Source organism: Pecten maximus, chromosome 7 (assembly GCF_902652985.1).
Source record: "Pecten maximus chromosome 7, xPecMax1.1, whole genome shotgun sequence".
NCBI lineage: Eukaryota > Metazoa > Mollusca > Bivalvia > Pectinida > Pectinidae > Pecten > Pecten maximus.
In genome coordinates, this window is record NC_047021.1 from 13,399,244 (window position 1) to 13,529,287 (window position 130,044).

Sequence of the window (130,044 nt, forward strand, 5' to 3'; positions counted from 1 at the left end):
CGCCACAGTACTGGTACGATTGTCAACACTGCGGATGTTTACTTGTGCACTCTGCTGCTCCGTTGATTGGCTTATTCTCCCACGCATCGTGCGTGCTCGTTAATACCCGGCAGGTTATAATCCGCACTTTAGTGTGGGATCTCCGGTCGACAGGAAGGAAATGACACCAGGTACAATTTATCTGTAATTTCAGAAAATGATAAGGAAACCATAATGAGTGTGAAATGACGCATGTAACTCCGTCAATGTAACAACTAGACTCATTGATCGGCGTATCTCGGCTCCTAACGGCGATTACCCAAACACGCTCGTGTTGGTATAGGAAAACACGGCTAGATGGAGCAATCGACCTCGCTAAGCCGCTAATCAAATTAGTGTCTCTGAGGTCGACGATATGTTTTATCAAACCGATTAGCGACACTATGTTACCGTTACACATTAATTACTAGGTCAACGACGCGAGACAAATGTTCTCGGTAAGTCTTAAGGTCTGTATTGTCGCGGGTCTACCAACTGTAATATAGGTAGCAGGCCGGGTAGATAGAACCATAGGTGCTTAGCACGTTTATAAGTCCAAGACCGATTGTAGTGTAAAAGTTCAAGGAGTAGTAGTGTGCAGCTTTCCGGGATCGAACCCGCGACCCTCGGCTTACTGGTCCGCCGCTCTACCGACTGAGCTAAAGGGAAATTCCCCCTAGCCCGAAGCTAGAAGGCGACCATACAACTATGTACAGTATTTACAATTAAAACCCGGCCTGCTACAATAGACTAATATATAGAGAAAGGTCTGGAACTCCTCCGTCCTGCAAAAATTGGTCAATTTCATTCAAAGTGTCGTCAAAATTTTACCAGAAAAGATTCAATGGCGATAGTCTTAATCAAAAGTTAAGATAGTAACCTTTAACATGACACCAAGAAATCATACTTAAATAGTCTATTTCTTTCACACGCAGCTTCGAAACTCTGAAAAGTGATGAATTTTCTTTAGTCGGACACGATCGAAAACATTTTTTTCAAACGAAAATGTCTATTCACTACACAGTAAACGTGACGGTCTACAATTACAGGGTTTTGTGTTAACAAATATAAGGTCAAAACAATCTTATTTACTTGTCTAACGCTTCATTCCATTTCTCCTCTCGTGCTCCCCATGGTTGTTTTCTGCATCGACAGGTATCAGTGTCAAGTCGACGGCCATCTTGCTACTTGCCATTCAAGTTTTGTAAACTGTGATATCATTGGTCAGCTATTGGCAGTGGCAAGATGGCCGTCGACTTGACACTAATACCTGTAAATTGACCTTTTTTTTTTCGCAGGACGAAGGAGTTCCAGACTTTTCTCTATATATTAGTCTATGATCGGTCTTGGACTTATAAACGTGCTAAGCACCTATAGTAGAACGTCAGTGATCACGTGGTGTCGGTGTCGGTGTAGGTTGGGAGGATGTAACGTGATCATTCTAAAACACACGCTTGGTATGACGTGTGTTACAGATATAATAAGCAATCTAAGAACGCTGTTTCTATTACACCTACAATGTCATTGTACACATCACAGGCGTCTGCTTCTGGTTGTATTAGCCTAACAGAAATAAAATAGACCCTACTCATACGTCCTGTGACTCATACCATTTCTTAACCAGAAGCAGACGCCTGTGTACACATATCCTTACAATTGTCATCCAGAACTTTTAAAAGCTTATCTTAAATTCACTGATGGCTGAGAATTTTAGTCAAATAGCAGCCAATCTACATTTAGTTATAAACATGCCAGAAAGACTCAACAGGCTACAACGGTATATTAAACATGAGTTTATAGCGATGAAGTAGACAACACGTATACTGATAACCGCATCATTAAGTTGGTTCGTCCTTTTAACATTATCCCGTAATGGTAGTAAACCTCGATTGTCCATATTATATTGAAAGAGAAAGTTGTAAGCGACAAAACAACAAAGTTATGGATTCGAAGAGGTAAAATGCGAAATATCTGACACCACTCGATTCTCAGGAGATGTTTACAAACGTACACGATTGAAGAGTGTATTTAGATATATACTTGTAGACGAAACATCATAAAGAGTAGATCGAGTCTATTACCATCTCGGACAATATATATGTCTGTGCTAGAACGCTTCATATTATTTATAAGTCTGATGAAGGTGACCTTGTAGGTATCGAAACGTCACACTGTTAATTATCATATATATAGTTGTTGTGTTATATAACGTCTATCATATTTACATTACCAAGCCGAAGAAAATGTTCCAGAATATCCTCTTTCGTAGTTGTTGAATTTCGTCCCAAGATTTGTTGCATTTTGTTCCTAGATTTGTTGTATTTTGTCCCTAGCTTTGTTGTATTTTGTCCATAGATTTGTTCCCCCTCAATTACTGTTGTTGTATTTTGTCTTTAGATTTGTTTATTTTGTCCCAATATTTGTTTCCCCTATTTTACCTTGTTGTATTTTGTCCCTAGATTTGTTGTATTTTGTCCCTAGATTTGTTGTATTTTATCCCTAGATGTGTTCATCTTCTATTGCTGTTGTTGTATTTTGTCCTTAGATTGGTATATTTTGTCCCAAGATTTGTTTCCCCTATATTGCCTTGTTGAATTTTGTCCCTAGATTTGTTGTGTTTTGTCCCTAGATTTGTTGTGTTTTGTCCCTAGATTTGTTGTATTTTGTCCCTAGATTTGTTACATTTTGTCCCTAGATTTGTTCCCCCTCTATTGCTGTTGTTATATTTTGTCCCTACATTTGTTGTGTTTTGTCCCTAGATTTGTTGTGTTTTGTCCCTAGATTTGTTTTATTTTGTCCCTAGATTTGTTACATTTTGTCCCTAGATTTGTTCCCCCTCTATTGCTGTTGTTACATTTTGTCCCTACATTTGTTCCCCTATTTTGCCATGCTGTATTTTGCCACGTTATTTGGTTTCCTAAATCATTCCTGTTGTATTTAGTCCCTTGCCTTTTCTCCTGTGTTATTGCTGCCATTTGTATTTTCTCCCACCTTTCACTGATTTGTCTCCCGTTTTGAGTGTACAAGATTTCTCTGTCTTATTTTAGCGCGTGCAATCTGTCATACCCTAGGGTGTGACAGATTGCACGCGCTCACTTTCTTCACCGGAAGTACTACCGGAACTACTTTTTTTGTTTACATTACGTCGTCTGCTACGTCAACAAACAAATTGTGTACACAATAATACAGGTCTACAAAGCGATCTCGGAGATGTTTCAAATGTCTGCCATTCTTTCAAATACAAATGAATCCCCCAACTGTAGGCCTACAACTGAAACTGAGAGCACAAGTGCACCTACCTGCACCGATCGCGACAAAATTGTTCAACTGTCACAAGTAAAAAGATCGCACAACAGCATTTCCTTGTGCCCAACTCCGTCCGATGTCACAAGATCGGTGTTTTATGGATCCACAATCAGTGGGGGAACATTTAACATCCATTTCAACAGCCATAATGACAACACAAAGTCGATTTCAAAGCGACCTCGTGTGATTTACTCCGAGTCGGACAGTGATGAGTGAGTGACGACACCCCACGTGAAATGGATGAATGGAAATGTGTGCATATTTCCCGCGGTTTTTTTGACATGTTTAACATTGTGTTTCTTGCTACAGAGACATATACTGCTGTTATAATGACAAAACAATTAATGTTGTTTGCATAATGCAATTTTAATGTATAACTGAAAGTACCTGATAAAATAAATAGCTGTGAATTATTTGAGACCTACTTTTTCTTGCGTAACGATGTTGGTATGCAAATATTTTGAGGCGTGAAGTACACTGCCTGACAGATGATATTCATACGCCCATGTGTACTTGTTTACAAACAGACGGAGATCGCCGATGGGAAAACACATAAAGAAAAGAGGTGGGAGAAAAATAATCATTCCCTACCTTGAGGGTGTAACAAAGAAATCTCAACCTTCGGGGGAGATTCTAGAATGTCCAAACCCTCGGCAAGCCTCGGGTTGGACATTCAAGAATCTCCCCCTCAGGTTGAGATTTCTCTGTCACACCCTCAAGGTAGGGAAAGATTCTATTAGTCGACACCACACACATGCCTAATGCCATAGTTTTCTTAATGGAAGATGTGTTCTCAAACTACAATCAACATGATATCACCATCGTATCAAAACCAGAGTAAAATGCATACAACCTTCAGTCTGGACAAGGCTGCCATGTTTGTCCGTCCGTCAGGACATTTTCTGTCTCATACAACCTTCAGCCAGGAGATATGATCTTCAGTGTCATGGCATATTGATTACACTGCTTAGAGTTTATCTTTAGGTTTTTGACAGTAATGGGGTCCAAATTAAATGGGCGACTTCTTGTAGTATAATTCAGAATCACGATCATGTAGGATTTCGGAGCGGCACGTTATGGGGAGCTACACGAGGAGGGCAGAGCGGCACGTGATGGGGAGTTACACGAGGACAGCAGAGCGGCACGTGATGGGGAGCTACACGAGGAGAGCAGAGCGGCACGTGATGGGGAGTTACACGAGGACAGCAGAGCGGCACGTGATGGGGAGTTAAACGAGGAGGGCAGAGCGGCACGTGATGGGGAGTTACACGAGGAGGGCAGAGCAGCACGTGATGGGGAGTTACACGAGGAGGGCAGAGCGGCACGTGATGGGAAGTTACACGAGGAGGGCAGAGCAGCACGTGATGGGGAGTTACACGATGAGGGCAGAGCGGCACGTGATGGGGAGTTACACGAGGGGGCAGAGCGGCACGTGATGGGGAGTTACACGAGGAGGGCAGAGCGGCACGTGATGGGGAGCTACAAGAGGAGGGCAGAGCGGCACGTGATGGGGAGTTACACGAGGACAGCAGAGCGCCACGTGATGGGGAGTTACACGAGGACAGCAGAGCGCCACGTGATTGGGAGTAACACGAGGACAGCAGACCGGCACGTGATGAGGAGTTACACGAGGACAGCAGAGCGGCACGTGATGGGGAGTAACACGAGGACAGCAGACCGGCACGTGATGGGGAGTTACACGAGGAGGGCAGAGCGGCACGTGATGGGGAGTAACACGAGGACAGCAGAGCGGCACGTGATGGGGAGTTACACGAGGACAGCAGACCGGCACGTGATGGGGAGTTACACGAGGAGGGCAGAGCGGCACGTGATGGGGAGCTACACGAGGACCACAGAGCGGCACGTGATGGGAAGCTACACGAGGACAGTAGAGCAGCATGTGATGGGGAAGTTACACGAGGAGGGCAGAGCAGCAATGATATTTCTTTTTATTGACATTTTGACGTTCGGATTCAAAGAACGAATCCGCTGCAGCAGTGGATTGGGGTTTCAGTTACATATTAGTATTATTCTTATAATATATGATTAGGGATTCGAATAACGAATCCACTGCCAGCACCGGATTGGGGATTCAGTTTCTTTTGTCCAATTGCTAGATTTATACCCCCGCAATGAAATGGCGGTGGTGGTGGTGGTGGTGGTGGGTGAGGGGTATAGAGAAGAATATCTAACAGTGTCTTCAGTAATACAAAATATATTTCACGAGTGTGGTTTACATTTTGATATTTTTGAAAAATATTAGCAACACGAGTGAAATATATTTGGTATTACTGAAGATACTGTTGGATATTCTGTTTATTGCATTTGATAGCAAAATATACCGAGGCAGCTCAATCTCTCCCAGAATTCATTGCGGTCCCTTGTCAACGGCTCACAAATGTACGCCAAATCGTGACGTTATGTACTCTATCTTCCATTATAACGTCATATAACATCAAATCTTTATTTTCCGCATTGTCGTTTGTAAGCAGAGTCCTGATTGGTCAAATCAGAAAAAGTGATATTTTTCACTTTAATAGAATGAATAATTCTCGATATTTCACTGGTAAAAATATAATAAATAGTGTTACCCGTGTCCGTCCCGTCCCGTCTCGTCCCGTCCCACTTCAATATTAAACTAGTATATCTATATAACTACAAATGTGATTGTCATCAAACTTTGTTTACATAACGAACATGATGTCTACTTGCGCAACTTACCCTTTTTTACCGGATCAAACATCCAAGATGGTCGCCACAGCCCCTGATTGACTGAAAACATAACCTGTAATAACGTTTGTTCTATCTTATTGATGCTAATGGAACTTGATGGGAGAGATGATACCATGACAGCACTCATAATCAACAATTAAAAAAAAAACAGAATTACGATTCAAGATGGCCGCCAAAAAGAGGATTCTGATTGGTCAATATTTAAATGTCGTTCGATTTTCATTAAATTTGGTATTATATGCAGTCTGGCTATACAAAGACAATGGCAGTATTTATCTTTTGGGGGGGGGGGGGGGGGGGGGGGGGAAAAAAAACCCCCAAAACGGAAGTCATTTTCTACACATGGATAGGCAGTAGGAAAGGAGTGAGCGTCGTGTCGCAGTACACGCGCCCCTTCCCCAACCTAACACGACTACCCTACCAAGAGGAGAAGAAGCGTCACATTATTAACAATCCCCAGTGAACTGCTGGAAGCTGATTCGGTATTCGAATCCTTTATCTCCAATTCATTGATGATTCGGTATTCGAATCCTCAAACACATACGCACTTATCACAGTCATCCATGCTCATGTAGGGGAGGCCGTCCTTAAATGACACTAGCTTAGCCGTTATACAAGAAAACACCATCACAAATTCAAATCCTGTAATCGCTGATTGAAGTAATTCTATCAATTAAATAATCAAAGTAACCAGCTTGGTCATATAAGATAAAACCTAAGAAAAACCAAGCAGATTGATTATGAAAAATGAATCTCAAATTCGTTACTGACGGTCGATTAGGTAGATCCAAAACCTGACAGTAGATTAGTATAACAACAGTATTCAATTGGTAGCATATATATAATAACCAAGAGTATTTTACTGACAGAATTTTAAATTCCGTATGCATGTTTGCATTCCAATCAAACCTTCAGCTATATAGAAATGATACTCGATCTCGTTAGAGGTTACAACGGTAGGAACCCTTCTGGTCTTTATATATTTGTTCCATAGAATGCTGGCGAAGAAACATAGAACTTCGTCTACTTGTAAAGAAACGATAAACCTCCCACAAGAATGAAACTCTTGGCAACAGATTCGAACTAGAATCCCAGTATTGTTGATTGAATTAGTACTAAGTAATCATATCATTGAAACAGCCTCAAATTTCCATTTTCGTAATTTATGATAAAATACGTCAATTAAACATCAAGCACTGAATCCACAATACGCAAATTCGTTATTCGAATCACAAAATCAAAATGTAAAATCGAATCTCCAATCATAGTTTATCAGAAAAATTCCAATGAAATATAAGTCATTGAATCCCCAATCCGTCCCTGGCAGTTATCCGAATCCCAAAATCAAAATGTCAATAAAAAAAGAAAAAAGAAAAATCCATTAAACATATGTAACTGAATCCCCAATCCGCTGCTGCAGCGGATTCGTTATTTGAATCCCAGCGTCAAAATGTCAATAAAAAGAAATATCAATTAAACGTAAAGAACTGAATCCCAATCCGCTGCTGGAAGCAGATTCGTTATTAGCAGCGGATTCGTTATTAAAATCAAAACGTCAAAATGTCAATAAAAAGAAATATCATTTAAACATAAAACTAAATCCCCAATCTGGCAGCGGATTCGTTATTCGAATCCCAAATAACGAATAACGAATCCGCTGCTAACTTCAGCCCGCAGCGGAAGCGTGTATGTGGTAGCTATAGACGGTGGTATATATAGGGTGGCGGTTATCTATGTATGTGGTAGCTATAGACGGGTGACGGATATGTAGATATGTGGTAGCTATAGACATGTGACGGTTATCTAGATATGTGGTAGCTATAGACGGGTGACGGTTATCTAGATATGTGGTAGCTATAGACAGGTGACGGTTATCTAGATATGTGGTAGATATAGACATGTGACGGTTATCTAGATATGTGGTAGCTATAGACGGGTGATAGTTATCTAGGTATGTGGTAGCTATAGACAGGTGATGGTTATCTAGGTATGTGGTAGCTATAGACGGGTGGCGGATATCTAGGTATGTGGTAGATATAGACATGTGACGGTTATCTAGATATGTGGTAGCTATAGACAGGTGACGGTTATCTAGATATGTGGTAGATATAGACATGTGACGGTTATCTAGATATGTGGTAGCTATAGACGGGTGATAGTTATCTAGGTATGTGGTAGCTATAGACAGGTGATGGTTATCTAGGTATGTGGTAGCTATAGACGGGTGGCGGATATCTAGGTATGTGGTAGATATAGACATGTGACGGTTATCTAGATATGTGGTAGCTATAGACGGGTGACAGTTATCTAGGTATGTGGTAGCTATAGACAGGTGATGGTTATCTAGGTATGTGGTAGCTATAGACGGGTGGCGGTTATCTAGGTATGTGATAGCTATAGACGGGTGACGGTTATCTAGGCATGTGGTAGCTATAGACGGGTGACGGTTATTTAGGTATGTGGTAGCTATAGACGGGTGACGGTTATCTAGGTATGTGGTAGCTATAGACGGATGGCGGTTATTTAGGCATGTGGTAGCTATAGACGGGTGACGGTTATCTAGGCATTTGGTAGCTATAGACGGGTGACGGTTATCTAGGTATGTGGTAGCTATAGACGGGTGACGGTTATTTAGGTATGTGGTAGCTATAGACAGGTGACGGTTATCTAGATATGTGGTAGCTATAGACGGGTGAAGGTTATCTAGGTATGTGGTAGATATAGACGGATGACGGTTATCTAGGTATGTGGTAGCTATAGACGGGTGGCTTGGTTATCTAGATATGTGGTAGCTTTAGATGGATTGCGGCTATCTAGATATGTGGTAGCTATAGACGGGTGGCGTGGTTATCTAGATATGTGGTAGCTATAGACGGGTGACGGTTATCTAGGTATGTGGTAGCTATAGACGGTGGGGTTATATAGATATGTGGTAGCTATAGACGGGTGGCGTCGTTATCTAGACGTGGTAGCTATAGACGGGTGGCGGTTATATAGATATGTGGTAGCTATAGACGGGTGACGGTTATCTAGGTATGTGGTAGCTATAGACGGTGGGGTTATATAGATATGTGGTAGCTATAGACGGGTGGCGTTGTTATCTAGACGTGGTAGCTATAGACGGTGGGGTTATATAGATATGTGGTAGCTATAGACGGGTGGCGTTGTTATCTAGACGTGGTAGCTATAGACGGGTGGCGGTTATATAGATATGTGGTAGCTATATACGGGTGGCGTGGTTATCTAGACGTGGTAGCTATAGACGGGTGACGGTTGTAGCTATAGACGGGTGACGGTTGTAGCTATAGACGGATGACGGTTATATAGGTACATGTGGTAGCTATAGACGGGTGGCTTGGTTATCTAGATATGTGGTAGCTTTAGATGGATTGCGGCTATCTAGATATGTGGTAGCTATAGACGGGTGGCGTGGTTATCTAGATATGTGGTAGCTTTAGATGGATTGCGGCTATCTAGATATGTAGTAGCTATAGACGGGTGGCGTGGTTATCTAGATATGTGGTATCTTTAGATGGATGGCGGCTATCTAGATATGTAGTTCAGTTTAGCTATAGACGGATATGCCGTAAGTCAAGTCAGTATAACGATAGATTGAAGCAGCGCATGCCGGAATGATTAATTTAACGACAGAACCACTGGTCGACGTGATCAGGCGCACGCACCCAACAGCGTTCCAATTTACTTTCGTACGAGTTAATCATGGGATGTCTCATTGAGGATTTTATGGATATTCAATTACGTTTGTGCTGTCTATAACTTATTTTATGAATGAATTCCATTCGACCTGTACCTAGTTTGCCAGAAGTCGTTAGCAGCTGTTATGACAGGTGGCTTTGTGGAACGTACATTCTCTGCGGGGGTGGTAGAACTTAGAGTAACGAAGCTGTCACAGAAATCACGAAGAATCAATGGATTATGTCCGAGCCACGCTTTAGATACAATTAATGACATGGACCTATCCTATATATTAATTTTGAATTATGATATGGCAAGCAAAATATTTCAATAAGTTGACATGAGATGGGGAAAATTGAAGACAAAGCATGTCGACTCCATGCATCATCTTGATCGCAATATACAGGAAGATTCTTATTTAAATTCGGTTATATAAACACAGACAGTATTAGCATCCAGAGCACCAATAGATACATAGTGCATAGTGATGAGCATGGGTTGAAAGGTTAAGCGCGAAAACATGTTACTACATATCTAGGTTGATATATATGAATCTTTTTTATCAGAATTTTCATTTTTCTGATGGTGCGCTCTACAGAGAATATGTCGGTAAAATGAAGCCAGTTCAGCGACCCTGTCGGGGCTTGATTGTGAAAGGGTTGTACAAAAGACATGCAATGTATCGCCAGCTTTCAAAATAAATTGAATGTTAGGTACAGTAGGGCCATAATGAATTACACTGCATCATACAGCTGTTCCAACCTTCTGTCACTTTATACACAACACAATAAACAGTAGTGAATTTCAAAAATTTACTGAATGAACTTTTAACTTGTTCAAGCTTAATTACTTAAACTTTGGCATTCTTAGGGGCTGCTCATCCTTACACTGAATTACATCAAAACTACTTAAAATATTACATAAGTTTAACTCACAACAAGAAAAGATACACCTAAACAGTTAAAATACTAGTGATACTAGTGGGGCAAGCAACCCCCGAGCTTGAGCGGTCACAACCTTAGCTGTGACTATATAAAGAAAGGAGAGATTTCCTTAACTTGAGCGATCTCAAGCCACAGAGTAAGCAGCTGTTAGCTAAATAGCAGACGGCCCTGCTAAGACTGTTCAGATGGGGCGACCCCCAAGCTTGAGCGATCCAAAGCCAAGATCGACATAAGAAATGTATACACTAAACATAATATAATGAATTGGGGGCAAGAAAGTCCAAATCGAAAGAGGTTATATGAGAAAAATTAACCGAATGAGAGCCCCCAAGAAAAATTCCACCCTTCTTTCACTCGTCAGTGATACAAAGGTTCTGAGCTGATCATAGGAGGTGACCAAAAACTGGAAATAGGTCAAAAGTGAGCATAGGAGGCGACCAAAAACTAGAAATAGGTCAAAAGTGATCATAGGAGGCGACCAAAAACTGGAAATAGGTCTGATAATAGGAGGCGACCAAAAACTGGAAACGGGTCAAAAGTGATCATAGGAGGCGACCAAAAACTGGAAATAGGTCAAAAGTGATCATAGGAGGCGACCAAAAACTGGAAATAGGTCTGATAATAGGAGGCGACCAAAAACTGGAAATGGGTCAAAAGTGATCATAGGAGACGACCAAAAACTGGAAATAGGTCAAAAGTGATCATTGGAGGCGATCAAAAACTGGAAATAGGTCAAAAGTGACCATAGGAGGCGACCAAAAACTGGAAATAGGTCAAAAGTGATCATAGGAGGCGACCAAAAACTGGAAATAGGTCAAAAGTGATGTGAAAATCTGGTGGGGAGGTGAGGCAGACACATTATAGCGACACTCTAAATGGCCGCCATCGTTCGGAAATAACATCTAGTATGAAGTACATGAACGTATGCGATAGTTTACTTGCTAAAATTATTTAACAAATTAAAGTAGGACTAATTGGGCGAGTCTCTGCTAATCATGGGTATCGGGCTGCTGTTTCACGACGCGTACAATCATTTTGTGCGCATAACTAAGTGCGTGTGCGTGATTCGCGAACACTGGCCTATGGAAATTTAAATTAAACGCTAAATATCATCCGTAAGACAAGTTCAATAGAGTTTTTTTTTTAATTAAAATAAAATGCAATTAATTTGGGATTATACGATATTTCCAAATGATTTTATATATTTAGAATGACGAAAATATTGTGTACTGTGACCAGATTTTACAAAGTCAGCGTAATATTCTAATTCCGATAACTTAGGTCATTGGCACATTTAATCATAGGTCACGAAAAACCCCGAGCCTAGTAGTTAGCTTTTTGATTGGTTTTCAGGCACAAAACACTGACCAATCGCTTAACTGATTGCTGTCCTTTAATCTTTGTGCAACCGTGCACTCATTTTTCACATAGATTACAGACCAATACGTATCCAAATGTGGTGCAAGTAGGGATTTAAATTGCCTCACGAAACATTCAAAGAGTAAAGAAGATACACGTCTAGGACAAAACCCTTCATTTTGTCTTGATTTGTGTAACATTGCTGAGAAGTCTAAAACATCTGTTATTATCTCAGTAAAAATAATACAAGACACAAACTGAACGGAAACCTAACAATCTCCCAAGGAACATATTAACGACAACCGTTTAAACAAGTTTCTACCACAATAGGTGGGTATTATTCAGCTCCCAAGGCATGAAATAATCATTACAACTGTTGGATAACTCTAAATCTAAATGCAGTTTGATTGGTTGACACGGTGACCATTGACCGGGACTACTTTCTAATAACGCTTGAAGGCAGCTTCAAAGAACCAACTCACATTTTTTTTTTTTTTTTTTTTGCCATCTTTTAGATATATATATATATATATCTATAAATTTGTTGCATTGTAAATAATAAACATGCTTATTATTTGTTGTGATTTGTAATAAATTTCTATATATTTCCACACATTTCTGAAATTGTCAGTTTTGTATATTAATCAGCGGCATTTCACTTTAGGTCTTAACCTTACATACAAACTGATAGTGTACAGAGAAAACACGTTTGACACAAAACAGATAATGTTTTCTTCAAAATAGCTTTTCTATTATGGTAGAAACAGGTCACACAAACATGTGGTTTTTGTATATGGTATTTCTTTCACCCTCCTTAATTATTTTTCCAAAGTAACAAGAAAGCACTTGCTAAGACCGTTTTTTTTTTTGTAACTTTTGAAAAATAACTAACTCAAGTGAAAGAAATACTATATACAACGACCAGTCGTTAGTCGTTGAGTATACTCTTTATATTGTTTATTATGACATAAATGACACAAGTCGCTTTAAGAACAATACAGCAGATTGCCATTTATCAATATCAATATCTGATCACAAGCTAAACGATTGGTCAATATCTGATCACAAGCTAAACGATTGGTCAATATCTGATCACAAGCTAAACGATTGGTCAATATCTGATCACAAGCTAAACGATTGGTCAATATCTGATCACAAGCTAAACGATTGGTCATCACCTTCTAACAGCTACGACTGGGTACTAAACCCATGATCCAATTCCGATGACCGGTGCTACTTTAGTAACATTCCACTTACCATTGTTTGGGAGAATTTGGTTAACTCATTCTTGTGCCATAGAGTATATAATCAAACGTGGCATTCATGTTCCTCATCATTAGAGTCCAAAAGATTTTTGGAGTCAAAGAGCGAAGCTCAAGGTCACTTAAAATCAGTATCGTTTCCTATAGGAAATTAGAATATTAAGTAAACAAGAGGCCCAGAGGGCCTGTATCGCTCACCTGGTTTCATGAGATATGAAACAAGAATGATGCTTAAGTATATTTGTCACTGGTATTGCTATGTCAATATATCATAAGCATTTTATATGGGTACATCAACATTGCTTTTATTGAAATTCTAAAAATGTCAATTTAGCCAAATTGATCCCTTTTGGCCCCGCCCTTCAGCCCCCCGGGGGTCAGCCCCACCATTTTTACAATTTTGAATTCCTACCCCAAGGGGATGCTACCAGGCAAATATGAGCGATATCCATTGCTTAGTTTCAGAGAAGAAGCCGTTTATATTGATTTAGCCAAATTGACCCCGTTTGGCCCCACCCCTCAGCCCCAACATTTTTACAATTTTGAATTCCTACCCCAAGGGGATGCTACCAGGCGAATATGAGCGATATCCATTGCTGAGTTTCAGAGAAGAAGTTGTTTATATCAATTTAGCCAAATTAACCCATTTGGCCCCACCCCTCAGCCCCCCGGAGGGTCAGCCCAACCATTTGTACAATTTTGAATCCCTACCCCAAGGGGATGCTACCAGGCGAATATGAGTGATATCCATTGCTTAGTTTCAGAGGAGAAGTCGTTTATATCAATTTAGCCAAAGTGACCCCATTTGGCCCCACCCCTCAGTCCCCCGGAGGGTCAGCCCAACCATTTGTACAATTTTGAATCCATACCCCAAGGGGATGCTACCAGGCGAATATGAGTGATATCCATTGCTTAATTTCAGAGGAGAAATCATTTATATCAATTTAGCCAAATTGACCCCTTTTGGCCCCGCCCCTTAGACCCCTGGGGGTTCAGCCTCAACATTTGTACAATTTTGAGTCCCCAACCCAAAGTGATGCTTTTGACCAAATTTGGTCAAATTCCGATCCGTGGTTATGAAGAAGAAGTCAATTGTTGACGGACGGACGATGGACGCCACGGTATGGCATAAGCTCACCTTGGTCCTTCGGACCAGGTGAGCTAAAAATGAATAAACAAGGGGCCCATTGTGCCTGTATCGCTCACCTGGTTGGATCTGACCAAACGTCAAACAATACTATATATGTTTATGGGGCTGGGATCCCAACGATTCAAAATAAAACAAAGAAACTGAGTCCCTGGGGAGGGGAAAGCCTCAATGGCCTATTTCTAGATCAGCCAGTATATCTTATGTCGAACAATGCTATACCTGTACATGGTTATATAGAGTGGGGATCCCAATGGTTTCAAAGATATATCAAAGCAACTAAGTCCATAGTGGTGGGGAAAGACCCCAGGGCCCATCTTTAGATCATGATTGTGTATATCTCTTTATGCCACATTATCAGGTTAGGATGGGGATCCCAATGTGTCCCTAAAATAATTAACTGAAATGATCTATACCTCCGCTTTGTTCATTCTACAAATTCAAGATTGAGAATGCTGAAATCAAATTTGAACATTTTGTTTTATTTCATGAATGTATACCATCATTCTAAACTAGTTTATATATTAAGGAAGGATTTTTCCTGCATAGATCCTAGGTATTTTATTTCGTCTCCTCTTAAACACAGTTCTTCTGATGGGGTTTTTGTTTTCTTTTCCTGAAAGAAGAAAAACTTGGTTTAACTTTTTCTCTATAAACTCTATACATCTATATGAAGACAACATCAACAATAAGAGGCCCAATAGGCCTGAATTGCTCAACTGCTTCTAATGCAAATTTGAAGCTTATCTTTTGATATTTATGCAGATGCTCAGCTAATTACCAGTTTATTCAAATATAATAGTAGGCTAGGTTTATTCATTCAAATCCATTATAGCCCTTAATTTCAGCATACTACTGGCCTAATATTAGGTCTCTTGGTTATTGGGAAATCATTTAAATTGTTTAGCATATTTGACCCTTGTGGCCTTGAATGTAAGTCAAGGTCATTCATTTGAACAAACTTGGTAATCCTTCACCCAAGCATGCTACAGATCCAATATCAGGTCTCTGGGTCTCTAAGTTATTGAGAAGTTGTTTAGAAGGGAAAAGTTGATGTCAGACGAAAGACGGATACAGCAGCGAAGCATAAGCTCACTTGCCCTTTGGCCAGTTATGAATCATGGCAAAATTACTACATGTATTTCCAATATTCATGTTGATTCTATTATGTCAGTGAAGTTCCAGGAAATCTCTTACAGAGGTGATAAGATTCATTGATGATGAATATCAGAATGTAGGTTTTGTATAGAAATTAGATGCAATGTCCAAGTCAGTTTATGGTACCGAAATACCCAAAATATGTCATTGGTGTGAACCTACTGGCAAAAGATGAGTGGTCTGGAGTTGTTGTTGTTGTTGTTTTTTTGTTTTTTTTTGAAATTGAGAAGATTTGCAATTTAATTTTTACTATTTTACCCCTGTGACATTGAAAATAGATCAAGAAGGCAATTGATATGTAAGGTTTCTAATGAGTAGTTGGGTTATTTTGAAAATCACTTGGAGATGTGATATTAGGGAAGGGACCCAAGAAAGGAAATTACAATAAAAGGTTGAATCTTCAGATGATGTGTGTTGTCCCATCTTTGATCACAGATATCAGCGAATTATATGCCTACATTTTCCCATCTTTATATGATCAGATATTAAACAGCCAATTATATGACTATTTTATGATCTTTATATAATCACAATAACACAATAGATTTGTACATACCTGATACATTGATGTCCTTTCGAAGCTTTGCATTCCACAATTTCTGAAAATGAGCAGATAACATAAACTTTGGTTGTTATAATTATATTGGTTGTTATAATTATATTTTTTTTTACATTTTTGTATTTTAAAAACAAACAAGAGATCCCAGAGGGATCTTGGCGCCCACCATTGAATGATCTTTATAGGTTCCATGTCAGATTGATCTTTTCCCTACTTTTCCCTTCCTCTAAGTCTTACTTATCTGTGTAAATTCAGAAACAGCCCTCTAGTACTTTTCAAACAAGGGGAACCTATATACAGAATTTAAGATTTAGCTATAATGGCTGTCTGTCGGCCATGTTGTTTTTCGTATTGGTCCCAATATGCAAAACTAGGCACTGAGGGGAACCTACATATGAAATTTGAAAAAGATCCCTTCAGTACTTTCACAGAAATAGCGATAACAAACTTCAATTGTCAAAATCCGAAATGGCTGCCTGTCGGCCATGTTGTTTTCTGATTAGTCTCAAATTGCAATATGCATAACTAGGCACTGAGGGGGAACATGCATATGAAATTTTAGAAAGATCCCTCCATTACTTTCTGAGAAATAGCGATAACAAACTTCAATTGTCAAAATCCAAGATGGCTGCCTGTCAGCCATGTTGTTTTCTGATTGGTCTCAAAATGCAATATGCATAACTAGGCACTGAGGGGGAACCTGCATATGAAATTTCAGAAAGATCCCTTCATTACTTTCTGAGAAATAGCGATAACAAATTTTAATTGTCAAAATCCAAGATGGCTGCCTGTCAGCAATGTTGTTTTCCTATTGGTCTCAAAATGCAATATGCATAAGTAGGCATCAAGGGGAACCTACATATGAAATTTGAGAAAGATCCCTTCAGTTCTTTCACAGAAAAAGCGATAACAAATTTCAATTGTCAAAATCCAAGATGGCTGCCTGTTGGCCATGTTGTTTTCTGATTGGTCTCAAAATGCAATATGCATAACTAGGCACTGAGGGGAACCTGCATATGAAATTTCAGAAAGATCCCTCCATTACTTTCTGAGAAATAGCGATAACAAACTTCAATTGTCAAAATCCAAGATGGCTGCCTGTCAGCCATGTTGTTTTCTGATTGGTCTCAAAATGCAATATGCATAACTAGGCACTGAGGGGGAACCTGCATATGAAATTTCAGAAAGATCCCTTCATTACTTTCTGAGAAATAGCGATAACAAATTTTAATTATCAAAATCCAAGATGGCTGCCTGTCAGCAATGTTGTTTTCCTATTGGTCTCAAAATGCAATATGCATAAGTAGGCATCAAGGGGAACCTACATATGAAATTTGAGAAAGATCCCTTCAGTTCTTTCACAGAAAAAGCGATAACAAATTTCAATTGTCAAAATCCAAGATGGCTGCCTGTTGGCCATGTTGTTTTCTGATTGGTCTCAAAATGCAATATGCATAACTAGGCACTGAGGGGAACCTGCATATGAAATTTCAGAAAGATCCCTTCATTACTTTCACAGAAATAGCGATAACAAACTTTAATTGTCAGAATCCAAGATGGCTGCCTGTCAGCCATGTTGTTTTTTCTGATTAGTCTCAAAATACAATATGCATAACTAGGCACAAAGAGGAACCTGCATATGAAATTTGAGAAAGATCCCTTCAGTACTTTCACAGAAATAGGGATAACAAACTTCAATTGTCAAAATCCAAGATGGCTGCCTGTCGGCCATTTTGTTTTCCGATTGGTCCCAAAATGCAATATGCATAACTAGGCACCAAAGGGAACCTACATATGAAATTTGAGAAAGATCCCTTCAGTGCTTCCTCAGAAATAGCGTTAACAAACTCCAATTGTCAAAATCCAAGATGGCTGCCTGTCGGCCATGTTGTTTTCCTATTGGTCCCAAAATGAAATATGCATAACTAGGCACCAAAGGGAACCTACATATGAAATTTGAGAAAGATCCCTTCAGTACTTCCTCAGAAATAGCGATAACAAACTCCAATTGTCAAAATCCAAGATGGCTGCCTGTCGGCCATGTTGTTTTCTGATCGTTCCCAAAATGCAATATGCATATCTAGGCACCAAGAGGAACCTACATATGAAATTTGAGAAAGATCCCTTCAATACTTTCTCAGAAATAGAGATAACAAACTTCAATTGTCAAAATCCAAGATGGCTGCCTTTCAGCCATGTTGTTTTCTGATCGGTCCCAAAATGCAATATGCATAACTAGGCACCAAGGGGAACCTACATATGAAATTTGAGAAAGATCCCTTCAATACTTTCTCAGAAATAGAGATAACAAACTTCAATTGACAAAATCCAAGATGGCTGCCTGTCGGCCATGTTGTTTTCCGATTGGTCCCAAAATGCAATATGCACAACTAGGCACCAAGGGGAACCTACATATGAAATTTGAGAAAGATCCCTTCAATACTTTCTCAGAAATAGAGATAACAAACTTCAATTGTCAAAATCCAAGATGGCTGCCTGTCGGCCATATTGTTTTCCGATCGGTCCCAAAATGCAATATGCACAACTAGGCACCAAGGGGAACCTACATATGAAATTTGAGAAAGATCCCATCAGCACTTTCTCAGAAATAGCGATAACAAGAATTGTTTACGGACGGACGGACGGACGGAGGGACGGACGGACCACGGACCACGGACGCAGGGCGATTTGAATAGCCCACCATCTGATGATGGTGGGCTAAAAATGAATTCATCATGGTTTCATGCAGATAAATGAAATACTATTATTATCTAAAAAAAAATCTATTGTTTAAAAAGATCAATCTGAATAAAAATGTCAAAAGATCAACCTTTACAAATCACCACCATTTCATGCATGTTTTCCATATTTTAATTTTTGTCCAAAGGAACTAAAATATGCATTTTTCACCATTTTACCATGCTAATTTAATATTGATAATTATAAAGAATTGCTGACAGAGTCACAGGAATATGTTCCATAGTAAGAAAAGGGTCTCTAATACTATCTGAGAAAATCCAAACAAGATGGACTGTACAGTATTTTATTAAAATTATCTTGGTTACAAATATTTAACCTAAAGTGTAACATACAACAAAAAAAGAAAGATGTTTATTTTGATGTTTGCTATAAAATTGTACTTGATCACAATTCACTTAAGCATTGATGTCATTTTTTTTAAGTTTCATCGCGGTATGAAACAAATTTTGTTTGCAAACTGTATGAATCCGCGTAGCAGATTCTTACAGAAGTTTGTAATCAAATTTGTTTCATACCCCGATGAAACTAAAAAATAATTGACATCAACGCTTATAATCAATTTTTGAAAATGATTTTCTAATTTAAAACATGTTTTATGTACAATTTTACTGGTTTTAAATGGGATTCTTTTTCTCAAATCAATACGCAATGTCAATTGTCATATTGTGACGTCACATTTTTCGCACCATTCTCGGAATTTCTTTCATAGAAGAATGAAAAGAATTTTTCGACCAATCACATTTGAGTATTTACCATGAAAACAAAGACAAATTAATTATAGTATTATATCAAAAAGATAATGGTATGCCTTCTGGAATGGAGAAAGAGTTGCCATATATTCTAGTTACTTACCTACAAGGCTCAGTTGGATATTTGTGAATGGAAATGGCTCGATGGTTACATTTTTTACACTTAAAGAATCGCTTTGTTGCTTCAACTGTCTTGACTGTGTGCCCATTTTCTTTGCATGAGTCACCTGGTTTAAACGCAGTATAATTACACTGAAAGGAAAATAAATAGCCAATAAGTGGATTGTTTAGGCATTAATCATGGTGTGCTTGTGTAATTGGTACAGACATATCAAATATCTCTTTTTGATCTGCTTATTAGTGGCAACAAAATCTAATTTTACAAGCAATGTCAGCTTTGTTGTCGGGACAAAAAACTTTGCACACTACCCAGATTCTGGGTACGTAGGACAATTTATAGTATCATAACAATATTTACCAGAAAATAACAAGGTTTCAAACTCCAATTTAGGGATGTGGGATCTGATGTCCTATCCTTAGGGGTCAAGATTCTAGAAATTACTTCTAGAATAAAGAACCATAATTTTTTGTACTTTAGCAGAGATATATATTGAATAAATGTTCTGATAAAGCCACTGGACAAAACTAATCAGCCAATAAAAACACTTCAGAACAAGGGGGCCATAGTTCAGTGTTGTAATTCCTTCCTCTGTATTATATTAATAGAGAGTTCTTAACACTGTGGGGCAGTGTAGATCACCTAACAAGAGTTCTCAGAAACTTGCCAAGTGGGTTGAAATTAGGAATTAATTTTTAAAAGTAGGTCAAAGGTAAAAGGTCAAAGTTAGCAGGTCTGCAAATGTTGTAGCAATCAAAAGGTCTTGGCACAAGGAACACATTTCAAATATGAAAGCCTTATCTTATACAGTTAACATACAGTGGCCAAGGTCAAAGATTTTTAAACTAGGTCAAAGGTCATGGTCAAGGTCAGCAGTTTCACAAATGTAGTACCAATGGAAAGGTCTTGTCACAAGGAATACACATGTCAAACACCTAAGCTGTATCATCACTTTCAAATGATACAACACCGTTTTATAAAAACTTTAACCTTGCTGTCTATAGTGTGTATAGCTCCCTAGACTTTGTCCTCATGAACTAAAAAGTGGCACAATGCAAAAACTGACTCACCTGAACACAGGTAAATACTTTGCATTTCATTTCCGTAATGGAGGCCATCTTGTCCTCATACTTCTCCTTTTTCTCCATTGCCATGAAGTACCTCTCTTCATGTTCAGCTTCCACCTGTTAATAATAATGTAGTGATTCAAAGAAATAGCAGACATTTTCAAACCTATTAATACTTTGAAAATAAATTGTTTGTTATTTTACTCCACATTTTGCTAAATATTGTGTTTAGCTTTACATCTTTCAAAATGGGAGCAGGAGTATGTATGTTTCATGTACTTATTTCAGTTACATATAAAGCTAAAATTCATTAACATGCTAGTTAACTCAATTACAGCGTCAGAAATATTGTCTACACTTGAACAAGTGTCAGCTGTTACACATACCTCAGCCAAGGCCCCCTTGTGTTTTGAGCGTACTTTCATCAGCTGCTTGAATTCCTCAGAATTGACATCTATATTCCCCAGAAGCTTGGAGCGTTTTCTAGGTGGCTCCAGGGAAGAACTATCACCTTTAGACTGGATGTTGCAATCTACAACCAAAATTAAATGCTATCACACGATCTCAGTACTATATATTATAGACAGGTCAGTAAAGGTGATTTAAATACCCCCCCCCCCCCCAATCATCATCAAAGAAGCTATCTGTCCATATTGCTGAGGTTAATGTTTGACATTATTCTTGTACTATGATGAAACTCTTGTTTCCTTCCAATTCCACATTTGCTTGGCTAACGGAAATGTTACAGTAATACTTGTTAGCTTTGATTTGTTTTTTCTCCCACCTTTCACTGATTTGTCTCCCGTTTTGAGTGTACAAGATTTCTGTCTTTTTTAGCGCGTGCAATCTGTCATACCCTAGGGTGTGACAGATTGCACGCGCTCACTTTCTTCACCGGAAGTACTACCGGAACTACTTTTTTTGTTTACATTATGTCGTCTGCTACGTCAACAAACAAATTGTGTACACAATAATACAAAAATCCCCAGTCTCTAAACAACTACAGACAACTGAACAGTTTCCAAAAACAAAAAATGTCTGCCATTCTTTCAAATACAAATGAATCCCCCAACTGTAGGCCTACAACTGAAACTGAGAGCACAAGTGCACCTACCTGCACCGATCGCGACAAAATTGTTCAACTGTCACAAGTAAAAAGATCGCACAACAGCATTTCCTTGTGCCCAACTCCGTCCGATGTCACACGATCGGTGTTTTATGTATCCACAATCAGTGGGGGAACATTTAACATCCATTTCCACAGCCATAATGACACACAAAGTCGATTTCAAAGCGACCTGGTGTGATTTACTCCGAGTCGGACAGTGATGAGTGAGTGACGTCACCCCACGTGAAATGGATTGATGGAAATGTGTGCATATTTCCCGCGGTTTTTTTGACATGTGTACTTGTTTACAAACAGACGGAGATCGCCGATGGGAAAACATAAAGAAAAGAGATGGGGGAAAAATAATCATTCCCTACCTTGAGGGTGTAACAAAGAAATCTCAACCTTCGGGGGAGATTCTTGAATGTCCAAACCCTCGGCAAGCCTCGGGTTGGACATTCAATAATCTCCCCCTCAGGTTGAGATTTCTCTGTCACACCCTCAAGGTAGGGAAAGATTCTATTAATCTAAACCTTAATTACCTTCCACACTCCCCACTAATAGCCAGGGTCATTGTTAGAACTTTTGTCCTTTGCCATTGCACCCAAAACATTACCATGATATTTGACCTAGTGACTTTGATCTTTGGTTAGTTGATTTCTAGCTTAATTTTAAACAACTTTGCTTCATAATGTCATAAAAAAGTTCCTCAGTGAAAACTAGAAAATGTCTGGAAGACATGAATGCCCGCCCCTGCTGCCATTTGACACCCCGAAACACTTCTGTCAATATATTGACTTCTTGTTGAATTCTGACCGATTTTGTATTTTAATGTCATAACAAAATGTTTATTAGTGAAAAGCTACTGAATTTGATTTTGACATTTGGACCAAATGACAACCTTTAACTTGATTTTGTCTCAGTATGTAATTTTGTGAACTGAACATCTTGACCAAATTTCCTGTAAATATTTTTTTAAAATGCTAACATTTTCAGCCAGGAACTTAATTTGTGGAGAGACAGACAGACAAAGTGATTTGTATATAGAGCACCTGTATCTCTGATATTGGACCCTAACAAGGAGCTGCAAAATGTGGCACTATCCCCGTGGCCCAGTTGTTGGTATGAAAACCCAAACATGATACATATATCGACCTTAGAGTTCATATCTAGGACACTAACCTAATGTATACAGGAAGTTTTCTGAGGTTGAGTTGAAAGGTTTTGAAGCTACAGCCAAGAAAAGCCCTCGGACAGACGGACAAATGCACAGAGCCCAATTGAATGATAACTGGACAAACTAAGACAATATCCCAGATGGTTTTGCACTTTCTACTCAAATACAAGAAATACTGCTAGCTGACCTAGTCACGGAGTGTAAGAATATACTGCTAGGAGACCTAGTCACGGAGTGTAAGAATATACTGCTAGGAGACCTAGTCACAGAGTGTAAGAATATATATACTGCTAGGAGACCTAGTCACGGAGTGTAAGAATATACTGCTAGGAGACCTAGTCACAGAGTGTAAGAATATATATACTGCTAGGAGACCTAGTCACGGACTGTAAGAATATACTGCTAGGAGACCTAGTCCCAGAGTGTAAGAATATACTGCTAGGAGACCTAGTCACAGAGTGTAAGAATATACTGCTAGGAGACTTAGTCACAGAGTGTAAGAATATACTGCTAGGAGACCTAGTCACAGAGTGTAAGAATATACTGCTAGGAGACCTAGTCACAGAGTGTAAGAATATACTGATAGGGGACCTAGTCACAGAGTGTAAGAATATACTGCTAGGAGACCTAGTCACGGAGTGTAAGAATATACTGCTAGGAGACCTAGTCACTGAGTGTAAGAATATACTGCTAGGAGACCTAGTCACGGAGTGTAAGAATATACTGCTAGGAGACCTAGTCACAGAGTGTAAGAATATACTGCTAGGAGACCTAGTCACGGAGTGTAAGAATATACTGCTAGGAGACCTAGTCACAGAGTGTAAGAATATACTGCTAGGAGACTTAGTCACAGAGTGTAAGAATATATATATATACTGCTAGGAGACCTAGTCACAGAGTGTAAGAATATACTGCTAGGAGACCTAGTCACGGAGTGTAAGAATACACTGCTAGGAGACCTAGTCACGGAGTGTAAGAATATACTGCTAGGAGACCTAGTCACGGAGTGTAAGAATATACTGCTAGGAGTTGTTAAATTTCCTTTTGTTTTATTTAGATAATAACCGACTCAAAAAAAGGCCCTGTCCAATTCAAACATTCATATATACACCTTGAAATAGTTATCAATTTATTGTAACTGACAATATACATCACTATGCATATGTACAATTTGAAACATGTTGTCATACCCAAACTTTCATGGACTCTCTTCTTGATGTTGACATTGGATTCAGGAGAACGATTTTTTTTTCTGACTGCATTTGGGTCATCTTTACCTATTCCTCCACTCATCTGAATCTTTGCAATGGCTTTTTTCTAAAAGTAAAAACAGTATTTAGTCATCTGTGATGGGTCATCCAAGCTTGGTTTGTCATTAATGTGGATCTTAAAAATCAGAGACAAGTAATTTTAATGGAAGTGGTCAAAATTTCATAATACTTCTTATTACAATTTTGTTGTATTAATAGATTCTTCCCCTAACTTGGTGACATGACAGACACCACTGGTGGAACTTGAGAAGAAGTTTGAAATGTGAAAAGTTTACACACAGCGGACAAAGCACTACTGCAAAGCAACACATTGTTGGGGTCAGATTGGGAATTGAAAACAGATTTTAAAGAATTGGATTGTGATGAAGATTATTGAAAATGAAAGTAATCAAATGGGTTTACGATTATAGCATGAATTTACATAGAATGCCATGTATATTTAACATAAGATTTACAACACATAAGCAAAAATAAATATACCAATCAGTCATGGTTCGCCTTATTCAGGTTAGGGCTTATCTATTAAATTAATCATATATCAATTAAAAAGATATAGTGTTATCAATAGACAACCATCTTACTATTGTTAGTTTTTACATTGGTTTAGATTTTATCACTGTTAGTTAACTTAGTTGCATGTCAGCCATGTTTAACATGTTAACTAGTGTCAGAGGATAAGTTAATTTGTGTGTTAGAGAACATAGACAAATTGTATTGGTAACTTGTATATATGACAAGATCAAGTTTGTTGAGACCTTCAAAAAGTATTGAACCTGTTCGAATTCTTTTCTCAAAAACAATATATCAAATGAGTTTAAACACTGCAGTTTAACTCAAAGTCCACAAAGATTGTAAGTATAAGTTTATAGTTCCTGGTAAAAGGCTGTAGTTTGCCATGTTGCGAAAAATGATGGTCTAGTACGTACAGAATATTCATACATGTGTAAAACTTATCAAACGTTTATTGATTATAAAACATGCTTCATTTTGTATCATATGATTGATATCATGATAGCGTAGCTCTGGACGACAGACAGACATTTTCTGATGGGAGGTACAATGATGGAAGGTACAATCAATAAATTAGAATGCTTAAATGCTTTAACAAGAGGCCCATGGGCCTTAACGGTCACCTGATTTTTGAAATATTTCAGTAAATTTGAATGAAAGAATGAATTTCAAAACAAAAACAAATGATAGTCAAAAATGTGATTTCCCTATACTACTATACGCCCATGGGGCAAACGTGAGACCCCAGGGCTAGGAAATTCACAATTATGGTAAGCATCTTAAGACCTTTCCATCTGTGAAGAGTATTTAATTCTACCTTATTTGGGTTGTAAGAAGAAGATTTTTGAAATTTCAGTCAATTTGACCCTTTTTGGCCCCGCCCACCAGCCCCTGGGGGTCAACCAGGGCCAACATGTACATACCATCAAACTGTCATCCCATGCTGATAATTTGAACCAAGTTAGAATGAATTCCAATACAAATCCAACAAATAATAGTCAAAATTGTGATTCCCCTATATAAACTATAGTAAAGTTTACCCCCTCCCCAGGGGCAAACGTGAGACCCCAGGGACATGAAATTCACAATTTTGGTAGAGCACCTTAAGACCCTTCATCTATGAAGAGTGTTTGATTCTACCTTATCTGAGAGAAGGAGACTTTTGAAGTTTTAATCAATTTGACCCTTTTTGGCCCCTCCCCTCAGGCCCCCGGGGGATGGGGATCATATAATTCACAATTTTAGTTGACCTTCAGCCATAGAAACTCCCTGCCAAATTTCATTGAATTTGGTTTAGTGGTTTTGGAGAAGAAGTTGAAAATGTAAATTGTTTACGGACGGACGACGACGGACAAAAGGCGATAAGAATAGGTCACTTGAGACTTTGTCAAAAATGACAAAGCTACCTTGAAGGGGGGAGGGGGATAGAAAAGTTAGGTGAAAAGATCTTGGACATGAACAGGGAAGGTCTATGGAAAATGGAAAATTTCTAAGAAATTTAATGCCTTTTGGAGTAATGTAATTCAGATATGGGTCTCATGTACACATTTACTTTCCACACCCCCAGATGATATATTAACTCAATCATTACAATTAGATAACAAGATATTGGTAAATGGTGAACATGTTATATATTTCAAAAGTGGAAAAAATGTGTTTTTCCTAAATTATAACCAATTAAACATAGATATTAATTGTAGTTTTAAATAAAAGACTGTGTGTTGGAAAAGAATACCAGTCCAGTACAGAAAATATTGCACATGGATACTTTAAGTAACTTACCAGGTAATATGTGGATATTTGGAACTTCAAATGTATTTTTCTGATATAGAAGTATTAATAGTATTTATAGAATTTATGTGGTTGTGACGAGGGCGAGTTAGTAAATAAATGGTTTATTGTTAAAGAGTGATATATCTGACATGCTGTATGGCTGTTAACTATGTCATAAGACATTCGGAAATACACAAACCACAACATAAATGTCACTTCCTTCTCCCTTTGTCGCCACTGTTGACTACAGTTTGGGAGTTGGCTAACAACTGTATGCCCCTACTAAGCCATACAGGGCATGAACATAAATCTAAATAAAGTTAAACGGTAAAATGTTAGGATGGCCAGAAAATCGGCTATTCTGGGCACCACTCCTTTCTTATTACACAATATAAAACAATCTTTCTCTTCTGAACACTTTTTGCACAATGAAAACTTCCTGGTTAGACTTTGGTTTGACAAACAGGACTGGTTACATGGCCATAAACGTCACATGCTATCAGACACTGCCTATCTGACAAGCTATCAACCTCCATAGAAAACAAGACATTTATTGATTGATAAAGTGGCTGGGGAACCTAGGGCCACAATAATGAAATGTGAGAGCCACTTTCCCATTCACAAAATCACCTTCTTGACTTTATGAATGAGATGTTCTAATTATCTAAATAGTTACTATCTGATGTCTGACTGCTACACCCAATCAAAAGACAGTTGTAACTCTACGCATATAAAGCAATGCTACCATTTACCATTCCACAAAGTATCCAGAAATTAAACGGTAACATAAACTGGAAGTTTATTTTTGATATGTGTAACAAGGTATGGTAGGTCAGAGAGGAAAAGATAGCTTGTACAGGAGTGGCAGTAACCTCATGTCTAACGCCACGCTACTAATTAAATCATTGCTAGAATATCAGCTCAAATGCTGCAAGCAAACGGACAGGCAAATATAATAGAACCTCGTCAAAGGCCAGTCACTGGAAGTTCCGGACCAAACACTACTTATTAGTAGATGGACATATCAGCAGTTAATATGTTTTATATACAATAATCAATGGACAGCTATGTTTGTACCTTATAGATACACAATCTGTGTAATGGGATGCCTGCTGGCTACTGAGGCCCAACAACAGGCTCGCGTACACCTTAATGTGACTACACCGGATACATCAAACAATTAACATGTCAAGTCCTCTTAGAATTCACACTTCTCAACAAGTTCAATACATCTGTGACTGACATAAAGGATGAACAGAGAAAGATGGCTGCTTATAAACTACAATAATAAATTGTGTTAGCCTGATGTGTCTGTACAATAAATCAATAGAGAGAAGTCATATCTTATCCTTTTATATACCTCATTCAACATGAAACATAACATCATTGGAACACAAATTTGTGAAAAATTAAGTTATATAGATATTAAACAAACAGGAATCTATCTCATTTTTATCATCAATGATCCCCAGTCTCTGTATGTATTGTTAATGATATTTATTTATAATCTTGTAATTTTGTACCTTATAACACTACAGAGTGTAATTAATTGTGTGTTCATCTTAAATTAGCTATATATGTTGAGTAATAAACAAATTTTAATTTCTGGTCAATAGTACCTTTTAAAGAATACAGGTCAACGTCATCATCATCTTTTAATCTTTCAATGCATCTCCTATGATCAGAGACTTTTGTTTTAGATCAGTTTGATTTATTGAAATGGAGGTATCAAAGGTGTGAAAAAATTTCAAAACACCTAGTATATTATGACAAAACACCTAGTATATTATGACAAAACACCTAGTATATTATGACAAAACACCTAGTATATTATGACAAAATCACCTAGTATATTATGACAAAACACCTAGTATATTATGACAAAACACCTAGTATATTATGACAAAACACCTAGTATATTATGACAACATATGTCATACTATTTTCCTACAATTAAACTTGGACTTATCCCTGGAATAACTAAAACATATTGCAATTTTATTTTATACTAACTTCATATCACTGTAAAACAATGCATTATTGTTGGAAAATATGATTGACATATATACTGTACTGTATAACATGAAACTTTTGTAGTGTATACTTTTTGGTGGTGTATAAACTTTTATTGTGTATAGAATTTGTTGTGTAAAGACTTTTGTTGTGTATAAACTTTTGTTGTTTTCTAGGTTGCTATATATGTAAACATGAACATAAATACAACAAATATTTTTATATGTATTATTGTTATTGCATGGGCTAACCACCAAAGTTTGTACCCACAAAATAATGATAATTTGAAAGTTCCAAACCAAGAAAGAAAGTACATATAAACATTTCATATTAAACCGTACCAAATCAATCATGAATCTCCACAACAAGATTTCAAGTTGAATATGAAGTGTTGAGTCACACATTAAGTTCTGTAAGCCAGGTAAAAAATGGTACAATTTTTCTAGATTGTTATTAGGTAAACAGGTGAATTTGCAACTGAGGTAAAACAATTGTTATCGAAGGCCCCATCACACTCAGATGAAGACCATGAAGCCCAGTGTCCAGAAAATTTCAAGAAATATTGGGGATGTGGTCAAAATGGACAATAATGCAATTTTCGCGTTCATATTATGACTCAAATGAGCATGATTATGCATGCACCACATCCAATGTGTTCTCACTACAACGAAAAAGATCAGCTATTACATTAGTGATTTTTTAAAGAAATTCGGATTTTCTAAAAATAGCAATGGTGACCTTGACCTTGTCCTAACAACCCTGTAACTCGAACTTGTCCAAGATATTATGGCCCTTTTTAATTATGTGAAATATGATCAAAATCCCACAGGGAATTAAGCCCCTAGAGCACTGACCATCTATGTTGTTACGTACAATGTACTGGACAGATAGCTAGGAACCTGTAGTCCCCCCAACCCCCATTTTCAATGGTAGTGGACTAATAAATACATACTGCTTGATATGCTGATTTTACATATCAGTGATCTTTATGGTCAAATTGCAGTATGGTCATTACTTTACCTGTATTACACAGGGGTGGTAATACAGGTTATTTAATCAGTACTTTAATTTAATTACCTGGATTACACAAGGGTCGCAATACAGGTAATTTCATCAGTACTTTACCAGGATTACACAGGGGTCGTTATACAGGTAATTTAACCAGTACTCTACCTGGATAACATTAGGATCGTAGTACATGAAATTTAATCAGTATTTTATCTGAATTACACAGGGGTCATAGTACATGTAACTAAATCAGTATTTTACCTGGATTACATATAAAGGGTCATTGTATACATGTAATTTCATCATTATTTTACCTGCATTACATATGGGTCATAGTACAGGTAATTTAACCAGTACTTGACCTGTATCAGATAGAGGTAACAGTAGTGTTGGTAATCGGCAAATGTATCAAGGATGAATTGATTAATCTGAAAATAATTCATTCTAAATTTAGATGATGGGATAGAGGACTGATAAAGTACAACTGTTACTTCTCTCATCTGCAAGTCTTTTTTTTATATGTACATGTATATATATATAATTCTTCGATTAATCAAGTTTTGAAAATCACAATCACACACTTGTTTTTATTTTTAATCAAACAATTTTCGATTATTTTCGATAATTGGAGCATCACGATACCTTGGCTATGTCCATAGTGATTCCAACTGATTTTCCTCGAGGAAACTGTACTTCCAGTGAGATTTCACTGCCTGGTGAGAACCCCTTGCCAAGAGTGGGGACAGATTCCAGAGGGTTAATGGGTCGGTCCTGGGCCAGCTTTCGTTTCCTCTCTCGTGCTGCTAGTTTGTGCTGCTGTAAAAGTTCCTTTGGAGTGATGGACTGAACCAACACTTTGTTCCCACCAGTTTCTGAAAGTAGGAAATTTTAGGATTATGTTTGCTGAATTGTCAGAGGACCAACCTCTTGCCCTGAGAATTGCCAGTTTGTTGAATGAATCAAATCAGTGGATCATGTGTCTCAAAGGAATTAGATACTTCTGTATAACTTCACAGACTTGTGATTGGAATATAGACATGCTATCTCATTTTCCGTTTTCTCTCTCTTTATATAAAACTGTCCATAATGATAATGAAGGAGATATATATCACTTACAACTATAAAGTCCAAATAATTATCTATAGATAAACACCAAATACAAAGTGTAAGTTTTCTTTAACACATTTTTTGTAACTTTATGAAAACAAGGGATTGTAGACAGATCTTGGCATCCACCATCGAGACTGACTTTTTCTCTACTTTCTAATCTTTCCTCTTAATCATTTGAAAGCAAGTGGAACCTACGTAAGTAATCTGAGAAAAATCCATCTCATTTCTGAAAAATAATAACGTAACAATATCTAACTTTGAAACAATAGGCCTAATGGACGTGCATCACATACCTAGTATACACTTCTTTGATGACAGATTTCATTTAATCAAAAGAACCAGTTTTTTTGTGCTATAACAATTTTTACCCCTATGACCTTGGAGGCTAAAAAAAAAAATTTGCTTCTGCAGCCTTTGTAGCCGCCGCCCCCCCCCCCCCCCCCCCCCCCCCCCCCCCCCCCCCCCACCACCACCACCACCACCACCACCAGTTATGTCACCTTTACGGCCCATTACTGACCCGAGCGTGACAGGGGAATATGTCTACACCTGATCGGTAGTCTATACGGTACGGTATGTATATACACTCTGTCGTTAGATGAAATGTCCCATCAAACAATAATATATAGTTACCATTTCGTCACAGACATACAGTTAGACATGATTTTCGCTCACAGTCAGCCAGAGCTTGACAGAGACCAGTCGATCTTGAAATGTTGCAATGACACCTGTACACATTGTTACTTGGCCCTTTGGACAGGAGAGCTAATAGTAACGAGCAACTTGTTTTATTCAAATATGGCTGCTTGTCGGCTATTTTGTTTGTCTGAGAAGTCTAAAAATCAAATGGAAATAACAAGGGACTGATAGCAACCTACATTTATAAAGTTTGCAAAAAAGTTGATAACAAAAATTCAACAGCCAATTTCCATGTTGGCCACCTGATGCACACTTTTATTTCTTTTTTTATCTCTCTTCATATCAGATATAAAATTGAATGGACACAGCACTAAGAAACGAGGGAAACCTACACATCAATTATCAGAAATATCCTTCCAGTACGCCTCCAGAAACAGCAACAATATTAAAATTTCAACTGTCAAAATCCAAGATGGCTGCCTGTTCCCTTTTTGTTTTCATGATCAGTCTCCAACTGAACGGGCACAACTACAAACTGAGGGAAACATACCAATCTAATTTCAGAAATTTCCTTCCTGGACAGGACCAGTACTTCCCAATAAATAGCTTTAAATAATAAGAATTGTTCACCGGCAGACTACAGACAATTTCAATAGGCTAATTAAGTGTCCAGTTGAAAAGAAGTACAGAAGTACAGTCAAACCTGCTCTAACGACCCCCTGTATATAACGACTGCCTGTCTATAACGAACGGTTTAAAGATTCCCCGTGAGATTTTACTATATAATGACCCTCTGTATAGCGACTACCTGTCTAATGTGACTAACGACCGGTGATTTCGGAACAGCGGTCGCTTATTTGTTTTCTATAGCGACCGATTTCTGTCAGCCATCTTCTGCTCTCGGCAGTCATCCCTCATAAAATCCCCGGAAAATTCAGACACATCGACCCTGGCTTCATTATACAAACTAAGGACCACCACAACCCTGGCCTGAGTATATAAACAAAAGACCCCTACCACCTGTTAGACTATGATTACTGTAGCTGCCCTGGCCTGGGGCTCGGTAAGAGAGGGGTCGGGCCACCATGCGTGTCAGTATTACATTCCAACAGCTGTGAACAGGTGGCTTCATTTGACACGGTCAGTTAATTTTGTGATTACAACTAGGATACATCACTTCAATAACAAACACTGGTCATATCTGTCAACAATATTTACTCACATGAAAGCCAATAATGCCTTTCTTAATCGTAGCTGTCGGTACTAGCGTTTGTACTGCCGCCATCTTTAATTAGTCAATACTAATAAAAAGTCGTAAACTGACACAAATATCCGGATTTCAATTCGGGTAAGAAAAAAAAAAATTTTGGTTTTAAGAAGTAAGACTATAACACAAAATAATTAGCAGTAACACAAATATAATTAATTCATTATTGTGTATTCTTTTTCTTTATTTATGAAAGAAAGGGAGATAATTTGACAGATACATAGGCCCCTATAGCATTATTTCAGAACAAAATATTTAAAACAAATTATCCATAAGACCATTTTGAGTTATATTTTGTGTTTGGATCCACAAAATCATTAAATATTAAACCCTTCAGATTTATAAAGTTTATGCATTTATTTAACTTCTGACTGGTCTTCTGAATGCCCTGTTCAATGACAATTTATTTATGGCAGTTTTAAGTAAATTGGTTGGTGCAATAATTTTGACCTATCTATAAAGGCAACCTGTCTATAGTGACCGTTTTTCTTCCGCCCCTTGGGCGGTCGCTATAGACAGGTTTGACTGTAGTATGAAAACTTGCTCTGTTAACATTTTACCTTTTTCATATTTCTCCTCTTTTACTAGATGTTTAACAAAGTTCATGGAACCAACTGTGGGTGTTGTCAGTAAATCCACACTGAAAAGATAACACAATGAAATAGTCTCATTCTGAAATAATTCATGTTTGTATCTAAAACATCAATACCAATCTCCTTTTGGTAATATCCACTCTAGTACAGGTATACATAGAGCCAACTTTATCTAAATCAAATTTCTGGGCACGCTTAAAACACTTAAATTCCAGAGTTTGTTATTTCTAATTTATGATATAGAATATGTGAAGCCAATCAGGCTCTGAAGAATGCTTCATTAATAGCCATTTTTTTTTTTACATTATTTTCAAAGAATTTGGTGTTGTAAATAAATACTATATTTCTGAACTTTATTTTCAAATTCACATTAACATTATAACATATTTACAACCAATGGAGCAGTCCGAGTGTGACTGTGTGTCCCTTACAATTCATTTTTTTTGTCCTTGAGGTCGTTGAGCAGTTTCTGGTCCTCTGGTTCCAGTTTGTGTAGCGACATTGTTGTCACTTTGCCTTTACTCTGGACAGCTTGTTTCTCAGACAGCTTACCCAATGTCACTTTGTCCTTCTTATCTGTTGGAGGCCTACAGTGTAGTAATAGAAATTCTACATAACCAAAAAAATATGTGCTTCAAGTGGTTCAGTATTATGACATTCTACTTCACATCTCAACAAGATTGGCGAAGTCTACTAAAAAAAGTGTTGTTTTCAGAAAAACATGTTTAAAAGTGATATTAACAAACACTTTCTAAGAACTTAACTCAAACTATATGTTGGTGTACATGCCAATGTAGACAGAAAAGTGACGCCTTGATTCCACTTGTTCATCATCAATTGTCATTTACTTACCTTACTTCTAAGTTATTTAATTATGAATCATGTGGTATTAACTCTACACATGACCTAGAGTTTTTGTGTACATAAGGTGGTTTTCTGGAGAAGCAGCAATGAAAAAAGTGTTTAGCATTTGAACTATAAGTCCCAAAACTTAAACACCAGTAATAAAGACAATGAAAATCCTACCTTAGATCTGTAAATGTTTCTCCTTGGTAAAAGAAAAAGGAACTTGATTTCTTCTTGTTTTGAGCCCAAGCATGTGCTTTTGGTGTCATACCTGTGAAACTGATTTAAAGCATACAATTCAATTATGACTTTATTGACAAACATGACAGTACAAGCACTTAAAATTGGTTCTTATCAGTCTCAAAATTGAACATGGACAAAAAAAAAAAACATAAAAAAGAAACTGAAAAAGAGCCATATTGCAGAGTGATGACAAACTAACCAGCCTCAAAATTGAGTGAAGGGAACCTACATTATTATGAAATTTAAGAAAAAAAAACATACAAGAACTTCTGAAAAGAACAGCAATGCTTTAAGATGGATAATGAGTCACAGTGAAATATTATTTAAACAAATGCTATTAGATGATATGCTAATTAACTATTTAGAAATTTACAACAAAGATCTTTGCAATATTCCAGGACTGGAACACAGAAGTAAATTGATCTTTACCTGCCCTGAAGCTCAGTGCGATGTGATGATGTCTTCTTATAGGCCGACTGTACATGGTATGTGCACCTGTCACCTTGTTGTCTGTAATAAACAAGAGGTTCCAGTGGCTTTACAACTCACCTGGTCTTTGTTTCAAACTTATATATACCCAGTCATATGTGACCAAACCACTGACTGTGTGACCAAACCACTGACTTTGTGACCAAACACACTGACTGTGTGACCAAACCACTGACTATGTGACCAAACACACTGACTGTGTGACCAAACCACTGACTGTGTGACCAAACACACTGACTGTGTGACCAAACACACTGACTGTATGACCAAACACATTGACTGTGTGACCAAACCACTGACTGTGTGACCAAACACACTGACTGTGTGACCAAACACACTGACTATGTGACCAAACACACTGACTGTGTGACCAAACCACTGACTGTGTGACCAAACCACTGACTGTGTGACCAAACCACTGACTGTGTGACCAAACACACTGACTGTGTGACCAAACACACTGACTATGTGACCAAACACACTGACTGTGTGACCAAACACACTGACTGTGTGACCAAACCACTGACTGTGTGACCAAACACACTGACTGTGTGACCAAACACACTGACTGTGTGACCAAACACATTGACTGTGTGACCAAACACACTGACTGTGTGACCAAACACATTGACTTTGTGACCAAACACACTGACTGTGTGACCAAACCACTGACTATGTGACCAAACACAACGACTGTGTGACCAAACCATTGACTGTGTGACCAAACCACTGACTGTGTGACCAAACACACTGACTGTGTGACCAAACACACTGACTATGTGACCAAACACACTGACTGTGTGACCAAACCACTGACTGTGTGACCAAACCACTGACTGTGTGACCAAACCACTGACTGTGTGACCAAACACACTGACTGTGTGACCAAACACATTGACTTTGTGACCAAACACACTGACTGTGTGACCAAACCATTGACTGTGTGACCAAACCACTGACTGTGTGACCAAACACACTGACTGTGTGACCAAACACACTGACTGTGTGACCAAACCATTGAATGTGTGACCAAACCATTGACTGTGTGACCAAACACATTGACTGTGTGACCAAACACATTGACTGTGTGACCAAACACATTGACTGTGTGACCAAACACACTGACTGTGTGACCAAACCACTGACTGTGTGACCAAACCACTGACTGTGTGACCAAACCACTGACTGTGTGACCAAACACACTGACTGTGTGACCAAACACAACGACTGTGTGACCAAACCACTGACTGTGTGACCAAACACAACGACTGTGTGACCAAACACACTGTCTATGTGACCAAACCACTGACTGTGTGACCAAACCATTGACTGTGTGACCAAACCACTGACTGTGTGACCAAACACACTGACTGTGTGACCAAACCACTGACTGTGTGACCAAACCACTGACTGTGTGACCAAACACTTTGACTGTGTGACCAAACACACTGACTGTGTGACCAAACACATTGACTGTGTGACCAAACACACTGACTGTGACCAAACACACTGACTATGTGACCAAACCACTGACTGTGTTACCAAACACATTGACTGTGTGACCAAACCACTGACTGTGTGACCAAACACACTGACTATGTGACCAAACCACTGACTGTGTGACCAAACACTTTGACTGTGTGACCAAACACATTGACTGTGTGACCAAACACATTGACTGTGTGACCAAACCACTGACTGTGACCAAACACACTGACTATGTGACCAAACCACTGACTGTGTGACCAAACACTTTGACTGTGTGACCAAACACATTGACTGTGTGACAAAACACACTGACTGTGTGACCAAACACACTGACTGTGTGACCAAACCACTGACTGTGACCAAACACACTGACTATGTGACCAAACCACTGACTGTGTGACCAAACACTTTGACTGTGTGACCAAACACATTGACTGTGTGACCAAACCACTGACTGTGACCAAACACACTGACTATGTGACCAAACCACTGACTGTGTGACCAAACACTTTGACTGTGTGACCAAACACATTGACTGTGTGACAAAACACACTGACTGTGTGACCAAACACACTGACTGTGTGACCAAGCCACTGACTGTGTGACCAAACACATTGACTGTGTGACCAAACACTTTGACTGTGTGACCAAACACATTGACTGTGTGACAAAACACACTGACTGTGTGACCAAACACATTGACTGTGTGACAAAACACACTGACTATGTGACCAAACCACTGACTGTGTGACCAAGCCATTGACTGTGTGACCAAACACACTGACTGTGTGACCAAACCACTGACTGTGTGACCAAACACATTGACTGTGTGACCAAACCACTGACTGTGACCAAACACACTGACTGTGTGACCAAACACATTGACTGTGTGACCAAACACACTGACTGTGTGACCAAACACATTGACTTTATGACCAAACACACTGACTATGTGACCAAACACAACGACTGTGTGACCAAACCATTGACTGTGTGACCAAACCACTGACTGTGTGACCAAACCACTGACTGTGTGACCAAACACACTGACTGTGTGACCAAAAACGTTGACTGTGTGACCAAACACATTGACTGTGTGACCAAACACATTGATTGTGTGACAAAACACACTGACTATGTGACCAAACCACTGACTGTGTGACCAAGCCACTGACTGTGTGACCAAACACATTGACTGTGTGACCAAACACTTTGACTGTGTGACCAAACACATTGACTGTGTGACCAAACACATTGACTGTGTGACAAAACACACTGACTGTGTGACCAAACACATTGACTGTGTGACAAAACACACTGACTATGTGACCAAACCACTGACTGTGTGACCAAGCCATTGACTGTGTGACCAAACACACTGACTGTGTGACCAAACCACTGACTGAATGACCAAACACATTGACTGTGTGACCAAACCACTGACTGTGACCAAACACATTGACTGTGTGACCAAACACATTGACTGTGTGACCAAACACATTGACTGTGTGACCAAACACACTGACTGTGTGACCAAACACATTGACTTTATGACCAAACACACTGACTATGTGACCAAACACAACGACTGTGTGACCAAACCATTGACTGTGTGACCAAACCACTGACTGTGTGACCAAACCACTGACTGTGTGACCAAACACACTGACTATGTGACCAAACACAACGACTGTGTGACCAAACCATTGACTGTGTGACCAAACCACTGACTGTGTGACCAAACACACTGACTGTGTGACCAAACCATTGACTGTGTGACCAAACCATTGACTGTGTGACCAAACACACTGACTATGTGACCAAACTACTGACTGTGTGACCAAACCACTGACTGTGTGACCAAACTACTGACTGTGTGACCAAACTACTGACTGTGTGACCAAACCACTGACTGTGTGACCAAACACATTGACTGTGTGACCAAACACACTGACTGTGTGACCAAACACACTGACTGTGTGATCAAACACACTGACTGTGTGACCAAACCATTGACTGTGTGACCAAACACATTGACTGTGTGACCAAACCATTGACTGTGTGACCAAACCACTGACTGTGTGACCAAACCATTGACTGTGTGATCAAACACACTGACTATGTGACCAAACACAACGACTGTGTGACCAAACCATTGACTGTGTGACCAAACACAACGACTGTGTGACCAAACCATTGACTGTGTGATCAAACACACTGACTATGTGACCAAACACAACGACTGTGTGACCAAACCACTGACTGTGTGATCAAACACACTGACTGTGTGATCAAACACAACGACTGTGTGACCAAACCACTGACTGTGTGATCAAACACACTGACTGTGTGACCAAGCCACTGACTGTGTGATCAAACACACTGACTATGTGACCAAACACAACGACTGTGTGACCAAACCACTGACTGTGTGATCAAACACACTGACTGTGTGATCAAACACAACGACTGTGTGACCAAACCACTGACTGTGTGATCAAACACAACGACTGTGACCAAACCACTGACTGTGTGATCAAACACACAGACTGTGTGACCAAACCATTGACTGTGTGATCAAACACACTGACTATGTGACCAAACACAACGACTGTGTGACCAAACCATTGACTGTGTGACCAAACCACTGACTGTGTGACCAAACCACTGACTGTGTGACCAAACACACTGACTATGTGACCAAACACAACGACTGTGTGACCAAACCATTGACTGTGTGACCAAACCACTGACTGTGTGACCAAACCACTGACTGTGTGACCAAACACACTGACTGTGTGACCAAACACACTGACTGTGACCAAACCACTGACTATGTGACCAAACCACTGACTGTGTGACCAAACACACTGACTGTGTGATCAAACACACTGACTGTGTGACCAAACCATTGACTGTGTGACCAAACACATTGACTGTGTGACCAAACCACTGACTGTGTGACCAAACCACTGACTGTGTGATCAAACACACTGACTGTGTGATCAAACACACAGACTGTGTGACCAAACCATTGACTGTGTGACCAAACACACTGACTGTGTGACCAAACCATTGACTGTGTGACCAAACCACTGACTGTGTGACCAAACCACTGACTGTGTGACCAAACCACTGACTGTGTGACCAAACACACTGACTGTGTGACCAAACACACTGACTGTGTGACCAAACCATTGACTGTGTGACCAAACCACTGACTGTGTGACCAAACCATTGACTGTGTGACCAAACACACTGACTATGTGACCAAACACACTGACTGTGTGGCCAAACCACTGACTGTGTGACCAAACACACTGACTGTGTGACCAAACACACTGACTGTGTGACCAAACCACTGACTGTGTGACCAAACCACTGACTGTGTGACCAAACACACTGACTGTGTGACCAAACCACTGACTGTGTGACCAAACCACTGACTGTGTGACCAAATCACTGACTGTGACCAAACACACTGACTGTGTGACCAAACACACTGACTGTGACCAAACACACTGACTGTGTGACCAAACACACTGACTGTGTGACCAAACACATTGACTGTGTGACAAAACACACTGACTATGTGACCAAACCACTGACTGTGTGACCAAGCCATTGACTGTGTGACCAAACCATTGACTGTGTGATCAAACACACTGACTATGTGACCAAACACAACGACTGTGTGACCAAACCACTGACTGTGTGATCAAACACACTGACTGTGTGATCAAACACAACGACTGTGTGACCAAACCACTGACTGTGTGATCAAACACACTGACTGTGTGACCAAGCCACTGACTGTGTGATCAAACACACTGACTATGTGACCAAACACAACGACTGTGTGACCAAACCACTGACTGTGTGATCAAACACACTGACTGTGTGATCAAACACAACGACTGTGTGACCAAACCACTGACTGTGTGATCAAACACAACGACTGTGTGACCAAACCACTGACTGTGTGATCAAACACACAGACTGTGTGACCAAACCATTGACTGTGTGATCAAACACACTGACTATGTGACCAAACACAACGACTGTGTGACCAAACCATTGACTGTGTGACCAAACCACTGACTGTGTGACCAAACCACTGACTGTGTGACCAAACACACTGACTATGTGACCAAACACAACGACTGTGTGACCAAACCATTGACTGTGTGACCAAACCACTGACTGTGTGACCAAACCACTGACTGTGTGACCAAACACACTGACTGTGTGACCAAACACACTGACTGTGACCAAACCACTGACTATGTGACCAAACCACTGACTGTGTGACCAAACACACTGACTGTGTGATCAAACACACTGACTGTGTGACCAAACCATTGACTGTGTGACCAAACACATTGACTGTGTGACCAAACCACTGACTGTGTGACCAAACCACTGACTGTGTGATCAAACACACTGACTGTGTGATCAAACACACAGACTGTGTGACCAAACCATTGACTGTGTGACCAAACACACTGACTGTGTGACCAAACCATTGACTGTGTGACCAAACCACTGACTGTGTGACCAAACCACTGACTGTGTGACCAAACACACTGACTGTGTGACCAAACACACTGACTGTGTGACCAAACCATTGACTGTGTGACCAAACCACTGACTGTGTGACCAAACCATTGACTGTGTGACCAAACACACTGACTATGTGACCAAACACACTGACTGTGTGGCCAAACCACTGACTGTGTGACCAAACACACTGACTGTGTGACCAAACACACTGACTGTGTGACCAAACCACTGACTGAACCACTGACTGTGTGACCAAACCACTGACTGTGTGACCAAACACACTGACTGTGTGACCAAACCACTGACTGTGTGACCAAACCACTGACTGTGTGACCAAATCACTGACTGTGACCAAACACACTGACTGTGTGACCAAACACACTGACTGTGACCAAACACACTGACTGTGTGACCAAACACACTGACTGTGTGACCAAACACATTGACTGTGTGACAAAACACACTGACTATGTGACCAAACCACTGACTGTGTGACCAAGCCATTGACTGTGTGACCAAACACACTGACTGTGTGACCAAACCACTGACTGTGTGACCAAACACATTGACTGTGTGACCAAACCACTGACTGTGACCAAACACATTGACTGTGTGACCAAACACATTGACTGTGTGACCAAACACATTGACTGTGTGACCAAACACACTGACTGTGTGACCAAACACATTGACTTTATGACCAAACACACTGACTATGTGACCAAACACAACGACTGTGTGACCAAACCATTGACTGTGTGACCAAACCACTGACTGTGTGACCAAACCACTGACTGTGTGACCAAACACACTGACTGTGTGACCAAACTACTGACTGTGTGACCAAACACAACGACTGTGTGACCAAACCATTGACTGTGTGACCAAACCACTGACTGTGTGACCAAACCACTGACTGTGTGACCAAACACACTGACTGTGTGACCAAACCACTGACTGTGTGACCAAACACACTGACTGTGTGACCAAACCACTGACTGTGTGACCAAACCACTGACTGTGTGACCAAACCACTGACTGTGTGACCAAACACACTGACTGTGTGATCAAACACACTGACTGTGTGACCAAACCATTGACTGTGTGACCAAACACATTGACTGTGTGACCAAACCACTGACTGTGTGACCAAACCACTGACTGTGTGATCAAACACACTGACTGTGTGACCAAACCACTGACTGTGTGATCAAACACACAGACTGTGTGACCAAACCATTGACTGTGTGATCAAACCACTGACTATGTGACCAAACACAACGACTGTGTGACCAAACCACTGACTGTGTGATCAAACACACTGACTGTGTGACCAAACCATTGACTGTGACCAAACACATTGACTGTGTGACCAAACACATTGACTGTGTGATCAAACACACTGACTGTGTGACCAAACCACTGACTGTGTGACCAAACACATTGACTGTGTGACCAAACCACTGACTGTGTGACCAAACCACTGACTGTGTGATCAAACACACTGACTGTGTGATCAAACACACTGACTATGTGACCAAACCACTGACTGTGACCAAACACACTGACTGTGTGACCAAACCACTGACTGTGTGATCAAACACACAGACTGTGTGACCAAACCATTGACTGTGTGACCAAACACACTGACTGTGTGACCAAACCACTGACTGTGTGACCAAACCACTGACTGTGTGACCAAACACACTGACTGTGTGACCAAACCATTGACTGTGTGACCAAACCACTGACTGTGTGACCAAACCATTGACTGTGTGACCAAACACACTGACTATGTGACCAAACACACTGACTGTGTGGCCAAACCACTGACTGTGTGACCAAACACACTGACTGTGTGACAAAACACACTGACTGTGTGACCAAACCACTGACTGTGTGACCAAACCACTGACTGTGTGACCAAACACACTGACTGTGTGACCAAACCACTGACTGTGTGACCAAATCACTGACTGTGACCAAACACACTGACTGTGTGACCAAACACACTGACTGTGACCAAACACACTGACTGTGTGACCAAACACACTGACTGTGTGACCAAACACATTGACTGTGTTACCAAACACACTGACTGTGTGACCAAACCACTGACTGTGACCAAACACACTGACTGTGTGACCAAACACACTGACTGTGACCAAACACACTGACTGTGTGACCAAACCACTGACTGTGACCAAACACATTGACTTTGTGACCAAACACACCAACTGTGTGACCAAACCTCATTACCCACTGTTTCCTTGACCAATGTTTCTTTCAAAATAAAAACAATAATCGTTGTACCTGGCTAAACCCATCACTCTAATGTCAAATTAGGTCAAATTAAGCTAAAAGAGTTTAACAGTACAGAACAAAGTAGCAGTATTTTGCAGATTTTCAATTATTTCATAATTTTATGCAGGTGAATCCATACCTTCCTTTTAAACAATTTTAAAATGTGAGCTAATATTGTGGGGAGCACATAAAGGAACACTGTCTTACTTGTTAATAAACTTGGTGCAGGGTTTGCCAGCCTTGCTGACCCCAGTACAGCGCCCAAGGTCCTTAGACAGGCCCATTACTAGTAGCTGTTGTTGATGGTTGACTGTAAACGCAACATCCTGTTGTACCTGTCAAAACAAACCATTCTCTAACATCTCCAGTCACTCATATAATATTTAATGTGAAAAAGATGTACTCATAACAACAGGTTAATAGCCCTACACAATGAAGCCTTCCTAACTCTGCAGATCAGCCTGAAGCTTTGTACCGATCCCAATTGAGGACAAAAAGAAGCCATCTTAAATCACCAAAAGCTATTTGTATTTTTATTGAGAGACATTGCTTTCACACTATGAGTCCTTTTAGGTCAAAGAAAGCTTTTTGTGTTTATTGAAAGACACTAATTTTATCCTGCAAGTCCTTTTAGGTCACAGAAAGCTTGTTCGTGCATTTGATTTTTGCATTGTGCACCAACCAAATTTCTAAACACCTACTGCCAGGTGACCAATAAATAACATTGAAGATATAGCATGAACCCCTTTATCAACACTTAAAAGACGGTAGTATTAATATTGTCACAATTTTTAATTTTGTAAGAATGCATTGAAGCTTACCTTCTCCGCCTTGTCCATAATGCTTGGGTTCAGGATACCCACCACCGTACCCATACAGTTCTTCCAGTGCTGCTTGTACACCTCACCAAACAGGAAGAAACTGACTGTCTTATCACAGTCCTCAAGATCACTCAGCTTCCAGATACAGTAAGTCTTACCCTGGACAATAACATGGCAATTATATAGTCTCTGTTAACTTAAGGTTTAATTATACAGCATTTGTACAGTCTCGGTTAACTTAAGGTTAAATTATACAGCATTTGTAAAGTCTTAGTTAAGGTTAAATTATACAGCATTTGTAAAGTCTCAGTTAAGGTTAAATTATACAGCATTTGTAAAGTCTCAGTTTAGGTTTAATTATACAGCATTGATAGTCTCAGTTAAGGTTTAATTATACAGCATTTGTACAGTCTCAGTTAAGGTTAAATTATACAGCATTTGTACAGTCTCAGTCAGTTAAGGTTTAATAATACAGCATTTGTACAGTCTTAGTTAAGGTTGAATTATACAGCATTGATACAGTCTCAGTTAAGGTTAAATTATACAGCATTTGTACAGCCTCAGTCAGTTAAGGTTTAATTATACAGCATTTGTACAGAGATTTTCCTACAATTTTTCAACTGGGTCCATGGTCCATTGAATTGTGAATTTCTACGTGACAAAATGCGACATTGGGAAAAACAAAATATTGCGAAATTCATACAAATGTCAGTTTTTCTTTGATAAATATTGCCTTTATATCATTTTTGAATTATTTTGCTATCTATAGCTGTTTTCTGCTTGTATAAATTGCCTTAATATAGGTCTTTTTATATAAAACATACTTAATCATTCAAAAGTGACTTCAAAATTGGGAATTTTTCAGTGGCAAATTGGGAATTTTCACAAGATTGTTTTAGGGGAATGGGTCCTTTTAACGGACCCTGTTTCATATTAATAAATTTTCTAGTCCTTTATTCCAGCATTCTATTGGCCTAATATCAGGTCTCAAAGGCTCTTGGCTATCGCAAAATTATTATTTACAGATTTAAGCCGATTTCACCCCTGTGACCTTGAATGTAGGTCAAGGTCATTCATTTGAACAAACTTGGTAGTCCTTCACCCCAGCATGCTACAGGCCCAATATCAAGTCCCTGGGCCTCTTGGTTATTGCAAAGAAGTTGTTTGAAGATTATAGCCTATTTCACCCATGTGACCTTGAATGAAGGTCAAGGTCATTTCTTTGAACAAACTTGGTAGCCCTTCACCCCAGCATGCTACAGGCCCAATATCAAGTCCCTGGGCCTCTTGGTTATTGAGAAGAAGTCGTTTGAAGATTATAGCCTATTTCACCTCTGTGACCTTGAATGAAGGTCAAGGTCATTTATTTGAACAAACTTGGTAGCCCTTCACCCCAGCATGCTACAGGCCCAATATCAAGTCCCTGGGCCTCTTGGTTATTGCGAAGAAGTTGTTTGAAGATTATAGCCTATTTCACCCATGTGACCTTGAATGAAGGTCAAGGTCATTTCTTTGAACAAACTTGGTAGCCCTTCACCCCAGCATGCTACAGGCCCAATATCAAGTCCCTGGGCCTCTTGGTTATTGCGAAGAAGTTGTTTGAAGATTATAGCCTATTTCACCTCTGTGACCTTGAATGAAGGCCAATGTCATTTATTTGAACAAACTTGTTAGCCCTTCACCCCAGCATGCTACAGGCCTAATATCAAGTCCCTGGGCCTCTTGGTTATTGAGAAGAAGTTGTTTGAAGATTACAACCTATTTGCCCCATGTGACCTTGAATGAAGGTCAAGGTCATTTATTTGAACAAACTTGGTAGCCCTTCACCCAAACATGCTACAGGCCCAATATCAAGTCCCTTCGGGCAGGTGAGCTAATAATACAGCATTGATACAGTCTCAGTTAAATTTCACCGGTAGGGGACTAATAAATTAGTTTGAGTGTATATACAGTGACCCAGGTGGTTTTACCAGTGAAATGCCAATTTCTTAAAAATTAAGAGGTTTTCAATATAACAAATCAACAGCGATGAATACAATGGGCTCATACTTGATTTCATACACATGACTATAATACCTTCTAGTTACACAGATATATAAGCACCTTGGCCTAGCAAGAAAAACACCAGGCCCGATGGCACAGGGCCGGTAAAATTTAAATTTCTTATATTGGACCACTATGTTTTCATTTTGGGCAAATACTTTTTAACCCAAATTTGCCTAAAAGACCAGTGAAGCTGAATTTGTTTTCCTGACCTGCCTGGATTCGGTTTTATTGACCTCCACAGCTTCTAGTTACTTACAATATGGAAGCTGCGGACTCGTTCTTATTTACCTTAAAGGCTATACAGTCGAATCTGTATTAAGCGACCACTCAAGGGAAGTTGAAAACGGTCTCTTAATGGGGAGTGGTCTCTTAATAGAGATGGTATCTTAAATTTAATAAATGTTCATAAGCTTTTTATTTGCTTTATAAATTGGCAATAATGATTTATAATATATATGAAAAATGAACCACCACTTTGAATAAAACAAAACAATTTTTTTTTTTTTTTTTGTGTATTTTTTTTTAATAATTATTACTGTGCTAATTTTTCATCACTATATGTATTTTTTGAAATTCTTTCAGCATAGCAAAATACATAGATTTAACATGAGAAATATATTTCATTGGTTAATTAGATTACTTTCAAATTATTTATATATATTTTTTTAATTCCTGAAATCTTGGTCCGGATTTCCGCTCCGATTATTATTTACGTTCCTGCATTTCCTACTTTAAAAACGGTGACTTTTTCACTGGCAAATATCTGTTTTAATGTCTCAAAAAGATAACAAATCACGATTTAACAGTAAGTTAACTGTTTATGCATTCCTTTATTGTTATCTTTCGCATGCAAATTGATATATCGTATATAAAACGTCTGAAAATCGTTAGAATTCCAGACGGTCACTTCGCCTCATCTCCCGTCCTTTTGCACGAAAAGTAAAAATACTTGGGTGTTATTAAGGCGAAAATGGTAATGTAAGGCATTTTGGAGACTTCTGGTCGCTTATTGGAGAGTTATTTTTATCACGGGAACGAAAAATTGTGGTCGCTGGTCGCGTAAAGAGAGGGTCGCTTAATAGACTTAAAATATATAGCGAAAAGGCTCGGGAGGAATTGAAATGGTCGCTTAGAACAGAGGGTCGCTAAATAGAGATGGTCGCTTGGACAGATTCGACTGTATTAACTATTTCATAGTTACTTACGGCAGCTGATGTCCTTGGCTCAGTCTTGCTGACCACCACAGCTATGGTAACCCAATTTCCCTGCACTTTTGAAGTACCAATTTGACTTGCTATACGCGACACCTTAACCAGGTTACGGTCAGCCATTTTGTACTTCATATCTATGGATGACACTTTTGGATTTCTGTAAAAAAATTAACGTGGTTGTAATATTCTCTAAAAAGTCTGAATATCAGGTACTCTCACATATTTCACAGAGTCATTGCTAGGGAAGATAACGAATCTATATCACACGCTTGTCTTCTTTATTTAACATTCAAGAGAAGATGTTGTGTAAGTCATATTTTAACATATTTCAGCGGAGTGACCTTAAAATTGGACAGGTGAGTTAATACATTAATATTATACACTTACATGATACGTATACCAGAGAACGGGTCTGTAACAGAGGGGATGTCATTCTCTTTACTAGTTCCTTTATTCGATATGTCAATTTTACTGGAGACTGGTGGCTGTTGATGACTGTGGTCCTTCCCTGTAGTAACAGTTAAACAAATACATCCATCTAGCCACCATTAATGAGACCTGCCTTATTTGGACATGTATGGCAACATGGTTTAAAGTAAGCAACATTACTCTGGACAAACTTGCTTCCACAGATGACAGATGACAAATGTACACCAATATGAATCCAATTTGTCGAGGTATAATATGCAGGTTATTGCATACATTCATTTAAATACTTGAGGAGAAGTGCATCTTTGCTAGTCAAGGCTTCTGATTACGTTACACTCCACGAACCCTTGGTGGATATAGTCGTGTTCAAACCGTCGCGCCCTGGAATCCCAGGGCACCCAATCAAATCGCGTTTTACGTTCAGGCTTGGTTTCGCAGTAAATAAAAATTGTGGCACCCAGTACAGAGCTACAATGTCGACTATGTCATGGCATTTTACCTATATACAGAGACAAACTATCTTTAGGGACACATTCGCAGTGTTTGATCAATCCATTTAAGTCATTGATCACATATCTCATCAAAATGACACAAGCCTCCATGTGTGTTTGTAAACATCTCAGATGAAGTAAATCGGTAACGCTCGTTTTGTTTGGTCAAAAATTTCATACGTAAAGAGTGGTAATTTTGAATCTCCGCTAGAGGGCCAGAACTGACGCCTATATCCGCCAAGGGTTCGTGGAGTGTAACGTAATCAGAAGCCTTGGCTAGCGAAGATGGGAGAAGTGAGGAATAAAACTTGTATGACATTTTCTGATTTTCCTTTATGATACTGCAACAATATTTCTTACCTTGAACTCCAATCTTAACAATTGAATATCATATATTGTTATTTAATATCTTGTATTAACTTATAATATATATATATGTATTACTTAAATATTCCTATTTTAAGTAAACAATCAAAATATGTAGGAAGAGATCGCCAGACAAACACAATTTTATGCTGGATAGACAGACAACGCCATACCACAATACTCCCTTCAAATTTGAGGGGCTTATAAAAAGTAGTTGAAATGAAAAGATTAACTCTTCTCAAGGAAAGAGGTAATGTAGCGCCCACAATAAAGGCTGTACATAACACAACGACCACAGGGAAAGGGAGTGTTCCCATAGTCTTTGTAAACTGTTATACACAGTTAAAGGGAAGCAACTCTTTTACTAACATGTTGTCTTAGCAGCTCTCTTCCTCAGTTCCTCAACATCCTGTTTGGTAGCATTTGATACCCGACCTTTCTCCCCATGATGCAGCAGTTTTCTCAGTTCATTCCCTTCAGCACTTAATCTACTCTTTTCCTCTACAACAAAAACCCATATATTTCACAAATTAAAACAAAGCATTGATTATTTTCACCACCATCATAATATTTGTTCAATTTAATTGTTTCATGATTAACTTTGTTTTATCTGTAATTTTTCTGTATTATCTAATGATAAATTAGTGTAGACTCTGTCAACTATCAAGGCAAGGCAAACAGTAATACACAGAGAATACATGGTTAGTGTCTTAATATATAAGTTGTATTCTAGTGAGGGTAAAGAGACAAAAGTGGCGAACCTTGGCAAGCCACATTTTTGTCTTTTTTTTCCCAGAGCAAAAAACACAGCTTATATTTTGAGACACTGACTACATATTCTATTTATCCTGCAACAGCCATCTAAAGCATATTTAAGTAAAACGGTATCAACAATGTTCAAAATATGTTTGGCCTTTTAAATATTGTTTCACTTTGAAGTAGGTCAGTCAAATTGACGCACATGCTAAGATTCTGAAATAAAGCTGTTTTCAATCACTGCCAAATACAGCAAAAATATATGTGGTGGGTGTATTCCAACAATGTGGATGCCAGTTGCAGTTATATTCTTGGGTAAAATCAACTGTTGTTTTTATGTAAGAATGAAATCACCTCCATCTAATCCTTCCCAGTCACTGTCACTGTCGTCCCCAAACAATGATTTCTCCTGCTCCTTCCGGCTGGGTGTCTTGTTCAATTTACTCATACCTGATGGAGATCCTTCCTTGATATTGATAGAGGATTCCCCAGACTTGTCAAAAAAAGGGTTGTGTTCTTTCTCTGATAATTCTACAAAAGATTTCATATGCTTCCTGTTATAATCAACAGAACAATGAAAAAGAGGCCCAATGGGCCTGTATCACTTACCTGGCTTTACAGCAACTTTGAAGTTGATAAAAGTCATTTCTGCAGATACTATGCTGATAACCACTTTATTCAAATATCAGAGTAGGCTAGGTTTATTCATATCAATAAATTTTCTAGCCGTTCATTCCAGTATACAATTGGCCTAATATCAGGTCTATCGAGAAATCATTGTTTCATGATTTAAACCTATTTGACCCTTGTGACCTTTAACATAGGTCAAGGTTATTTATTTGAACAAACTTGGTAGTCCTTCATCTCAGTATGCTACAGGCCCACGATCAAGTCCCTGTGCCTTATGGTTTTAAAGAAGAATGTGTTTAAAGATATTGGCATATTTGACCCCTGTGACCTTGAATGAAAGTCAAGGTCATTCGTTTTGACATAATTTGTAGCCCTTCACCCCAGTATGCTACACGCCAAATATCAAGTCCCTGAGACTCTTGGTTATTGAGAAGAAATTGTTTGAATATTTCAGCCTTTTTGACCCATGTGACCTTGAATGTAAGTCAAGGTCACCCATTTGAACAAACTTAATAGCCCTTCACCTTAACATGCTACAGGCCCAACATCAAGTCCCCAGGCCTCTTGGTTATTGAGAAGAAGTTGATAGAAGAGTTGTTTGAATATTTTAGCATATTTGACCTTTGTGACCTTGAATCAAGATCAAGGTCATTCATTTGAACTAACTTAATAGCCCTTCACCCCAGCATGCTACAGGTCCAATATCAAGTCCCTGGGCCTCTTGGTTGTTGTGAAGAAGTTGTTTAAATATTTCAGCATATTTGGCCCCTTTGACCTTGAATGAGAATCAAGGTCATTCATTTGAACAAATTTGGTAGCCCTTCTTCCCAGCATGACACATGACCAATATCAAGTCTCTAGGCCTCTTGGATTTTGAGAAAAATTGTTTAAAGGAAAAAGTTGATGCCGAACAGATGGACAATGCCCAATGGCATAAGCTCACTTGCCCTTCGGCAGGTGAGCTAAAAAGCTTTAACTAGGCATTAGGAATAAAATAATATCCCAAGTACAAATACACGGTAATATTGCACTTTTACAATTTGTGTCCCTGCATTTCATTAAAATCTACAATGACATTCAGAACTCTTCTCTGATTTTCTTAAAATAATTCAAATTTAAAAATAAAGTTAATCTCCAAAATTGCAATGTACCTTAGAGTATTTTGAAGCCTTAAATCAGAAACACTGTTTTCTAGACAGGGTGCCTGTTCATTTGGAACATATCAAATGTATAGACCATTACTTTTCCAGACATGTTAATTGCTGTAAATTTCCATACAGTTGCTACGATCTCTTTCATGTAGTTGAATGATACTGTAAAATGGTAAAGTTTTAAGATGGAACATAAAGTTACCTTGTTTGGAATTTTGCTTGTCTTTATTGATACTTTCTGATGTTGAAGATATTTTGGTAGCCTTATGGTGAGGTGATCGGGTGGATTTTAGATCTTTTGAAACCAGTCCATCTTTTCTGTGAGATATAGATGACTTCCTTGGCACATTGTTTAAAGAACTTGACTTAGATTCTTTAGAACCAGGTTTTCCTTCTGGACGCAATGTAGGAGATAACGTTTTAGGTACATGGCTTGTCGAGCTTGGCTTTGACTTTGGCCGCTTGTGTACAGCTTTAGGAGTTGTTTCCCCTGGACTACTCTGAGACTGTTGCAGCAACAGGTTTTGCATCTGTTCCATCTGTTTCTGCATCATTAATATTTGATCTGCAGAAAAAAAGTGTTTATAAAGTCATACACCAAATCGTAAGCAGTCTCTGTGTAGAACAGTTGTATTTCAATATGCTCTCTTCAAAATTAAAATATTCAGTTCTATGAGTATGATAAATACACTTAATCTTTTTAATTTGCCTACCAGCATCACAGAAGTCAACAATTAGAGTGATAATGTGGTATATTAATACATTTAAGCGTGTGATTAAGTTAAACTTGCATCTGCATGTGAAAACCATTTTAGAATACATTTTCAGTTTCATCAAATTTGATTTAAATTAAACAAGATGATGACAATGTAGGTAGTGATTTGAATATAATTTTCCTAGTTGGCAAGAGTAAAGTATATCTTACTCTGTAAATTATCAATAGTTTCAGCAGACTGCACAGGAGATGTTTGATTTGTGTTCACATCTTCTGTAACTGTTACGCTCCCTTCTGTATCTTCAGTTGATTCAACCTCACCTGTGCCAGAAAAGACACATTGCTGTTGCTGAATCAAGTGCTGCTTCAGTACATAACCACATACAGAATATTCCATGGAAATTTAGATTTTCATTTGGCAGTAACTTAAATTTGAAAATGAAATGTTTCTCATTGGACTGGGATAGTTTGAAATGAAGCTTTTACGTGACAAGAAAAAAGATAATAAAATAGTCCAATAAAGAGTTGTAAATTATTTCAGTGTACATGGATCCATTTGATGCCTTTTACCTGTAGTATATAACTATGTACTTCATACTTTAAGCATATTAACATAACACAGATCTAGATATAGAGTTAAGCTTGGAAAACAGGCTATTTTGTATTCTGTAAAATACCACATGACGTATATTATCATCCCACCTTTCGTGTTGGAGACTTCTTCGCTCTCTGGGTTGTCTTCATCGCTGTCTGAATCTTCTAGAAATGCTGCTAATGTTGTTATATCATAGTCATCCTCGGAATCTGTCAGGATATGAAAAAACAGACCATAAAATAATTTTACCTGATTATTCACTTAGAGGCAAAAATATTTGTCAAAAGTAATTTTTTGAAATCATGCAGAAATCACAACAACTTTGATTATAATGAATAGTGTACTTCTAACCTTGATTTTTGTCAGGTTTATTTATTTCATTTTTCTCCTGATGGATCTCATCTTCATCAGAATCATCTTCCAGCAAAGCTGTTAACGTCTCAACATCGAAATCCTCCTCTGAAAAGTAAACCGTTTAATATTACACATTCTTTATTACTGCATCATTAGTGTAAAGAAGCTGAGATTAAGCAAATCAACGACATGGCAGTTTGAGGGGACAAGTAGACTCTAATCTTATAAACATTGCAATGCCAAATAAAATGATAATCATACAAGTTAATCCACCCATCCAGATTTTTAAGATCTTCAGAAAATGATGATTTCTTGAAGTCTCAGATTTGTTTTGACAATTTTAAACCCCAATATCATGTTTGTAAATCTGTTAAATTAGTTTTAAATTTGTATACAAACCTGCCATTCCTTTAGAAGTTCTTGTCCAATGTATAATACTCCTGCTTCCTGTCCGTTTTTTCTAGTTCTATTGTATGGTCTAGAGCACAAATTCCCACGTCAACTAAAAAAAATGTACACATTATGGGAGTGATTAGGGGAAGAATCAAGTCAAACTAATATATCCTTATCATCCTTTAATAAATGTTAATATGATTGTACATCACTACTTCCTGTTATATATAGCTGAAAGTTATTTTTGACATTTCATAGCACAAGTACAATTTGGCTGAATAGCCATTGGTAAAGGGTAAACAAATATACTGCAATGTTGTAGGTTTAATTGGGTTAATTTATGAAATGGATATGGTACAATGGACTAATTAATTCTTCAGCAATTAATTTTGGAACATGGAGCTTTGCTGGAGCAAGTCTTGAGCTTACTTCCAGAACTTTTTATCTTAGATCAGAATGGTTGAATCACCCCCTCTATCAGTTTCTTTTATAGACTAGCTAGGAGCGCCAGTTTTTCAGCACAATTGAATAAATTAAAAGTACCTTTTAATAGCTGAATAATAAATTCACGACAACCACTTTCATCAAAATAACATGAACAGCACATTTACAAATCGATTCTGCTCCTCATCGGTGTTGTAATAGTCATTGCCTCCTCTCGTCGGTGTTGTTGACATTCGTTATTGGCGCCAAAGTTTGGTGGTAGAGAATTTGTGTATCCCGAGCCGAGCCCGAGCCGAAGACCCGAGCCCGAGCTTTGGATATTTCCGTTTTTCTCCTTCATTACTGAATGGATTAAAGTGATTTTTTCTACAAAGATTTGATTTCAGGTTTTAAATCAATCCGTGTAAGTGGATTTTCTTAAAATGTATTTTAACGTCCTAAATCGACGATTTTCATTTTTTAGGGGGAGAATTTGTGTAGCCCGCAATCAAGCGTGACTTTTCATGTTTTTTGCTAATTATTTCCGATACATGCTATTATTGAGAAATATTACTAGATACAAACAACAAGTAAATATAGCTGATTCTAAAAATATAAATTTCAACATATATCTAATGTGACTTGATGTCAAATTTTGACATTTTTGTAACCGCGCCGACGATCAATGAACTCGCCGTGTTTACCGAGCTTTCACCGAGCCCGTGCTAAGGGCAGATAACTCTACCGATCCCGAGCTTTGTAGAACTTTTAGCCATTCTGGTATAAGAATGTTTCCGGGCTCTGCGACGAGGACGCAGTTCTACAAAGAGCCCATATCATTTTATTTTAATGATTTTATATATATTTACACATCTTTTCATTATTGTTTATCACATTAAAATATTTTTATCACCATATGTACTTTTGTATTTTTTTACGTAGAGAATAAAGTTTTCATTTGTGTTATAAACCAATTCACTCGTTTACTTTTTATCTGTTACTAAAGCTATTTCTTTTAGTAAAAAAATATTTTCATCACTGCATGATTTTAATACAACTACAGTACTATTTTCCTATTGTATTCTAGTTTGAATTTTCGAACATTTAGTACAATGCCAAACGAAACTGTCTCTTGAAAAATGATAATCTGACTGATCACAAACACATCTATTGTGAAACCACCTATCGCAACCAGCGTCACAACTTACCATATCATCAAAAACATTAGAAATATGACATCCATCTGACTCACAATCGATACAAATATCATAAGTTAAGGCTTGAGAAACTTTCTTTTTTCTGTATTTACTAAGTTTTTTCTTTGGAAATTTAGAAAACCTACCATTTGAAATACAATTTACTAGATGCTGTCTCATATAATCTATGTCGAATTCTATTTCTTCACTACCTTTAAACCCATTAAAACAAAACTCTACTAAATTAGCGATGGCAAAAACCCCACAGTCAACCCAATTTGTTTGCTATTGTATGCTAGGTAAAATTGTTTTTAAGATTTTCCTATTTTCCCCGTATGATGAACTTACCTGCATTTCTAAGGACGCTGACAAATGATCTTTCTGCTTAGTTATACCTATCAAACTATCAAGAATATAAACTTCGTTACCACTTACCTCCTGTACTGATACTACCCGATGGTCCTCACCTGTATGATGGATTTGTGTATTGTATTTTCTTCTGACTGTTTAATACCCACGTCTTTGGATATATCTTCCTTCTCTTCCATTATATTTGATAATCTCCTATTTGTTAAAGATAATCTAGACCTAGGTTTGGGCTTTTTAGGAGTACCGATGTCTGAAATATCATGGAGGGGAGAGATTTGATCAGATTTCACTGGAGAAACTATTGTTGTGCTTGGCGTTGAACATTGTACAGAATCACCTAACTTAGTTAACTTACTGTCTGGCGCGGGAACTATATCAGTTTCATCTCTATCACAAGGTCGTGGTCGTTTCCTACCTGCTTTCTTGTCTAATGTACAGTCACAAAACTCGGGATCGGTAGAGTTATCTGCCCTTAGCACGGGCTCGGTGAAAGCTCGGTAAACACGGCGAGTTCATTGATCGTCGGCGCGGTTACAAAAATGTCAAAATTTGACATCAAGTCACATTAGATATATGTTGAAATTTATATTTTTAGAATCAGCTATATTTACTTGTTGTTTGTATCTAGTAATATTTCTCAATAATAGCATGTATCGGAAATAATTAGCAAAAAACATGAATAGTCACGCTTGATTGCGGGCTACACAAATTCTCCCCCTAAAAAATGAAAATCGTCGATTTAGGACGTTAAAATACATTTCATGAAAATCCACTTACACGGATTGATTTAAAACCTGAAATCAAATCTTTGTAGAAAAAATCACTTTAATCCATTCAGTAATGAAGGAGAAAAACGAAAATATCCAAAGCTCGGGCTCGGGTCTTCAGCTCGGGCTCGGCTCGGGATACACAAATTCTCTACCACCCCAAAGTTTTGATAATATTCCGCTATTTTCGGATTTTCCTCAAAATATGAAATAATTGTTTTATGATCAAACATATTAGGACTTGGTTCCACTTTTTCACTATTTCGTATCGAATTTTAATATTAAATTTTATTTAAGAAATAACATGACCAAAGATGATGTACGAAACTGTGGATACCCAATGTGGATTTGTGCAGACGCCATATTTGCTGAAATTTGTAAACAAACGAGAACATTTTCATCCTCGTGTTTTATTTGATGCCATAATATAACATCCATAATGTGAGGTAAAATGTCAAACTTCCAGTATTTATTTAAATGGGGGAATACCTATGCATGTTTTATTACAATCTATGTACAAACGACAGGTTTATCTGAAACTTGAAACCGACCAAAACTTTCGTACATGTACTGCATGATCACTTTCCAGTTACAAAATTAACGGTCTCGCAGAACCTCACAGACAATCGTTTATCTCGTTGTCATGTTGTTATTTTATAAAATCAGAACATTTTCAATGTTTTTACTGATTATCACCGGTGATGTGTCAAAAGTGAAACACCTGCGATGCATAAAATCGTTTCTGAAGTATCCGTATGTTCCACATATTCATGGCCAGTAGGTTTTCTACTTGAATGGTATGCGTGGCCAGCAGATCTTTATCATAGTTATGCTATTGATGTTTACCCTATAGTCCTACATCTCACCCTATTACTACACACTCTAGTTCACTATATATATGATGACATGATATAGTTGTGTCGACATTTCAAGGGAATATGTTCAGAAATCTTATTCTTAAATATCTTGTCATTTGAATAGGTTTATACATTACAATGAGTGAAAAGGAGGGCACTGAGAAGAAGGAAGAGAATGGATTTAAACACTCCTCAGGTGCTAGAGCTAAGCAGAGCAATGAAGGCAGAGCTAGCAACAAAGCACATGATGAGCGTGTGACAGCCAAAGGCACAAAGTCTAGTACACCAGGAACCCCAAATAAGGGCGGCAAGAATGACAGCAGGAAGACAGGGTCAGGTGGCCATGACAATGTGAGGGAGACAAATCGTAATCGAAACAATTCTCAGTATGACCGCAGTGGCTATCGAACCAGTGAACGAGGATCAGATAGAGGGAATGATCGTGACGGTGGTGCCCGAGGAGGGAAGAGTGGGAATAGGGGAGGAGGAGATGGAGGCAGCAGAGAAAAGAGTGGCAACAGCTCCAGAGGGAGTGGTAGGGGTGCAACTGGAGGTACCAACAGAGAAAGAGAACACACACCAAGGTAAAAATTATGTAGAAAATCATCACATCCGTTACTACAATGCATTTGTGCATTTTACAAACTACATGTAAATTACTGTTAACTGTTATCACCAAAAGTCAATACAACATTTAGTTTTATCAGTATAATGTAATTGATAGTGGTTGCCTTGTAATTATATTGAAATTTTGTTACAGGAAATCTGATGTGAGGGACAGAAGAGAAGACAGAGGAGAGAAAGGAGATGGCAGGGAAAGGTGATTTAACGATAGTGCATATCGTGTGATATCCTTAGATTTCTATTGACTCATTCAGACTCTCAATCAGCTGTTCAATTCACCACTTATGAAGCCCAATGAGAGATTCCCTATGAAGATATATAGAGAGTCTTGGGCGAGAGATTAAACTTAAAAGAGGCCAAGATTGATAAGTGTTAAGGTTCAATAATAATGTTGTCCAGCTCTTGATAGCCATATATATATATATATATCCAGACAAGAGATTTTACTAAATTAACAAGATTGTCCATTAACTATAATATTCTGGTATTAGCAATGTGTTCATTGCTTTGTTGGCGAACCCCTATATAAGGTTTCAGTATATCAAGGTTTTAGTGTGTATATTCCCTAGATGTTCTGAAAAGTCTTATGTAATAGTTAACCACTGTATTAAGATAATGTATGACTTTGTTATTATCAAAAACACATTTTAGATGTTACTCATATTCAAGGTAAGAGCTAACAAAATTTCAAAAATATCCTTATATTCAATCAGCCAAAAGAAATCTTCATCATCAAAAGCTCAGATGAGCTCAGCAGCAGATCTAGAAGCTCAGTGGCTGAAGGAGGAAGAAGATAAAAGAAAGAAAGAGGAGGAAGAAGAAAGAATCAGACTTGAGGAAATCAGAAAAAAGGAAGAGGAGGAAAAAGTATTTTTATTTATAATTCAGTTGAAATCCACATTATTCATAAAAATTTAATTTTATCAGCATTTAACCATTATCCGTTTAAAGATGAAATTGAAATAATGGTAAAATTAAATGTATTAAGGTCATTTCAAACAAATAATGTCTGGAATCCATTTGCTTTTAATTATTTACTTTAGAGGAAAGAAGAAGAAGCCCAGCGACTGAAGGAAGAAGAAATTGTAAGTTTATCAGCTGAATTTAGTAACGATAAAATCGGATTAAAACATAACATAAACAAAAATTTGGTCTAGGACATGACATAATATTTTTATATCAATGCTTCCTAATCATGGTCTTTCCCAGGAACTCCCTCACTCTACCCATATCTTTACCATGATTTCTCTCATCTTTACCAGGATCTCCCAAGATCTTAACTGCGATCTCCCCACCCTACCAAGATCTTTACCATCGTTTCCTCACCATACCAGTATCTTTACTGTAATCCCACTTATCCTACCAAGATCTTTACTGCGATTTCCCCACCATACCAAGATCTTTACCTGCGTTTCCTCACCATACCAGTATCTTTACTGTAATCTCACTTATCCTACCGAGATCTTTACTGTGATCTGCGATTCTCCCCACCCTACCAAGATCTTTACCAGCGTTTCCTCACCATACCAAGATCTTTACTGTAATCCCACTAATCCTACCGAGATCTTGACTGCGATTTCCCCACCCTACCAAAATCTTTACTGTAATCTCACTAATCCTACCGAGATCTTTACTGCGATTTCCCCACCCTACCAAGATCTTTACTGTAATCTCACTAATCCTACCAAGATCTTTACTGCGATTTCCCCACCCTACCAAGATCTTTACCAGGGTTTCCTCACCCTACCAGTATCTTTACTGCAATCTCACTTACAAGATCTTTACTGCGATCTCCCCACCCTACCAAGATCTTTACCAGGGTGTCCTCACCCTACCAGTATCTTTACTGCAATCTCACTTACAAGATCTTTACTGCGATTTCCCCACCCTACCAAGATCTTTACCAGGGTGTCCTCACCCTACCAAGATCTTTACCAGGGTTTCCTCACCATACCAAAATCTTTACTGTAATCTCACTAATCCTACCAAGATCTTTACTGTGATCTCCCCACCCTACCAAGATCTTTACCAGGGTTTCCTCACCCTACCAGTATCTTAACTGTAATCTCACTAATCCTACCAAGATCTTTACTGCGATCTCCCCACCCTACCAAGATCTTTACCAGGGTTTCCTCACCCTACCAGTATCTTTACTGCAATCTCACTTACAAGATCTTTACTGCGATCTCCCCACCCTACCAAGATCTTTACCAGGGTGTCCTCACACTACCAGTATCTTTACTGCAATCTCACTTACAAGATCTTTACTGCGATTTCCCCACCCTACCAAGATCTTTACCAGGGTTTCCCCACCCTACCAAGATCTTTACCAGGGTTTCCTCACCATACCAAAATCTTTACTGTAATCTCACTAATCCTACCAAGATCTTTACTGTGATCTCCCCACCCTACCAAGATCTTTACCAGGGTTTCCTCACCCTACCAGTATCTTAACTGTAATCTCACTAATCCTACCAAGATCTTTACTGCGATCTCCCCACCCTACCAAGATCTTTACCAGGGTTTCCTCACCATACCAAAATCTTTACTGTAATCTCACTAATCCTACCAAGATCTTTACTGTGATCTCCCCACCCTACCAAGATCTTTACCAGGGTTTCCTCACCCTACCAGTATCTTAACTGTAATCTCACTAATCCTACCAAGATCTTTACTGCGATCTCCCCACCCTACCAAGATTTTTACCAGGGTTTCCTCACCATACCAAAATCTTAACTTTTGTCTTTATCATCCTATCAGGATCTTTAATTTACCAGGGTCTTCAGATACAATTATTTTACACAATGTTGTGTACAGGTAGTTACTTGTATGTGCAATTTTCATAGTTGTTATACACAAGATACTTAATATTAATTTCCACTTGAAGTGCTTAATAAGTTCAAAAATATCTTTTTTTGTAGAAATGCATTCAAGACTATATAACTGAATGTAAGGAAAGGACAGAGAGTAAAAAACTACTGAAAGAACAGAATCTGGCTGCAGCAGGTTTGTTATGATCTGAAACTTGATGTTTTTTTTCTTAATTCACTGAAATAAATAGCGTTTATTATACAATTTCAAAGGGAATGGAATCTAAAGTAGTTTTACAAAATATCATAATTGCATTGAACGACCTATTATCTAGATTTTTCATTCTTTTATAAATGTGATAGCATTTGAATAAACTTGTTTTTTTTAACAGATCAAAGACCAGATGAAAGGTTTTTTACGAAGCTTGATTCAAACTTGAAGAAAAACACTGCTTTTGTAAAGAAATTGGTAAGTTAGTAAACTCACAATTGTACAGTGTTGTAATCCCAGACACCAAGCCAGTATAACTGATGCTGACAGAAAAGACTATAGTCACAGAGATGAAACTCGGCAATAAGCACATAAGCCAAGTGTCTATTAAAATGAGCATTACTCTATTACCAATCTTGACAAGGGTAAATATATGTTGCATAACACCACTTGTACAAACCTTAGTAAATGTTTGGTTGGGTTGGTATACCAACAGTGACCTAATAATTCAAACTTTTTAGACTAAGTGTTTAATGTTCTTATGAATTTAATTTCAGAAAAATCTGACAGAATCCCAAAAAGAAATGTTGACAAGAGAGTTCCACGGCCTTAATCTAACAAAATATGTTGGTGAAGTGGTAAGTAATATCACTCTCCTGTCAGGTAGTAAGTTGAAAATTAAAAAGGCAACACATGAAATTTGTCTTCTCCATGTCATGCATTATCACCAGTACTGGTGATGTTACAACTATTACCAATAGAAAGATGGACATAGATCCTGGAGAACAATTGTTCTTGTATTATGAAAAGTCTGTCAATTCTACATCAAGAGACTCCAAAATTATGCTTTTCCTTCCAAGATTCAGTATTTAAAGTCTTACTTCTGGAAAGTCACAAACATGTTCACATGTCTTATTTCATAATGAAATGGTGGATTTCATGGTAAAAAGTGTTTTTTTTTATGACAATGTTTAATTTTACCCAGGGCTTCCAAGAGACCTTTAAGAGTTTGTTTTTGACTTGCAAAAATTAATTATGATTCTTAGATTTGAATGGAAATGTCTATTTCATGTTTTGACCATTCATACTTCTTACAAATGGTTGTGTCTGTAAGATGTAAGGGGCCGCGGTGGCAGAGTGGTTAAGGTGTCCCGACACTTTATCGCTAGCCCTCCACCTCTGGGTTGCGAGTTCGTAACCTACGTGGGGCAGTTGCCAGGTACTGACTGTAGGCTGGTGGTTTTTCTCTGGGTACTCCGGCTTTCCTTCACCTCCAAACCTGGCACGTCCTTAAATGACCCTGGCTGTTAATAGGACGTTAAACAAAAACAAACCAAAACAAACCAAACTGTAAGATGTTAAAATGTAAGGCTCACTTGAAAGTTCTGTCACATTTTCATTTGTATATTGTTTAACGATGACACAGAATTTATAGCAACTCACTCTAATGCTGTTTTCTGTTCAGGCTGCGGCCATCACTGAAGCTAAACTGAAGATGTCAGATATTCATTGTGCAGTTCACATCAGTAGCATCATGTTCCAACGTTACCATGAATTTCCTGCTGCTCTGCTGGAAAACATACAGAAGTTTCTTCTGGGAAAGAAGGATGATAAGGTAACAACAGTTTCAAAACAACAATAGAAGTTGGTAGGATTTCTTATCTTGATTTGTAAATGTGTTTTAACATATTTATCTGACTATTATTTGTGTTAACTGTACATTTCTATATTTTAATGCACTCTGATACAAGAATGTATGTCACGTTGGAATGGGATAAGCATTGCTCATGTTGTCTATATGTATGGTAAATACTTGTTCCTTACAATTAAGCTCCTTCCAGGGTTTATATGGAGACCATACAGTCCTAATTTAATATTATGTCATAATGAAACATGTCATGTTGCTTCCTGTAATCATGTTCCTCAGTTTCCTTACTTCCAACATTTTGTACATGACACATGGTTTAACTGTCGGTGATAACTTACTCAGCTAAAATTTGCCAGTTTAATGTTTGCCATGCAATATTAATTTAAATATGAAAAAAGCAAATATTAGACAACAGGCAAAACAAATCCTGCTACAAAGTTTATGATAGTGTTGTTATCTAGAAACCATTCTAATTTTCTCCTATACATTGCCTTCATTTTGTGTGCACATTAATGTGTAGTATATGTTGACAGATCAGCAACCCCAGTAAATATCGTGTAGACCTGCGATTTTTTGCGGAGTTGGTGTCTGTCGGACTATTCTCCAAGAAGGAGGGTTTGGCTGTGGTGGGAAAACAGTTAGAGCAGCTTGTAAACAATGACCATGAAGAACACAATAATCTGGCCATCCTGTCCAGTTTCTGTAAACACTGTGGTGATGACTACATGGGGTTAGTCTCCAGGAAGTACAGGCAAGTTTACACAGGATTTTATATTGTAACAGAGAGCTGGGTTGTGGTGACAGTACTGCTATCCTAAAGTTTAGGTGACTGATTATGGTCACAAACACAAGGTCACCAAACAGTTATTCTGTATCCACTTCATAACTGATAGTAAACATGGACCATCATTTATAAAATTATGTGACTGAATATATTAAAGCATACTGCCACTGATTATAGAATAGCATGTTTTTGAAAAGCCAAGCTATGTTGATCCTCATATATAACATTTTTGCCAAGAACGTCTTTTAAAATAATGAAAGAATAAATATTATTTTATGAAATTGTAGTTTCTTTCATGTGGTAGATAATTGATACACTCTCCGATACCTGATAAGAGGTTTTTAAATATATATATATACTGTATATGTTTAATACTCTCTAAGAGAAAGTTATTTTTTCAAATACTTTTAATTAGATTATGTTACAGTAGCAATTAGATAAAAATTAAATTAGACTGTATTTTGAAATATTGAAATTTTATTGAAGAAAACAGTTTAGTAATGTCATGGATTTGAATTGAGTGAAAGTCTTTTTTCAAGTTTTGAATGTGTCATGTTCTTAATATATGGATTCTATTTATATCAATAGATTACTTGCTGAAAAGTATTCACTTGAAATACCAGTAAGTCAGGTAAGAAGAAATTCACACGACAGACTATATCTATATCCATCATCAAATAACATAATTTAGCAAAAGCAAAATTCAACTGTTACAATAATAATTGTAAGTCTTTTTATAGATATTTAAAAACTGAAACAATATTTGTGAAGTTGACATCATTATAGAGATATTTGAAACAATGGTAAAAAAAAAATTGAAAGATCCATGCCCCAGATATTTTCACTGTTTTAATTTCATCTAAAGTTTTGAATCCATGGATACAAAATGCTTCAAATGGTTTATTAAAAAGAAATTAATGTATTAAAATTCAGTTTTCCTGAATTAAGATGAGTTAAAGAAAAGATTGTTATTGTCTACAGTGATGCCATGTATTACTCTTTCTGTAGATGCTGCAGCGCGAGAAGCAAAAGGCCTGTCGAAATCTCATGAAGGACTACTTCCTGTCTCTGTGTAAACATCTGATACGAGTGTATAAAGACCTGAAAAACATAGAGCGACACAATCGCAGGACTCTTCAGGTAAGTATATTGTGAGGTGCTGTTCAGTGTTATACAAATATATTGTCAAATGTTCTTAGGTGATTAGGTGATATAAGTATATTGTTAGATGGAGATACAATATCCTAATAAGTGATTAGGTGATACAAGTATATTATTAGATGGAGACACAATAACCTAATAGGTGTACATTTCTCACATAAGATTAAAAATAATTTTGTGAGTCTACTAGTTTTAAGGATAATCTCAAATTACATTATTTTGTTAATACATGTTATGCATTGTCTTCTTCAGACAAAGGGAGAGCTGAGCAATGAGAGACGAGAGAGCTATGAAAATGCATTAGCTGCTTATCAAAAGCTTCATGGCAACACGTCTGTGTATTCAGTAAGTATATCGTTGGAACTGTTGTTTTAAAATGTATGAATTTTCTGATACAGTGTTCAAAGATTTATACCACAAATGTAATGATGGCATGTAGTAAAAACGTCAGTAATACATTATCTAACTCTTCATGTATTGTAATGGTTGTCAGTAATACATTATCTAACTCTTCATGCCTTGTTATGGTTGTCAGTAATACATTATCTAACTCTTCATGCCTTGTTATGGTTGTCAGTAATACATTATCTAACTCTTCATGCTTTGTAATGGTTGTCAGTAATACATTATCTAACTCTTCATGCTTTGTAATGGTTGTTAGTAATACATTATCTAACTCTTCATGTATTGTTATGGTTGTCAGTAATACATTATCTAACTCTTCATGCCTTGTTATGGTTGTCAGTAATACATGATCTAACTCTTAATGTATTGTTATGGTTGTCAGTAATACATTATCTTAACTCTTAATGCCTTGTTATGGTTGTCAGTAATACATTATCCAACTCTTCATGTATTGTTATGGTTGTCAGTAATACATTATCTAACTCTTCATGCTTTGTAATGGTTGTCAGTAATACATTATCTAACTCTTCATGTATTGTTATGGTTGTCAGTAATACATTATCCAACTCTTCATGTATTGTTATGGTTGTCAGTAATACATTATCTAACTCTTCATGTATTGTTATGGTTGTCAGTAATACATTATCTAACTCTTCATGCTTTGTAATGGTTGTTAGTAATACATTATCTAACTCTTCATGCCTTGTTATGGTTGTCAGTAATACATTATCTAACTCTTCATGCTTTGTAATGGTTGTCAGTAATACATTATCTAACTCTTAATGCCTTGTTATGGTTGTCAGTAATACATTATCTTAACTCTTAATGCCTTGTTATGGTTGTCAGTAATACATTATCTAACTCTTCATGCTTTGTAATGGTTGTTAGTAATACATTATCTAACTCTTCATGTATTGTTATGGTTGTCAGTAATACATTATCTAACTCTTCATGCTTTGTAATGGTTGTCAGTAATACATTATCTAACTCTTCATGCCTTGTTATGGTTGTCAGTAATACATTATCCTTTGTAATGGTTGTTAGTAATACATTATCTAACTCTTCATGCCTTGTTATGGTTGTCAGTAATACATTATCTAACTCTTCGTGCCTTGTTATGGTTGTCAGTAATACATTATCTAACTCTTCATGCCTTGTTATGGTTGTCAGTAATACATTATCTAACTCTTCATGCCTTGTTATGGTTACAGGATTTGTTGGATGAAGACATGCCAGACTTACCAGAGGAAGGTAAAGTTTTAGTTGGATTCTGACTTGATGTGTTATTACTGGATAAATGTGAAACCTGTCAGTGTTTCTGGTAAAATTTATATATGTATTAATGTTAAGTTATATCAAGTAAAGAGATATATATTATTATAACGGAACCAACTTATCCATGTGTCCTTCCTTCTGACAAAATCTTGGTACCTCAATTTCCATAGTTTCATGAATTGCCACTGATGTTGTCACTACACTCTGAAGTTAATCAATGACCTGACTTGGCCATGGAAAGGTATTTGATTATCTAACACTGATACTTAATGGTATGTTTCAGATCTGTTAAAAGATGAGGAATCTGGGTTTGATGTGTTTGACCCTTCAAAGAATGCAGAGGTTAGTGTCAAAGTTTTATCAAGTCTTGTGATTATTGCACTCTTATCAAATCAAAAATATTTCATTTTGCTTTTGTTATGTTTCATAATAAAGGCTACTAACATAAGAAAATATAAATTATGATCACTGTTACCTTTCATGGTGTGTGGTGTAGTTTCAGTATGTCGGCGACAGTACACTGTTTGAGGATGAGGATGCAAGAGCATTCTACGAATCCCTGCCCGATCTCAGAGCTTTTATACCAGGGGTGTGTATAGTCAATCAACATACTTTTTACAAATCATTTAATATATTAATTATTATATCATTGGTTTATTAAAACATGTATTCTAATATGCTATTTCATTTGAAATTACCAGTTTGTGAAATAAAATATACACATGTCAAGTATTTTTTTTTTATTAATTGATATAAAAATAAAATTGGCAAAATGAAATGTATATTTTATGTTACAAAAAAAGTGTAATATAATTATTTTACTGTAAAATTTTGTAGATTTGTTATAAAGAGAGTGAACAGAGCACTGTCAAGGATGAAACCAAAGATGTGGAAACTGGTTTGGAGGAAGGTAAGGCTTATTGTCTTCTCTGTAAGCACTTTTTATCAGAATTAAAGAATGATTGAGATTTAATAGTATTTTGCTTGAATAATTGTGTAGTTGGCTTATTTCAAGAATTCCCAAATGAATGACCTTGACCTACATTCAAGGTCACATGGGTCAAATAGGCTAAAAGCTTCCAACAACTTCTTCTCAATAACCAAGAGGCCCAGGGACTTGATATTGGGCTTGAAGCATGCTGGTGTGAAGGACTACCAAGTTTGTTCAAATGAATAACCTTGACCTACATTCAAGGTCACATGGGTCAAATAGGCTAAAATCTTCAAACACCTTCTTCTCAATAACCAAAAGGCCCAGGAAGTTGATATTGAGCCTGTAGCATGCTGGGGTGAAGGGCTACCATGTTTCAATGAATAACCTTGACCTACATTAAAGGTCATGGGGTCAAAAATGATTAAATCTTGAAACAATGATTTCTCAATAGCGAAGCGACCTGATATTAGGCCAAGAGTATGCTGGAATGAAGGGCTAGAAAGTTTATTGACATGAATAAACCTAGCCTAATCTGATAGTTGAATGAAGTGGTAATCAGAAATGACCTAGATCAACTTCAAAGTTTCTGCAGAGCCAGATGAGTGATACAGGCCCATTGGGCCTCTTGTTTATTTTTCTATACTTACCTGGTACTGACTTGTTGGCATAGTGAGTTGATCTCCCATATAGATATACTATCTAGTCTCCTTCTACATCCTTGTTAACATCAACATGTATATTATATGTTCCTTAGTAGTTTAGGCTCTAGGAATGTCATCTTGATTTTGATGTTTCTTGGAAAGATGACGAAGTTTGCAAGAAATTAATTAGAAAACTCTTGTTCTCTTTTACAAACTGGGATTTATTCTAGTTAGTATATATCAGAAGACAGCTTCAGTTTGAAAGGGAACTCATCAAACAAAACAGGATAAAACTTTCATTAAATTGATCACACAGTCTATTAACTGGTGGTAAAACTTGAATAGTCTAAGAATCGATAGTGATCTTAGGATGGTGTGCATAAAGTTTCCAGTGAGATTTCCTGTTTTATAAGACAGTACTGTAAACCACAAATATTAGTGAGCAAGGTATTTTATTTTATTATAATTATGTATTAAGATAAAAGGTAAGAACACCCCGTCATTTCACAAAAAAATAGTTAACTAAGAGAAGTTTCTGAGAGTGAAATTGTAGACTAAATCACTACGGAAATTAATTTGAATATTTCTGTATAACTCCATGTGTTGTTATACAGACATGGAGAATCTTAAAGTGGAAGACGTGGAGCGAGAAATGGAGACAGAACAGCAGATCGCAGAGGTGGAGAATAAAGAAGCAGAGGAGGAGGCTGCAAAGGTCAAAGATCAGGAGGAAGAGGTGGTACCTGCTGCAGAAGAGGATTACAGTGCTCTTCATGATCTGGACAGTGAGTTTACACTAGATAGATACTATATGTTGATGATATTTGTGATTTTATGTGACTAACAATATCATTTATATCCATATTTCTTCATTAAACATATTGTTGATTCCTCTGTAATCATAAGATATTATTAATGACAGAATTTCATGTTGAAATGGTGAATATGTCCATTGATACAAAACAATAATCTTCCCCAGAAAAAATGGTTTAGAGCAGCAAAATATTAACATATTTTCTTATTATTGTATCTTAATTTGAATTTTTAGTAGCTTGTGTATCAATCTATTAGCTACTATTATATTATTATAAAACAATTTCTTTGTACAGTTGAAGATGATGCAGATACTGGCAATCTGATGAAGGTGCAGTTTGATGCTTACCTCCTCTCCCTCCCAAACTGTGTTAACAGGGACCTACTGGACAAAGTGAGTAACTAAACAATATATACCTGGACAAAATGAGTAATGACACAATATATACCTGGACAAAGTGAGTATTGACATAATATATACTTCCTAACCTCCTCTCCCTCCCAAACTGTGTTAACAGGGACCTACTGGACAAAGTGAGTAACAAAACAATATATACCTGGACAAAGTGAGTAGCTAAACAATATATACCTGGACAAAGTGAGTAACAAAACAATATATACCTGGACAAAGTGAGTATTGACATAATATATACCTGGACAAAGTGAGTATTTACACAGTATATACCTGGACAAAATGAGTAATGACATAATATATACCTGGACAAAGTGAGTATTGACACAGTATATACCTGGACAAAGTGAGTAACTAAACAATATATACCTGGACAAAGTGAGTATTGATACAATATATACCTGGACAAAGTGAGTAATGACACAGTATATACCTGGACAAAGTGAGTAATAACATAATATATACCTGGACAAAGTGAGTATTGATACAATATATACCTGGACAAAGTGAGTAATGACACAGTATATACCTGGACAAAGTGAGTAATGACACAGTATATACCTGGACAAAGTGAGTATTGACAGTATAAACCTGGACAAAGTGAGTAATGACATAATATATACCTGGACAAAGTGAGTATTGACATAATATATACCTGGACAAAGTGAGTAATGACACAGTATATACCTGGACAAAGTGAGTAATGACACAGTATATACCTGGACAAAGTGAGTATTGACACAGTATATACCTGGACAAAGTGAGTAATGACATAATATATACCTGGACAAAGTGAGTATTGACATAATATATACCTGGACAAAGTGAGTAACAAAACAATATATACCTGGACAAAGTGAGTAATGACATAATATATACTTGCACAAAGTGAGTAATGGCATAATATATACCTGGACAAAGTGAGTAATGACACAATATTTTCCTGGACAAAGTTAGTAACGAAACGATATATACTTGCACAAAATGAGTAATGATATAATACAGTATATAACCGGACAAAGTGAGTAACTAAACAATATATACCTGGACAAAGTGAGTATTGACATAATATTTACCTGGACAAAGTGAGTAATGGCACAGTATATACCCGGACAAAGTGAGTAATGACATAATATATACCCGGACAAGTGAGTATTGATACAATATATAAGCAGACAAAGTGAGTATTGACATAATATATACCCGGACAAAGTGAGTAATGACAAAATATATACCTGGACAAAGTGAGTATTGACATAATATATACCTGGACAAAGTGAGTAACTAAACAATATATACCTGGACAAAGTGAGTATTGATACAATATATACCCGGACAAAGTGAGTAACTAAACAATATATACTCAGACAAAGTAAGTATTGACATAATATATACCCAGACAAAGTGAGTATTGACATAATACCCAGACAAAGTGAGTATTGACATAATATATACCCAGACAAAGTGAGTATTGACAGTATATACCGGACAAAGTGAGTATTGACAGTATATACTGGACAAAGTGAGTAATGACAGTATATACCGGACAAAGTGAGTATTGACAGTATATACCGGACAAAGTGAGTATTGACAGTATATACCTGGACAAAGTGAGTATTGACACAGTATATACCGGACAAAGTGAGTATTGACAGTATATACCAGACAAAGTGAGTAATGACAATATATACCTGGACAAAGTGAGTATTGACAGTATATACCGGACAAAGTGAGTATTGACAGTATATACCCGGACACAGTGAGTATTGACAGTATATACCCGGACAAAGTGAGTATTGACACAATATATACCTGGACAAAGTGAGTAATGACATAATATATACCCAGACAAAGTGAGTATTGACACAGTATATACCGGACAAAGTGAGTATTGACAGTATATACCCGGACAAAGTGATTAATGACATAATATATACCTGGACAAAGTGAGTAATGACACAATACATTCCTGGACAAAGTTAGTAACGAAACGATATATACTTGCACAAAATGAGTAATGATATAATACAGTATATAACCGGACAAAGTGAGTAACTAAACAATATATACCTGGACAAAGTGAGTATTGACATAATATTTACCTGGACAAAGTGAGTAATGACACAGTATATACCCGGACAAAGTGAGTAATGACATAATATATACCCGGACAAAGTGAGTAATGACATAATATATACCTGGACAAAGTGAGTAATGACACAGTATATACCCGGACAAAGTGAGTATTGACACAGTATATACCTGGACAAAGTGAGTAATGACATAATATATACCCAGACAAAGTGAGTATTGACACAGTATATACCCAGACAAAGTGAGTATTGACATAATATATACCTGGACAAAGTGAGTAATGGCATAATATATACCTGGACAAAGTGAGTAATGACACAGTATATACCCAGACAAAGTGAGTATTGACATAATATATACCTGGACAAAGTGAGTAATGACATAATATATACCTGGACAAAGTGAGTAATGACACAGTATATACCCAGACAAAGTGAGTATTGACATAATATATACCTGGACAAAGTGAGTAATGACATAATATATACCTGGACAAAGTGAGTAATGACACAGTATATACCCAGACAAAGTGAGTATTGACATAATATATACCCGGACAAAGTGAGTAATGACATAATATATACCCGGACAAAGTGAGTAATGACAGTATATACCGGACAAAGTGAGTATTGACACAATATATACCCGGACAAAGTGAGTATTGACAGTATATACCCGGACAAAGTGAGTATTGACAGCATATACACAGACAAAGTGAGTAATGACACAGTATATACCTGGACAAAGTGAGTAATGACAATATATACCTGGACAAAGTGAGTAACTAAACAATATATACCCAGACAAAGTAAGTATTGACATAATATATACCCAGACAAAGTGAGTATTGACAGTATATACCCGGACAAAGTGAGTATTGACAGCATATACACAGACAAAGTGAGTAATGACACAGTATATACCCGGACAAAGTGAGTAATGACATAATATATACCTGGACAAAGTGAGTAATGACACAGTATATACCCAGACAAAGTGAGTATTGACATAATATATACCCAGACAAAGTGAGTAATGACATAATATATACGTGGACAAAGTGAGTATTGACATAATATATACCTGGACAAAGTGAGTAACTAAACAATATATACCCAGACAAAGTAAGTATTGACATAATATATACCCAGACAAAGTGAGTATTGACATAATATATACCCAGACAAAGTGAGTATTGACATAATATATACCCAGACAAAGTGAGTATTGACATAATATATACCCAGACAAAGTGAGTATTGACAGTATATACTGGACAAAGTGAGTAATGACAGTATATACCTGGACAAAGTGAGTATTGACAGTATATACCGGACAAAGTGAGTATTGACACAGTATATACCCGGACAAAGTGAGTATTGACACAGTATATACCGGACAAAGTGAGTATTGACAGTATATACCCGGACAAAGTGAGTATTGACAGTATATACCGGACAAAGTGAGTATTGACAGTATATACCGGACAAAGTGAGTATTGACAGTATATACCGGACAAAGTGAGTATTGACAGTATATACCAGACAAAGTGAGTAATGACAATATATACCTGGACAAAGTGAGTATTGACAGTATATACCGGACAAAGTGAGTATTGACAGTATATACCCGGACAAAGTGAGTATTGACACAGTATATACCGGACAAAGTGAGTATTGACAGTATATACCCGGACAAAGTGAGTATTGACACAATATATACCTGGACAAAGTGAGTAATGACATAATATATACCCAGACAAAGTGAGTATTGACAGTATATACCGGACAAAGTGAGTATTGACAGTATATACCCGGACAAAGTGAGTATTGACACAGTATATACCGGACAAAGTGAGTATTGACAGTATATACCCGGACAAAGTGAGTATTGACACAATATATACCTGGACAAAGTGAGTAATGACATAATATATACCCAGACAAAGTGAGTATTGACATAATATATACCTGGACAAAGTGAGTAATGACACAATATATACCTGGACAAAGTGAGTAATGACACAATACATTCCTGGACAAAGTGTTCAGTATAACTAAACTCACCTCCCTACTCTGGACATAAAACTGGTATTTAATATTTGTTTACAATGCCTTGTTGCATCACCTGTGTCATCCTGTCCATACAGCCATCTATCAACGTCAGACTTGGTCCTGCGTCCTGGCTGATGTTTCTTATAATTATTAACTTCATTAAACTTCATACATTGGGAAATTATCTTGACATAATTCCCTGGAGACCAGTAACATTTAATAGTCTGTCCTGTATGATTGTATTTGCAGATGTAAAATCATCTTCATCACTATAACTGTTACATAAGATGAAATTAACTTTTATTCGCCACATAAATACATATATTAATATATTAAAGCATTTGTAGCAGATTATATTTAAATTCAAAGTCAAGGAAACTATAATGTATAAAAGAATTGACCATGTATACAATTTTTTTCTTAAGACACGCTCTGAAAATGCTTTTCTTGTTTGTATGTGTTAAATACTATATCATTTTAGGAATTTGAGGAGTACATTCAGTAAGTTTCAGAATGACTCTATGTTTTAGGCCAGCATAGAGTTCTGTATGAATTTCAACAATAAAGCCAACAGGAAGAAGCTGGTGAAAGCGTTGTTCACTGTTCACAGAACCAGGTAGGACTTGTTATCTTTGGATACCAGTGTCACAAGGATGTTACATATAGAAGCTGCAGCTCTGTCAAAGATCATGGAAATGTTTCTTAACTTGTCAATTAATTCTACTGATACTCTGATGCTCTGAATTTAGTTTATTTTGTTTTTTAAGCTTTATATTCGTGAACATCTGAATAAGATATAATAATACATTATTTTGCAAACATGTAAACCATACTTGATGTTATGCTGCAGGTATGACTTGCTGCCATTTTACTCTCGGATGGTGGCCACACTGTATCCTTGCATGCCTGATGTGGCGAACGACCTTGTTCAGCTTCTCAAAGGAGACTTCAAATGGCATGTAGGTAGAATGGTGGACTGTTTAGCTTTGTAAGGTCCACTGAAATGTTTACTGTAATCATAGGTCTATTTATTTTCTACAATACATGATGCCATTATATATATAATATTTGTATTGAAGGTAGTCAAAGAAAAATGATTGACTATTCTGTTTGCTAGTATTTCTCAAAACAGGTATTTTTGGGGACCAGTTAATTCATGGTATATATCTGAATTGTTGTCTTTGTATGTTGATATTCCATACAGCAAGCTTTATATCTGTTACACTACCCAACAGTGACTACTTATTGATAATTCTCCACATTTCATCATTGAAAATGTAATCAGTTTCTTTCTGTAACAATTCTCTAATTTATTCACATTTAATCATTTATAAAGGTTAGGAAAAAGGACCAGATCAACATTGAATCCAAGTTAAAAACTGTGAGGTTTATTGGTGAGTAATGTTATCACATGATAGTTAGTGTGAGGTTTATTGGTGAGTAATGTTATCACATGATAGTGTGAGGTTTATTGATGAGTAATATTATCACATGATAGTTAGTGTGAGGTTTATTGGTGAGTAATGTTATCACATGATAGTTAGTGTGAGGTTTATTGGTGAGTAATGTTATCACATGATACTTAGTGTGAGGTTTATTGGTGAGTAATGTTATCACATGATAGTTAGGGTGAGGTTTATTGGTGAGTAATGTTATCACATGATAGTTAGTGTGAGGTTTATTGGTGAGTGATGTTATCACATGATACTTAGTGTGAGGTTTATTGGTGAGTAATGTTATCACATGATACTTAGTGTGAGGTTTATTGGTGAGTAATGTTATCACATGATACTTAGTGTGAGGTTTATTGGTGAGTAATGTTATCACATGATAGTTAGGGTGAGGTTTATAGGTGAGTAATGTTATCACATGATACTTAGTGTGAGGTTTATTGGTGAGTAATGTTATCACATGATACTTAGTGTGAGGTTTATTGGTGAGTAATGTAATCACATGATAGTTAGTGTGAGGTTTATTGGTGAGTAATGTTATCACATGATACTTAGTGTGAGGTTTATTTGTGAGTAATGTTATCACATGATAGTTAGTGTGAGGTTTATTGGTGAGTAATGTTATCACATGATAGTTAGTGTGAGGTTTATTGGTGAGTAATGTTATCACATGATAGTTAGTGTGAGGTTTATTGGTGAGTAATGTTATCACATGATAGTTAGTGTGAGGTTTATTGGTGAGTAATGTTATCACATGATAGATACATTGGTGTGTAAAAAATATGATTCATTTTGAAGATTAGAATTTGAGCTGTAGCTTTAATTGAATATCCAGTTATTATATGAATATTTTCAGATATCAGAAAATAGAGATAAAGTTGTAATGATATTTCTTTCACATTGTTAACTGGTGTGTAAACTGCAATTTCGTCGGCAAAGGTATATAAAGAATACACTGGAAATGTAAATATTATCAAATGTTTATTTTAGTCTTTAGATGTCAAACGTTCTTATATAGATGATTCTCTCTCCTTTTAATCATGTTTATAAAGCAAGTTTAATATGTTGTGAGCATTAACATCCTGTTGTTTTTTCAGGAGAGCTGGTGAAGTTCAAGTTATATCCTAAGTCAGAGGCACTGCATTGTGTAAAGGTTAGCTGCTTTAATTATCGGTGTGGATTAGTTATACATAGTAATATATCCCTTCTTCAGGTGTATGTAAACTTTCATAGGACACAACCAGAACTCCTGGTCCAGGTCCAACTGAGTTGTCATGAGAACTGAAAACGTTCATGGTAGCTAGGAGACTGCAGTAAATCTTATCATGATCATTCCAGATTTTGTATATTGCCTCTGTCATGGACGGTACAGTCATTGTTAACATCATGGTTGACCACTACGACCAATAGATGTGCTTATTTTGATAGTTTTATCAAAGAAAATATCGGATTTTATCATGCTATCACGATACACATTTTATACGAAAAACGTGTGTGATTTTGTGTCTGACTAGGCTCTGTATGAATTACCATCAACAAAGTATGGTCCTAAAAGAAAACAAAGAATAATTCAAGTCTGTAATTAGCAAAGAGGGTTAAAGTTGTTTATAAGCAACTTGCCTTTATTTCATGGTCATAGGTATTGTAGTGCAAACATTAAACTAGCGAGAGCTTCATGTGAAGGCCGTGTCAAATAGGCACCATTTTGACTGAGTGATCATGTGTTAGCCAAATCTCATGAAATCTTGTAATCTCATGAAATCTTGTGAGAAAATCTACCGAATTGAAAACAAAAATGGCGTCGGCCAAAATACTGGAGCGAATTACAAAATACAGGAATTTGGGCTCTCCTACCGGGAGGAAATAAATGACTTGAAAATAAGGGAGATTTTGTGTCACACCGAGAGGTATGGCATGTATGCAACTCCCTGCATGTTAAACTTGTACAATATTCTGTATTATTAAAAGTTCTGATGAATTTGTTGATAAATACATGACTTAGAGAAATGAATACAAACTTTGGGAAATTGTCTTGTAATCAGCGACTTGAATTGCAAGTTACATTGTAATATCGGTACAAGTCAGAGTTGTTTATTTTACAGTCACTAATGTTTGATTTCACTCATCACAACATTGAGATGGCCTGCTCTCTACTGGAAACATGTGGAAGGTTTCTCTACAGATCTCAAGATTCTCATCACCGGACAAAGATATATCTGGTATGTATAGTATCAGGTTATCATGGTATAATTACACGGCCTTATATAGTGATGTTTAGTGATGTCTGAGGTACAGTACAAAGATATACCTGGTATGTATAGTATCAGGTTATCATGGTATAATTACACGGCCTTATATAGTGATGTTTATAAGGTGATGTGTGAGGTACAGTACAAAGATATACCTGGTATGTACTATATATAGTATATAGTATCAGGTTATGGTATAATTACACGGCCTTATATAGTGATGTTTAGGTGATGTCTGAGGTACAGTACAAAGATATACCTGGTATGTATATAGTATCAGGTTATCATGGTATAATTACACGGCCTTATATAGTGATGTTTAGTGATGTCTGAGGTACAGTACAAAGATATACCTGGTATGTATAGTATCAGGTTATGGTATAATTACACGGCCTTATATAGTGATGTTTGGGTGATGTCTGAGGTACAGTACAAAGATATACCTGGTATGTATATAGTATCAGGTTATGGTATAATTACACGGCCTTATATAGTGATGTTTAGTGATGTCTGAGGTACAGTACAAAGATATACCTGGTATGTATATAGTATCAGGTTATGGTATAATTACACGGCCTTATATAGTGATGTTTAGTGATGTCTGAGGTACAGTACAAAGATATACCTGGTATGTATATAGTATCAGGTTATGGTATAATTACACGGCCTTATATAGTGATGTTTAGGTGATGTCTGAGGTACAGTACAAAGATATACCTGGTATGTATATAGTATCAGGTTATCATGGTATAATTACACGGCCTTATATAGTGATGTTTAGTGATGTCTGAGGTACAGTACAAAGATATACCTGGTATGTATAGTATCAGGTTATGGTATAATTACATGGCCTTATATAGTGATGTTTAGTGATGTCTGAGGTACAGTACAAAGATATACCTGGTATGTATATAGTATCAGGTTATCATGGTATAATTACACGGCCTTATATAGTGATGTTTTGGAGATTTCAATAAGTGTAAGGTCTGAAATAAACACTCATCTTTAGTGTTAACAAAACACTTTATGTACACAAAACCAAATTCCACGTCATAAAAATAAACCAAATTCCACGTCATAAAAATAGCGCTATGGTTTAATTATTGCTTGATTTAGTGATTTTTCAGTATGATCATCACACCGTCACTTTCACTTGAAACAGCTTGTTGATTGATGTATTTAAGATGTGGTACATGTATTTTACATGATTATGAACAGCCTCACTGGATCTAAATCAGATAATCGTTTACAGTATTACCGATCAATATCACTCATGTTATTTAAGTCAACATTGCCATACATGAGTTTAACCTGTTGTTTAAGTTGATTTCCATGTTTGAAGTATACATTATTTTTAACCTCATGCTTTGTTTGACCTATATATTTGACCTTGTCAGGACGTGATGATGAGGAAAAAGGCAGCCCTTCACTTAGACAGTCGGTACACAACGATGATAGAGAATGCCTTCTACTACAGTAACCCTCCAGACGTTCCCCAGACCACCAGGAAGGTCAGGCCTCCTCTCCATGAGTACATCAGGAAACTTCTCTACAAAGACCTCTCAAAGGTCACCACAGAAAAGGTCAGTCTCATTGAACAGGATTTACTTTGAAATGTTTATATTTGATATTTTTGATAAACTAAGGAGCCGTTAAAAAAGATAATTTGTTAATTTATAAAATTAATGAAAAATTAATGTATATTTGATTAAGGAATCGCATCAGTTTCTTTGCTAACAAATAATTGTTTCAATACAAAAATATTTTGTGGTGATGTATCTTGTTTGTTTCTATATTGCGACCAGTTGGGCACATTGTGTCATTAAACATTGTCTTTCATATTAAAGCGTCTTTACATTGATAGATTTGTTTGTTGACAGGTTCTGAGGCAAATGAGGAAGTTAAATTGGGATGATCATGAGGTAGGAATACTGTTTTCTTAATTTTATTTTAATATAAATAAAATTTGCTGTTATTATCCCCTCGCAAGAAAGTCAGGGAGAGGATATAGCATTCCGTTCGAACATACATACATGCATACATTTGTGAATTCACTTTTTGTCAGCTCTCCAGCGAATTGTTTTTAAACAGATTGTGATAAAACTTCATACGTATGGTCAAATAGAGATTATTTGAGCAAGTTCATGTTTCAGGGTGCCAAGGACAAGGTCACTGTTACTATTTATACATGGGTTACAGGATATTTCATTGGATATACTTGGCAAATGAGGGGATTTGTATCACTTGTGATGCCTCGTTTCTATAGTTATAGTTCGTCATTCCATAAAAACAATGCACCACTAATTATGTAAATTTCGTTGTTTTACAGATAGCATTCTATGCCACGAAGTCATTGATAGCGGTATGGAATGTACGTTACAACTCTATACACTGTGCAGCCAACCTTCTAGCTGGTCTAGCTCCCTATCATGTAAGTCTAACACAACAGGCAAAAAGTTCCCTCTGTAGTTTACAAAATAAAATCATTTTACCTAAATAAAGAGAGTGACATTATTGTGCTTGTTGTGTATTTAGAGCAAGTTATTTGTTCTTATCCATAAAAGTCGCAATCGGTTGGGCTCATTTTCATAGGAGAAAAGTTTGTTCAAATCATAATGCAAAACAAATGCAAAACCTACTTGTTATAATGCAGAACTCTCAAGTAGCACTGTGAAACTGTTTGGTGTTATGTTGTAGTTTTAAGACTGAGGAGAAAAATGAGCCCAACCTGCATTCATATAGTTACTGTTAACTATATATCTGTCACCTCGTAGTGTTTATTTTATGGGACAGATTTAAGTGAATATATCACCAGCTTTAAAACATTTTTATGTTTTGTTCATTAACAGGAACATGTGGCCATACAAGTGGTGGACGGAGTACTGGAGGACATCAGGATAGGCATGGAGGTAACGTATACCAAGTCACAGAGCAGCATTTTTATCACCATAGAACTATTTTTATCCTGGATGGTTTGGTTCCTAAATTTAACCTGAATGCTTAGGCTGTTAAACTAACAAAATTTGCTTAGGATTGAGATTTTGCCATCTTGTTCCCCCACAAAATCATTCTTTTCCTGAACCACTATTTCATGTCAAAGGTACAAACATGTGGCATTATTAATTGTCTGGGTCAGATACTTCATGTAGTACACTGTATTTCTTTAGGAAAATAAATAAATTATGCTTCTCTAATAATATCATTATTAAGAATCCTCCACCTTTCATTGAAATCCCCCCCATCTCGCCCCAATAACAGATGAACGATTCTATTAAACTCACTATGAAGAAAGGGTAGATACTCCAGTCCATGGTCAGAGAAATATGCATTTAGAATGCATAAACTTAATAGATGTCTTTTTGAGCACAGTATTAATTTGAAGTAGTGTGTGTCATGACAGATCAAGATCAACTAAAATGTACCCTCATTGAATCTTAAAGCACTTTCTTAAATGTGTCATACAAAAAAAACTTAATATTGTTTTGTTTGTGTTTTTACATAGTGTATTGTTTGTTGTTTGTTTACTAGGTAAACCACCCCAAGTACAACCAGCGACGCGTGAGCTGTGCTAAATTTCTTGGAGAGCTGTATAACTACAGAATGGTGGAATCTACCGTCATCTTCAAAACTCTGTACTCCTTCATCACTTTTGGAGTGTCCTTTGGTGATAATACTTATTGTGATAAAAACAAGTTTTTAAGTGAACTAAACATCTTACTGAGCCCAAAAGTAAAATAAAGTGAATATGTTCGATCACTTTTCCATCGCATTAAGTTTTGAAAATATATTGAAAATTACCATCATAAATGTGTAAAATAATATATGGACATGTTTTCTCCTACTGACTGTCAAGGGGGCCAGGGACTAGATTACTTTAGTGATGTTGGTCACCTTTTTATTCTCCATGCTGCCTCTGTTAATTCGTCTCATGCTGTGGCCATAACTTAAGATATTGTGAAGCTAAAGTCAGAAAGTATTGATGAATGAAAATTGACTAGTGGATCCATAATGAAAGGAGTTCAGCAATTTTAACACTTTTGTTCTGTATGTCCTTAAACAGATCTTAGTGTAGGAAATCTATTCAGTAAGCTTTACCCTCACTGTGAAAAGTAGTTCAACTGTTAATATCAAGAAATCTTCATAATTATGTGTATCTTTGCTAGACGTCGCCTTCTATTTATTAAATGTTTTCTAATCGATTGTAAAGAGGATAAGTATCTTTATTATACATGGACTTGAAGTGTCATGTTTGTAATGAGTATATAACCTTGTAGAAAATGATCAGTCACTTCTGGATCCCCCGGAGCATCTGTTCCGTATCCGCCTCACCTGTGTGGTACTTGAGACATGTGGACAGTATTTTGACAAGGGTTCAAGCAAAAAGAAGCTTGATTGCTTCCTTATCTACTTCCAGGTCAGTATAAACATATAAGGAAACAAGAGGTACACACTTTTGATATTCAAGTCGAGACTAGAGATAATATATTGAAAAAAAGTGTTTTTAATTAGTGCTTATGAACATAAAGGAAACAGTGTTTGAGTCCTGAAGTAATTTCAGTAAATGTTGGGTTGTTGTACTTAGATATTAAACTTTTATTTTGTCAAATTATTTCAGCGGTATTACTGGTTCAAAAGGCAATGCTGTATTTGGACTGAGGACAGGCCATTCCCCATTGATGTGGAAAACTTGATGCAGGACACGATTGAAGCCATACGCCCTAAGACCCAGGTACCACAGAACTATGAAGAGGCTAGCAAAGCTGCTGAAGACTTGGAGAATGAATACAAACAGAAGCTGGGTATGTATTTTGTACATGGAAAATAACTCTGATTCATGGTTACCTGGATCTGTTACTGTAGTCTGTAAGGTTTGCTAACTCTGGAGGAATAAAGAACTCTCATTTTTAGCTCACTGATCTTGCTCCAAGTTCATACAGATTGGTGACATTTAGCATGTAGAGGTGAAAAGATATCACTTAAAAGTAAATAACATGTATCCACACAAAAGGTTAGAGGGGATAGATGTTTTAAATTTTAAAAATCTATGTAAAACAATTCCTATTTGTGGTTTGGATTTTTTGTGTTTTTGTAATGTAACTATTACACTGTCTTCTGAATAGTAGGATTTATAAAAAAAAACCACTAGAAATGGCATTTTATATATTGTATGTGTGCATTTATCTGTATTTTGTACACTGTGTTGCCAGCATCTGTTCTGCCCATCATTGACACGGACGAGGGAAACAGTAGTGAAGCAGATGAGGGGGGTCTGACCACCATACAGGAGACAGAGGAAATGGGTAGGTATCTGATGTTTACTAGACAGAGGAAATGGGTAGGTATCTGATGTTTACTAGACAGAGGAAATGGGTAGGTATCTGATGTTTACTAGACAGGGGAATGGGTAGGTATCTGATGTTTACTAGACAGAGGAAATGGGTAGGTATCTGATGTTTACTAGACAGAGGAAATGGGTATGTACTGTAAACGTACTTATTTTAGCGGTAATCATATTTTACCGCTTTTCGCGCTAGCATTAGTGCGCGAATTTAAGTGCAGCGCTAATATATGTGCAGCGCTAAATTTTGTATCTAGTAAGTGTGCATACATTACGTGAAATAACTAGCTATGTTTTGCTAGTAATCCAATACGATCTATCTCCCGTGGTGTGAACCAGTTATTTGACATCAAACACAACGTACAATGCTTATCAATCGATGTTTATTTTATTCACAAAAACACAAAATAATAAATACAACACTACGCAAACACTGTCTCTGTTAACAGTTCATATGGCAGTAATTAGGGTATAAGCCGCAAGGCTATAGGGCCTACAGTTCAGTCACAGATTTTATGAATAGCTCCCAGTATGCCGCTTTTGTCCCAACCACGCATGACTGCATCTTTCTTCACCGACTGAAAGGACGAAACCATCCAACCAGCATGGAGGGGTTTCAGGGCATACTTGCCAACTTTTTAAAATTCTCATGGGGGAGAAAGTGCGTGCGCGACATTTTTGACCAGAAAACACATTTCACGCGCGACACATTTAGCAAACAAAAACTAAGGGGAGATAATTTGCTATTGGAAAATAAATTCCTTGCATGATCACTTAAGCTTCCTTAATTCCCTCACTGAAAAAAAGGGAAAAAAAACTTATTTCAAGCTTGGCCAATGATTTTTTTTATTCAAGTTTGGAAAGATAATTATATAAGCAACAAGTTACAAAAAAATAGCTGCAAAATTACATCATTTTTAATTATTTCTGGAAATTATTTAACTCACTGTTCACTCTAAATAAAAGTATTTACTTAGATATGTTATGAAAATTATGTTGTAAGATAGATGTCAGTCAATTAAATTCAAATTATCACAATGATATCACTTTCTATCAAGCTTTCTCTCCGGCAGTAAACTTCAAAAGAAAATACCTAAAATGTCACGATAAATATCTAGAGTACAATATAATATCTGAATGAAATTTCAAAAGTTTCCTTTGGATTACAATAAAGACAATAATACAAAAAAAAAATAAAATAAAAAGGGCTGTACTAGCAGTTGTACTCACTATAGGCTTACAACTGATACTTAAATTCTAAGTTTTTAACATGACAGTATTTAGTTTAAGAAAGTGAGTATTTGTGGACATGTTTTTGTCTTTCAAAATGTGAATTGGGAAAGTTTCTGCCAAAATAAGTCTCTGCTAATTGACACTAAGTATGCTGATGATACGGTGATTGAAACGACGTTACCTACCGGCAATCAGGCCTTCGGTCTATATGGTCGTTATTGTGAATTTATTTCCTTGTGCTAATTATCTAAAGATCAACCAATGTTTAAATGTAGTTAACATTTCAATAAGTAATCTGTCAAATTTGATACTCCGTTGATAACATTGCCAGTGTTGTTTTCACTTTTTCTGTCCGAGATATACTTTCAAGTAGAGGTTGTTTATGCGCTTGACATCAAAGGCAGTATACGAAGCCATTTACAAGCGTTTAATCAACCATGACTGACCTGCTACAAAACCATCACCACGCGTCCTCAGCTTAATTGGTTTAATTAATTGTTTATTTATCGGGGTATTGTCACCCTTGCAGTCAGTGAAGTGTCAGAATTTCGTTACGGTCTGTGAGCAGGTCAGTTAACTGACCAATGCCCTACACATATGTCTTTCACTAGCTAGCAAGCGTTACCTGTCATAGGCCTAAGTGAATCTAACAAGATGAATAGGGGCTCCATACGGGGTTATCAAGACATATTCTCCAAAATCGGGAGAATACACTATGTTTTATCTATACGATCGGGAGACGGGGCAGGGAGTCTGGAATCGGGAAATTCCCGACTAAATCGGGAAAGTTGGCAAGTATGTCAGGGTGGTAAGCTTGAGATCCACATTTACTGAATCGATCGGTCCACCAGTCTTGAGCAAACCATCCACACTGTCCGCGTACCAGTTTTGAAAACACGTTTTTACAGATCTTTTAAAGTCATCGTTTCCGGAAACGTCTAACGGTTGTAATTCCCCCGTACAAGATGCAGGGACATACCGAATACAAATGTTTGAATTGGCGAGCTTGTTCTGAAATTCATCGGAGCAGTGTGCTCGGAAAACATCAAAAATACACAAGGCTTAAGCTTGCTGGTTAGCTTTATTTAGAGGTAGCTGCTCCCATACACCTTCTACATAAGGCGTCAGCACTTTGTCGACATATTCGAGCATTGTTGTGGTGTTACTTCAGTGGTTCTCGCTGTGGGTAATATTCCACGCGTCTGGGAAAGTGAATTTTGGATGGCAAACTTTCCTTGCTGCCTTCGTGCCTTTCCTTTTCACATAACCCATACGTCGTAGTAAGGACTGGGCCCATGACTTGGACAGATCAACAGAACCCCCATACTCGGATAACAGCTGTCTGTCTTTCTTTTTTATTATTCCTCTCGCCGCTCCAATAATGATCGGAACATTGACAACGCCTCCCATCTTCCGAATATATTTAAATGTAATCCTGTACATCTTGGTCTTATTTCCCGACCATCAAAGGCTTTCCTCTATCACCCTTTTTCAATTCTTCGGGTTCCTGCCCGTCAACTTTTTTTACGCGTACAAATTGTTTCTTTAGATTTCTAATTGTACTTTCATTCACTGTAAATCGGCGGGCAGCATTCATCACTCCGTTCTCAACAGCATATCTGGCCATTTTAGCCCGCTGCTCACTATCAAATGTGTTATATGATCCACGTTTTCTTTTTTGAGAACTTGGTGGGGTTTTAGTAATCTCATCGTTGGCTAATACGATATTTTCTGCATCGGCCTGACAGTTTGCTAACCGTGGATCGGGTAACATCGACGACAGAGGTGGCGAATCCACAGCTGATATTAACCAACGTTTCAGCATGATGGATAGTTATAAACTGACCAAACACACCAATACAACTAGTATACAATGTATCTATAGATTTATTCAGTAAAAACAACTCACAATTAAACTGTAGTCAGTGCGACCTGCCAGGCCCTATCGCTGACAATGTACAAATCTATTTTTAGTAACAGGGTGATTTCCCAAAGTATAGTCGATTCCAGAAAAGCGTCGATGCGCTATTTCATGATTGCGCGAATATGTCGCTGGTGGTGATTTGCGCGGAAATATGAGTGCGCTAATATAAGTACGTTTACAGTATCTGATGTTTACTAGACAGAGGAAATGGGTAGGTATCTGATGTTTAATAGACAGAGGAAATGGGTAGGTATCTGATGTTTACAAGACGGAGGGAATGGGTAGGTATCTGATGTTTACTAGACAAAGGAAATGGGTAGGTATCTGATGTTTACTAGACAGAGGAAATGGGTAGGTATCTGATGTTTACTAGACAGTAAATGGGTAGGTATATGATGTTTACTAGACAGAGTAAATGGGTAGGTATATGATGTTTACTAGACAGAGGAAATGAGTAGGTATCTGATGTTTACTAGACAGAAGAAATGGGTAGGTATCTGATGTTTACTAGACAGAGGAAATGGGTAGGTATCTGATGTTTACTAGACAGAGGAAATGGGTAGGTATCTGATGTTTATTAGATAGAAGAAATGGGTAGGTATCTGATGTTTACTAGACAGAGGAAATGGGTAGGTATCTGATGTTTATTAGACAGAGGAAATGGGTAGGTATCTGATGTTTATTAGATAGAAGAAATGGGTAGGTATCTGATGTTTACTAGACAGAGGAAATGGGTAGGTATCTGTAGTATAGCATTCACCCCTGTGAGGAAGGATATTTGGTTTCTATCTTTAGACCAAGACATACCAGAGTCTATAAAAAGATAGTTGTTAATCCTGCTCTTTAAAGCATTTTAGGAATGGGATGACTGGTTCACCTCTTATCAGACTGTATAATGTGACAAGGTGGGATGTCCTGCTGGATGTATTTGGCAGTATGCTACAGTGAGGTAGCACTATAACGTCGTCATCATTTTCACGTTATCACAAGGAGAAAAAATATAAATATACCACACACTCCCTAAACACACAAATTCACCAAATGCACATATAGGAGACCTTCCTGAAATGACTTCGGCTGTTGATAGGGCAGAAAACAATATGAAAAAAAATGAAAACATCTGAGTAAACAATCTCATTTTTAACCCACTATTTGGCGATGGCTGGCTTATATTCGCTTCATAGTAAATATTTGTCAGAAAAACATGAAGGGATTTACTCCAGGTGTTGCAAGGTTAAGGTCATTAAAGTTCACAAAGGTTCTTTACATGTATAATTGTTAATTAATGGTAAACAATAAATAATATCCTTATTCGAAAAGTAATATTATTGAAATTGATGCCAAGTCACCCATGGATATATAGTCATAGAGTAAAGGTCAAAGTTTGAAAAATTATTTAATGTTAAACATTGTAAACATTATAATTCAGATTTAATATGATTTAAGGTATTAACACTAAGTATTCATTGATACAAGATGAAGGTTAAAGTCTTGTGGGGAAATTTCTGTGATCCTTTCTAATAAATTATTCAATTATAACAATACAATGTCATAAAGACAAGTCCAAGAATATCATTGGAAAGATCCTGGAGTTTATTCATTCTCATTGTAAGGCTAATCAAAATATGAATGTAGATAGGGAAACAACCATCACTCAACAAATAACTGTTTCTCTTTAAAATGTTAAAATGTTAACTTATCAACTACAACCTCCATCTGGTATAGCCCAAATTGAAAGTTGAGAGAGCAAAACAATATTTCTATATAATATATAGTGTTTTTCCTGGGGCACTTACACCTGCATTTGTTAAATGACAACATTACTCCTTACAGATGATTTTAGTAACAGTCTGTCCAACACTGAGGATGATAGTGAGACGAGCGGGGATGACCGAAGTCAGAGTCAGCGAAGTCATACCGGCAGTATGGGCAATCGGGATCAAGGGGAGGTAAGGGAGAAAAAACTTGTTTGGAATTCAGGAACAACAGGAGAAAGGAGGTTGGAGTGGCAAATCAAACAAAACCTAGTATTAGTTAAAACTTGTTCACCATAATATCAAACCAACTCATTTATTCACCATTGTTTTCATTGTAATCTGTTCTCCATTCCAATGATTTACAGTTTTTTTACATTTCATTGTTTTTATATCTGAGATTGCTAGATTTTTATTCACCCAAATTTGGTGTCCAGGACATTAGAATAAAACAGCAAATGTTTCCTCATTTTATCAATTTCTGTGCATCAATTCCATGTTGGAGATAAGCATGGGTTCCAGATGTGTAATTACAGAGTCTTAAAGCATGAACTAATATATAAAATCCCCCTGAACCCCAAATGTTTCCCTGCTCAGAATTTTTCTTAATTTGAAATCATCATGTACGGTGTATTGCAAAAGCCGTAAGTATTATTTTTATCCAACAAATGCAATGACAGAGAAGGATGATCAAAATGCAAAAAAATGTATACAGGAAATGAAATATATCATAATGTCAGCATGTAACTACAGTGAACAGAGTTAAATGATCATTACGTGGATTCAACTAATACTGATCATGTGTTTTCTAGGAGGGCGAGGGTGTTGAAATGAGTGAAAATGATGAAGATGTCATGCTGGACTCTGACGGGGAAGATGATGAGGTAATTGTATATACATTACATCATTCTGTAAGTGGTAAAAACATATAACATCACTTTATTAATAAGCACTATTATATATTTCTGCTATTATATATACTTCACTGTCATCAATCATTGTATAGATACATTATATGTAAATTATTGTTTCCTACATTTTCCACTTAAGTGACGATAGTAAATGAATTCTAGCTTGATCTGTTGCGCAAATACATGTCATAAGGATGCTTGGCAATGAACTGTTATTGTTTTGGCTAGATTACCCTGTTAACTGGAGGTCCAAGATTTGTCAAGTGTTCAGAGGACGATGACTTTATGACAGCTTTTGACAAGATGATGACAGACAACATTCAGGTTGGTTCATCTCTGTAATTACAAAAATTCGAGAAGTCAATAATACCATTGATTCAGGTTGGGTAGGTATTGAGTTCCTTTACTCCTCACCTGGATACATAAAGGTATGAAGGGTGATCAAGCAATCAAGTAAATCAGGTAAGTGTACTCTCTACTCTGATGCTGGTGTGATAACCTGATTCTATGTAATTAGTATATGTCAGTGACCATTTCCAATTTACATGAGAATTTTATCAACAATAAGTTCCATTGATTTAACCATCGTTGGTCCTGAACTTTTATTATGATATCGTAAAAATCCATGTAGTTTACGCACCCTAAAAATCACCTTAAGATGCATGAAAAAAAAGTTCTGTACCAGTTAAATGTACGCAATGAAAAATGAGCAAAATCTATGCAAATTTTGTGTCTCGCCAGCTTAGATCGATTAAAACCAGCATTGAGCAGGGTTGAAATTATCAATGACGAGTATTTAGAAAAATAGAAAAAATGTTTTTTTGATATAATGTTTATACGGTATCATCTGTTGAAAATTTAATCAGTCTGACAACATAAAAAATGAATTCAGGGGAACCTTTTATTTTCATTGATTAAAAACAAAATACAGTAATGTTTTCCACTTCCCGGCAGCCAGTTATAACCTATGTTGTGACCAACACAGGTAAGGTGATTCGACCTTTATTGTTTTTTGATTGAGAGGTGTTGTGCAGGTGTGTTGGTGATTTCAGAAGGGGCCCTTGCCTCTGGTGTTAATTTTAAGCCAAATGTGCGTAAATTACACGGGTTTATACGGTAATCAGCTGAATAGTGTTACCAGAATGTAGTGTAATACACATTCAGACCTGTATTCACTGACCTATAGGAAGTGCTTCATATTGAAGGTTATTTCTTATTAAAGCTTATATATTTAGTAGATCTGTCTATATATAATACAGTGGGCAGGTCAAAATGTTATAATATTTTTTACATGGAATATTGTAAAATATCTCTTTATCATTATATTTCTGTAATGTAAAGTTATTAATATTTTACAGGCAAGAAATCAAGAGTCACTCAAAGTGCCACAGCTGGATATAGCAGTCCCAATGCATCTGAGGGATAAAAACAAAAAGGCAGCATGCTCTAACTTCTTAGGTATAGTATTATATCACCTAGGCAGTTATCCTGATAGCTTATGTTTGTTTACTATACGCCCCCTCTCTTGAATGTATACAACTTTCGAAGTGGGGAGAGAATGATGATGATTTCATCTCTTTATTTTCATGGTTCCATAGGTTTTGCGACAATTTGAACCACAAATGTTTATACACTGCTAAGATTTTGTGGTTTTAATAAGATTTATTTATGTACAGCTGCAGCTGTTCTTTCTTGAATATATTGAGTAGCGGTTATTACAATAAAAGGCAGGTATTTTTGTGTAGTGTAAGAGAAATCACTGCACTTCACCTGTGAGGATGTGTTGATGATGAAGTAATTTTACCATTGAGATACATTAGAATGGTTAATTTTTGATGCTACAGATCAGAGTCAGGAGGAGCCAAAGGAGAATAAGTCCATAGACTTTGTACTGATGACCAGGAAAGGCAACAAACAGCAGGTACAACATTCATTTCTGTCTCAGATTTCACTTGTGGTTCATTGACTCTGGTTTGGTCTATTTCTCAGCCTGTCTTTCTCTCATGTTTTAGTCCCTATAACTTTCCTCTCTTTCTGTCTTGTATATATTTATAATAACACCACAATTTGTCACCCTCTAGTGGCTTCATTCATTGAGGGATTTTGATCTAATTTCACACAATGATAAAGAATTAATATCTGGAACAAGTTCAAGTTTTAAGGGGTTTTTTGGTCAAGGTCACTGTTACTATTTTTAGCATGGGCCTGTAGGGGATATCTGTTGCTTTAGCAATACTCAGTATGCCTGTTTGTAATGACTTCTACACATGGGAGAATGTAATCTTTTATTTTGATGTTAGATGAAAAATCTTCATCACAAGGAACTAGAACGGTATATCATATATTATGTTTTCTGTTCATGTAGTGTATTGATCAGAATAGTTTGCTAGCTCTGCTATCTCCAACTACATATTGATGTCCTTTGATGATTGATGTACCATATAAACCAGGACAAAAATGTAAATGCAACTTCTGGTGAGGCAATTAATTTAGTATTCTCAATAAATAACAAGTATAATTTGTAGTCAGTTGCGATAGCTTTAAATGCATCATAGTTATATCATTCTGTTCAATTTGATTTCAGTTCACCAACCTGAATGTACCAATATCTGCAGAATTTGCAGCCAAGTATAAGGAAAGGGAACATGTAAGTTGTAATATTGGAGATAACAGAAGTCGTTTTGCCAACAGTTAAAACATATACCGGTATATCATATTTAACTCCCAAGTATCATTTTGTGAAGAAATATACATTTGTATATCAACTTGCTTAATACTTGGGATTTTTCCACATCACGTTATAGCATCGTGCTATCATTAAGGTCCATTGCCCTCATTTGAGGAATGATTAGGCATTTGATACATTAGTTTGTGGAGCAAGTGTAAGTAAACATGATAGTAGTTTTCCTGTCCCCACTAAGGATATTAATCTGTAACGTTATGAAATTGTCTCTACTACAGGCAGAGAAGATGGAGAAAGAGAGGATGAAACAGGTGGTACTGGGAATCCATGAGCGTCAGGAGGAGGAGGATTACCAGGGTAAGTCTACCGTAACAGTGATGGGGAGGATTACCAGGGTAAGTCTACCGTAACAGTGATCAGGAGGATTACCAGAGTAAGTGTACCGTAACAGTGATCGGGAGGACTACCAGGGTAGGTGTACCGTAACAGTGATGGGGAGGATTACCGGGGTAAGTGTACCGTAACAGTGATCGGGAGGATTACAGGGGTAAGTGTACCGTAACAGTGATGGGGAGGATTACCGGGGTAAGTGTACCGTAACAGTGATCGGGAGGATTACTGGGGTAAGTGTACCGTAACAGTGATGGGAAGGATTACAGTGGTAAGTGTACCGTAACAGTGATGGGGAGGATTACCGGGGTAAGTGTACCGTAACAGTGATGGGGAGGATTACCAGGGTAGGTGTACCGTAACAGTGATGGGGAGGATTACAGGGGTAAGTGTACCGTAACAGTGATCGGGAGGATTACTGGGGTAAGTGTACCGTAACAGTGATGGGGAGGATTACAGGGGTAAGTGTACCGTAACAATGATCGGGAGGATTACAGGGGTAAGTGTACCGTAACGGTGATCGGGAGGATTACTAGGGTAAGTGTACCGTAACGGTGATCGGGAGGATTACTGGAGTAAGTGTACCGTAGCGGTGATTGTGAGGATTACCGGGGTAAGTGTACCGTAACGGTAAGTGTACCATAACGGTGATCAGGAGGACTACCGGGGTAGGTGTACCGTAACAGTGATGGGGAGGATTACCGGGGTAAGTGTACCGTAACAGTGATCGGGAGGATTACTGGGGTAAGTGTACCGTAACAGTGATGGGGAGGATTACAGGGGTAAGTGTACCGTAACAATGATCGGGAGGATTACAGGGGTAAGTGTACCGTAACAGTGATGGGGAGGATTACTGGGGTAAGTGTACCGTAACAGTGATGGGGAGGATTACCAGGGTAAGTGTACCGTAACGGTGATCGGGAGGATTACCGGGGTAGGTGTACCGTAACAGTGATCGGGAGGATTACTGGGGTAAGTGTACCGTAACAGTGATGGGGAGGATTACAGGGGTAAGTGTACCGTAACAGTGATGGGGAGGATTACCGGGGTAAGTGTACCGTAACAGTGATGGGGAGGATTACCAGGGTAGGTGTACCGTAACAGTGATGGGGAGGATTACAGGGGTAAGTGTACCGTAACAGTGATCGGGAGGATTACTGGGGTAAGTGTACCGTAACAGTGATGGGGAGGATTACAGGGGTAAGTGTACCGTAACAATGATCGGGAGGATTACAGGGGTAAGTATACCGTAACGGTGATCGGGAGGATTACTGGGGTAAGTGTACCGTAACAGTGATGGGGAGGATTACCGGGGTAAGGGTACCGTAACAGTGATGGGGAGGATTACCGAGGTAAGTGTACCGTAACGGTGATCGGGAGGATTACTAGGGTAAGTGTACCGTAACGGTGATCGGGAGGATTACTGGAGTAAGTGTACCGTAGCGGTGATTGTGAGGATTACCGGGGTAAGTGTACCGTAACGGTAAGTGTACCATAACGGTGATCAGGAGGACTACCGGGGTAGGTGTACCGTAACAGTGATGGGGAGGATTACCGGGGTAAGTGTACCGTAACAGTGATCGGGAGGATTACTGGGGTAAGTGTACCGTAACAGTGATGGGGAGGATTACAGGGGTAAGTGTACCGTAACAATGTTCGGGAGGATTACTGGGGTAAGTGTACTGTAACGGTGATCGGGAGGATTACTAGGGTAAGTGTACCGTAACGGTGATCGGGAGGATTACTGGAGTAAGTGTACCGTAGCGGTGATTGTGAGGATTACCGGGGTAAGTGTACCGTAACGGTAAGTGTACCGTAACGGTGATCGGGAGGATTACCGGGGTAAGTGTACTGAGCAGTGATCGGGAGGATTACCGGGATATGTGTACCGTAACAGTGATCGGGAGGATTACCGGGATATGTGTACCGTAACAGTGATCGGGAGGATTACCGGGATATGTGTACCGTAACAGTGATCGGGAGGATTACCGGGATATGTGTACCGTAACAGTGATCAGGAGGATTAATAATACTAATAAATCATTGATTTCTTGCCTTTTAATTCAACCAATTTTGTTGGATCAGTTACACTGATATGTATTCAACTTGTTTTTAGTAGAAAATATCAAATTGTCATTTTTTCCTTTTGTTCCCTTTTGACTTGAGAACTACTTCAAATCTTTCTGAAATCATTGTTTGTTGCTTTTAAGGTTTTATATTGTTTTTTTTCTCAATATCAAGTTGGCTGTGTGGAATTACTAATGAAAGTGGGTTTTATTTTACATTATCTGTTACAGAAATGATTGCAGCTTTAAACAGACCAATGCCTTTGGTGAATGCTAATCGTGATAGGAGGCTGAGGAACTATCAGCACCCAAAGGGGGCTCCAGATGCTGATCTCATATTTGGCTCAAAGTGAGTGTCATATAATGATAGCCATAGAACTTGGTAACTTCAGATACATGTACATGTAGTTATTTTACTTTTAACATCAATCAATGACGAGTTACAAGACTATGATAAACTATAAGTATACATTTGTTTATTCAGCTGCTACCCTTTGCCTTGCTGATAACTATGTTAAGGTCCCTGTTTCCAATAGGATTCTAAAAAAAACTTTGCCATACAATATATATATGTGATAATTATTATGATATATTGCTGTACAGTAGAGTGACATAATTGAGTTTGCAAAATTTAGTTATTCATAAAATACTATGTAATCTTACAGTATAAACTTTTTGTCAATGAATGTTCATGAATTTGTTAATTGGCCTTTTTAAACAAAACTTAGCATGCTGAAAGTTATTGGTTTGAAGTATTCTATTGCCATTAACTAGTGAAATCAAATTATTTACAATATGAATTTATACAATGCCATTTTGACATTGGTTTGGCAGTAAAATGAAGGAACATAGTATTGCTGGAAGTTGGTGTGTTGATCATTTTTAGCTCACCTGGCCCGAAGGGCCGGTGAGCTTATGCCATGGTGCAGCGTCCGTCGTCCGTCATCCGTCAACTTTTTCTTTAAATCGCTACTAGTCATAAAGTATTGAATGGATTTTCACCAAATTTGGTCAGGAACATCCTTGGGGGAAGGGGAACAGAGTTTGTATACAGTTTTACTCTGAACCCCCAGGGGCCTGAGGGGCGGGGCCAAATAGGGGAAATAGGGTTAATCCTTTAAATCGCTACTTGTCATAAAGTTATGAATGAATTTGAACCAAATTTGGTCAGGAACATCCTTGGCAGAAGGTGAACAGAGTTTGTATAAATTTTTACTCTGAACCCCCAGGGGCCTGAGGGGCGGGGCCAAATAGGGGAAATAGGGTTACTCCTTTAAATCGCTACTAGTCATAAAGTTATGAATGAATTTGAACCAAATTTGGCCAGGAACATCCTTGGCAGAAGGGGAACAGAGTTTGTATAAATTTTTACTCTGAACCCCTAGGGACCTGAGGGGCGGGGCCAAATAGGGGAAATAGGGTTACTCCTTTAAATCGCTACTAGTCATAAAGTTATGAATGAATTTGAACCAAATTTGGTCAGTGACATCCTTGGCAGAAAGGGAACAGAGTTTGTATAAATTTTTACTCTGAACCCCCAGGGGCCTGAGGGGCGGGGCCAAATAGGGAAATAGGGTTACTCCTTTAAATCGCTACTAGTCATAAAGTTATGAATGAATTTGAACCAAATTTGGTCAGGAACATCCTTGGCAGAAGGGGAACAGAGTTTGTATAAATTTTTACTCTGAACCCCTAGGGACCTGAGAGGCGGGGCCAAATAGGGGAAATACGGTTACTCCTTTAAATCGCTACTAGTCATAAAGTTATTAATGAATTTGAACCAAATTTGGTCAGGAACATTCTTGGCAGAAGGTGAACAGAGTTTGTTTAAATTTTTACTCTGAACCCCAAGGGGCCTGAGGGGCGGGGCCAAATAGGGGAAATAAGGTTACTCCTTTAAATCGCTACTAGTCATAAAGTTATGAATGAATTTTAACCAAATTCGGTCAGTAACATCCTTGGCAGAAGGGGAACAGAGTTTGTATAAATTTTTACACTGAACCCCCAGGGGCCTGAGGGGCGGGGCCAAATAGGGGAAATAGGGTTACTCCTTTAAATCGCTACTAGTCATAAAGTTATGAATGAATTTGAACCAAATTTGGTCAGGAACATCCTTGGTAGAAGGGGAACATACTTTGTTTAAATTTTTACTCTGAACCCCAAGGGACCTGAGGGGCGGGGCCAAATAGGGAAATAGGGGTTTATCCTTTAAATCGCTATTATTCATAAAGTTATTAATGGATTTGAACCAAATTTGGTCTGGAATATTCTTAGGGGAAGGGGGAAAGAGAGTTTATATAAATATTGACTCTGACCACCAAGGGGCCTGAAGGGAGGGGCCAAATAGGGGAAATAGAGATTTGAGTTTTAAATGGATTTGAACCCAATTTGGTCAGAAACATCCGTGGTGATGGGGGAACAGATTTTGCATAAATGGTTACTGTGACCCTCAATCCCATAACTATGTATAGTAACACTGGGCATTAAGGGATAAACACAATTCTTATGTAAACATAGGCCAAAGGGTTTTCCCCACCCTAAGGGACTTAGTTTCTTTAAACACCATTATGTTGTAAAAAATAATCCATATGGTCTTTCAGAGAGTACATTTTTGTATAATGTATTAACAAATTGAACATGAACATTATTTTGACATTTGGTCAAATCCAACCAGGTGAGCGATACAGGCCCCATGGGCCTCTTGTTATTTCTTCCAGCATATATAAAACGGTAAATTACTTGGCTGTATATTATGGGAAGAAACACTAGATATATATTTTTTTCAACATACAAATTTTCATTTAATCTATCAACCTATAAAGTCAGGGTAATGACAGGAAATTCAACATCATGATTAGAAATCAATAACGTCACTCTGCTGTACCTGTAATGGAATGTTGTATTACTTTACCTGTAATGGAATGTTGTATTACTGTACCTGTAATGGCATGTTGTAGCACTGTACCTGTAATGGAATGTTGTATTACTGTACCTGTAATGGAATGTTGTATTACTGTCCCTGTAATGGAATGTTGTATTACTGTACCTGTAATGGAATGTTGTATTACTGTACCTGTAATGGAATGTTGTAGCACTGTACCTGTAATGGAATGTTGTAGCACTGTACCTGTAATGGTATTACTGTACCTGTAATGGAATGTTGTATTAGTGTACCTGTAATGGAATGTTGTAGCACTGTACCTGTAATGGAATGTTGTAGCACTGTACCTGTAATGGAATGTTGTAGCACTGTACCTGTAATGGAATGTTGTAGCACTGTACCTGTAATGGTATTACTGTACCTGTAATGGAATGTTGTATTAGTGTACCTGTAATGGAATGTTGTATTACTGTTCCTGTAATGGAATGTTGTATTACTGTACCTGTAATGGTATTACTGTACCTGTAATTGAATGTTGTATTAACTGTACCTGTAATGGAATGTTGTATTACTGTTCCTGTAATGGAATGTTGTATTACTGTACCTGTAATGGAATGTTGTAGCACTGTACCTGTAATGGAATGTTGTATTACTGTACCTGTAATGGAATGTTGTAGCACTGTACCTGTAATGGAATGTTGTATTAACTGTACCTGTAATGGAATGTTGTATTAGTGTACCTGTAATGGAATGTTGTATTACTGTCCCTGTAATGGCATGTTGTATTACTGTCCCTGTAATGGCATGTTGTAGCACTGTACCTGTAATGGAATGTTGTATTACTGTACCTGTAATGGAATGATGTATTACTGTACCTGTAATGGAATGTTGTATTACTGTACCTGTAATGGAATGTTGTATTAACTGTACCTGTAATGGAATGTTGTATTACTGTCCCTGTAATGGAATGTTGTATTACTGTCCCTGTAATGGCATGTTGTAGCACTGTACCTGTAATGGAATGTTGTATTACTGTACCTGTAATGGAATGATGTATTACTGTACCTGTAATGGAATGTTGTATTGCTGTACATGAAATGGAATGTTGTATTACTGTACCTGTAATGGAATGTTGTATTACTGTACCTGTAATGTAATGTTGTATTACTGTACCTGTAATGGAATGTTGTATTACTGTACCTGTAATGTAATGTTGTATTACTGTACCTGTAATGGAATGTTGTATTAGTGTACCTGTAATGGAATGTTGTATTAGTGTACCTGTAATGGAATGTTGTATTACTGTACCTGTAATGGAATGTTGTATTACTGTACCTGTAATGGAATATTGTATTACTGTACCTGTAATGGATTGTCTTTGTATGTTTACTTTCAGGAAACGTTGAAGTGTTGGAAATGAAGTGTAAGTGACTGAAATCAAAGCAGTACACACTGCTCCAAAGCCACAGTTCAGAGGCTGATAAAACTAAAGAATGCCCGGCTGATATTCAATCGGCAGGAACTCCCCGAAGTAATGAGGATCAACCCCAGTCCTAGTTGGGAGGCATGGTCACATAGACCTTCTCCCCCAGGAGTAGTGCTACGCGCCGACACATGTGTTTACACTGCTTCAAGGAAAATGACATAATTACTTAAAAAAAAGTTTTAACAACTTCAATGATAATATAAATGTATGTCAAATTAATTTGTGATTCAAGAATTTTAACTTTGACAAATCCATTGAATTTGTGATAATGCTATCCCTCTGGCACTTGTAATGTTATGATAAAAGATCATATTATTTTGAAAGGAAAAAAATTAATTTTGTGAGTATATGGCTAAATTATTTAAGGTTCAACTCTTTTGAAAGAGTTCCATATTCCTGTCATAAGGTTTTAAAGACAAAAAAAAAACTATTAACAGGATCACTCTTATATTGAATTTAAAGTGAAAATTATGAAGTTTCCTTATGAAAATGAAATTTTTATACAATTTGTGTTTTTGTTCGTAATGAAAATTCTGTTGAAATTTAAAAGAATTGTTGATACTTTTTATACCTGTTATGCAATTTGTACTGTTTACAAAGCTTATTTTTAGAAATTTTCTGATTCTGAAATTATTTGGGATTCGGAAACATTGATTATAAATATGTAAGTAAAAGGAATAAATGTTCGTACAAACTTCATGCACAGGCAAAATATACATTGTGATGTCTTCAGTCAGAGATGGTAGACTATGTTTCATTTGGTATCACTATTTATTTACCAAACACAGGCACAGATTTAAGGTCAAAAAGATCAAACAGGTAAATAAAATTATTTATATTATCGCCTATGGTAAAATCTGAATCAGTAAACATTAAAAAGAATTTATGATAAGATTAGTAATAAAAAAGACCAATTCTGTACTACATGTAGTCCTGAAAGAGGTTCAGCTGCAGTACCTGTCATTCTGAGTTAGATATGTAAACTTCTGTGGTGACAATGGCAGGGTATTGATGATTTTATGTAATTAGATAATTGTCTCTAAAAGCAGGCTGTAGACAAGAATTTAGCAAAATGTTCAGTATTTTGCCATTAATATTTAGTTAAGTTCTCCCTCACAGAACTGATCGCATGAGCTGTTCTCCAGAGATTCACTGCTAGATATATGTGAACACTGGTTCAAACATTGAAACTTTTGTTTTGGTAGTTTTGCCAGTTTCCTGTATTAAAGAGAAATCTATAAAATAAACACTTTAATGAAAGAATCTGCAGTGCCAGGATCACTTTGTGATGTGACTGTCCATACTTGTGACACCTTCCATATTCTTTGTATAGTTCTGGTTGAAATACAATGTATTAGACTTCTTTGCCATGTTTATATGGACAGTATGTGGACGAGTACTATCAATTTATTTTACATTGACCGATTCTGTCAGTATTAAGGATTACTGATGAAATAAAAACTTCAAGTGCAGAGTTATAATTTTATCGTTTTTGTTTTTATTTCCCTGCCATGAAATAGGGGGCATATAGTGTTACTCTTGTCCATCCCTTCGCGTTGCGTCTCATCCCCATGGAATGTAACTAGCTAATTTCAGGAACTGCTGATGTAATTCTCACCAAACTGTGTTTCGGGATGTCAAGTGGCAGCAGAGGCATTCATGCCTTAAACTCATTTTCTAGCTTTGTTTTGTTTGTTTGTTTGTTTGGGTTCTTTTTAACCGTTTCGTTTTTGGATATGCTTAGCTCATCTGTCCGGAGTACTGTTGACCTATTATATGGCGTCACCTTAAACCATGTTGCAGCCTCTGTCGATATTTATTCAAAATTCTCCTTGTCCTGAACGACTGGATGGATTTTGATCAAATTTGGTTTGCAGCAACTATGGGTGATGCTAACTGAATAATATAACCCTTGGAGGCAGAGAGAGAGGATGAATGGGGGGGGGGTTATCGATTAGTGAAAAGTTGAGTGGTTTTTAATTGAATTTGCTTTGATCATCTTTGGGACCAGAAAGCTAAATGTTAGTTAGATTACATGGAATAATAAGACCAGGTGATTCTCCTTCGTCAACGACACCAGCCATGTATATCATTCTCAGAATAAACACATCTGCATTGACAACTGAACCACTAGACATATCAACAAACATCAAAAATGTCGGACTTCGTCATACACAAGGTAATAGAATATTTCAAATGAGAGCATGATGTCGACCGATCATAAAACTTTCATGTAGTCTTCTGTCAATTGATAATTAAACGAATTTATGATGTTTGAGTATAATTTTATCCAATTAACTTGCGCTTAGAGATCATATGAGATGTACCGATAGTCACATGATCTTCAGGTTTTAGGAATGAATGATTCAGCAAGGCAAAATATGTATCTGGGCAGGATACGGAGGGCACATGATTTCTAAGTGGTTTTGAGGTGATTTAACTCGACAGTTACATCCCAGGTTTCGATGTACCGCGGTAAGGCAGGCTTCCATACAAATATGCCTTTCATGAACTTGTAAAGGATTGTCATTAAAACATTTTGCTGAATTTATCGCGCTATATCGTTCACCTTGGCTAAACATGTCATTTAGGAATTCTAATAACTTGGTGACTCAAACGCTTCAATCTGTCTGCCATCACAAAAACACACCCATTTCTGAAAATACAAATATCGCTTTTCGGGTTGTCGATCTCCAAGAATCGATGATGAGCTCTGCAATGTTTTCTCAAAGGCCCTAGTCACAGAGACGCTTTTGGAGAGCAGAAAAACAGTCGGTCTGAGTTGTCTGATGGGGTGTTGGTGATCTCTCAATACTGGATGTTGAAGAATCTGATATTATAGGTAGGAGTAGGTATGCAGGAGCTGCCATGAGGCACAGCAGATTCACAAACCAAGGTTAGATTGACCACAGAGGTGCTACTAGTATTACCATGGCCTCGTCTATCACTATCTTCTGAGGAGGGAAGACGTACATCCCTACACCAGTTGAAACAGGCCATTCAAAAGCGAAAGTATCCACCGCACATACGTTTGGATACATATTGAGGAAGCTTGAAGCAAAGAAGTCTACAGTTGGAGTTAATCTTTACATATCTCAACAATTCTATCACATATATATGGTTTTGTAACATCCACTCCATATCAGGATTTAGTTTCCTTGAAAGCCTATCCGCCTCAATATTATGCTTTCCTTGAATATGAGTGGCAGAGAGCCAAAGCTGTCTCTGTATGCACCATTTCCACATGGATGTTGCTAAATCAACAAGCTATATGTATTTATAAACCATATGTTGTATGTAGGAAACGGCTACCATGTTGTCGAGATATACCTTAACATGCTGACCAAACATCGGGGTAGAAAAGCACTGGAGCCAAGAAAACTGCATGGAGTTCAAACACGTTAATGTGACTATCTTGCTCGTTAGACGACCGAAGTCTGTCGCAGAGATCTGGAATCAACTGGGATATCTTCATACCTTATGCAGGGGAAGCATGGGCTTTACTTTTTAGAAAATCACGCTCATCATACAGCGTAGTTGTAGGCTATCCTACTGGTTACCTTGTTAATGAATAGTGATTCCATTATTTTTGCAAAAGATATTGCCATTTGTTCATTGCAGTATTCAATTTTGGTCCAGAGATCATTTAGACCGATTTTATTGAAATTTGGAATCCATTACATGAGGTAAAGTTATATTTCGAAGATAATTACTTTGTTCCACAGAGCTAAAGAAGGCCTGACGGTGGTGTCACCAACAAGTCTCCAGGAACATTGAGCTTCCCATGATGTCCGAGGGCGCCCTACAGGATTCCAGGCCCTTTCGCTACCACCAAATGTAACGTGCACCGAGGGAACAACGGAGCGGTCACCCATCCAAGAGCTGACCACACTCGACACAGTACACAGACACGACACTCAACCGCACAACCACAAAAGCTAGCTATGGGACTATGCAGCTGAAATGCCGATATCCATGAACCATCACAGGTCTGACGGTGGTGTACAAATGTTCCTCTGTTCCATAGAGCTAATGAAGGTCTGACGGTGGTGTACAGATATTCCTGTCCATAAAGTTAATGAAGGTCTGACGTTGGTGTACAGATATTCCTCTGTCCATAGAGCTAATGAAGGTCTGACGTTGGTGTACAGATATTCCTCTGTCCATAGAGCTAATGAAGATCTGACGGTGGTGAGTACAAATGTTCCTCTGTTCCATAGAGCTAATGAAGGTCTGACGGTGGTGTACAGATATTCCTGTCCATAGAGCTAATGAAGGTCTTACGTTGGTGTACAGATATTCCTGTCCATAGAGCTAATGAAGATCTGATGGTGGTGTACAGATATTCCTCTGTCCATAGAGCTAATGAAGGTCTGACGGTGGTGTACAGATATTCCTGTCCATAGAGCTAATGAAGGTCTGACGGTGGTGGGTACAGATATTCCTCTGTCCATAGAGCTAATGAAGATCTGATGGTGGTGTACAGATATTCCTGTCCATAGAGCTAATGAAGATCTGATGGTGGTGTACAGATATTCCTGTCCATAGAGCTAATGAAGGTCTGACGTTGGTGTACAGATATTCCTCTGTCCATAGAGCTAATGAAGGTCTGACGTTGGTGTACAGATATTCCTCTGTCCATAGAGCTAATGAAGGTCTGACGGTGGTGAGTACAAATATTCCTCTGTCCATAGAGCTAATGAAGATCTGACGGTGGTGTACAGATATTCCTGTCCATAGAGCTAATGAAGATCTGATGGTGGTGTACAGATATTCCTGTCCATAGAGCTAATGAAGATCTGACGGTGGTGGGTACAAATATTCCTCTGTCCATAGAGCTAATGAAGATCTGATGGTGGTGTACAGATATTCCTGTCCATAGAGCTAATGAAGATCTGACGGTAGTGTACAGATATTCCTCTGTTCCATAGAGCTAATGAAGGTCTACCGGTGGTGAGTACAAATATTCCTTTTTCCATAGAGCTAATGAAGATCTGACGGTGGTGTACAGATATTCCTGTCCATAGAGCTAATGAAGGTCTGACGTTGGTGTACAGATATTCCTCTGTCCATAGAGCTAATGAAGATCTGACGGTGGTGTACAGATATTCCTGTCCATAGAGCTAATGAAGATCTGACGGTGGTGTACAGATATTCCTGTCCATAGAGCTAATGAAGATCTGACGGTGGTGTACAGATATTCCTGTCCATAGAGCTAATGAAGATCTGACGGTGGTGTACAGATATTCCTGTCCACAGAGCTAATGAAGATCTGACGGTGGTGTACAGATATTCCTCTGTCCATAGAGCTAATGAAGATCTGATGGTGGTGTACAGATATTCCTGTCCATAGAGCTAATGAAGATCTGACGGTAGTGTACAGATATTCCTCTGTTCCATAGAGCTAATGAAGGTCTATCGGTGGTGAGTACAAATATTCCTTTGTCCATAGAGCTAATGACGGTCTGACGGTGGTGTACAGATATTCCTCTGTCCATAGAGCTAATGAAGGTCTGACGGTGGTGTACACTTATCCCTTGTCCATAGAGCTAATGCAGATCTGTCGGCGTTAAGTACAAATACGTGATAGTTAAGCCCGATATTGAAGTGTCGCCGTGCTAAATTAATCAGAAATTCCAGAAACACGTAGGAATTACAGTACTTTTGTATGTAAGACAGAAGGGTAGGTTGATATAATTGTTCTGCTACTGAAAACATATTCCAGTTCTCACATGGATTGTACAAAAAGACATACATGATATTTTCTGTGTACCTGAATGTGTTTATTTACCATAAATAATACATTCAATTATACATTCAATTAGTTGGCCGGAGTGGTACTACCGATACCCTAACACTTTTTGGATGACCACCGACACGAGTCTCCAGACGGTAAGGGAACGCATTGCAACGTGTTGTAACAATCAATTTTCGTCTGATCGCCGAAGTACGTACAGGTTGTAGGTGGTGGGGCAGTCGCACAGGGGTTTAGTCCACAGTACTCGATCTGAAATGACACATGTGCATTTGAAGTTCATATTTAAAAAAAATCAGTCAAAGGCTAAAAACACACCTGTCTCCGAACTACCTGGTAGGCAACTAGAATTTGTCTCTTTAATATTTTTTATAAACCATGTTTATACTTATTGTATCAGTTCCTTTCATATAGATTAGTGTCACCTTTATAGAAAGTATATAAAGTGGAGAAAACTTTATTTCGTAAATAGACAGGTAATATCATGCACGTTTTGTGTTATTAAGCGGACAAAAATTACTATAAGAAGTCTTAATCGAAAATACATAATAGCGCAAACGGTCAACACATGATGACGCGAAAAACACGTACAAAAGAAAACACGAAACAACGCGAAAGTAAAGCTCATCATGCGAAAACACCACAACGCGCGCAAAGATAGGTCTAATAAAGGGCCATACAAGTCATCTAACTGAATCTCCGTATCGCTGCATGCAAACGTGATCGTAATCCTGATAAAAAAATGTTTAGATTGAACATCAGTTTAGGATTGAAATTTTATCATTATTTTTATTGCTGTGTCCACATATTAAAGCAAAATTGTATATCATCACGATGTTTATTTTCTTTAATCATTTTAACGTTCATACGTGTTAACAGTAGGCCTATATCTGTTATTATTATTTTTTGTAATTTCGTATTTATTTAGGGAACAATGTCTTTTTCGCGTTATCAGGACTTTGTTGTCTTGGGTTTGGGATGACACCCATTGGCTTTATTAATCAAACGACTAATTTAGATATACAAAATGTATAATTAATCTGATGTAATAACGTTTGCTAGTACACCATGAGGACCAGTCGTGTCTCGTTGTAAGATAATTTATTATAAAACAAATCATTCAGCTTATTGTGTAAATTCCGGTAGTATTGTTAGTTATAACTGTATTGTAAATTATACATATGCTGTCCATACTTATAATGTAAGATATTATATAACATCATATATGTATCTACTGGCCCTAAAAATATTAATTTCCTTGTAGAGAAGCCTGATATCCAGTTGAATATCTCTCAGACCTGTTGACATACAACAGGGACACCCCAATGAAATAGTTGACAAACTTCCATGCCTGTTTTTGTTTTTACAAAACACATACATGTACTTACTTCCCCCCTAGGAAAGAGTAATGGCTGTTAGGGTTGGGGATCCCGGGGGGTCAGCCCCTAGCAAAATAAGACGATTGTTTAGAGGAACAAGGACGTATCTCCAACATGGAGTGCTTAGAAGTAAAGGGCCGTATCTCAAATTTATCAATTTTTAGATTTTAATAAATTACAACTACGAGTGAGATTTTCTTATATAATTTGTACATTACATCAATTGAAATGTGTGATTTCAAATAATTAGACAATTTCCATTGATATAAAGAACATATTCTATATGAAAAGCTCAGTCGGAATTGTAATTTATCAAAATATAAAAATTTATAAATTTGAGATACGGCCCTTTGCTTCTAAGCATTCCATGTTGGAGATACGTCCTTGTTTTGTGTCCTGACAGAGGAGGTTTCTGTTTCGACGCTCCCCTGTAATATCATACTCTTGTGACTTTCAGTATAGGACCGAATTCCGTTATAATGAGAGATCAATATGGAAATGTTACTGTAGCTCAAAAACACATTGTGATAAAAAAAGAACTTGTACAAACCTGACATGTCTTGCAGTTGATTTCATCCTTCCCGGGATAGCTATTTGGCATGTTGGAATCGTACAATCTAATGACTTTTTTCGTGATGTTCGACTGCTCGATGACAAGGCTAGTACACTTACTTATAAAGTACCATCCATTAACATTTCTTGACACTGCAATAATTAACAGATACACATTCTCTTTAATTAGGGAGTGGTATACAAAGGAAATACCCACTCTCTATAATTAGGGACTGATATACATAAGAGATACACATTCTATATAATTTTTACTCGGATTCTGTGTTTTTTATGTCCTTTGGCGTTATAAGTGATCATTAAGACGCTGATATTCTACGTTCATATTGGATTTCTAAGCATCAAAAATATGTTAACATAGATAGTGAAATATATTTATCCCATAACTACGCTTGTTTCACAACTGATATGGCACGTGATAAAATTCATAGCAGTGTGTTATTGTTTTTGTTTACACACCACACCGCAGTGTGTAACCACTTTCTAAGCCTCCGATTGGTCATTTGTGACCTACAACAAATCTGATTGGCTAACCTCTGGCCTTTGACCACGGACTATTTTTGTTATTCTCCCTTTTTGTCGTCTGTCTTCAAAAGATCAGCATGGACGCGTTTTGTGGATTTGTCGGTGCTCAACATTAGCATAATTGGGTGAGAGGATGTCCTGATGGAAATGTCGATTAATCTGGGGTTTGAGTCGTACGAAATATAATTTAATGATGGTAAAATAGACGACGCACGGAAGCGATATTGCATCGTTTCTGGTATATTATAACAACCAGAAACGGGTGTTTTTTTAAAAAGCGCTTTATAATCGATTCCAACGTTGTATCGGTGCATAAATAGACATGAAATGATGTTACAAATTAAAATTAGACAATTCCATTATAACTTTAGTTCCTGACCCCAAGTACCTGTGCGGTAGACCAGCAGAAAAAAAATCAACGAATAAACACTTTCTTATCATTCCACTTACCTTTATTGCGAATATATTTATCCCAAACACAAAAATGTAAAAATCATCTTGGAACATTTGTCTCATGTCAGTAAACTGACGAGATTTCGTGTAAACACACTGGCAAACGTAAACTACGTAGACCTACATGTAAGACTTATGTGTTGCTCAACACTCCAGCTCGGTTTCCAAAATATTTGTTGAAATGCACGATGTCTTGAATGAATAAATCTCAGATTGAAAATTTAACATCACAATAACTAGTAACCAGTACCTACGAAATCCAAGAAAGGGCCGATAATTGAATCTGACAATGATTAGTCTAATATTCAGCGGTGACGTTCGACTTCGCGATGACGGTGTCGTCTTCGAATATTTTGAGCGGAGTAATTTAAACAAGTTACCTATTAATAATTTACACAGACACAAGGACTTTCAAACCAATATTTCGTTTGTAAAATAATATCATTTACAAATAAAGAACAGAAGATATGAGTCGTGCATATAAAATAGATGATAAGCTTTCGTTCATAACGACCTATATTTTGTCGGGTAGTGATTTGGTTCACGGAATTTAGTTGCTACGTTGGGAGAATTTGAACATGACTAGCTTACATTTGTAACTAAAGAAGTTATAGGATAAACAAGTTCCCCTACTCGTGATGATTGTTTATCATTTTTATCCAACTCTCGTTAGTTAATTTTCTAATTTTGAAAAGACACTCGCTAAAGCTCGTGTCTTTTCAAAATTAAAAAATTAACTAACTCGAGTTGGATAAAAATGATAAACAATCTCCACTCGTTGGGGAACCTCTATATATACACACTGTATAGCTATTTACCTGTTAAGAGGTAACGTTTTCTATCCTCCAAGTCGGTTACACCACACGAGGAGTCACGGCTGGACACTGTTATTCTCCCGCTAACAGAACCCTGTCAATAAAATGCATAAGTGTTTTAAAAACTTTTATGTAATTTTCGCTAAAACATAATCATTAAAAAGAAACAGTTTGACAAATCATGTTAAAATTTTTACAGAAGTGTGAATACACAATGATATAATCTAAATAATCAAGATGTCAATGGGGTCTGCATAGCTCTCCTGGATATTCCAGTGATTAGTGTAAAGCAATCTAAGCTATATCACAAATACTTTCTCCGTTTGGATCTACCTCTCAGTACTGCAGTTGACACTTTCCATTAACTTACATTTAACTTTCTGGTTCAAAAGAAATCTTAAAACAAATTAAGTTGGAAAGCACTCTCCATTAATGACCGGTTTTGGCCAAAATTTGTTCTCGTTTTCCAAGGATTGTTCTGGCCACATTTTGCCAAAATCGATTCAGACCTTTATAAGAAGTAACGATTTAAAATGATTTACTTTATATCCTCTATTTGGCACTACCCCTCATGCCCCTGGAGGGCCAGAATCGCCGTTTATACATTTTTCCCAATTCGTTTTACAGGTGCTTCTGATCAATTTTGTCAAAATCCATCAAGTCGTTCATGACTAGTAACAATTGAACAGGATTACATTTATTTCTCATATTGGGCCCCTCACCTCCTGCTACATCGGAACCACGGGCACCATTTATGTCTATTTTGTGCAAACATCCTCCAAGGATGCTTCTTACCAATTTGGGTCAAAATCTATTCATTGATATATCATATTACTATGTTCAATTTACAATGGGATCATTGAATGTGAAACAATCCAACATAAGGTCAAAATGATGCTTACTTTCAATACCTCCTTCACTCTAAAGCGATAGCGGATAAACCGTGCATTTGGATTTTTTTACAACCTTTTACCAGTCTTCCAATGAAAACTAAAACAAAACAAAAATTTGTTCAACATCTCTGAAATACTAAAGCAATAGGTCATCGCCGAGAGTTCATCTGCCTTGTTAACACCTGGTTGATATCACTGTAATAATATATGATCATCAACATGTTTCATGCTCTGTCTAAACTACACTTTGGATATCACTGATATACAGGGTATCTCGCGTGCGTGGCGGTATTCTCTGTTTGTTTTGAGGCTCTAACACATGCACGCTTTCGTTCTTTCAATGATGACTTAATGCTGCTTTAAAGCATAACATTGACCTTTACTTCCTACAATGAAGTGCTTATAAGAAAGCTGGTAAGACGATACACACATCAGCTTATTGCTATACGAGGTTGTGAGATTGTTTGCTCTAGTTACCTGTGACCTTCGTCACCATACTATAAATGTTTTTCTTGTATATGTACCTGAACATATAAATCCTTTTTTTATTACGCAACATGTGGTCAGATTATGTTAATGTCTTTTTGATACATTTGTCACGAACATACGGCGAGAGGGGGTTATAAGGCAATATATTCAGTCTGTTAAATACTCAATATGTAGAAACATCACAATTACTTGTGTTTAAGCGTAGCGTTTCGGTGACACGTCACCTTCATAAGAGATGTGAGAGTACTCTATTGTTATCAAATCGACTGGTATTTTTCGTTACACTATGATCTTATGAGCTGGTAAAAATGTAAAACTTGATTCGGCTACTGAAACAACCTTTCAAGCATTAAGTCGAATACTGGCTATGATATGCGGAAAACATATTTTCATACACATAATTACAAAAATAGGAAAGGGAAATGAATATAAAAGAAGACATAAATAAAAAATGTTCAATGTCATTGATGACTATAGATTATCAAATGAATAAACAATTCAAATAAATAATTCAAATAAACTATTCCGATACCGATAGCAGAAGTTCACACTATTCACTTTTCAAAACACTCTGCTGATTCTAAAGTTCATCACATCCTGTGCCATGGTTTGCTTTCTCCGTTCGCTTCCTATGCCTCCTGGAAATTCGTTTCTCTTTTGCCATTGGCATCGGAATAGATATGATAAACACACACAAGTGGAAATTTACACAGATATATATAGCGATAAGGGGAATTAAAATCTATACGAATCAAGCATGTATTTCTGGGTGTTTTGGCATATCGTAACATTATCTTCTACAGATAAATCACTGCTTCCATACAGTAATAGCTGCAGATCTAGCGGTATGAAATTGTTCAGATTACGGTACAATTCGATTCTCTGTTCAACATAATTATTACAGACGAAGAAGAAATGATATGTATCCTCAATAGGATGACCACATTGACAGTGACTATAATCAATCAGATGAGATCGGAAAAGGTCATTGTTTAAAGCAATTCTGTGTGTAACAACTATTTCTTAATCGTGTATGCAATATATTAGACTTTCTATTTCCAACAGACTAATAATAAGGCACTTTTGATATATTAGAGATACACTTTTTAAATACTGAGTATCAGTTACTTTTCCTACTTTCTAAATCTAGTTGGTTCCAAAGTCGAATAGTAGCAGGGGAAAACGAAATATTGGCCAAATGAAGTCGGAAATTTGGTAAAGAGTAGTTATTGGCGTCTCGGAGGTTATAGGGAGAGTTTTCATATACTAAAGGAGGCAGTAGAGTGGATAAATAGCTTTCTCTTCTAAACTATCCAATAGGATAAAGAACACAAACACACAAAAAAAATTGTATTTCTCAGCGACATAGGCACTGACTAACTGATGAGTATTTCCCAGCGACATAGGCACTGACTAACTGACTAATTTATTGTCAAATAACAATACATGTATTACAAAATAACATATTTCACACACACAACTCCTACCCTAACCTAACCTATACTGTATTATAATACACCATATGAAAATTACCCTTAAAAGTTTAAAATTTACGTGTGATCTGGTATACCTGTGTCGCCTGAATGACACGTATACGCTATACCTTGCCCGATTTGCACGTGCAAATACCAGTAACGCCACCTATTGGCATACCTCATACCGAAGAGAAAATAATTACATCCTAATTCCTACCGTCAACCGGTTGAAATTATATTGGTGTTAGTTGATTTGTGATTTTATAGAAAAGTTTTCTCCTAGTACGACGAGTAGCAAGTGGTTCTAAACCACTTTCAGAATATAACGAAAGTCTGCTAGCAAAAGATGGTAATCCAGTAATTATTCTTGCTATTTCTAAGTTAAGTTTTTCCAATTCGTCTGCATCACCGAGAGAACACCCGTCCCAAACCTCGCAACAGTATTCAAATAATGGCAGACTATAAGACTTGTAAATATTGATTAAAGTTTGTCTGTTTAAAAGATATTTGAGCTTACGGAGGATACTTACCTGTTTTGATACCTTTTTACAAATGTTGTCAATATGAGTGGACCATCTGCAATTTGCATCTAAAATAACTCCTAGGTGTTTATAGTTATCAACAAATTCTACGTCTACATTATTAAATCTTATATCTACAACATGTTCATGTTCATTGTTTGAAATAAGTAAGGTTTCCGTTTTCAGATTTAGTTCGACAATTGCAATTGCAGGGATGTGTTAGCAAATGTCGTATTAATTTCCTTCTGATTCCGGTGTGCGTAATTTGCCAATAACATCAAAAACCGTTGTTGAGGATATTTTAAAACTATGGAAAATTAGTATTTGCCAGACAACAATGATTTTACAGAATAAAAAACTATTCTGAAATTTGTGTTAAATAGTATCTGTTATCATATATAACATATGGTTTATGCCAAGGCAAATATTACTTACGATAAATACTTACCAGCGTCATTAGTACAGTACTGGACCTGGGGATGGCCTGGATCTGGTTCACATTCACAAGTGAATACAGCATGCAGGCCAGACAACAGCAGTAGTGCAGTAAATAATTTCATAATTTAAGGTCGTTTAGTCCTATGTTGATAAGTAAAAATGAAAATACATGTATGTCATCATATAACGGCAGATATTGGTATATTTCGAAAAAAAAACTAGAGCAATTGACACACAAAATGTCAACACATATAACCTTACTAATACTATGGTTTCTGATTCTTTATCGGCATTTTGAAAACGGCCCATTTCATCGGAAACATTCGGATTAGTACCTTGTTTGTAAAATTGGCACCCAGAAATATCACTGTAACGTCAAAAACTAGATTACACTTATATTATTACCTAGCATAATACAGGGAAATGATAGCATTACCTACGAGACCTAGATTATTAAAGGAAATAATACCATTACCTGCTAGAACTAGATTTTACAAGGAAATAATATCAATGCCTGCTTAAAGTAGATGATACAAAGGAATAATATCATTACCTACTAAAAGTATATTATACAAAGGAATAATATCATTACCTACTAAAAGTATATTATACAAAGGAATAATATCATTATCTACTAAAAGTATATTATACAAAGGAATAATATCATTATCTACTAAAAGTATATTATACAAAGGAATAATATCATTATCTACTAAAAGTATATTATACAAAGGAATAATATCATTTCCCACTGAATTTTGTTATCCAGGGAAATAAAAGCATTACCTACAAGAACTAGATTATTCAATGCAATATCATTGCTTACTAGATACTAGAACTACATTATACAAGAAAATAATAGTGCCTTCTAGAACTAGATTATACAGGGGGGGGGGGGGGGCATTGACTGCTAGACCTAGATTATAGAATGGAGTTACATAAGGAAATAATTCCTTAAGTAACAGAACTGGATTATCCCATGAACAATATGAATTGATAGAAATCACAATAAAATTATATGAATGGTTAGATAGTGATTTTACAAGGAAATTCATAATAAATATTTATGATTCAAAATTGAAAAAGAAAAATTATTGATTTAAATAAATTTTGTTTGCAAACTGTATGAATCCGCGTAGCGGATTCTTACAGAAGTTTGCAAACAAAATTTGATTCATACCCCGATGAAACTATAAAAAAAATTGACATCAACGCTTATAATTAATTTTTGAAAATGATTTTCTAATTTAAAACATGTTTTATGTACAAGTTTACTGGTTTTATGGGATTCTTTTTCTCAAATCAATACGCAACGTCAATTGTCGTATTGTGACGTCACATTTTTCGCGCCATTCTCGGAATTTCTTTCATAGAAGAATGAAAAGAATTTTTCGACCGATCACATTTGAGTATTTACCATGAAAACAAAGAAAAATTAATTATTTAAGCATTGATGTCATTTTTTTTTTAGTTTCATCGGGGTATGAAACAAATTTTGTTTGTAAACTTCTGTAAGAATCAGCTACGCGGATTCATACAGTTTGCAAACAAAATTTGTTTCATACCCCGATGAAACTAAAAAAAATTGACATCAACGCTTATAATTAATTTTTGAAAATGATTTTCTAATTTAAAACATGTTTTATGTACAAGTTTACTGGTTTTATGGGATTCTTTTTCTCAAATCAATACGCAACGTCAATTGTCGTATTGTGACGTCACATTTTTCGCGCCATTCTCGGAATTTCTTTCATAGAAGAATGAAAAGAATTTTTCGACCGATCACATTTGAGTATTTACCATGAAAACAAAGAAAAATTAATTATTTAAGCATTGATGTCATTTTTTTTAGTTTCATCGGGGTATGAAACAAATTTTGTTTGCAAACTTCTGTAAGAATCAGCTACGCGGATTCATACAGTTTGCAAACAAAATTTGTTTCATACCCCGATGAAACTAAAAAAAAATTGACATCAACGCTTATAATTAATTTTTGAAAATGATTTTCTAATTTAAAACATGTTTTATGTACAATTTTACTGGTTTTAAATGGGATTCTTTTTCTCAAATCAATACGCAACGTCAATTGTCGTATTGTGACGTCACATTTTTTCGCGCCATTCTCGGAATTTCTTTCATAGAAGTATGAAAAGAATTTTTCGACCAATCACATTTGAGTATTTACCATGAAAACAAAGAAAAATTAATTATTAAATGGTGTTTGTATTACCTACCGAATCATTTACGTAAAAATACATGAAAACCGACATGAATGCTTAATAAACATTGGATACACATATTAAGTGAATTCATTGTGATTTTATTGTTGAAATAAATGAGGCAAAATGTCCACGCGATGTGCATGATGAATATGCTATTTCAACATTACAATTTAATCTAACCATTTATTTGTAAAGATTTCGTAAGGGAACAGTGTCTGAAGAAAATAAATTCCTTCTGTTGAGTTGATTAAGCCGATTGCAGAACGACTATCAATATTGATAAAAATGTTTTAAATTACTTACCTTGCGTTGTATCTTCTTTCCTTGGATTACCTCTGTCTTACTTAATGATTTACATGAAATATGACAAAAGTGACCATAGAACTGCCTATTTGTAGTAATTTTAGACCCTTATATATACCATGTAGCAGATGTTTCTGGTCATGTTTTACGTGGAAATTCGTGGAAATTAAAGGTAAGGATGAAATATTATTATTAATAACGCTGCATTATATCAAACATTACAATAGAATGACGTTATGTTATACTCTATAAAGGAATCTTAGGTTGTATGTCCACTTCAAGCATAACTAAATCATCAAACAATTTGCAATGAAAAACACATCAGACAACAAGATTATATTTCAACACGAACGTGCTGCTTGTAATTACAGCAACAGATGCAAGATAGATTCCACCAGTTTATGTAATGCAAATCTTAAATGAAATAATGCCTGTGCACGTCAATAGAATTATGACAGTTTTTGACTAAAATTTAGTATGTACAACAATGAAGTTACATTTTATCTTTTAACATGGCAATCCTGCGACAATATGTCTGTTATATATACAGAGGTGTGATATAGCATGAAACCTATTTTGCTAAATGTGTGAAAATATTGCTTTATTAATGTAACAATGCCGCATGTTGGAAAGTGGTAGTGTTTTTGAAAAAGAATATATCATAATGGGTCTCCGCGTGATTGCACTTTCTGTATCATTTTACCTGGTACATCATGTTGTCATTACAGTTTGTGTATCGTTATATATCATGTTGCTATTATAGTTTGTGTATCGTTATATATCATGTTGTCATTACAGTTTTTGTATCGTTATATATCATGTTGTTATTACAGTTTGTGTATCGTTATATATCATGTTGTCATTACAGCTTGTGTATCGTTATATATCATGTTGTCATTACAGTTTGTGTATCGTTATATATCATGTTGTTATTACAGTTTGTGTATCGTTATATATCATGTTGTTATTACAGTTTGTGTATCGTTATTTATCATGTTGTCATTACAGTTTTTGTATCGTTATATATCATGTTGTTATTACAGTTTGTGTATCGTTATATATCATGTTGTTATTACAGTTTGTGTATCGTTATATATCATGTTATTACAGTTTCTATATCGTCATATATCATGTTGTTATTACAGTTTGTGTATCGTTATATATCATGTTGTTATTACAGTTTGTGTATCGTTATATATCATGTTGTTATTACAGTTTGTGTATCGTTATATATCATGTTATTACAGTTTCTATATCGTCATATATCATGTTGTTATTACAGTTTGTGTATCGTTATATATCATGTTGTCATTACAGCTTGTGTATCGTTATATATCATGTTGTCATTACAGTTTGTGTATCGTTATATATCATGTTATTACAGTTTGTGTATCGTTATATGTCATGTTGTCATTACAGTTTGTGTATCGTTATATATCATGTTGTTATTACAGTTTGTGTATCGTTATATAGCATGTTATTACAGTTTGTGTATCGTTATATATCATGTTGTCATTACAGTTTGTGTATCGTTATATATCATGTTGTCATTACAGTTTGTGTATCGTTATATATCATGTTGTTATTACAGTTTGTGTATCGTTATATATCATGTTGTTATTAAAGTTTTTGTATCGTTATATATCATGTTGTTATTACAGTTTGTGTATCATTATATATCATGTTGTTATTACAGTTTGTGTATCGTTATATATCATGTTGTTATTACAGTTTCTGTATCGTTATATATCATGTTGTCATTACAGTTTGTGTATCGTTATATATCATGTTGTCATTACAGTTTGTGTATCGTTATATATCATGTTGTTATTACAGTTTGTGTATCGTTATATATCATGTTATTACAGTTTGTGTATCGTTATTTATCATGTTGTCATTATAGTTTGTGTATCGTTATATATCATGTTGTCATTACAGTTTGTGTATCGTTATATATCATGTTGTTATTACAGTTTGTGTATCGTTATATAGCATGTTATTACAGTTTGTGTATCGTTATATATCATGTTGTCATTACAGTTTGTGTATCGTTATATATCATGTTGTCATTACAGTTTGTGTATCGTTATATATCATGTTGTTATTACAGTTTGTGTATCGTTATATATCATGTTATTACAGTTTGTGTATCGTTATTTATCATGTTGTCATTACAGTTTGTGTATCGTTATATATCATGTTGTCATTACAGTTTGTGTATCGTTATATATCATGTTGTTATTACAGTTTGTGTATCGTTATATATCATGTTATTACAGTTTGTGTATCGTTATTTATCATGTTGTCATTATAGTTTGTGTATCGTTATATATCATGTTGTTATTACAGTTTGTGTATCGTTATATATCATGTTGTTTTTACAGTTTGTGTATCGTTATATATCATGTTGTTATTACAGTTTGTGTATCGTTATATATCATGTTGTTATTACAGTTTCTGTATCGTTATATATCATGTTGTTATTACAGTTTGTGTATCGTTATATATCATGTTGTCATTACAGTTTGTGTATCGTTATATATCATGTTGTCACTACAGTTTGTGTATCGTTATATATCATGTTGTCATTACAGTTTCTATATCGTCATATATCATGTTGTTATTACAGTTTGTGTATCGTCATATATCATGTTGTTATTACAGTTTGTGTATCGTCATATATCATGTTGTTATTACAGTTTGTGTATCGTCATATATCATGTTGTTATTACAGTTTGTGTATCGTTATATATCATGTTGTTATTACAGTTTGTGTATCGTTATATATCATGTTGTTATTACAGTTTGTGTATCGTTATATATCATGTTGTTATTACAGTTTGTGTATCGTTATATATCATGTTGTTATTACAGTTTGTGTATCGTTATATATCATGTTGTTATTACAGTTTGTGTATCGTTATATATCATGTTGTTATTACAGTTTGTGTATCGTTATATATCATATTGTTATTACAGTTTGTGTATCGTTATATATCATGTTGTTATTACAGTTTGTGTATCGTTATATATCATGTTGTTATTACAGTTTGTGTATCGTTATATATCATGTTGTTATTACAGTTTGTGTATCGTTATATATCATGTTATTACAGTTTGTGTATCGTTATATATCATGTTATTACAGTTTGTGTATCGTTATATATCATGTTGTCATTACAGTTTCTATATCGTCATATATCATGTTGTTATTACAGTTTGTGTATCGTTATATATCATGTTGTTATTACAGTTTGTGTATCGTTATATATCATGTTGTTATTACAGTTTGTGTATCGTTATATATCATGTTGTTATTACAGTTTGTGTATCGTTATATATCATGTTGTTATTACAGTTTGTGTATCGTTATATATCATGTTGTCATTACAGTTTGTGTATCGTTATATATCATGTTGTTATTACAGTTTGTGTATCGTTATATATCATGTTGTCATTACAGTTTGTGTATCGTTATATATCATGCTGTCATTACAGTTTTTGTATCGTTATATATCATGTTGTCATTACAGTTTGTGTATCGTTATATATCATGTTGTCATTACAGTTTGTGTATCGTTATATATCATGTTGTCATTACAGTTTGTGTATCGTTATATATCATGTTGTCATTACAGTTTGTGTATCGTTATATATCATGTTGTCATTACAGTTTTTGTATCGTTATATATCATGTTGTCATTACAGTTTGTGTATCGTTATATATCATGTTGTCATTACAGTTTGTGTATCGTTATATATCATGTTGTCATTACAGTTTGTGTATCGTTATATATCATGTTGTCATTACAGTTTGTGTATCGTTATATATCATGTTATTACAGTTTGTGTATCGTTATATATCATGTTATTACAGTTTGTGTATCGTTATATATCATGTTGTCATTACAGTTTGTGTATCGTTATATATCATGTTGTTATTACAGTTTGTGTATCGTTATATATCATGTTATTACTGTTTCTATATCGTTATATATCATGTTGTTATTACAGTTTGTGTATCGTTATATATCATGTTATTACAGTTTCTATATCGTTATATATCATGTTGTTATTACAGTTTGTGTATCGTTATATATCATGTTGTTATTACAGTTTGTGTATCGTTATATATCATGTTGTTATTACAGTTTGTGTATCGTTATATATCATGTTGTTATTACAGTTTGTGTATCTTTATATATCATGTTGTTATCACAGTTTGTGTATCGTTATATATCATGTTGTTATTACAGTTTGTGTATCGTTATATATCATGTTGTCATTACAGTTTGTGTATCGTTATATATCATGTTGTCATTACAGTTTGTGTATCGTTATATATCATGTTGTTATTACAGTTTGTGTATCGTTATATATCATGTTATTACAGTTTGTGTATCGTTATATATCATGTTATTACAGTTTGTGTATCGTTATATATCATGTTGTTATTACAGTTTGTGTATCGTTATATATCATGTTGTTATTATAGTTTGTGTATCGTTATATATCATGTTGTTATTACAGTTTGTGTATCGTTATATATCATGTTGTTATTACAGTTTGTGTATCGTTATATATCATGTTGTCATTACAGTTTGTGTATCGTTATATATCATGTTGTTATTACAGTTTGTGTATCGTTATATATCATGTTATTACAGTTTATGTATCGTTATATATCATGTTATTACAGTTTGTGTATCGTTATATATCTTGTGTATCGTTATATATCTTGTTGTCATTACAGTTTGTGTATCGTTATATATCATGTTGTTATTACAGTTTGTGTATCGTTATATATCATGTTGTCATTACAGTTTGTGTATCGTTATATATCATGTTGTCATTACAGTTTGTGTATCGTCATATATCATGTTATTACAGTTTGTGTATCGTTATATATCATGTTATTACAGTTTGTGTATCGTTATATATCATGTTGTTATTACAGTTTCTGTATCGTTATATATCATGTTGTTATTACAGTTTGTGTATCGTTATATATCATGTTGCCATTACAGTTTGTGTATCGTTATATATCATGTTGTTATTACAGTTTGTGTATCGTCATATATCATGTTATTACAGTTTGTGTATCGTCATATATCATGTTATTACAGTTTGTGTATCGTTATATATCATGTTGTTATTACAGTTTCTATATCGTCATATATCATGTTGTTATTACAGTTTGTGTATCGTTATATATCATGTTATTACAGTTTCTATATCGTTATATATCATGTTGTTATTACAGTTTGTGTATCGTTATATATCATGTTATTACAGTTTGTGTATCGTTATATATCATGTTATTACAGTTTGTGTATCGTTATATATCATGTTGTTATTACAGTTTGTGTATCGTTATATATCATGTTGTTATTACAGTTTGTGTATCGTTATATATCATGTTATTACAGTTTGTGTATCGTTATATATCATGTTGTTATTACAGTTTGTGTATCGTTATATATCATGTTGTTATTACAGTTTGTGTATCGTTATATATCATGTTGTTATTACAGTTTGTGTATCGTTATATATCATGTTGTTATTACAGTTTGTGTATCGTTATATATCATGTTGTTATTACAGTTTGTGTATCGTTATATATCATGTTGTTATTACAGTTTGTGTATCGTTATATATCATGTTGTTATTACAGTTTGTGTATCGTTATATATCATGTTGTTACTACAGTTTGTGTATCGTTATATATCATGTTGTTATTACAGTTTGTGTATCGTTATATATCATGTCATTACAGTTTGTGTATCGTCATATATCATGTTGTTATTACAGTTTGTGTATCGTTATGTATCATGTTATTACAGTTTGTGTATCGTTATATATCATGTTGTCATTACAGTTTGTGTATCGTTATATATCATGTTGTCATTACAGTTTGTGTATCGTTATATATCATGTCATTACAGTTTGTGTATCGTCATATATCATGTTGTTATTACAGTTTGTGTATCGTTATATATCATGTTATTACAGTTTGTGTATCGTTATATATCATGTTGTTATTACAGTTTGTGTATCGTTATATATCATGTTGTCATTACAGTTTGTGTATCGTTATATATCATGTCATTACAGTTTGTGTATCGTCATATATCATGTTGTTATTACAGTTTGTGTATCGTTATATATCATGTTATTACAGTTTGTGTATCGTTATATATCATGTTGTCATTACAGTTTGTGTATCGTTATATATCATGTTGTCATTACAGTTTCTGTATCGTTATATATCATGTTATTACAGTTTGTGTATCGTTATATATCATGTTGTCATTACAGTTTGTGTATCGTTATATATCATGTCATTACAGTTTGTGTATCGCCATATATCATGTTGTTATTACAGTTTGTGTATCGTTATATATCATGTTATTACAGTTTGTGTATCGTTATATATCATGTTGTCATTACAGTTTGTGTATCGTTATATATCATGTTGTCATTACAGTTTGTGTATCGTTATATATCATGTTGTCATTACAGTTTGTGTATCGTTATATATCATGTTGTTATTACAGTTTGTGTATCGTTATATATCATGTTATTACAGTTTGTGTATCGTTATATATCATGTTGTTATTACAGTTTGTGTATCGTTATATATCATGTTGTTATTATAGTTTGTGTATCGTTATATATCATGTTGTCATTACAGTTTGTGTATCGTTATATATCATGTTGTCATTACAGTTTGTGTATCGTTATATATCATGTTGTTATTACAGTTTGTGTATCGTTATATATCATGTTGTCATTACAGTTTGTGTATCGTTATATATCATGTTGTTATTACAGTTTGTGTATCGTTATATATCATGTTGTCATTACAGTTTGTGTATCGTTATATATCATGTTGTTATTATAGTTTGTGTATCGTTATATATCATGTTGTTATTACAGTTTGTGTATCGTTATATATCATGTTGTTATTATAGTTTGTGTATCGTTATATATCATGTTGTTATTACAGTTTGTGTATCGTTATATATTATGTTGTTATTACAGTTTGTGTATCGTTATATATCATGTTATTATTACAGTTTGTGTATCGTTATATATCATGTTGTTATTACACAGGGATAATGACACAGGAGAAATGACACGGGGATAATGACACAGGGGTAATGACACAGGGGAAATGACACAGCGGTAATGACACAGCGGTAATGACACGGGGGTAATGACACAGGGGTAATGACACAGAGGTAATGACACAGGGGGTAATGACACAGCGGTAATGACACAGCGTTAATGACACGGGGTAATGACACGGGGGTAATGACACAGGGGTAATGACACAGCGGTAATGACACAGCGGTAATGACACAGGGGGAATGACACAGGGATAATGACACAGAGGTAATGACACAGGGATAATGACACAGGTGTTATGACACAGGGGTTATGACACAGGGGTTATGGCACGGGGGTAATGACACAGGGGTAATGACACATGGTTAATGACACAGCGGTAATGACACAGGGATAATGACACAGGGATAATGACACAGGGATTATGACACAGGGATAATGACACAGGGATAATGACACAGGGATTATGACACAGGGGTTATGACACAGGGGTAATGGCACGGGGGTAATGACACAGGAGTTATGACACGGGGGGTAATGGCACGGGGGGTAATGCCACAGGGGTAATGACACATGGTTAATGGCACAGGGGTAATGACACAGCGGTAATGACAGATCTTTTGAATTGTTCAATACCCCATAAATCGATTAAATGATTGGGTTAATGATCTCACATAATATATTTTAACATTTCTTTCTGTCTTTATTCATATTTAGAGAATATTCAATAGTTTGCCGTTTAATATCAAATATATACGCACTCGTAAATCATTTTTTTAAGCCATACATATTTGATTACAAGAGTGATAAAAAATGACATTGGAGTGAAATATATCCATCGATCGTGATAAGAGCTCTTTTCAAAATATCAATACGCTACAAAATATAGCTCGACACTTAAAAATATATCCAAAAAAACATTAACGAAAATTATGAACCCCAGTTCGTGTTTAATTAATTTCTAAAACACAATATTTCATCCATTGTTGATATAAACTGTGTATGATATAGATATTTAATGATAATAAAATCTTTTCCGTCTGGTATTACTGCTCCCATGCCGAAGCGACTGGTGGAAAGTCGTTCCGGCAAAACCTTATATTTTACTTCCTTTCTGGGCTTCCACATTTTTACCCTGGCATCACTCATGCGTCCTTGAAATACTAACCACTTGTTCGCTGCAGGTTTTTTTTTTTTGTCTCTTGCTTAATATACCCCTTATGGTTCCATCGGAACAATGACATGAAAAAATCCTTAATGTGGAAAGAGTAGTAAAATAACAATGTGCAAATGAAGTTGTTGCCATAGGGTCTGAAGACTTACTAGAAAATATATTTTCTCTCGTTACTTAAATAGAATCTGTCACCCAAATTGTATTCATATCGACTGTATACTACCATTTGGTAACAGTTCAATGCTTATATTTACATTCATAAAGATTATTTATTTACTGTAGTTTAAGATGCGCTTAAATTTGCTGCTTACCCTATCACTGACGTCATCAAGGTCAAATACCGAAACAGCCGATATTTCTAGAAGGAATAATATAGTCCCTCATGACGTTGTTGATAACAAACATATAAAATGGTTTTTGCACAAATTTGGCTTTATTTTATATTTCATATACGTTTTTAGGTATCGTCAAATTGTTCACAATTGCATAATTTCTAATTGTTTAACATCGAAACCGTTTCTCTGCGCAATGATATACGGTTCACATTTAGAAGTGATGCGGCGTTGAACAGGTATTGCACAGGACAGACTCGATTCCTCAGAAACACTTACGTTTCTATCGACTGGATTAACGTTATTTTCAGAAGAATATCAGCTCTTAAATTCTAAATGAAAGTCGTCTTGACAGAGGATATTTTGTTCGAAACAGATTCCAGTCTAACCAGTCACATCAGTGTCGCTAACTTAGCAGACGATTTTCAACTTTACAGGGGCTCGATTTTGTAAGGTAGGCATTTGACATCAATAAATAACCACACAACTTAAATCCAGTATACATACACAACCGGAAACCATGTCGATACTCCCAATTTTTTTTACACGATTTTTTTTTTTATAAATACTTGACATTTAATGTTGTCTTGTCCTGCATTTCTGAAAATTCGGAAACGAGCCCCTATGAGTGTGACGACATTGACAATTTGATAATTTCGTATAGATCAAGAATTGGGCTTATAGTAATTTTGTCTGGACTACATTTTTTTAATATCATAAAATTATACTCTCACCACTTCTGACGTTGCTTTATTTTTCGTTGTGGCTTATGTAAATATATGCTAGCATTCGAAAGCTCTTGGACGAAAGTAACTGGCGGCCATTGTTAAACCTACAACACTTGGAGCTGTATTCCTCCACTGACCGAATCACTGTAAATTGTAGTATACAGTCTCATGAATACAATTTTGTTTACTAACGACATATAGACAAATGCTACACAGATTGTAAATATTTAAGCATTGAACTGTTACCAAATGGTAGTATACAGTCGATATGAATACAATCTGGGTGACAGATAAATAGAATGTCGCCCGTTAGGTAACAGTTCAATGTTTATTTTTACTTTCATAAATATTCTTTTACTGTAGTTTAAGACGTGTTTAAATTTGCCGCTTTCCCTATCACTGACGTCATCAAGTTTGAATACCGGAACAGCCAAAATTTCCAGAAGGAATAATATAGTCCCTCATGTCGTTATTAATAGCAACCACATAAAATGGTTTTTGCGCAAAATTGCTTTATTTTATATTCATACACGTTAGTTGATATCGTCAAATTGTTCACAATTGCATAATTTCTGATTTAAAACCATTGCCGTTTTTCGGCGCAATGATATACGATTAACATTTAGAAGTGATGCGGCGTTGAACGGGTATTGCACAGGACAGACTCGATTCCTCGGAAACATTTATGTTTCTATCCACTGGATTTACGTTATTTTCAGAAGAATATCAGTTCTTAAATTCTAAATGAATGTTGTCTTCACAGTAGGTGAAATAGATTCTTAGGATATTTCGTTCGGAACAGATTTCAGTCTAACCAGTCACATCAGTGTCGCTAATTTAGCAGACGATGTTCAACTTCACAGGGGCTCGATTTTGGAGTAAGGTAGTATTTGACATTTTGACATTAGTGAATAACCACAAAACTAAAATACAGCATGCATACACAACCGGAAACCATGTCGATACTGCCGATTTTCATAAGATATTTATAACCCTGAATGCTGGACTTTTGATTTGGTCATGTCTAGCATTTCTGAAAATTCGGAAACGAGCCCCTGTGAGTGTGACGACATTGACAATTTGATAACTTCGTATAGATTCATTATTTATTATCAAATTTTTCTCTCGTAATTTGTGTTGCTTTATTTTTTGTGGTGTATGTAGATAAATGCTAGCATTCGAAAGCTTTTTAGGCCAAAAGTAACTGGCGGTCATTGTTTTAACGTACAACACCCTGGAGCTGTATTCCTACACTGACCGAATCACTGTAAATTGTTGTATACAGTCTCATGAATACAATTTGGTTTACTAACGACACATAGGCAAATTCAACACAGAATGTAAATATTTGTACATGACCCAACATGTGAGGTCTTTGATTTACACTTACATATTATGAATGCTTAACCGATCTTCTACGTTAAGTAATTCCTTATCCTGGAAGTTTAGCAGTTTCAGAAGTTTTGGATTTAATGCGTCAATATCTATCATTACCACGACTGTACCTGCATTACAAATCAGAACAAAAAGGGTTGCTCGCAAACGAGGGATCTTCCTACGGTGATGATAATATTAAGGACCAGGCAATCTAAGCTACGCTAAACTTATCATCCGTTGTTCACATATAGGCTTAATTTCCTGATGACAGACTTTCACCTAGACCTGTTTAAATTGATAGGATGACATCTCTGTCAGACAAAAGGGTATCAAAAATATTCTGCTGAAATAGTTTTAACTCGTTAATATTAAATTTCTGGAACACGTTTTCGAGATCACTCGCCGACACTGCTGGTGATATTCAGTTTCTTAAAGCGTATTTTGCCTTCAATCTGATTGGCTGAAATTCCGATAGAAAAATGTGACGGAGCCAATCAAATAGCCTCTATTGAAACGAGGATTTTCACTGAATTGACCAACGGGTGTTAAGTGTAACGTAGCGTAGTGCAATTAACTGTGGGTATCTGACGATGGTGCAGGTCTGTCCATGCTGGGTGGTAAATATCCCTCTTTGATCTCTAATTCTATAAACTTACCATAAACCACCAACCCGTATGACTTATAGGTCCACTATAAAACAAGTACATGTTTCTCTCCATTTTGATCAAACTTCACAATCAAAGGGTATCAGAATAATTATAGTGGATAGATTTTGTCATACGGTAATTATGGATTTTTTCAATGGATAAAATAGCATTGAACTACAAAAACCCAATAGGGAATTTTACATACCACTTATTTGTTTTAACTTATTTGTTATTCATTATTACATTTATTACAACGCGGTAATGTTTCCAAATAAGTGGTAACTAAAACTGTCCATCCAGAGCCTGTAAACATATTACAACGCGGTAATGTTTCCAAATAAGTGGTAACTAAAAATGTCCATCCTGGGCCTGTAAACATACATGTTCTTCTAATTCGGTTGACATTTTTCTGTCTCGGAGGCCGGGACATGCTTGTTAAGTCCTCACTGTTAAAATACGATCTCGCTGAATTAACTTGAATAAATACCAGTAATATTTTTTCTGACGTTTCCTGATATTTTTTCTGTTCTGCTTATTAGGGGAAGACAGAAAAATATCGATATCCTGGAGGACAATAGAATATCCAGGTGGTCCGACTAGTTCTAGTAACGACTACGCAATAATAAAAAACCACAAGTCTTTTCGCCGTGCCAAGATGTGTTTATTTATCGGAAAAATACACGCAACAACTTATCCAATCGTGATGGTGCCGGGACCTCCACAATTTTGGGCTGACCACTTACACGAGGCTCCAGATGCGGAGGGAATACAACGCAACTTGTTGTAACAGTTAATCTTTGTCTGATCACCGGAGTACGTACAGGTAGTAGGAGGTGGTGCGACAATACCACAGTTCCCGTTTAGTCCACAGTACTGGATCTGAAATGTACGTAGTACAGTTAAATAACACCACACATAATCAATTGTGTACTAGCCAGGGCAATTAAGTCCTACCCCGAAATTCATATCCCTTTTCAGATTTTGAACATTCAAATCTCCAGATTTTGAAGTAAAGAATTACTTTTGTCTGACAGCTTTTCTGGATTTCCACAATAGTGAAACATAACACGAGTGCTGTTGGAATGAAGACACAGATGTATGATAACGTTCTATATATTTATCATTCAGTATATAACATGTGTCTAGTACTAAAATCATTAGTGGGAGTAAGTTCCGGTAAATGCATGTCTAGTTAAACTTATTCCGGAGAGGGGACTCTCGCTGTTCAGTCATGTACCGCGACTATTTTAGTTCACAACACCAAAGAAGGTCCATATAGTATTGTATCGTTATACATCGGAGTTTGTCAGAGTGTGAATATCTCTACTGAAGTATTTCTGCCCTTGTACACACACACACACACACACCTATATATATATATTTATATATTGTGCATTGTAGTTGATTCGAACGCAAAATCATGAAATCTGCAAAAAACGAACAAACTTTTAGATTTGCCTGGAGACCCTTAAAATGTACAAGGAAACTAAGACCAGGTGTTCTGAAACGGTAAGCGTCTTCTAGATCAAGTTCGGAATGATGAACATTTTCAAAATAAGAGCTAAGGTGGAGACCATTGTTCGTGTGGATGCGCGCCATCTTAATTATATGTTATTTACCTGAAGAAGTCTATGAAGGCAGAAAGATCTTGCGGAAGAGTCTTGGCACTTTGTTGTTAATACATTGAATACGATGTGATTGGTGGTTCTATATAAACATATACTAATATTAACTCACACACATATAAACAAATATATACCTTGCATTGGCAGTTTGTGTCTTTTAACCCTGGGAAACTGTTTTTTCGTTTGTTGTTGTACTTTCTCTTGACTTCGGCGGTTACAGATTCTTTTGGTAAGATGAGGCTTTGGCAAAGATGTATCCGGTATACATACTTGCTATCTACATACTGACTCTTGGCTGCAAAGAATAAGCTTTTTTATCACAACCTTCTTACATTTATACAATCCGATCAATATCTTCCGTTTACCTCATCAGCACTTACGAATGTAGGATGCAGTAATATGAAGATGAAACAATTTGTAGATGACTTGAGGAAATTAGTCATGGAGCATCAAATGATAAATTCATTGACGCTCATCAACTAAATGCTTTAATATTTCGTCACATCAATGTATGCAACGATGTGAGATCACTTGATTAAAAGTACCAACATATAATGATTACATCACTGAAGATGTATAGATGTTGTTATTGAAAAATGAAGCTAAACATACTGAAACGATGATAGATGATTGAAACTGCACTAAATTGTTAGTTTGTTTAACTATAAAACTGTAAAATCCTCATTAAACTGTAAGTATTTTACCATGCGAAGGTCAAAAGTGCTTGATATATTAACTTAAAGGAGAGTCTTTCTGGATATGTCTCGCGATGAAATGTCAAAGAGAGTGGGAGTTTTAGATGTCTAACAAACCACATAGGATGAACAAATAAACGACCTTACAAATTTGATATGGATTTTGTTTGACAATATCGATATTTTTTTTATGTCAACACTCATTCCTGATAAACAGAAAATACTGATATTTCGACTTAATGCGTCATAGATAAGAAAATAGATAAATAAATAAATAAATAAATAAATTAATTAATTAATACATAAATAAATAATAAGACTGTACGACATTATAAACAGATTAATCATTTGGCGTTTTCCAACATGTTTTATGACAAATAAATCAGTCTGAATCATTTCGCTTAAATTCGCAGCTGTTGCTAATCCTGTAGATGTTCCTATCGAGACAGGTTTAAAATGTAATATTTTCTATGACTAGGCGAAATCACGTAAATCGGCTTAATAAACTTGTCATATTGTATCATTGAACTGATTCAAGTTAAGATGAATAATACATGTTTTGTCAGAGATTTTATTGAGAATGTAGCATACGATGAGAAGAGTATTACCAGTGATTAGATATTTCTTTCCCTTCTGAAGGCCTGTAATGCCACACAATCCGTCGTTGTTGGGAGTCTTTACCGTAATTTTACCTTTGCAGGATCCCTGTTATAACAAAGTAAACCATTCGTTTACGTTTATTGCTACTAATCATAGCATAAAGTATTCATTATACACAAGTGATAATGATTAATAGCAGATAATACATAATTTCCAGGCGTGATGACATTTTAGAAATAGCAGGTTCGGTGACATTGGTACGTAAGTGAAATGTACAGTGTGTATATCATGGTTTTCGGTTTAATTCATACTTCGACCAGATAAATATTGAGAGATCAGGAAGAAAAAAACAACAAGGGGATAGGATGACAAGAGACCTATACCAACATAACAAAGCATCCCAATCAAAGTGTGGAAAATCTTGTAATTATCACGTCCCTAGTCATTCAATATGCATTTCTATATTGTACACAAAGTACACCTGCCAACAATTGATGTCGATGTGTCGTTGGATACCTGACGTCGACCCCTCTTGTCCCTCCCATGTGCTATCTTCTATTCTACCACGTTTGCTCTGCAACGCCAGTTTTGATTGGTTTAAAACCGTGTATTATTTGCTAGTAATACACTCTCGTGTCAATAATACACGCTCTTGAGTCACGACTGTTACAATCTTTCTCCTCCAAAATCGTGCATTTGTAAACAAACATGGCGGCGCCAAAACGTTTGAGCGTCGGAGACCATGTATTTTACAACGGAGAAATTTCCACACGCAACATTTTGAGAGCATTTCTACATGAACTGCTGACCGACATCCCCGAAAGTTACGTAACTTTGCCGTCAACTGGCTTGGAAGTGACGTCAGCTTTTGAATATTAATTAGCACGCGCTCTTTATCGTTTCTTGTGAATTGTAACAGCCATGTAGTGACACATTTCCCGGGGTTTCGTTGCCGTTTTTCTATTAGGAAGAGGAAGATCTCAGAACTAAACAGTACATGGTAGAATAGAAATTATCAATTTTGACTCGTGTATTGTTCAGGATATACAACTCGGACTCGGATATTTTGCAATTTTAATTAATAACTCAGGCCTGCGGCCTTCGTTTTTAATTTAATTGCAAAATATCCTCGTCCTCGTTGTATATCGTTAATTATTTCTTAAGTAACCTACAACTATTATCATGATTCTACGAATTCGTGTCGCCTTCGATTTTGGCTTGATTGCAGGTAGTAGGAATCCATACATCATGATGTACCCAGATATCAATAGCGATAAGAGTTGCTATATAAACATCCTACATTTCCATACCACAATGCCCTGAAACATTTTAGATACTAACAAAATTCAGACGTATTCATAAATCAAAGTTAAAACGACTTAAGTTATTAACATGATATAGATACTGGCTCAAGACGTAGTACATGGAGAAAATGACCGGGTGTTCCGGAGGTTAAGCGTCCTTAATTAGAACAGCGACGATGACAATCTACAAAAAACATATGGTTATATTTCATCTTCATTTATGATAATAAGTGATTAATATCGATTATTTCTGTGACATCGAAGACGAATTATAACAGGCAATAATGCATTACTGACATGTTGTGAACACTCAAGATAAGGATACTTACTCTGAAATTTTTTTTCACTTTGACGAGATACTCAAAGTCATCATCCAATGAATTAGGAGTGATGACTTTAAGTATTTTCCCGATAAAAACTGCAAAATTAAAAATCAGAGTCCATTAATATTGTCAACAACAAAGATATGTTTAATTGATAAAAGTAAACAGAGTATAAATAACACGTGTAATAATTTCTGAATTTTTTTTTCAAACAAAGGTTAGTATGCTAAAACTGATTTTACTTATTAGTTTTACCTTAAAGTAAATGTCTCTCACTAAAGCTAACGACAGGAAGATTAATTTTGGGTAACCATAATCAGGAGGGCATGACAGAGTTTTTATCATGTTCGGGCTATTGACAATGGTTATTCAAATCTCTGTTTGTGAATTGTTCATCCGTCAGTCCGTCTTTAAACAATTCTTGCTATCGCTATTTCCGGAGTAAAACCAGATATATCATTCTCAAATTTCATATAGGGGTTCCCCCTGATCTCCAATTGTGCATGTATAATTTAAAGACTTTTAGGAGCACATGATTGCCAACAGGTGGCTATTTGGAACTTTGAAGTTGAAGTTTGTCATTGCTATTTCTCAAAAGGTTTATGCTTTCTCAAATTACATAAGTAGGTTCTTTTCGGTCCTTAACATCACTGATAATTCCTAGAAGGACGAAACATTTTAACAGTGCAGTTTAATTCATTTTGTCTCTACTGTATTTAACTATTAATTTGTTTTGGAAGGTGGCAATATCCTTTGTGTTATTTGTACCATCCGTTGTCTGCTATCAGTGGCTTCTTAGTTATTTGTCTTTCTATGGCCATAATTGCTGCGCCGGCGTTAGTCTTCGATTTAAAGTCTTTGTCGACAGAGTAGTGCTAGTATATCATTTTTTGAACTTTGTCTAAAATGTTAACGCAGGTCAAGAGGAACATAGTGCATGGCTTATACTTACCACTGTCGTTGTCACAGTAGAGCTTTTGGCGGTGCATGGGATAAGGACTGCAGCTACATCCGAAGACAGTGTGGACACCACACAGCACTACTCCGGCAAACAACAAGGCAGATAATAACGTCATTTCTCCTATGGGTTTTCTGCAGTGATATCTCAAAATCAAATGTACTCACATATTAACATCATAGTTATTTTCTCTAAAACTTTCAACGTTACGACATTAATAATATTAAGTTAG

At 36.5% G+C, this 130,044-nt stretch overlaps 2 protein-coding genes across 3 annotated transcripts; one reads left to right on the forward strand and one right to left on the reverse strand.

Moving 5' to 3' along the window:
* Window positions 1–14,843: 14,843 nt before the first annotated feature.
* LOC117331668 (protein MCM10 homolog) lies at window positions 14,844–53,925 on the reverse strand. Of its 2 annotated transcripts, XM_033890497.1 has the most exons (24): window positions 53,780–53,919; window positions 53,329–53,345; window positions 53,243–53,287; window positions 52,841–52,948; window positions 52,597–52,698; window positions 52,105–52,215; window positions 51,382–51,744; window positions 49,753–49,929; window positions 49,012–49,143; window positions 47,744–47,864; window positions 47,351–47,513; window positions 44,100–44,258; window positions 43,486–43,613; window positions 34,864–34,944; window positions 34,372–34,470; window positions 33,777–33,932; window positions 33,313–33,392; window positions 30,379–30,608; window positions 24,352–24,478; window positions 21,263–21,408; window positions 20,880–20,993; window positions 19,795–19,943; window positions 16,180–16,222; window positions 14,844–15,081 (listed from the first exon to the last, which is right to left on the reverse strand). In XM_033890497.1, exons 3-24 carry the CDS (start codon window positions 53,247–53,249, stop codon window positions 14,983–14,985), a joined length of 2,895 nt encoding a protein of 964 aa, XP_033746388.1. In that variant the 5' UTR covers window positions 53,250–53,287; window positions 53,329–53,345; window positions 53,780–53,919; the 3' UTR covers window positions 14,844–14,982. The 2 variants fall into 2 exon arrangements, with proteins under 2 accessions (XP_033746388.1, XP_033746387.1); XM_033890496.1 differs by having other exon boundaries at window positions 53,243–53,345; window positions 53,780–53,925.
* A 2,397-nt stretch (window positions 53,926–56,322) lies between these two features.
* LOC117331669 (regulator of nonsense transcripts 2-like) lies at window positions 56,323–98,561 on the forward strand. Its single transcript, XM_033890498.1, has 41 exons — window positions 56,323–56,437; window positions 56,973–57,432; window positions 57,609–57,668; window positions 58,186–58,339; window positions 58,516–58,557; window positions 60,394–60,478; window positions 60,675–60,751; window positions 61,051–61,131; window positions 61,959–62,108; window positions 62,675–62,892; window positions 63,514–63,556; window positions 63,934–64,065; window positions 64,339–64,431; window positions 65,703–65,742; window positions 66,050–66,108; window positions 66,263–66,355; window positions 66,604–66,676; window positions 67,956–68,126; window positions 68,451–68,548; window positions 73,245–73,330; window positions 73,565–73,673; window positions 74,051–74,108; window positions 75,263–75,318; window positions 76,268–76,384; window positions 77,812–77,997; window positions 78,295–78,336; window positions 78,744–78,845; window positions 79,264–79,323; window positions 79,943–80,078; window positions 80,689–80,828; window positions 81,030–81,213; window positions 81,622–81,714; window positions 86,743–86,858; window positions 87,476–87,547; window positions 87,803–87,898; window positions 88,933–89,032; window positions 89,419–89,495; window positions 90,159–90,221; window positions 90,536–90,614; window positions 92,945–93,062; window positions 96,991–98,561. Exons 2-41 carry the CDS (start codon window positions 56,987–56,989, stop codon window positions 96,998–97,000), a joined length of 4,215 nt encoding a protein of 1,404 aa, XP_033746389.1. The 5' UTR covers window positions 56,323–56,437; window positions 56,973–56,986; the 3' UTR covers window positions 97,001–98,561.
* The last annotated feature ends 31,483 nt before the right edge of the window (window positions 98,562–130,044 follow it).

Bases quoted from the DNA above. Each gene is read 5' to 3' on its own strand.
- LOC117331668 (XM_033890496.1), bottom strand. The intron at 47,865-49,011 runs GTTAGTAAAAGA...CTGTTACTACAG, and splicing joins GAGAGCTGCTAAGACAACAT to GGAAGGACCACAGTCATCAA. The intron at 43,614-44,099 runs GTAAGCTTCAAT...TTGTTTTGACAG, and splicing joins TTATGGACAAGGCGGAGAAG to GTACAACAGGATGTTGCGTT.
- LOC117331669 (XM_033890498.1), top strand. From the start codon at position 56,987: ATGAGTGAAAAGGAGGGCACTGAGAAGAAGGAAGAGAATGGATTTAAA. The intron at 58,340-58,515 runs GTATTTTTATTT...TATTTACTTTAG, and splicing joins AAAAGGAAGAGGAGGAAAAA to AGGAAAGAAGAAGAAGCCCA. The intron at 89,496-90,158 runs GTACAACATTCA...ATTTGATTTCAG, and splicing joins GGAAAGGCAACAAACAGCAG to TTCACCAACCTGAATGTACC.